The sequence below is a fragment of the Mustela nigripes genome, chromosome 10 (assembly GCF_022355385.1).
Source record: "Mustela nigripes isolate SB6536 chromosome 10, MUSNIG.SB6536, whole genome shotgun sequence".
In the NCBI taxonomy this organism is placed as follows: Eukaryota; Metazoa; Chordata; class Mammalia; order Carnivora; family Mustelidae; genus Mustela; species Mustela nigripes.
In genome coordinates, this window is record NC_081566.1 from 46,797,764 (window position 1) to 46,941,942 (window position 144,179).

The following is a 144,179-nucleotide window of genomic DNA, read 5'->3' on the forward strand; positions in this document are numbered from 1 at the left end:
CTATTTAAAATCCAAAATGACCTATTTAAAAATCTCCAAAATCTTAATGCGATATTTTGTTTGTTTGTTTTCTTCTAAGTATCCCAAAGTGCTTTAGAGGGTTTTAGAAAGTTATTTGTCTGGGCACCTAGGTGGCTCAGTCCATCGAGGGTCTACACTTTTAGCTCAGGTCATGGTCCCAGGGTCCTGGGATTGAGCCCAGCATTAGGCTCCTTGCTCGGTGGGAAGCCTGCTACTCCCTCATCCTCTGCCTGCCATTCCCCCCTGCTTGTGCTCTCTTCATGTCGAATAAATAAATAAATCTTAAAAAAAAAAAAAAAGTTGTCAAAAATATAGAACTTCTGATTAGTTGCAAGAACAAGTGTTGTTCATCTTCCATAAAATCATTTTTCTCACCAGGGATGAGAAATTTAGAATGCTTTCTCTCTACTTCTTGCTCAGGCCTCACTTCTGGTTTTGCTGAGATAACTTAGTACTTGAGGTTAATGATGTGAGATTCTCCAGTAGTAGGTCTCTCCCACTTGAAGAGTACTTACTTATCACTTAACATCACAAATTTCCAGCCACTCTACCACAGAACACATCTTTATTTGAAGTTCTTTAAAGTTCTAATGTGCATTTTCTTCAACTGAGGGTACTTGGGAGATACATTCTTTGGATCCTTGCATAGCCTCAAGATAAATGGTCTCACCTGGGAAACAGATTTAGTTGTGGTCATTCTCTAAAGCTTGGCGATTTTTCTTTTTCCTTTATAAATTCCTCTCTTTACCCTGAAATAATCTGAGTATCTCCTCCTGCATGTCTAATAAGCATCTCAATCTCAGCATTCCCAAAACTCCCAATTCCCTCTGCTGCTACCTACCATCCCCCAATCGGACCCTTATCCAATTTCCTCCTAGCACAGTAAGCAGAAATCCCATGCCTCCAGTTATTAGGCAAAAGCCCCAAACCAAAAGACCTGATTGTTGACTCTACTATCACACACCACACCCCATCTATGTACTTTCAAAATATTTCCAGAATCTACTTATCACTCCTCCACCAGTAACCCTGGTCCCACCCCTAGTGATTTCTTACCTCAATGACTGAAGTAGCTAATGACTGGCCTCCCAGCTCCTGCCATTACTCCTCAAATAGTCTCTTTTCCAACAGCATTGTGACTCTTGAAACCAGGGTCACAGGAGGTCACTCCTTTGCCCAAAAACTCTCGAACGGCTTCCCATATGTACCAATGAATAAAAGCCAAGGGCTTTACAACAGTCTACAAAGCCCCACATAAAATTTTGTTTCCTGCTGCCACTCTGCACTCACGTATTACTGTTCTTGCTCCCTCAGCCCTACCAAAGGGGCTTCCTTGCCAGTCTTGGAGTCACAGCTATGATATTACCTTAGGGTTTTTAAACTTCCTGTTCACCCTCTGGAGTACTTTCTCCCCAGGGATTTATGAGGTTGGTTCCCTCATTTCCACTCAAATGTCACCGTAACGGTCTCTGACCACCAATATAAAATAGTGTATCTTGCCTCTACCTTATCCCAACACTGTTAATCACTCTTATTTTTTTTTCTATCACTTACTCACATCTGACATATTTATTCATTTTATTGTCTACCTCTTCCTACTCAATGATGGCATGGCTCATGCTTTGTTCACTCTAAATTCCCGTGACTAAGTGCTTATCACTGCCATGAAGTAGACAATAAGTATTTGAATAAAATGTCTGCCTAGTGTCTTTTATTTTCCTTGATGTTACATGGAACCTATATAGCAAGAACACTTTAAAACCAGTGAAATGTTCCTCTACTATTTACAAATTATTTTCATAAGTCTGCTTCCTTTTTTTCCTTGTGGTTCTTCACTGATTCACATTAAATATCCTAAGCTTTTAAGTTGTTCTCCTTTTTACTACGATCTTCACGTCTTTGGGTTTTGATTTTCTAGACAGAATTACTACTGCACAAATTCTAGGCCACTAATTTGGTCCTCAAGAGTGGCCATTTGCTGCTTTTACTACATTTTAATGTGTTGGGCTTTTAATTTATAGAAAGCTTACTTCACGCTGTGAAGTTCCTCATCTGCGTTTTCAAAATTAAAGTTGTCAGCCATCTTCACCAGCAGTTCGTTTTCAACACCACTCACTTCTGAATGTTCTCTAATTCTATTTTTTCTTTAGGCTTCTCTGGACTCTTTTCCTTTGTCTACTCATTCACCCTTTGGCATAAATCCAACTGTGGGACAGTTTGAGTGGCAATAAACCTATGGGCAATACAAGCAAGCCAAATACCTCTGCTTCTGTGTACCGAGGACCCATACACACAGGAACTGAGAGCCCACCATGCAGTAGCCTAGCAGGTACTCTGAAGCTGGTTTTCCTAGTACCACACATGTGGACTGCACAGTTTTCCTCTAACTCCATGAGTCTTTGAGAGGTGCTCATATTCAAGCCATCCCCCTAGAACCCTGTTTAAGATGAAAGGTGCAACCCAGTTTAAATGTGGGTGGAAGGGGCAAATACAGGGTGGTGACAGGATGAAGACACAAGCTAGAGAGGGAACGGTAATAGGGCAAAACTCATGACAGTGGAGAGAGATGTAGGAGAACACATATGAACAGACAAGTCCTTGATGGGTGACAGGACATATAAAAAATTGTAATAGGAGGAAAGATTATTAAATGCATGTTACTGAGATATAGTACTAAGAATTCCATGGCTTGTTTCCTCCATCAAGAATAGTAAGGTCACTTCTGGGTGAAGACAATGAAGTGAGAGCATAGCTCCACCACACTTTAACAACTAAAAAATTGGTAGGAGAAAGAAAAAAAGGAAAAACAGAAAACCATCAGCCACCAAAGAAGAAAAGGATACACACCATCTCATGTTGATAAAGAAAAGAAAGGAACAGATTCTGGTAAGGTTTAAATTAGGCTCAAAGTAACATCTAACGTACCTCACTGTAAGAAAAGAAAGCTGACAACATTCCAAGAATTCTCATCCAAAATCTAGAACAAAACAAACTTGAGGAAGTAAGAAGATGCCCATAGAAAAGCTAATGAGGTTACCTGGGTGGCGCAGTTGGTTGGGCAACTGCTTTCGGCTCAGGTCATGATCCTGGAGTCCCGGGATCGAGTCCCACATCGGGCTCCCTGCTCACTGGGGAGTCTACTTCTCCCTCTGACCCTCTCCCCTCTCATATTCTCTCTCTCACACTCTCTCTCTCAAATAAATAAATAAAATCTTAAAAAAAAGAAAGAAAGAAAGAAAAGCTAATGAAAAACCCTTTCCAACCTCTAATACTTTCAGGTATCCCTTTTTTCCAGCACCCCGGAGCCACTTTGGGAACCATTCATGGAGTTCTCCCTCAGAAAGGAGATGTATATTCAACTAGGAGTGACCTCAGTTTGGGCACGTTATGAAACCTCAGAACAGAGTGGTGCTCAGGCCTTCCAACAAAGAATTTTATCCACTTCCAATTATCATTGAACTACAGAAGAGACAATACAAGATCTAGCCTGATGTGGCAGCAAAATGGACTCAGAGAAGGTAGAAAGTCTGTCAGGATTTACACTTAGTTCAGTAAAAGCCCTCATAATCTATGCTAATGGAACAAGCACACAATTTAAAAAAAAAAAAGTTAGAGGCAATGAAATGATCTATACCTTTAAAAAAATTCTAAAAATATCTAAATGTACATTCACTTATCTCTTGATACAAAGCCAATGATTTTGAGCATGGATGCTTTAAAGCTCATGCTATTCAGTTACAATGTTCTTGATGCCATTGATGTAAGTCACCAGCCTGTGGCCATCTTCCCTGTCACCCCTATTCTTGTCGTTCTGTTATTTCAACATTCCCATGAGTAACTGTGGTCTCAGATCTCTGACTCCAAAAAGCTCTTCTCCTCAGTCACTTCCAAGGTCTTGACTTTTCCTTATGAATATCATATCACCTCTGAACTCTTGATCTCATATTCCCACCCTCCTTTCTCTTTCAGACTTACTTTTAGCTTCATTTCACTGAAGTTTTCGGTTCATGAGTCAGCCCCACTTTCATACACTCCATGACCTCATTTATATTGTTTATTCCTTGAAGAGCTGAGATTCCATGTTCTGGTACTATAATCATCACTTGTTACTTAACTTCACCTCCCTGGCTTGCTTCTACTTCCATCAAAAGTTGAAAATCTATTTGCTTTTTCTATATCTGCAACCAAGCCACTACATGCTGCTGGAGAAAAATCATACCACAGGTTTGCCTAGCTTCACTTACGTTTATGTCTAAACCCCCAAAAAATACATCACTGCCTAAATCCTACTACAATGTTTCATAATGAGTTAGAGTGCCATTATAATTTCTTCTTTCTCCTCCAATTCCTACATCAACTACCATGAATGCCCCCCAGTTTGTTTCATCATCAGTAACCCTTAAACTTCCTTTTTTGTACTCAGTGGTGTATTATGAAATAAACACATAAATAAGAATATAATACTTTAAAACTGTCTTACAGTCAAAATGACCATAAACTTTAGTGATGCCCAACTGGGGTAAAATAATTGAATAAGCCAAGAGCAAGCTCATTTGATCTTCCCCAACCATTACACACACCAACTTGATAAAATTTCAAACTATTTCATTTTAAAGAAAAACATATTTATATTATTTAATAATTTTAAAGAGAAATTGATACCATTACCATATTTACACTTTTAATATGGTAAACTCCATGAATGTAGTTCTTCTGTGAGTGTAAATTACCACATTTTATCACAGTGAATGTTGTATAACCACCCAATGTGTTTCCATTTGGAAATTTTTGGTAAATGAAGTACAGTCCAAAAAAATATTCAAGTGTGATTAATCAAATCTCTAATTTCTTCTTTCTTATACTGATTCCTATTTACATTAGTTATGTAATATAAATCAACATTTTTTGGATGATGAATTATGAACTATAATTCTGGGATAAAGTATCTACAAATAATTATGACAGACTCAACACAGGCTTCTCCAGAGCTATTTTTATGTTTTTTTATGGTCACTGAAGAAAATTAAGAGGAAGTCTTCCAAGCTACCATAAATACCTGATCATTACATGATTAAATAAAAATGGGAAGTGTTTTAGAAAATGAGGAGAAAAAAGCTTATTTGGCAATGTGCTGTTATACATATACTAGCACCTTTGAGTCTTAAAAAAAATCCAACAGCATTTACAACTCATGCTGTATCTATTTTAGTTATGTGACTGCTCATTTGACTAAGAGCCAATGATCAAATGAATAGAAGAGCAAGATAAAACACATATTAAGTGGGCACTTATGAACTGAATGGAAATTAAGTTTGAATAGGGCCCATTAAACTCTTCATTAAAGAAATTTTGTTGCAAAAGAGTCAGACGTTATCACTGGCACAACCAATATGTTGATGCTGTTAAAGATCTGATTATATGCAGAGTACAGTTTGTTTTCAAACTATAAAATGTTAAAATCAGAGTACTCAAACTGTAAAAACAATGTAATTTACCAGATACATTCTTAATTCTATTAAAACAATAAAGGACATAGTAAATTGGACCATAAGCAAACCAAGTTCAACAGAGCATGTGGCTTGTTACTTTTAGGAAGAACTATGATTCCCTACATTATTTAACGCATTAACAAAAAACTATAAATGTACTTAACTCACTAGTTTTCAAAGTGAAAACTCACACTGCATTTATTTTCAAAACAGAGAAATACTATGCCTGAAAAATCTCATAATCCTTTCATGGAAAGACAGTCGTCATCCATATCCTACCCCAAAATACAGTTTCTGTGTTCTTGGTTGGATGTGATTTTTTGGTTGGAGGGACAAAAAGCCGAGTAGAACTGGGAGTGGGAACGTCCCCAAGACTGCTGAAGTAAAGTCTTATAAAATGTTTTATTTACAATTAAACTTGAAATTTAAAAATTGACTGAAATGGCATAAGAATGACTAGAACATTTTATCAGGTCACATGGCCCAAATTAAAGCTCCATTCAAGAAACACTGTGCTTGAGAAATAATACAAATTGGTGGCTAAACAATCATTTATAATGCCTACACCATGTAAATGAACTACATTATATATAAACCACTATAATCAAACTTGGAGGTTAAGTAAATTTTAGTCAACTTAAACTGGATAGAAAGGGAATTCAGTAGCAAACAAAATTCTCAGTACATCATTCACTTAAATGTGACATAGTATCACCCCACTTTTTGAATTTTGGCAATAAAATTTCATTACCTTTACTCATTTAAATGGCATACATTTATAACTCCCAAGATACTCTAATAAACACTACCTAAAATAATACATATAAGCCCAAACAGATCAATGGCCTGAATGTATTATTGCCTATTATGCATTTACTAAATATAATTCTTTATACACCTATTATACATTTTCAACTTTTCCCTAATTATATTTCCAACATATTAATATAGAAACCATGATGGCACCACTAAACAGCCAAATGTGGCAATGGAGAAGCCAGGATATATAGGACATGGCAGTTCAAATTCCTAATCCAATTCTAATTTAAGTCAAATTCAGTCATTTGTCCTTTTATAAAGTTAATTTACTTTGGTTAGGGTAACCAGTTGCATATCAAATCCAAGTGAATAAAAATTCAGTCAAGTAATACTAAGGCTCATGTAATTAAATTTATTTTTCATGTTTTAATTTTGATTAGCTTTTCCAATATTTATAAAAAGCACTGGTCTCAAAAGTTTCATAAACTAATTAGTTCAACAACTAAGACTCAGATAATCATTATCTGACAAAGTGGCACTTTATTTCTGGCCACATATGTATATCGTATCATCATTTCTATTGTTATTATCAATAAAATGGAATTGTAAGAAATATGGCAACTAAATACCCCCTCCCCACCCTCCAAAAAAGAATGTATCACTTTAATTTTGTTAGGAGTCACAAAAATTTTTATTTAGGAAAAAATTTCCTTCAATGTTTGATAATGAATTTCATTTAAATGAATAATTTACTTTTACTTTTCTGTGCAGACCAATTTAAAAGTATGCCCCTTTCCTTTCATAAGCAAACTCTAATTCTGCATGGCAGATAAGAAATTAATACTTTACTGTCTTCTACCTTAAAAATTAACTATGAAATTTTCCTCATTATGAACTAGTTATTTCTGTATGGATTGTTGTTATGCTGATATTTTTAAAAAGTTAGTAAAAGATATGGACATATGGGAAACAAATCATAAACTGTAATACTAGTTTATAATGAAATATATTAAACATTGTTTAAATATAAAACAGCAAAATACTCCTATATTAAATAAATAAGACTTGAATTTGTCATGTGGAACTTTAGGCCAGTACCCAATAAGGGGGATGGTCTAGTGTAAAGGTTGGTCATCAAAAGAAAAAAAAGCAGGAAAGGAAAAAAAAAAGAGAGGAGAGGTGAAGAGGAAGCACATTTTAATACTGGTATTGTTTTTAGTAACAAACTAAATCAGTGATTCTCAATCCTTTCTGAACATGAAATTACCTTGAGAACTTCTTGAAAATACTGATGATCAGGTCTCAGCCCAGATTAAATCAGAATCAGGAATCAGGCAATAGTGTATTTAAATAGTCCCCCAAATGATTCTAATGGTTTGTCAGGGTTGAGAGTTACTGACTGAAACCTAGAAGCTTCTTAATGTTATCTGACTCAGAAGAGGATCCTATGAATAAAGAAATGAAATTTTCTTTTACTGGGGGACAAGACCAGGGTGTCTCCAGTTAACAGTAACTTATGGATATGTCAGGTTTACTAATGCATACCTCATTTCCATGAAAATATCTGTGTGTATCTCTTCATTCCCTGTAATTCCATACCTTCAAATTCCAACATCTAGTCAAAGTACTTTTTGTAATAAATCAGTTACATGGAAAAGGTCATTAATTCATGCATATAAATTATTTACTGAATGCCTACTATGTGCAAGGCACAGTTATAGGTGCTGCTGTAGGACTCAGGAATCAGGAGATAATGATTGGCTGAAAAAAAATTGTTTTTGGAATTAATGGCTATTAAATCAATTACATGGACCTAAATAAGGGACTGAACTACTGAAAAAAAAAAAAGAAAAAGAAAATCAGCACATACTAAGAGTCTGATTTTAAAATACATAATAGCATAGCATATTTGTACTTTCCCTAATGTTTCTTTATAGTATTTCCAGAAGCCTTTGAATATACATAAGGCAAATTCAAGATAGAAAAATAAACCCTGTTCAAAGTAGATGTTCCCAATTTTAACCACACTCTGTATCAAGTAAGTTTCATATATGACATAAGTATAAATACTAAAAATCTTTATAGAAAGGTAGTTCTTGTCCACTTGTAGTAGTCTTAAGTACTCTTACATTAAAATATCACAGATTCTAGTCCTCGACGATTTCATCATGGAGAAAGTTTATACAATACATAATTTATTTTGAAAACAGTTTATATGCTGAGAAATTCTAAAGTGAACAAATTTGAGTTCTCTTTTGTTTTGAAGAGAGGATGCAAAGAAAGGAAGGAAGGGGGTAGAATCTGTTCAAACCTTATAAATATGCTATAATCTAATAATTTAAAATGCTGACTGCTTTTCTTAAGAACCATTTATTCCACATGAATAAATACTTTTTCTATTTACTATTGGTACGGACTTTGGTGACTACTTTAAAAATAAATAATAAGTGCTTCTCATTTATATGATAGCATTAAATTTCAAAACGAGGCTAGGTAATGTCAGCATAACATAAGAAGGAGCTAAATGTTTACCAAAAATATATATATATATTCTGTCATATATATATATATATATACACACATACACACAACTAAGAGAGATCACTGGGCGGGGGGGTGGGGGGGAGATGGAGGAAAAAAATGACACAAGATGAATGATCAGCAAGGATTCTAATGGCAAAAACTCTTTAAGGGAGTAGAGGTTCCCAGTTGATTTTAGGTAATAAACAGTGAAATCAAGACTCAAGGAAAATGCTCATTCATTTGTATCTTGGATGCAATACTCTAAAGTAGAGAAGTAGTAAAATATTTTACTAAGTTAAAATATAGGTTTTATATTTTATACGATATTGAACACACACATAAAAATACCAGTGTTTTTATCTTGTTTCTGTTCAGACAATTAAGCAAATGTGTTCTTTGGTGTCTGGGGGAGTTTATCAATATTTAGGGATAATGGAAGATAAGAACTCCAAGATCAACATGCCTAGAAATAGAAGACTCAAAATCCTATGTCATACATATAAAGTAAGAATCAAAGGTGAACTTATGAGAAAAGATAAGAAGGTTAAAGTTACATTGCAGTAGAACTAATACATTTCCTTCCCCCAAACATACTCTGTCTTCCAAAATAAAAAGTACTATAGCCTATCAGGTTTTAATCTGTGTTTTGAGATTTTTCAAGTGGAAAGATAGCACAGATAGAAATATATCATTCTAAGTTTTAAAATCACCAAAGTCAGTGAGAAGAATGTACATTCATTAAACGTATTCATTTTAAAAGTGAAGAAGTCTTGAAAAGGCTGAACAGTTCAACCAGCTGAAGAATTGTTCTTGATTTTTCATTATTCTTTTTTAAATAAAGAATAAGTATAGGTATAGTATACATACAGTTGACATTCTGATTCATTCAAAATAGTCACATCCCTTTGCTAGTTTTCAAAGTTTCAGAGACTAAAATTTAATACCATTCATAACACAGTATTTCCAGTAAAAGGAATTATAGAGCAATGAAAAATCAGAAGCAAGATGGCCTAGAGAGCCTTATAACCTCTAAATATACACACATTTTATAACCTGTATTTATTTTCTAAAGAAACAAATTTTAAGTAATGCTAATTTAACCAATGGAGAAAAAACTTCTATCAAAATATACAATTTCCATTACAGACTAGAAGGCTAATATTAAAAAAATAGTTGTAAGCCAAAAAGTTTGCTTATATGGATGACAAGCATCATCCCCTTGAAGCATAAAGCATCAAATAAGGTCTTATAAAAAGATCGATCTGTGACCTTCTTCATTCGTAAATTCTTGATAAATTCATAAAGCTTGAGTCTCAGTCTTTAGGTCAAGGTATATCCATGCTTCTTAATCCAGATCTCCAGAAAAAGAGAAACCAAGTAAAATTCAGAATCTCAAGTGGGATTTATGCTTTACCATGTACCTGAAAAATAATATTATAATAGGTTATAATGATTATAAGAATGGTAGAATTTTTAGAATATTACATGTAAAAATAAGTTAACATTTTTTTAAACTTAAAATTCAAAAGTGAACAGGATGTTTTGTTTTCTAAAAAACTGGAAACCTGATACTACACTTTGGAAATACAGAATAAGAACTTCTGAAGCCAGAAAAAACATTCCTCTCATTAAATTCTATAATCTCAGAGCTTCTAGCTAGAATAACAAGTGTTCCTCTTTAATATATTATCAATTATAATCACTGGGTTACCTCAGTCATCTCTGACTTTGGAAAACCCTTAATATTCGTCAAGAGACTTATACCAAGAAAGAGGAAGATTTTAAAGAGCACCTCAATGAGAATAAATTCAATGGTATTGTGATCATATGCTATTCTTAAATTTTCCGATTGTAAAACTGGTGTTTCTGTAAAAGAGTTTTAAGAATTCTATGTATAATAGTAATTAAAATAAATTCTAAACTGAATTCCTTTCACAAGCTTCCCATAACAAATCCAGCCAGTGACCTTTTGATGCAAAACAAAAACAAAAACAAAACTATAGGGATCACTTAATCTAAGCCCCTTGGACAGACAGAAAACAAGGTTCAGAAAGGTCACAGTTCATTAGAGCCAGATCACAAAATCAGAACTAAAATCTAGGTCTTCTGACTCAGAGTCTACTGTTCTTTCTATCCAGGTATATACCCTTTCTCCATCTGTTTCTAAAATCAATATAACAAAGATATTTGTTTATTATCTACTGGAGATCGGCATCAAATCAGACAATGTTCGAAAGGGGGAATTGAGGGATATGTTCACATACTTTAATGAACTTAAAATCTAACTGAGGAGAAAGGAAAATTACTAAAATAAAGCAGAAGTAAGTGCATTTTAGGATCAGAATTACCTATCCAATGTTTCCCAGAACCGTAAGAAAACTGGTCTATCCAAATGACGTTTGTGATAGCTGAGTTCTAATACTGTTACATCCCATTTCTGAACGTTTGGATCTAGACGAACTTCATCATATTTGAGATGGAAGGCTTTAACTATATGGGGGGAAATAATATTTTTTATTCAAACTGCAATCAAAATTATAAAAATATTTTACAAAAGAATAAAAATAGCCAATATAGACATTAACCAAAAAACTAAACAAAACAAAAAACTTTAAAAAAATCAAACTTTCTTCAACCAAATGAAGCTACATTATAACCAAAGTGATCTTTGAAACAGATGCTAATAAGCACTGTGACAACCTCAAAAACAGTCAATTCAACAGCTATCTATTGAAGGTTTATACATGCCAGCCACTGGGACTGAAATGAGGAATATGGCAGGATAAAATGCATATGGTCTGATGAAAGTTAAGAAGCAGCAGCAGCACCTATTCAAATACAGTATGATAAAGTTGTAGAATATCACAGAAAATTAAAGAGTACCTTGCCCAGACCATGGAATTCAGAGAAGGCTTACATAGGTAATGATCTCTAATCTAAGATCTATAGGTTGAGTAAGATTAGGCAAACACATAACAAAAGTGACCCAGGTAGCCAAGAACATGCTCACAGAGAAAATGGTTTCAGTTAGGAACTAAAGAAATTTAACGGAACTGCATCATACAAAGTAATGTATGTAAAAGGTAAGACCACAGATTCAGAACAATTTTGGCTATGTAGGTCATATTAAGGGGCATGGACTTTTATCTGAGAGATAGGGAGAATCACTTCCAAGTGTTTAGCAGCAACTACTGATATAATTTAGTAATCTAAAGAAGACATTTGCTCAACTTGGGAGAAGATATATGTCTGGCAAGAAAAAGATTCAAGAAATAATTAAGGAATAAGAACTAATGGAACTTGATAAGAAATGATGAAAAGGGAAAAAGAAAAATTTGGAAAGCCTTGTGAGAACGTTACCTAGAAGTAGATAATTAAAGGATATAAAGAGTGAGTCTAGCAAAGGCCCGTAAGAGTATTTCAGGCTTACAGAACAGCTGGTAAAGAGATTCTAAAATGAAAGCAAGCTTGGCCTACTCTATAAACAAGTATAACCTCTTTTGCAGGCAATGTCCTATACGTAGAATTTGGCTATGGTTAAAAAATATGAATTTATTCCATATATAATAGTAAGCCACCAGAAAGTTTACAGTTAGAAGGTGAAATTATTTGGTTTTCATTTTTAATAGTTAATTCTGGGTGTTGGGCAAACAAAAGACTTTAGGTCAAAACCTCCCAAGTAGTGTATATTGCAGAAGGGTTAACAAATGGACCATAAAGTATTACTTTCAATCCTTCTCTCTCCCTGATCATCCAGTTGAATTATCCTGGCTAGGTTACTGTGCAATCAGTTTACCAGCAGTGAAGTTTTTGTTTTACACATACACATGTAAGAAGTTTAGCTTTCCTTTCAATTTACCTTTTTTCTAACATGTAAGATATAATTGTTACTATCATCAACATCTAACATTAGAGGTCTCTAAAGATAAAAATGATAGACTTTGTTACAATTTTTTTGATAGCTACTTTATGGATTATTTGTTCCACACTGCTTGTTGGCCTACTAGCTTTCGATGTTAACAATGAATCAAATTCTTTTTTGCTTGTTTAAGATTTTATTTAAAAAAAAAAAAAAGAAAAAATTTTACTTATTTGACAGAGAGTGAGAGAGCTCACAAGTAGGCATAACGACAGGCAGAGGGAGAAGGAGAAGCAGACTCCCTGCTGAGCAGACAGCTCAATGCAGGGCTTGATCTCAGGACCCTGGAATCATGACCTGAGCTGAAGGCAGATAGATGCTTAACCAACTGAACCATTCAGGTACCCCCAAAGTATAATTCTTGATGGAAATCCAAGATGAATCATTTGTGCGCACAAAAAGAAACATATAAACATTACTTCTGAATTATTATGCTTTTATATAATTAAAGGTCCCCTCATCAGATACATTATTCATTTTGAATTTAATTCAATGTAATGTAATATAATGTAATTCAATGTAATGGATTTAAACTGAATCATTAAAAGGGCTATATATTATAGCTTCAGAAAACCCATTTTCAAAATATTTACAAGTATAAAAAATCTTAATTTTAAAAAATTTTAAATTAAATAAAGTCAACATTTCAATACTTCCTATTTTCCCCACTACATGTTTCACTTTAATTTTCTCAATAGGATATATTTTAAATCATTCCTTCAAAAAATATTCATCTTTCTATCTATTTATTTAGAGATGGGAGGTAGCATGGCAGAAGAAGAGAGAAAATCTCAAGCAGACTCCCAGGTGAGTGAGGAGCCTGAGGCAGGGCTCAATCTCATGACCCTGAGATGAACTGGGCCGAAATCAAGAGTTAGAAGGTCAACCAACCAAATGAGCCCCTATATCATTCTTTTTTTGAAGATTTTATTTATTTAGCTGAGAGAGAGAATACAAGTGCACAAGCCAGGGAGGAGGTGGAGGGAGAGGGACAAGTATAGACTTCCAGCTTAGGAAGGAGCTCGATGCGGGACTCAGTTCCAGAACTCCAGGAAAATGACCTGAGCCAAAAAGGCAGACCGTTAACTGACTGAACCACCCAGATGCCCATCATTCTTAAAAATATATTAGTTATATTTTTAAAAAAATGATTTATCTGAAGTTCTAAAAGCCTACCATCCCCCACTCCTTAATTTTAATAGATTTAATTTATATAGTATGTATTTTTCCACTAGAATAGACAACTTTTAAAATTTAAGGTGAAACATGAGAGTCCAAAAAGTTCAAATCACAAATGAGAAAGCATAAGGTTTCTCTAATCATATAAGATATTTTATTAGTATGAAGGAATGGTGGCAAGCAAACTTACACTACGACATCACTATAAAACATCTTTCTTATTCAGAGAAAGACTTTTAGTTTTTAATACTCAGCAAAAAATAGAACAAATGAATTTCTTTTATAAGGAGCCAGTCATCTATCTGGTGGCACAATGAATAATAAAGCAAAATGCTTCACACAATTCAGAATTGTTTATTTTTGGCAAACTGCATGAATCTCATCGACATGATTTTACAGAAACAAGGAAGTAAAAAAATAGACAATGCTCCTGAATAATATTTAGTAGTACAATGATGGCATGTCAGATAACAGAGGAACAACATAATTATACATTACTTATAGATTACATCAATAGATTACTCATGAAAAAAAAAACTCAATGGATACTAGCATTTTATACAAATCAATACTTATTATCTTTTCTAAAATTTTGTATTCTATTGTGCAGTGTGAAGAAAACAGAAGTTTTTGTTTTGTTTTGTTTTAATCAGGGACCATACAGATGCTCCCAAATACCTTCCGTTTTCCCCCTCGTTATATAGATGTTACTATTTTCTATGTGTGTTATGGGGGAAAGGGTGAAAACCTAGAAAAGGCAGAGTAAAGGAGACCAACTAAGAGCTAAGAGACAATATATTCCTAAATTTCTGGCTAACGTAAGTTACAAAAGAAAACTAATTGAGAAAAAGAAAATCTGGGAATGAGGAAGAGTACAAGACAATTCCTTTGGAACAGGTTGAGTGTGATGTACCAACAGAATCTCACAGAGGAGTTATCTCATGATTAGTGAGATAAACAGACCCAGAATATAAGGCTAGAGACTTAACTTAGAATAAGGGGAGGGTTATAAATGGTAATTGAAAGCTATCAGACTTCCTTGAGAGAGTTACCTATAATAAAGGAGAAGAGAAACAAGACATAAATAGGTAGCTGAAAGCCAGAGGACAAATAGCTGGAGAATCTAAGAGTAACAAATCCCTAGAAAAGAACATTTTAAAAAAGAAGAAATAAGGAGGTCAAAAGTATCTAATATTTGGGTCCCTGGTAAGTTTGGTGAGAATAGTTTAGTAAAGAGCAAGAGAGCCAAACAGCAAACTATGAACTGAATAAAAAATTAGTATAGACAACTCAAAAGTTTCATAAAAGGAAAGAGAGGAGCTAGAGTTGAGGTCACGAGAAAGGGTTTTCAGATGGGAAGTGGCAAGAGTACTTTCATTTTAAATGCTAATACAAAGTATTCATCAAGGAAGGAAGACTGAAAACAAAGAATAATTTATGGAAGAAAATCGTAATTCGTAACTGTATAAAAAAGTCTCATCTAAATTTCGTTAAGACTACCAATCTGGACAAAACAATTAAATATCATTACATTCTGAATGAAAGTTAGGCAGCATTTACATCTTTAAAACAGTGTTATTTTTTTTTCTTGTTACAACACTATTCAAAAAAGGCAAGCAAGTAGGTAAGATATTCGTGTTCATGGACATTTTACTTTTATTAAAATTCCCATTTTCTCTATCTTTAACTTTCTATTTATCAACACTGTGCGTTATTCAAGTTTCAGGAATAACATAAAAATCTATCACAATATTAGTTATATTATAATCACTTTCTAAAATGAATTAAAGTAGAAAAGAATAAATGATTAAAACTTCCAAGCTTGGGGAGTTTCCATCTTGGAAGAATGGTGGTAACCACTAAATACGCTGAAGTTGCTTAAAAAAAAAAAAGGCTGGATTTTACAGTAGTACAATCTATATTCATAATAACTTAAGTTGTCATTTCTAATAAACATACTTGCTTTGTGAGAATGCTTTTTAAAAAACAATTTTACTATGGTACTAACTTCACTGGGTACTCAAATTAAATAATAATTGGAATATCTCTACTGTAAAAACCAGATTAAATTAATCTACGTTTAGTGTACGTAACTATACCAATACACCAATAGATAAAAGCCACATGAAACATTCATTTAACAGATAGCTACTGAATGCTTCCCCTGTGCCAGGCACTCTTCTGTGATAACAATTCAAGGGTAAACAAGGCAGAAAAGGCTCCTCCCACCAAGGAACTTGGCCTTACAGCCAGGGAAGACTTACAATAAAGATATAAATAAGATAATATCAAACAACAGTAAGTACTATCATGAGAACAGAAGAGCTTGAAGAGTAACTGGAAGAAAGTAATGGCTGTTTCCAGGTTGGTCAGAGAAGGATTCTCAGAAGAAAATACTTGAACTTAGACTTGAATGAAAAGAAAAAGTCAAACATGCTACAATCATTCCAGACAATGGAAAAAGCTGGTAAAAGTCATATGGTGTTTTAAGTTCTCACTATACATGTTCAGCAAAAGTCAACCCATTTAAAACTGGTCATCAATTTTAATAAAAATGTGTGGATGTGCAAAAATGCTAATGCTTTTTAAGTAACCTAATATAGGGAATGGGAGATAATTCACTTTTAAATATAAGTACACCCAAAAATATTAATGTTCAAAAAAGACTTTAAAAATATTTCACTGGTGCTTAAAAATTAGCATATGTTAATGGAATCATTTGATATACACATCATATATGCATAGCCATAGATGGCTTTCTCTTATATAAAAGCAAGACCATTTCTATTTTGGATAAGCAGTAAAAATAAAGAGAATCTTACTTTTAGCAAATATGTCAACTGGTGATCCATCAGGCAAAAGCCATGGCCATCCTTTGAACTGCCATGCAGGACCTTGCACAAAAACTGCTACAACCCGATCCCTATAAATACAAAAGGGGCAGGATTAGAGCTCCGGGGTTGAGACAATACCTCAAACATGAACTCTGATTACTATAAATCCTTAAGGAAAGGATTCAATTACTCATGCGATATAATCTACTGTCAACAAATCTGTGAGGCAAATTAGATAACTCTTTGTTATAATGCCACCATTAGAGCACACTAATGATTGCTACACTTCCCATGCATCTGTTTTTTGCACCTAAGTCTTTCAAACATAATTACACACACAATCCTTATAAGTAATCTTTTTAACCTTTTGACCTGCTGTTCTACTAGAATAAAGGTCCACTTTTCCTATGCAATGGGAAACAAGAGTTGATATATTAATTGAAAAAGTTGGTTTTAAAAAGATATCATCTAGGGGCACCTGGGAGGCTCAGTGGGTTAAGCCTCTGCCTTTGGCTCAGGTCATGATCTCAGGGTCCTGGGATCTAGTCCTGAGCTCCCGCTCAGCAGGGAGCTTCCCCTGCTTGTGCTCTTTCCTTCTCTCATTGTCTGTCAAATAAATAAATTGCCCCCCCCAGAATCATCTAAAATTCAAATATGTTTTAAATACTTTAATTTAAAAACATTATAAATTACAGTAACTCACCAACCATTTTATAAAGCCCCCAAGTCCTTATTTTTGAGTTCTGATTATTTGGAAAGTAATCTTGAGTATAAAAGCCATCAGACTTTAATTTTTCCAATTGTTTACATTTCACTCACCTAAATTCTATTGTCATTTTCTTTTCTTTTATTTTAAGTAGGCCCCATGCCCAGTGTGAAGCCCAACACAGTACTTGAACTCACAACTCTGATATCAAGACCTGAGCAGAGATCACGAGACGGAGCCACTCAGGTACCCCTATTAGCATTTTTTTTTTTTTAAGATTTTATTTATTTATTTGACAGACAGAGATCACCAGCAGGCAGAGAGGCAAGCAGAGAGAGAGGAGGAAGCAGGCTCCCCGCCGAGCAGAGAGCCCAAAGCGGGGCTCGATCCCAGGACCCTGGGATCATGACCTGAGCCGAAGGCAGAGGCTTTAACCCACTGAGCCACCCAGGCGCCCCCCTATTAGCATTTTTTAAAGTAACTTATCTTCTCAACCATTCAACTGTTTTCCTAAAAAGAACAAATCCTTCTCTGGGCCCTCATATTTCATTAGCTCAGAAAATATTTATTTAAATTGAAAAATTATATGTATAAAAACCATAGACAGTTTAAGCCTAGAACTAAAGTGAGAGTAAAACTATAATATAAACAATAACAGCTAACATTAATTAAGATGTACTATGAGCATTCACTATGTGCCAGTGCTGTTCTAAGCACCTTCCACAGTATATATGTTAATAACACTGAATCTTCCAAACAATCCACTGAGGTGAGTACTATTATTACCCCCATTTTACAGATGAGGAAATAGAAGTGTATAGACAGTCCATTAGTCAGAAGAGAAATGTAAGGAAGAAGAGGAGTGAGGAGCAAGACGGAATGATTACTCTTGTGCACTGGTTATGCTAGAATGTTCCTGTGTGAGGACTGAGAAATCATGAGAACAGCCAGCCCAGTACCATAATGGAAATAGTTTTAACCTCACAATTCCCTGAAATGGTCTTAGGAATGCCCAGAGGTTAGCAGATGATACTCTGATAACCAGTGCATTAGAAGATAGAACCAACAAAGCATTAAACCAGGGTTATCTTCTATTCAAGTAAAAGACCTATAGCAACAATTCAAGTTACTATGAAAAACCACAGCTTCAAATTCTTAACCTATACAAAATCTCTAAGGCTAACATTAAATCTTAAAAAATGTCCTCCCTGCTTAGGACATAAGGTCCATAGTGCAAAACTATCTTTGGTAATAGAGCACACTATTAAATGGCCTCTTAATTTCATGACATAGCTTGTGCCATATAATAGCTGAAACCCCAAGGCACCTGCCAAACTAAAGAAAATTTGCTGGAGAGACATCACCTAGATCCTACTGGGTTTCACAGGGTTAAGAGGTAAGCAGGATAATAAAAATACTACTCTCAGTGAGTTCTTGAAAAGACAATTATCAGAGAAAGAAAGAAGGTAAGGAAAATATTATTCCTAAGTTATGAAATTAATGATTAGGGACCTAGCTAATATATAAGAGCAATGTTTTGTAGCACGGTGACAGCACCTGTACACACTGTATTTTTTCTGCAAATAACTGTAAACATATAATACAAATGGTGTAACTTTTCTTCTTCCTACAATTTCTAAAGTTGGTATCTGAAATTCTCATCTTACTTCACATAATAAATTTTTTAAAAGATTTTATTTATTTATTTGAGAGAGAGAGAGCATGAAAGGAGAGAAGGTCAGAGGGAGAAGCAGACTCCCCGTGGAGCTGGGAGCCTGATGAGGGACTTGATCCCAGGACTCCAGGATCATGACCTGAGCCAAAGGCAGTTAGTTGCTTAACCAACTGAGCCACCCAGGTAGCTAAATTTTTAGCATAAATTTTTAAATTTTTAACATATTTATACTCTGAGTGCCCTGACTTCCTAATGTGTGAAGACTAATGAGTACTTTAAAGGTAAGCCAGATAACTCATCAATGTGTTGTATTCTCTATGTCAGAGAGATGTACTCTCAAACTCTGTATTTTTATTCCAGCTTTGATTAATAAAATAATTTAAGATAATTCACATTATCTGAGTTTATAGGCACTGTTATAAATAGTTTAATATTCTTTAAAGGACAATTTAACGCAATCAAAGAGCTAAACCAGAGTAATCATGTTATTCTTTTCATTAAATTATTCCCTACAATAAAAGTAACAATTCTTTCATTTATCATTTCTTACCCCAAAGTGTGAATTCTCCAAATCAAAAATCTGAAACTATAGCTCTTGAAACAACATTAGTCTATTTGGAAATTTTGCTCTAAAGACTGACTCAGAAAAAATAAACAGTAAAAAGAATTTTTACTAAATTTTCCAGAAGTTAGTGTGGGCACACGAGTGGTAGGGAAGAAGCAAAGGGACAAGCAGACTCCTCACTGAGTGGGGAGCCTGACAAGGACCCAATCCCAGGACCCTGAGATCATAACCTAAGCCAAAATCAGATGCTTAACCAACTGAGCCACCCAGGACCCCTGAAGTTAGTGTTTCTTATAAGTAAAAAATAAAGTTTAGCTATCCAAATACATTTTTATTTAGGTATTACTAAAATGTGAACATTATTAATGACCAACTTAGACATTAATGCGGTTTTTAGGGATAGTTTCTATTTAGAACTCATGACAAAATTTGGTACTTTTTAATTATACAAAAAAGATTAAGGACTACAATAAAAGTATAGATCATCTTACCAGTCTTGAGGCATAAGTTTAAGGGGCTGGTCTACTACTCTATAAGGAACTGTGACACTAATTGCAGTGCCCCCTGGTTGCATCTGATCTTTTCTTCTCTGTATTAAAGTTTCATTTTCTCGTTGGCAGCCTTGTTTCTTCTTTTCATCTGATGGAACAAATCTTTGAAAAAACAGAGATGAGAAAAGGTCAAATGTTGCAACGTGATGCAAAAAGGAAAATACATTATATTGAAAATTTCCAAACCTTTTTTTTTTTTTAAATGAACCTGCTCTGCATGTACAGATCACAATGTATGGAGAGTATAATCTTTCCTTTCCACGAGAGTACTCAGCTCACACAGGCCATAAATCGATGTATATGTCTGTATCTGTGTCTCTCACACACAGTCACACACAATTTATATTCATTCATCTAGCACTTAGCATTTTCCAAAGTTACATAAAAGACCACACTAACCCTTGATTTTTCAAATGCTAGTAGAAAGAAATTTTATTATAAATCAAAACATCACTTGAGGGACGCCTGGGTGGCTCAGCTGGTTAAGTGGCTGCCCTGGGCTCAGGTCATGATCCCAGCGTCCTGGGATCCGGTCCCACATCGGGCTCCTTGCTCGGCAGGGAGCCTGCTTCTCCCTCTGCCTCTGCCTACCACTCTGTCTGCCTGTGCTCGCGCGCGCTCTCTAACAAATAAATAAATAAATAAAATCTTTAAAAAACAAACAAATAAACAAACAAACAAAAAACATGACCTGAAATGATGATATGGCCTCTTCACGGATAGGTGACTTAGCCCAAAAGCTTCACAAGACACCCCTTTTCATGGATTATGACTTAGCAAAATTAGAAAAATGTTATCTAATTTCAGGGTTGCTTTGCAAATTTTCAAGGAGGAATTAAATAAGTATATGCCAATTGTCTTAGTATAAATACTGCTAGTAATTCTGTAAATTACCAACTCTACCATGGGATTCAATTCTCTACTTTATAACAACAGATATTCTCAAAAATAATTTAGCAATGTGCAGGGCTGTTCTCAGCTCTAGATTGTTGGTGTTCACAAAGCATTTCCAAATGGTCTTCTTTTAAAAACATGCATACTCCAGATACACACTCTATTAGCCTATTTTATTAGCTATGGTCTGGCACTGCCAATTAAATAGGGGCAATGCAATCGTTACATTGAGACTCATTCCCCCTCTAAAGTTTTAGGCAAATAAATGGGGGTGGAGGGGATGCACAAGCACTTTCACTTGGTAGAGTCCTTTGAAAACTTTCAATATCACATGCTAAATTCATCATTAGTAATACTGCTCTTATACTCATGAAAGTTTTTAATAGATGTGATTGTGATAAATGGAACTTCATTTTTTAAAAACAATTTTATTTATTTATTTGACAAAGAGAGAAAGATCACCAAGTAGGCAGAGAGGCAGGCAGAGGGAGAGGAAAAAGCAGGCTCCCTGCTGAGCAGAGGGCCAGATGTGGGCCTCAGTCCCAGGACCCTGAGACCAACCGTGACCTGAGCTGAAGGCAAAGGCTTAACCCAACTGAGCCACCCAGGCGCCCTGGAACTTCATTTCTGAGCTGTTTTCATATCCATATCAGAATCTGAGAGAAGAGTTAAGATTTGCTTATCACTTAAAAACCTCCTCCAGATAATCATTTTACTCCCTATGGATTTTGGTTATTTATTAATCAAGCCCACTTAGAAAATGCCAAATATAATACTAACACTGAATAATTAAACACTTTAAAATTGACATGCACTGTTGGAAACAGTTTTCATATATAACTACAACAAAAATGTATCAACTTAACAGTAATATATTGCGCTAGTTACACAATATACACAGTTGTACAAAACACACAGTCACTATCCTCTTGAAGCTTACATTCCAAAACAAAGTGGTCTCACTGCCAAGAGAAAGATGCTTTATCTCATTCTATTTCTAAATGGGACTGAAATGTTTATATTCTTAAATATAATATTGCATCTCACTCTTGCAGCTTTTGAAATTTTAAATGTAAAAATAAAAAACTACTTATGCAAAATTACTTATAATCTTTAATGAATCATAATATACATACAAATGAGTGATCTATAATATCCAAATTTTAAAAGTCTAAAAACATCTATTCAACTTCTAATGCATTAAAAAATGAGTTACATAGCATTTGCATGTTCACATATTTGCTGACAGAAATTTCAACAAAGTTCTGAGTAATTAACATGGTTCTTTAACTATCATCTTACAATTTTTAGATGTTCTAGTATTTTAATTTCTGAATATATCTAGGTCTTTAGAATGGAAACCTTCACTGTAGTAAAATGCAGCTGTTTTCCAAAACGTTTTTCAGCCTTGATTTCATGTGGTAACATAAGGAGAGATCTTCTATCCTATTCTCCTAAACTTAAAGTCAGAGTAACAATACAGACTTCCTCAAGCAGATAACAGTCAATCATCAGATGGATCCACTTACTTGTGGAACATAAGGAGTAACTGCGGAGGACACTGGCAGATGGGAGAGGAAAAGGGAGTTGGGGGAAATCGGAGGGGGAGACAAACCATGAGAGACTGTGGACTCTGAGAAACAAACTGAGGGTTTTGGAGGGGAGGGGAGTAAGGGGGTTAGGTGAGCCTGGTGGTGGGTATTATGGAGGGCACATATTGCATGGAGCACTGGGTGTGGTACATAAACAATGAATGTTGGAACACTGAAAAGAAATAAAATAAAATAAAATGGAGGAAAAAAACAACCACCACCACCAACCAACCAAAACAACAACCAAAAGCAAAAAAAAAACCCAAAAAACAAAACAAAACAAAAAAAAACACAAAAAAAACGACCCCCTCCAAAAAACAACCCCAAAAAACAATGTAGACTTCTCTATCCATGGAAGGCACTAGCAAGTGAACTAAACTCAAGCTTTTTTTTTTTTTTTCTTTGTTATTTTTTTAAACTATATTTCACTAGGATCCTGGAGTTAAGAAATAGAGCCCAAATTCTGCTCAAGGGAGGGAATCTAATAGAAGTTTCCTTCTTTTAAAAAGTCAGGGATTAAATTTACCATAAAGCTTGAAATAAACCCAGTACCCAATCTTTTTTCTGTACCCCACCTCTAGCCATTATCAACATCCTGGAAACTGCAAGGAAAATCAAATCTCAGAACTGTAAATTGGCCCTCACCTGAATTTGAGGCAAGAATTAAGCACCCTGACCACAATGATTGACTGAGAAATAAACACATTATCCAAGCCAGGCCAATGAGACTTTAAATCTGAATTTTTGCTAGAGTTATTGGGAAATAGGCACTACCTTTCTACTGTGATCAGTAACCTGGAGTGTTTGATAGTAGTTCTCTTTGACTCTGAAAGGGGAGAATCAGAGAGATGGAGACTAACTCCTGATTGTATCATTTCAACAGTAAATCCAGCTGTGTCAGAAGTCAGGACTGTTCAGTCACATTGAGTCAATAAAGTTTGTTTGTTTGTTTGTTTGTTTTGATAAAGCTACTCTGAGTTGGTATTTATCATTTACAACTAAAAATGTTCTAACAAATATAACTGGAATTGTATAATGGATGTGATGGATGAATGTATGTGATTTGGAAAAATATTATTATGTCCATTTACTTATCCAGTATTTGCAATTATTTATTCTACTCTACATTCCATGAGTAAAGGAGTGTGGGTGATGATGCAACTAAAGTTACTACTATTTAAATAAGTACAGTTCCACTGAAATAATTCTATTAGTACTACCAAAGAATAAAATTCAAATAAATGACATAGCTAAATAAATTACAGACTTTATATTATTTTAAAAACAGCAAATTTATGAATTATTTCCCAGGTTAAAAATATAGTTTTCCTTTTTCCTAATAAAAGAAGTTGGAATTTGAAAAGTAGAGAAAAGAAAAAGCAACAATGTCTGGATGTTTAAAAACCTCAAACTGAGAATTTAACTTATTTTATTTTTTTTTTAAAGATTTTATTTATTTATTCGACAGAGAGAGATCACAAGTAGGCAGAAAGGCAGGCAGAGAAGAGAGGAGGAAGCAGGCTCCCTGCTGAGCAGAGAGCCCGATGTGGGACTCGATCCCAGGACCCTGAGATCATGACCTGAGCCGAAGGCAGCGGCTTAACCCACTGAGACACCCAGGTGCCCCCTGAGAATTTAATTTAAAGTGATGTAATACTGGCAATGCTCCCAGGTACTTAGCATACACAAATATAAAATTTTTTCTGGATTACCCCTCCCCCCACCCCTGCCCACCTTCATTTTGGAACTCAAAGAGTTTCCACAGAAAAAATTCTAAGGAAAGTGAACAGTAAATGAAGACAATGAAAAACATTAAATGTACTAAAAAAAAAACTAAACACACAAGGCAATGAGAGGTATCATGAAAGAAACAACTGTCAAAAGAAAAAGGTAACTAAGGACTTCTAATAATGCCATTATCAAAGATCAAAGCTTATAAAACACAACTGCAGATATGTACAAGAGGGAAAAAAATACTTTTAAAAAGACCAAAGAGGGGCACCTGGGTGGCTCAGTGGGTTAAAGCCTCTGCCTTCGGCTCAGGTCATGATCCCAGAGTCCTGGGATTGAGCCCTGCATCAGGCTCTCTGCTCAGTGGGGAGTCTGCCTCCTTCTCTCTCTCTCTCTCTCTCTCTCTCTGCCTCTCTGCCTACTTGTGATCTCTGTCAAATAAATAAATAAAATCTTAAAAAATAAACAAATAAATAAAAAGACCAAAGATTTGAAAAAGTACTAAACAGAACTACTAAAATTTAAAGTCCCCAAAAGAGAAGAGAAGGGGGATGGGAGTAGGTGTGAATGTAAAGGGGCCAGGACTCAGAACTGACACCCCCCCCCCACCACAAATCCATATACCTTTAAAAAAAAAAAAATTTTTTTTTTTAATTTATTTATTTAGACAGAGAGAGAGAGAGCACAAGAAGAGTGGTAGACAGAGGAAGAAACAGGCTCTCCGCTGAGCAGGGAAGCCAATGCAAGGCTCAATCCCAGGACCCTGGGATCATGACCTAACCTGACTTGAAGGCAGACATTTAACTGACTGAGCCACCCAAGTGCCCCACCCAAGTGCCCCACGAATCCATACACTTAATTATAATGAATCCTCAAGGCGGGTATACAAGAGATCTACATCTAGATGTACAAATTTAGATGAACAAATTCAGATGAACAAATTTAAAATGGTCCTTAAAATAACCAGGTAAAGCAGATTTCCTCATAGGATTGGTTATCACACCAGTAGGTGACTTACGGAACCAACATAGGAAGCTAGAATGTAGCCCAACAGTATCCTCAATGTAATGGGCCGGGGGGGGGGGGGGGGGGGGGATTCCTTTATTTGTTTTCCAAAGTGGTTGAATCCTTTTGCATTACCTGTGGCTGTTGGGAACATAAATTGCTCATGGTCCTGAGTAAACTCCAGTAATTGTTCTGCCTGCTTCTTCCCAAAGCCTCAAGTAGTTTTCTCATATGAATGTGCTCAACAGTATCTGACTAATGTGAGGGGAACCCTCTAGATATTTTTGAAGCACTCTCTATGTGTAATCTCTCTTCTTTGGACCTCTGTCCTGGGATGCTATCATCATGGCTAGAATCATGTCATCCAATCACTTTATTTAAATAAATTTACAGTCCTACTAAAACTCCTCTCAAGATCACATTTATAATTTTATGTAAAATGTACTTTTTAATACTTTCATAATATAACCTTAACTTTGTTACTTAGGGATGTTTAAAGTTAAGGTGGGTCGTGTTTTGTTTCATTTACCTATGAAGGGCTAAAAAATTGAAAAATCCTTAATTTTAAATGAAACCAAATAAAATCTGTGCCAAAATGAGCTATGGGGTACAGCCAGTACTATAATTGTGTGGAGGAGGTTTCAATTATGCATTAATTACATAGCAAAGCCTCCAGCTGACTCAAACTGTAGGGGAGATGTCAGTTGCAATGAGGTGTTAAACAATGAAGGGAGTGTTTTATACTTAGAAGAAAAATTAGGCTCAGTCTATCCTAAGAATGTAGTCTATTTAATTGTTTGGTTTCTCTGTTGTGAGTCTAAGGAGAAAACCACTAAAATTTTCTTTGTGATTTCTTTGCACTGTTTACTATCTTCCATTATAAACAATACTTAAGATTTAAATTTGTAATACCCTCAGATGAGCACCGTAAGTTTCTGAATAATGAAAAACTAAAGGCAAAATTTGTTGTTTAATATTCCAAAAACTTACTGTGAATTTTCTATAACCATTAAGGTATATTTATAAAAAATATATATAAATAGCTGTCAATTACTAAAAATTGTGAGTTGGAAATACTGAATTTACAAATCATAAAAATCAAAGAATTACAAAGGGCTTTAAAAATTACCTGATCCAAATATAATTAGGTACAAAAAATACAATGCCAAGTATAATGAGACTTCATAGGAACTAAAATCAAATCCCAGATACAGATAAACTATCAAAGAAGGAATTTGAAAATAGACATACACTAAATGAAATGCACAAACACACACAAAACCTGAATTTCAAGTACGTAAGTCTGCCATTTTCCAAATTACCAATGTGTTTCTCCCTCGTTTTCTGTTTCTTAGACATTTATTTAATATCCACCATTGGACAAACACTGTTTTCAAAGATGGAGGTCCAAATAACAACAAAGTAACAAGCCCTTTTCTCTAATGAGTCACAAGTATTAGTTGGAACTGTGAATTCCAACTGGATGCCAGATTGCCAGATTGTAAAACACACAAAGCATCACAAAACAAAAACAAAAATATAGATGCATATCATACTTCACAGAATATAAACAATGAAAAAACTGCACTTGTATATTCATTAGAAGGTGGAAAGAAGACACAAGAATGCTAAAAAAAAAACCACCAAAAAAACCTTTTTAAAGCAGTTAATGAAATCCATTTTTGTGTGGGTCTGACACAGTTTCAGCTACATTATCAAAATTCAAGGAGGGCCAAAAGATTGTATTTCTTATTCACCCAATTGTAGGTGACTTGAGGAAGTAATTCATGTAATTCATAACACTGTAAGAACACTAAATGAAAAAAGTCTAAAGTATAAAACAGAAATCCTTCTTTCCCTACTGTTAATGGAAAAAAAAGTTCAGCAAAAATTTTATTCAAATACTAAAGAAAAAATACTGTATAGATATATTTGTGCCTCATTACCTATATTTTTTATAAAGCTATTTAATTCATAAGGTACTTAAATTCAATTCTGCATTTGTTAAAACCTGAAATCAAGTTTTGTAACTTATTTTGTATCTCATTTTTAATTAGTCATAAGTTATTGTAGAAGCAGTTATGATTTTCTTTTTGGAGGTCAGGTTGCTTTTGTTTTCTTCAAGAATTGTCATTGTTATTTTACTGAGAAAGAAGGCAGAGCATTCACATTCTTTTCCTGGATACTAATTATGTTATTGACTGAAAATATTTTCCTAGTTACCACCAAAAATATTTAACAAGAATTTTCAATGTTAGATCAAACTACAAAATATTGTTATTGTACTTAACAGTGAATATAAGGCCCTGAATATTGCAGAAGAGTATTCTGTTCCAGAATAAAACCCAATTTCTTTTTCTAAAATTTATTTATTTTAGAGAAAGAGAGAGTGCAAGCACGCATGTAGAGGAGGGTGGTCCTCAAGCGGACTCCCACAGAGCACAGAGCCCGATGCTGGGCTCCACCTCCCTCATCTCACAACCTGAGTGGAAATCAACAGTCAGGTGCTTAGGGCGCCTGAGTGACTCAGTTGGTTTAAGCATCTGTCTTGGCTCACCTCATGATCCCAGAGTCCCGGGATGAAGCCCCACGTCAGGATTCCTGCTCTTGTGGGAGCCTGCTTCTCCCTGCCACTCTCCCTGCTTGTAGTCTCTCTCTCTCTCTGAGTCAAATGAATACATAAAATCTTAAAAAAACACAAACACTTGCAAAGAAAAAAAGAGATGTTTAACTGAATGAGCCACCCAGGTGCCCCTAAAACCCGATTACTTAATCTGAATGTTTGTTAAGAACCTCCATTATCAAAGGTTAAAATAACTAAACTGGTCCTTGGGAAACCTGGCTGTATTTCCTGCTCTGCAAACAACAACCAGAGTAGTCTTTACGCTTATCTCTCAGCATTTTCATTTAAGGTAAGAGTGTATTCTGACGATCCTTTTTGGGTCTCAAAATCTAGAAAATAGTAAATGTCAAGTATTTCCTTAGATTATTATCATAAATCACTATGGTTACGTACGATCTCACTAACACCACATTATTTGTGAGAGGAGCTAGATGACGTTTTTAATGGGTGGTATATTATTGCTGAGTCTAATTTGATTCTGAACTTTTCTTCAAGATGTGATTTGTTTATAAGTTAATGTCAAAGAAAATTATACTTTTCACTGTACTCTCAATAATAAGGCATTAAAATTGGGTTTTATACTAACTGCTGGAACATATTTTATTTCTCATCAGTTACAACAAATGATTCCTAACACAATCATGTGAGCTCCAAGAAGGTTGAGCTTGCAGTGTATTTACCTACATAACACTTTGATTTTTAGTTATTGCTCTGTAGTGTTGAATGAACTAAGTACAGACAGATTAAATACACCTTATAAAATTCCAGTTCCAATCATTATAAAAACCCTTCCAAGAAATGTCAGATAAAATATAACAAATACCTGAAATGTATATCTGAGCTGGAAAGAAAATAGTCATGGGCCAGAAATCACTGGTGTTGCAGTGGATGAAAACGGAAGACAGGAACACTTTCTTGAGACTTGGTTTTTACCACCCACACAAAGGATGGACACAAAGAACTAGAAATGGAACCTTACATGAGGTAAACAATCAACAAAAGGATAAACTAGGGGAAAAAAATTCCAAGTAAGTTTTAAGGACGTGTATCCATCGTGATCTGGCTATAGTGTAGGGGAGGAAAATGGAGTCCTCAATAATTTGTCAGCCAAGAGCCTACCCCAATGTCACTCTGGTCTACTATGCATTTGAATTTATGCTATGCTGGTGGACTAGAAATCCTCGAATTGAGAATTTAACATAAAAATCAACTTTAAGGGGTGCTTGGCAGTTCAGTAGGTTAAGAGTCTGCCTTCAATTCAGGTCATGATCCTGAGGTCCTGGGGTCCACTTTGGGATCCCTGCTTCTGCCCTCTCCCCCCAACCTCTGCTCATGCTCTCTCTCTCAAGTAGATAAAATTGTCAAAAAAATTAATAAAAAAAAAAAAACAAATAAAAATCAACTTTAGACTTGTCATATTCCCTGTGGCACCCAACAAAAGCAAATTTATAAAAATCATTCTGTAAGTAAGGGATGTCTTCAATCCAGAATTTCTTCAAATAATTAAAACTTAGTGAGCAAAACTCTAAATATATAACAAATGCCAAGACTTAATCACTAATTACATAAGGTAATTGGACAATCTGATGATTCCTATTTAATAAGCACCATTAGAGAGTACCAAATACTAGGAAAAGGTTGTAACAGAATACCCTTTCTCTCCAACTAATGACCATAACACACACCACTCTTATCCTCTAAAACATTATGTAGAATATATAGTGTTGGGCTTTCCTTTTTCTTTCACCTACCTGATGAAAAGCAGAATGAACAATCTTAAAATGCTAAATATCCAGCAGTGTTTAAGTGAGTCTGTAAACAATTTACCCATTTTAATAATCAGCATGACTGACAAAAATCGAAACAACACTATAGGATAGGGTGACCGCTTTTTCTTCAAATACATTTTACTATATTTGAACTATATGAATTCCTCAATAAATGTTTAGAAATTATTCTCTTGTATTAACTCATGGGTCTGTATGTGGGAAGAGGGAAAACAAATTTTCCCCTTGAAAGTATTTTATTAAAATGACTGTATTTTGGGATGCCTGGGTGGCTCAGCCAGTTAAACATCTGCCTTTGGTTAGGGTCATGATCTAAGGGTCCTGGGATCAAGACCCACACTGGGCTCCTTGCTCACTGGGACACCTGGCTTCTCCCTCTGCCTGCTGCTTCCCCTGCTTGTGTTCTCTCACTCACTCTCTCGGACAAAAAAAAAATCGTTAAAAAAAATAATAATAAAATGATTGTATTTAATTTATTAAGTCTAGTATCACACAGGCAAAGAGAAAATGAACTTGTTAAAAAGGAGACAAGCATAGCTTAGCTGAACAAGGCGGCTGAAACACCTGTGCTGCCGCCACCCCACCATGCAGACATACATGACACAGTGCCTTGCCCACACACATTTTTCAGTTTTAAATGAAAGACTGTTAATTCAAGATAATGTATACTATATTAAATTGTAATAACTTAGAACAAGGTCCACCCACAATTCACAGATGCAAACAAAAAAACAACACCAATAGCACAAATAATCATCATGAGAATCTAGCATATGACATTTACAATGAGAAGCAAGCAAGGTGGATATCCTTGTCATGAGCAAAAGCGGACATCCAGAAATTACTAGCGAAACCACGGATTATCTGCCATGCTAGTAATAATGCTCAAAAACTTGACAGCACTCTGAAAATCACTTAACCATGGCTCATTTTGAGCCTTGCAAATGTACATATAATTGAAAGTTACTTAAAACAATTTTAACCCTGCCAGTTTTCCTCTGTAAATGACAGCCAATACAAGAAGTATAAAGATTTTAAAAAACTCATCATGATCTCTGAAAGTGGCACACCTATTCATACTAACTAAAAAATAAATACTTCTAGAAAATACTTAAAGTCTGAAGCTGGTTGGGTAGGGGAGAGATTATGTACACACCATGATGTGTGTTTATTAGAGCAGTTTGAGTGTAACTGTGATTATATTCATTTTAAACAGGAAATGAGGAAGGAAGAGAAAGACTAAAAATTTCAGGTACAAAATTCCAGTTACAAATGAAAATGGTACACATTTCTAGTTACAAATAAATACATCCTAGGGATGTAAAGTACAACACATTGATTACAGTTAATAATATTGCATTGCATATTTGAAAGTAGTCAGGAGAATGGAATTTTAAAGTTGTCATCTCAAGAAAAACATTTTGCAACTATGTATGGTGATGGATGTTAACTGGACTTCTGTGGTGATCACTCTGTGATATATACAAATATTAAATTCTTACACTGTATACCCAGAATTAATAATAATGTCAAATAAACTATATCTCAATAAAAAATATTTCTGGAAGCTAAGTATCTAAGAATTTTAACATAGGATATAGGTTTCATTTTAACTTCAATTAAATTTTACTAATTTCTAGGGTAAAAAGACTATATTCCCAACCTCCACCATCCCCTACACCCCGGGTAAACAATATATACAGAAGTTTTTATCACTTTTCCCAATCTTTTTTTTTTTTTTTTTTAAGATTTTACTTATTTGACAGAGACACAGCAAGAAAGGAAATAGAAGCAGCAGCAGTGGGTGAGGGAGAAGCAGGCTTCCCTCTGAGCAGGGAGCCAGATGCGGGGCTCAATCCCAGGACCCTGGGATCATGACCTGAACCTAGGGCACCTGCTTAACGACTGAGCCATCTAGGTGCCCCACTTTTCCCATTCTTTACTACTACTTGGAGAAGGGGAGAAGGAGAGAACTGGAATTTGTTTTAGAACTTCCTCAAGCTCTTCAGAAAAAAGTCAAAACAATTCATATTAAAAATTAACATAATAGTATCCTTTTCATTAGAACTTGTGCCAAAACTTTCCCTATTTTCCCTAAAGGATCCAGAGAGAAAAGACTATACAGTGGACCCCTAAACAACACTGGTTTAAAGTGCATGGGTCCACTTATACAGAGGATTTCAGGATTTCCGCCTGCCACATAAATGCAACTCAGGCGCCTGGTGGCTCAGCTCATTAGCATCTGCCTTAAGCTCAGGTCATGGTCGCAGGGTCCTAGGACTGAGCCCCACATCGGGTGCCCTCATCAGAGTCTGCTTCTCCCTCCCTCTCTGCCCTCCATCCCACATGGCTCATGCTTGCTCTCTCTCTCAAATAAATAAGCCAAATCTCTTAAAAAAAATACAATAATGTATTTTCTCTTCCTTGTGATTTTTTAACATTTCTTTCTAGCTTACTTTATTGTACAAAACATTATATAATACATATAACATACAAAATATGTGTTAATAGACTGTTATGTTACATATTACTTATGTTATCATTAAGGCATCCATCAACAATAGGCTATTACGAGTTAAGTTTCTGCAGGAGTCAAAAGCTCGATGTAAATTTTGATTGTGTGGGGGATCGATACCGCAAACCCCTGCATTGTTCAAGTACTCTGTACTCTGCTCTGAAAAATATACTTCAGACTATCTACAAAGCCTATAGCACAGAAGCTGAAATCGTTTTCTCCAAATAAGGAATACCAGATTCTTAACTACTAATTCTCATATCCAATGAAAACGACACTTTAACAAATTACTTACTTCAGGTCTTGCAGAAGGTCCTTTGCATTAAGCATGGTTATTAAAGAGGTGGTAGCTGCAGGAATTATGATAATGGGTGTTCGAGATCCTATAAAGACAAAATTATAAAGGTAGCAAATATGTTATTATTAAAAGAAATATAGTTACTTTTGTAATTAATAAATTTATAATCTTAACTCCTTTGAGCTAAAGAAATATTTAAGTCAACAATAATATTCAAAATATTTAGTAATCAGTATGACCTGAGTACAGACTAATCAGAATGGATACTGTGCACAAACATCTGATATAACTGCACAAGCATAATATCAGCCTTCATTTTGTAATCTGGCTTACTCACTTTTACTTTCTATTTTAAAAATTTTTAAGTTTTATCTTTATTTTAGTAATCTCTATATCCAACATGGGGCTCAAATTCATGATGATCAAGAGTCAAATGCTGGGGCGCCTGGGTGGCTCAGAGGGTTAAGCCTCTGCCTTCGGCTCAGGTTATGGTCTCAGGGTCCTGAGATCGAGCCCCTCATTGGGCTCTCTGCTCAGAGGGGAGCCTGCTTCCCCCTATCTCTCTGCCTGCTTATGATCTCTCTGTCAAATAAATAAATAAAATCTTAAAAAATAAAATAATTTTAAAATCAGGCACACCTGGGTGGCTCAGTATGTTAAGGGTCTGCCTTCAGCTTAGGTCATGATCCCAGGGTCCTGCGATTGAGCCCTGCATTGGGTTCCCTGCTCAGCAGGGAGTCTGCTTCTCCCTTTCCCACTCCCCCAGCTTGTATTCCCTCTCTTGCTCTCTATCTGGGTCAAATAAATAAATAAAATCTTTAAAAAGAAAAAAATAAAATAAGTTTAAACTTATATGCATAATCTCACCTTTCTTCTGATTTGGGGGAGGTCTTGCTTGAGAAACTGTTAAGAGAGGGGAAAAAAATGAGTGTTACAAAATAACATTCTTATTTTCAAAGTTACAAAGCAACTAAGGCCTAAAAATTTAAATTACATATGACTAGTTATAAAGTTTTAAAACACACTGCAATCTTTCCAAATAATACCAATCTTCTCAATTTCTGTTTCACAAAAACATTAAAATGCCTTACCATTATATAACAATATATTGTAACAAAGATATACTACGCTGCTAAACTCTTGAGTATCTACATTAACAGATATTATAGTCTAGCAAAAGCAATAAATAGTTTCTTAATTAAATGATAACCAATGCAGTAAATGCAAAAACATGTAACACTGGGTGATAGGCTGGAAGGAGGAAATGTGTTTAACTATCTGGGAGGGAAAAGAAAGGCATTATTGGGAACTAAGACCTAAAATACTTCTTACCATTTCTCTCTCTTTTCATATTTGTTTTTTCATTAGAAGAAGATTATAGGCAATGAATCATGGGCAGGTCTATATTATCTTAAATTGCCCCCTTTTTTTTTAAAGATTTTATTTATTTATTTGGGGGGAGGAGAAATCGAGCGAGAGCAGGAGGCAGAGGGAGAGAGAAACTGAAGCAGAGTCAGTGCTGAGCATAGAGCCTGATGTGGGGCTCAACCTCATGACCACAAGATCATGACCTGAGCTAAAACCAGGAGTCGAACACTCAACTGACTAAGCCACCCAGGTGCCTCCAGTTGCCCATATTATTAATAATTGTGAATGTGGGAGATGTGGGTGGGGAGATGGGAGTAACTGGGTGATGGGCACTGAAGGCACATGATGTGGTGAGTGCTGGGTGTAAAATGAAAATGATGAATTATTGAACTCTACATCTGAAACTAATGATGTACTTACTATATGCTAGCTAACTGAATTCAAATTAAAAATTGTGAATGTTATGTTAAAAAATACAAATATTCTTTTTTTTATTATTTGTCTATATAATAGACTTTATAATGGAAATAGGTGTTGGCATAATAACAGCAACATCAGCCTGGTTCAAGACTAATATGTTTTAGAATCTAAAAGTGCTGTACATTCAATTTTCAGAATTTACACATACAAAAAAATTTACTGACAGCTTTCTGTCATGTACTATATTAAAATTTCCACTTCCTTAAATCACAAAAATAAAAATTTAGGAGATTTAAAATTCTCACTCAACATCAGTTGTTAAAAACAGATTACCATTTTTAAAGGGGATACACTCATTTTTGGAATATGTTCTTTTTTAAGGCAATAAAATGCTACATTTTAACTTAATACTTTGTAATCCTTTCTACAGCTATTTACTGTGATAAAATTTTATGGAGTCCAGTAGTAAGATTTTTCCAGTCCCTTAAAGGAGAGAAATATATATTAAATACAAGTTCATGCATATACATATTTATTAGTGTTCTCTTTCTTTCTACTTGCTAAGAAAAAAATACTAAAGCTTTCTCAAACATTTTTAAAAATAGGACTCAAGGAAAACACCTGATTAGCTGATTAGCTAGATAGCATCATTTGGAATATAATATATTCTCAGTAAATATTTGGTATTTGTTGGAGGGATAAAGTATTGATAGGATGGCTAGATACATGGATAAACAGGAGACAGGACTTGCTTAAAAAAAAAAAAAAATGAGTAAGGGAAACAACAAAAAAGAACTCTTTGCCTGAAATACCACTGGTTTGGTTAAAGAAGCCCACAATGGACTGAGGAATTTAGGAAAAGATTCACTAAATTCAAGGGTGAGAAGACCCCATGTAAGAAAAAGATAAAATAAGAAAGCACACATATTAAAATTTAGAAACATAGCAAAAAAAATAATTACATAAGAATAAAAATAAGTTCCCTAGTTAAATCAGGACCAAGGTCCAGACACAATGACAAACACACTATATTAAGCTTGATTTAAAGTGGGAGAAAGGGGGAAAATGGCAGAATAACACAGTTCATAAGGCACAGTGATTAAGAGGAAAAATCTGTACTCAGATTACCTCAATTCCTATCTACATTTTGCCACTTCCTGGGCAAATTACCGTTGTAAGCTGAATTGATAGACCATTCATTCAGTCTCAGTTGTCCTCAACTATAAATCAGTAATAATAGTTTCTACATCTTGAAACTGCTGTAAGAATCTTAAAAACAACAATGCTGGTTAAGTCCTTAATCAGATCTTGGCTCATATTTAATATTTAGCGAACCCTGTGGCTATAGCAGCTCATCCTAAATGCTACTGCTCCTAGTACCACTAATACTACCACTACCTTCAGCAAATTCCATGACTGAAAATTTACAAGCTGAGAATAAGTAATTATTATTGATTGCTATGCATGATTTCTAATATAATTAGTCTTCACTTAAATATTCAGAGCCTTATGCACAAGGCCCTCTTATTATTGTAAATAAAACAGAAATAGTCACTGCCCTCAAAAACCCTTCAGTAAAGTAGGGGAGTCAGACCATAAATAAGTAAGCATACAAACATATTTAAACAAGTTTGAACATTCAATTATTAAGAAACAAAAAGCACGTACAACTGACAGAAAAGTGTCCTTTGGAAAGAACGCGTAGAGAAAGCCTCTCAAAGAAGTGGCATTTAAGCTCAGATTTCAAGGATGAAAAGGAGCCAATGTGCAAGGAATAAGTGAAGAACAGCCCGCTGAGGGCTAGAAATGTGAGCAAATGCCAAAGACAGGAAGAAACTGCAAATGTATAGACTACAGGGACAAAAGAAAGAATGGCAGGAAATGAGGTTAAAAATATATGCTTTCATTTCTTTTGATGGCTGCATAGTATTCCATTGTGTATATATACCACATCTTCTTGATCCATTCATCTGTTGATGGACATCTAGGTTCTTTCCATAGTTTGGCTATTGTGGACATTGCTGCTATAAACATTCGGGTGCATGTGTCCCTTTGGATCACTACATTTGTATCTTTAGGGTAAATACCCAATAGTGCAATTGCTGGGTCATGTTTATAAGTATACTTAGGAAATTAAAAAAATAAATAAATAAATAAATAAAACTGCAAACTTTCCAGCCAAAAAAAAAAAATATATATATATGCTTTCAAACGGAAAAATACACACACACACACACACACACACACACACATTTTCCAGGCAACATTAGGTTTGTATGTAAATGCCACTGGAAAACCCTGTAATTTTTAAGCCACAAAGTGACATAATTTGATTTTCATTTCACATCTTCTGGAAAAGAAAAACAAAAGATTGAGATAAAGGATCAAAAGGGGACAAGCATGAAAGCAGAAAGCTCAAGATTATTAAGAACAGTCCACACAGTGGTGCTACTCAAATTAAGTGTAAAGATAAGAGGTGGTTTTTTTTTTTATATATATTTGAAATTTCCAAGGTCAAGTGAATAAAATGCAGTAACAATGAATTACTAGAAAATGATCATGGACTTGGATGTTGTGATAGTACTGTACTCTCAATTTCTATATGCATCTTGTTGGAAGCCAGAAATAGGTCATGGACTAACACTTCAAGAAGCACTGGTCTAGAGAAATGATAATGGTTTAGACTTAAATTCTTGTCGTGGAGATAAAGAGACAAATCTGAAATACAGAAAAGGTAAATCTGACAGAAGTTACTGACCTCTTAGATGAGAGCAATAAGCAAATGTGGAAAGTGAATAATGAAGAGTAACGCCTGAATTTTTTTGCTCAAGAAACAAGAGTTTATAGTGGTGCCGTTTATTCATGAAGAAGACACTTGGGGGAAAAGTTCAGGCAACAGAGGTTTTACATCAGTTTTAAGATGCCTATGGCATATCCAAATATTAGACAATTTATACGAGATACCAGAGATAAGAAGAGATGTCTGATTTGGAGATACAAATTTGAAAATCATCAGCATAGACGTAATACTATGGAATGAGATACCAGAACCAGCACAATATTTTTAAAATATACAAGGGGTGGGGCACCTGGGTGGCTCAGTCAGTTAAGCCTCTGCCTTCAACTCAGGTCATGATCTCAGGGTCCTGGGATCGAGCCCCGCATCAGGCTCTCTGCTTAGCGGGGAGTTGCTTCTCCCCCTACCCTTCCACCTGCTAGTGATCTCTCTTTCACACTCCCTCTCTCTCAAGTAAATATTTTAAAAATCAAATAAGTAATAGATAAATAAATAAAATATACAAATGGCTAATTCTCTCTATCAATCTTATATGTAAAGCAGACAAACGAGTTACAGTTCACCTACCCATTTCAGGCAATCTATGAAATAAAAGTAAAAAATTAAAGCTGGAGAAATGAAATATGCACTGTACATGCATAAGAAAGAGGCAGGAAGCAAGGATATGGGTAAGAGATTTAACCTAGAAAGAAAATGACACTAAGGTACAGGACTATGGCTTATCAAAGGCTTATCCTTCCTAATCCACTGAAAAACATGTGCTTTTTGTTAGTTACATTCTCCAAATAAATATTTAGAAGTTGAGAATAATTGTAGATACTTTCAAGTATCAAATTTACCCAGGGACTTGCCTGGCACAATTAGTGCTAGATAAACATGTGGTGAAAGAATAATAAAAAGGAGGGCGCCTGGGTGGCTCAGTGGGTTAAGCCTCTGCCTTCAGCTCAGGTCATGATCTCAGGGTCCTGGGATCGAGCCCCGTACCGGGCTCCCTGCTCAGCGGGGAGCCTGCTTTCCCCTCTCTCTCTCTGCCTGACTCTCTGCCCACTTGTGATCTCTCTGTCAAATAAATAACTAAAATATTTAAAAAATAATAATAATAATAAAAAGGAAAAAAGTAATCAATAATGGCACTCAGTATTTGAGTTGCCCCACTGAAGAGGTAAACAAAACGGTGGTTCAGTCCTCCATTTTCGAATGATTCGAACTCTACCTACAAATAAAAGTTATGAATGGCTAATTTCTCATCTATAACATATTATACTGCCAAATAGGTTTTGAGCATTCATATATTTTTTAATTTTGAAAAGACAGCATAAGTGAACATGTCATATATTACACAGTTATCTCTTCCAAACTGGGCAGCATCCCATAGGCAAATACAAAAAACATTTCTACAGCAAAAGAAAAATTCACTAATCAAGACAAAGGTGATAAACTGCTGAACATCCACTAAAATGAGTTTTTATTCATAGATGAGTGCTAAAAACTTGTGGAAAAGGAAGAGGAGATCTCACATGGATGGGCATCAGAATATTTGTTCTGAGATATTAATTCACATTAATTTCAATCAGTTTAATCACCAGGGTACCTTGATAGAGCAGTTGAAAAAGAATGATAAAATATTAAGAGTTGAAAAGACTCAGAACTCCATAGTTTACATATGATCTTCTCCAAGGTCACAAAACTGACTGATAGAATCCAGCTCCCTTAACTTCATTTTATCACATGGTACATTTGAACAACCTGATTTATTTAGATATCAGTGCCTCCCCTACCCCTTTCCTTGTCTACCAAATGATTTTGAGAAAGCGTGAAATGACAATTTTACATTATACAACACAAAAGTGCATTAGAAAACTCCAGGGGTGATTTCTCCCCTCTTACACCAATTTTGCATTTCTCCTGTGACCTTCTGGAGACTGACCAACTACAGCCTCCCATCCCACCACCCCAAAAAAGCACAGTCCTGTATCAGTCATCTGCCTCTACAATACTCCTCTACTGCACAGTTTGTATTGTTCGGGCCCAACTGAGTACAGCAATTCCTATTGCCTTCACTTTTTCTTCCTTCTTGAAAAGAACTCCTTTTTTTAGCTTTTTCTAGTTTCTGGCCCTGAGTACATACATGGAAGGCATTCAACTAATATTTATTGAATTTAATTGCTCTTCCTTATACTCTTAATATGGCTTTTGATTAAGGTCCTCGGTACTTAATAAACAGTGCCACAGTCCTGTTATCTGAAATAAATTTATCCAGTGTGCTCCAAAGTTAACAAATGGCTAATGAAGTCCTTCTCTTCTCCACTCGTCTGCAAAAACAGGAATGATAAAGTTTCCAAACAAATCCACTGTCATAAAAAAAAAAAAGAAAGAAAGAAAGAAAGAAAGAAAGAAAGAAAGAAAGGAAAAGAAAAGAAAAGAAGGAAGGAAGAAAGGAAGAATGAAAGAAAAAGAAAAAGTAAATACTACTCATGTCAAAATCCAGATCTATGGATCCAGGACACATTCTGATATAAAAATAATCCCACTATAAGCCACATATATTCATAATACTGTACTTCTAAAGTGCTTCCAGAAGTATTTAGTATGTATAATTTACATAATTTTAGAGTTAGCTTGTAAACATACTATGAATAAAAAGACAACCAATTCTGCACTATTGATACTGCCAAATTTAAGAGGAAGAGCACCCAATTAAATTCTGGCCTGTGCATTTCCAATCCTATTCATTTTCTTCATAGCCATTTTCAAAACCACTGATGAGGTAAAAGAAGAAAAGGTACATCCTAACACTTTAATTACACTAAATGTAAAAACACCAAAATCAAACCCAAAACACCTAAAATGAATATATTGTTGGTCTCTACATGCATTTATAAAGATCAACCTTTTTAGAAACTAGGAATAGAGAAGAAAAATATTTCCAAAATAGCTTCAGTAATGCTTATGCTTACCACACATTTTACAGAACTGATTACAAAATATTGTATGTTCAAGAACACAGACATCTGAAATTCTAAGCATCAAAGCTGCTGAACAGTCTATTAAAATTATAATGCTGTGCTTCCGACAGAGGAGGAAAAATCACATCCATATGTACCTCGAACAAGATGTGTACATATACATAGTTTTTTAAAACATTTTTCTAAGATCTTACAAACATTTTCTTAAAAAAATTTAACTCTTCAACTCTATTTGTTCAAGTAAATGTTCCTATATTACTTTATATTAAAGTAAAATTTCAATTCCTTCAAAGCATTGTAGTATCAAAAAAATTTGTGACAATTAAAAAACAAACAAACAAAAAAATTCTGAAGTTTTGTATTTCACCTGGTCTTGGTACTGGCTGCGCTGCAGGAGTCTGAGTCTTACGGGCCGATGCACCTTCCTTTAAAAGAATAAAAATTGACAAATAATATTAGAATTCCTTTACATAATAAATACTTCCATTTAATTACTGCAAAGAAATTTTGTATCTCCTTGTTTCTCATTCAATCAATCCCTCCACTAAACATGTTATGATACTAAGCATTAAAACAAAAAGCAAAACAAAACAGAAAACCCCCGCAGAAAACAAAAACACCTCCCTTATCTTTTATGCTACTGGCCATGAGGTAAATAAAAGGATTCTTTAGTAGAAAATAAATTTAAACTATTATCATATAGTTTATTCTAAAACTACAACATTTTCCAAATATTTGATATGCTTAATTGTTGGCAATTTTAATATTTGCATAAATGTTATTACCCATTTTAAAATCAAGTCAATCTTTTTTCCATCAAATAGTTTCAAAATGAATAAATGATACATAATCTCACATTAGAAAGATGTAAATGATGTTACTTTGCAGTGCATTAAAAAATCCCACAAACATTTCAAATTAAATGCCTTTAAAATATTCAGGGAAATAATCACATTTATAAAGACAAGATTTGTTACATTTAAGAGTGGTTGAAAATTTTAACTAAATAACAATCTCAACTAATTACTAAGCATGTAATATATAGAAGAAAATATGCTAAGTACTGAAATATATCAATTACATATTCAGGAGTAGATGCTTCTGAAATGCTTAAGATACTCAAAAAGCTGTCTTTAGTTTAACAGTTTTAATCATATTCACACTTAATAGAAAACTACAAACAAAAAGAAGCTACAAAAGTAAATTTCAAAAAAACTGGTACCATGACTCTAGTCGTACTCAACTGAATGAAATTTGGTGACTATCAGGGAAACTACATAAATCCATAATAATAAAAATCGGTATTAGAATCACAGAAACATTTCTAAAGAAATACTGCTAAATAATGTTAATTTTAACCATATTACATTGTCTTCAAAACTTGAGACTCTTCATAGTAAAATAATTTGGAATGGTAGGCTATACCACAGTTGTTTTTTAAATAAATAACTAAACCAAAGACATTTTAGCTTTCCATCTCATGTTAGTCCAGAAAGAGAATCAACTAGGTATTATACAATAAACATGAAAATAAAATAAATGTTACCCATATTACTTAAGAAATCCTTATATGTAAATACTGAGTCATGGACTGTGACTTAAGTACACACTGACACAGAAAAAAATTTTAAAAATGAGAGAGAAGAACAATGAGCACACACACATGCAGATATCTTCCTGTCTACATTTTGACTGCAAGGTTGGCTGGATCCAAATCAAAGCCCCTTCTTTTCAAAAGGGCAGATGAAGTTCAAAATCACAAGAATAAAACAGCACCACGTGCATATGGAGAACTATCAGAACCAAAACTGATTCATGTGACTACTAAAATATACCTATACCATATGAAGAGATTATGGCTCTTATAACACGGGTCAGCAAAAGGTACAAGCACACAGAAGTAATATGTAAAAAAAATCTTTTCCATTACAAATTCTAACCCTTAAGTGTTTTTCTATACTTCTGAGTAAACTCAAAACTGGGTATTTTCTGTTTACAAAGTAAGCTATCATTGCTTGATGACCTTCTCCTACTCCAAATTATCCCTTTTGGGGAATAAGCCTTAGCCCTTGGTCACTGGAAGAGGCATATGTCTTAGGTTAGGTCAATCAAGAGTTCTCCCCTGTATGTTTTATAAATTGGAACTAGCATGTTACACGGCTGCAAGGTGGTAAACCAAAAATTACAGATGACCATGTATCTCTTGACTCCTGGGGAAAGCCCATCTGGAGGAGGACAGAATGACACTAATATGCACAAAATAAAGAGGCAGAATACAGCATCCTTTATAACACCTATCTAGTTATAATAGCCTGCAAGGCCTCTTCTCCCCTACCTCTTCTTGATTATATGAGCCTTTAAAATCCCTCACCTCACTACTATGCACTCCCACACACATTTTTATCTAATTACTTGAGCAGAGTTACTGTTGGTTGCAACTGGAAGAGTTCTAACTTTGTCTCCTCAGATATACTGAAAATCTGAGTCAATACAGTATAACTTTGTTTAATTTTGGAGTTAGTAAACAAACACAAATAAGTGTTAAGCACAAGCACGCATTCACACACTCTCACACACACACAAAGCTATACAGCTATTAAAATGGAGGCTGTGGACTCCTTGGAAAAAAAAAACTGGGGAGATCGTTGCTGATCACGTCAGTGAATAGCCCGTTCAGGACTCCCTAGCCAATACTAAGGGCTGAAAGTTCATTCCACTCCAATCTGTACTATTTTGAAATAAAATTATAGAAGTCCTTGCATAAAGAACCTCAGAAACCATATAATCAACCCCACATGAAGAAACAAAGGTGAAGTTTTTCAAAGGCTACAAAATGGTGTATCTGGCATACGTTAAGAAAAAGGAACAATAATTTGGCAGTAATATGGGGAAGAGACTGACAGTTCTATATTTTTAGAGATATTTGGATTGGGAGAAGAAAAATAATACCCATCTGGGAAAATAAAGTATCAGCAAAGAAACAAAACAAAACAAACAAAAAAAACCCCCAACAACTGAAAGAGCTGACAAGCTGTGCTAACTGAAGAGGAAAACTTGCTTTCTCTTGAAAAGTCAGAACAATTACAATTTCCACCAAGACTTGAGGCATTCTGGAAAAGAAATAACTGATAAGAATGGCAGAAGTGATAGAATCGTTTTTGTAAAACATAACAAGGCAACACAAACTATGCTGCTTATAATCCTTACTAGCCTTATTTCAGCAAATGAGAAAATCTAAAAATCTTCTGGTACTGGGAGAGATAATATTGGTTATTTGCTGCTTTAAACAAGCAGGAAATAATACCATGATGTGTAATATCGTAAGAAAAAAATATTTGTAACAAGTGTCAGTATGAAAAAGAATACATTATATTTACTTAATTTGGAAAAATGCTGCTTGTATGTAACTTTATAAAATACGGAAAATTCTAAATGAAGAAAGCACACAATACATATGCAGTTAATAATCTATCATTTTGACTACTGTACTTATGACAGCAAAAAAACATGTTTTAAAAATGAAATACTAAGTGTACCCTTATATGCTTTTGTCTTTCTATAGTAATATACTCGCATGAAATGTGGATTTGATATTTAGAATCCCCAACTACCAGGATGCTTTTTTAAAAAGCATCTGAATTTTAAGTACATTGGGTCTTTTTAAAAATAAAAAAATTTTTGAAAAACTATGTAGAAAAAGAAAAAAGAAAACTGCGGGGCGCCTGGGTGGCTCAGTGGGTTAAAGCCTCTGCCTCTGGCTCAGGTCATGATCTCAAGGTCCTGAGATAAAGCCCTGCATCTGGCTCTCTGCTCAATGGGGGTCCTGTTTCCCCCTCTCTCTCTGCCTCCCTCTCTGCCTACTTATGATCTCTGTCTGTCAAATAAATAAAATATTTAAAAAAAAAAAGAAAGAAAAAGAAAATTGCAACTCTGTAGACAAATGACAATGAAGCTGAAAACATAGAAGATTTTAAGAGCAAAACACAAATTATAAGCACAACTTATTTTTTTACATTTGCCATAACCCAGGAGCATATGCATACAATGTCAGCCAACAAAGGAAATAGTTAACACATTCCTAAAATATACTGTATTTATAAAATATATAGATTTGATACCTCTATCAAATCCCTCATTTGCTACAGAATTCTCTATTTATTTGTCTGCTTCTCTCAACCAGACTGTAAGCTAACTTAGGTCGGGGACTGTCCACTATGTCTCTATGCCTGTTACATGGTGCCTAATGTAATGCAGATCCTTAAAAAATATACATTAACTAATTAAAAACAAGGACATTTCCCTTAGTATTACTGATTCACTATTGTTAAACTGTTTCAATCTGCTAAATAAAGATGGTAAAAATATCATAAAGAATTACTGAGAGACTTAAACATTAATTTATTCATTCTATACATATTCATCAAAGCACGAAGTATAAAAAAACTGGGAAAGCATCAGTATAAACAAGAGCAAAGGGATCCCTGCCTTAATCAAGTTGTGTAATTTAATGGAGGATAAGTAAATGAAAGTTTAAGAATTATAAAGAATTACATATGTATTTAGTTATTTATTATTGTGCACATAAGTACTTTCTGTAAGTATGTGTATGTTCAACTTAGTGTCCAAAATAAAGAGGAACTAGTATTTATTAAACTAACTTCTTTCCATAAGAAAACAGTCTCTGACAAACCAAGTTCATAGAATACACCATGACCAAGTGTCATTTATTCCTGGAATGCAAGGATGTTTCAATATAGGAAAATCAATAGATGAAATATACAACATTAACAGAATGAAGGGCAAATAGATGATAATTTCAACCGACACATAAAAAGGATCTGACAATTTAACATCCTTTCATGAATAAAAACAACATCAAACACACCTTAACAAACTAGGAATGAAAGGAAACTTCTTTAACATAATTAAAACTAAATATAAAAACATTCACAACAGCTAACATGCACAATGGGAAAGACTGAAACCTTTCCCCTTAAGATCAGGAACAGTATGTCCACTTTCACCACTTTGATTCAACATAGCATCTGAAATTCTAGCCAGGGAAATTAGGAGGGGGAAAAAAGGGTACCTCGGTGGTTAAGTGTCCAACTCTTGGTTTCAGCTCAGGTCATGATCTCCTGCTCGTGATACTGAGCCCCACAGTGGACTCTACACTTAGCACTGAGTCTGATGGTCCCTCCTTCTATCTCTCCCCCTGCTCTCGCAAGTGAACCTTCTCTCACTCTCTCTCAAATAATCTCAGGGAAGAAAAAAACCCCCAACAAAACACCTCCTTCAACTCAAAACCGAAAAAGAAACATCTCAATTCAAAAATGGGCTAAAAACTTGAATAGACATTTCTCCTGAGAAACTGACCATTCTCCAGCTGGTCCACAAGCACATGAAAATATGCTCAAACATCACTACAAACCACAGTGAGATAACACTTCATACCTATTAGGACAGCTATTATCAAATACACACACAAAAAAACAGAAATTAACAAGTAGTGACAAGGATGTGGAGATGTTAGAATCTTTGTGCACGGCTGGTGGGAATGTAAGATTTGTAAGTACTTGAAAAACAGTATGGTTGTACCTCAAAAAACTAACCACAGAATTACATATGATCTAGCAATTCCAACTTTTGGTATATAACCGAAGAACTGAAAGCAGGGACTTGACCAGGTATTTGTATGCTGATGTGCATAACATTATTCACAATAGCCAAAAGGTAAAAACAACCCAATGTCCACTGACAAATGAATGGATACACAAATTACAGTTTATACATACAATGGAATATCATTCAGTCTTTAAAAAGAAGGATGAAATTCTGATATATATATATATATATATATATATATATATGTATTATGTATCTCCATAACACGGATGAACCTTGAAAACATTATGCTAAATGAAGTAGGATAGACACAAAAAGACCCATATTGCATGACTGTACTTCTATGAAGTACCTGGAAGAGTCAAGTTCATAAAAACAGAAAGCAGTATAGTCGTTACCAGGGGCTGGAGAGAGGGCAACAGGGAACTGTTTAATGTGTACAGAGTTTCAGTTTGGAATGATGAGAAAGTTCTGGAGATACAGAGTGGTGATGGCTGCACAACATTATGGATATACTTAATGCCACTGAATTATACCCTTAAAATAATTCATATATATAAATAATAAAAAATATTTTCTAAAAAACACAAAATATGCATAAAAGAATAAACACAGTCTAATTACAAATGATGGCAGACTTTTCAAAGGATGTCTACTCCTTTTAGAGTCTACTCCTTTTAGATGTCTACTCCCCTTTTTAGAGCTGGACTATACCCACAAAGGATAAACTTGTGAACAAGCTGACCCAATCATATCTTCTCTCCTTTGGATTTCAAAATCCATACTAAGAGATATGCCCAGCAATGGGAGCTACAGTTATCTGTAGCAGGCTGGCTTTAAGGAGGACTAACAAAGGACCAGGAAGCTGGTGTACAGATGCAGAAAAAGTTTCAAGTAATCATATGGCATCAGACAGAAACAGAAAAGCTTCCTTGATTCCTGACAGTTTTCCAATGTCTCACTGTGTTCTTTTAAGACCAATTTATATTTCTCAGTCCTGGATTCGGCAGAATATTCCTATACCATTATAATGTATTTCCTTTTGTTCCTTATGCTGACTTGAGCAAGTTTCTGCTACTTGAAACCAAAGAAGCAGAGACTAAAGTAATATTTTAATCTCAGAGAAGATAAAACAAAAATCTATTCCTACCCAAATCCACTAACAGAATTAAAACTTTACAGTCACAGACAAATCTGGAATACAAGTGCTTGTGAATAACATCAGAAGATACTCACTGATTAAAAAACTAAATACCAGTTTTCCATTCATCATTCTCTAAGATGTTTTCAGAATGTAACTCTAAGGGTTAATTTTATGTGTTAACTGGGCAATGGAGCACCCAGATAGTTTTGTTAAAACATCATTCTGGATGTGTCCCTGAGAATGTTTCTGGGTAAGATTAACATTTGAATCAACAGACTGAGTAAAGCAGATTGCTCTCCCCATTGTGGGTGGGCCTCATTGAATCCACTGAAGAAATGAGCAGAACAAAAAGGCAGAGTGAGAAAGATTTCACTCTGCCTAGCTGCTGTCAAGTTGGGACATCCCTATTCTCTTGCCTTTGGACCCCGCCTTAGACTTGAGCTATACCATCAACTCTCCTGGGTCTCCAGCTTGTTGACTGAAAATCCTGGACTTTTCCTTTTCCATAATTACATCTGCCAATTCCTCCCCATCCATCCACCCATCCATCCATCCACCCATTGGGTTTTTTTCTCTGGAGAATCCAGACTAATATTAGTACAGCAAGTGAAATTTGGATCAAAAGAGAGGAAAAGAGAGTGAGACAGAATACGAAAATCTTTAACAGGGTATTCTTGCATAATGGGAAAATATTAAAAAAATTTTCGTTTATTTATCTACGGATTTAAAAATTACATCCACATAAATGTAGATGAAATGTTTAATTATAAAACTACATTAGACACAAACCAAAGCCTAGAAATTGATCTCCTTAATACCAAAGTCTATAATGGCCACATAAGTTTCTGGCACAAATGAGCAATTCTTTTATATGTGTCACTGAGGTTTAATAAAAGCACAATCTTTCTTATTTAAAACTGGCAGGTTTTTTTATAGTGGCAGAAGGCGAGGGTTAAGTGATCATTTGTGTACCTTATGGGTCCATGGACTAAAAACAAATATACTGATGTAACCAGAGGCAGTGTAAATCAGTGCAAAAAACTTCACTTAAAAGTCTTGAACCCCCGGTTCTAGCTTTGACTCTGAAATATTAAAGAGAGGAGCTCTGAAAAAATCACAACCTCTCAGGGTCTTGATTATCTTGCCACCAAAATGAGACAACTAGATTTTTAGATGATTAGAAAGGTCTAATTCTCCCCCAGAAAGTCCATTACTTAAATGTAAGTAATAACTTGCCATTAAGAACAATGCCACTGCAGTACGACCTCAAATGTCCAATTAACTGAGTTTAAAGACATAATTCAATATAGGGTTCTTCAAAGATGGTATGGCCATATAAATTTGTTCTTCTTCTGTTTCACTGAATAAAAACATAATATTCTTCTGCCCATCTCCCTCTATCAAAGGGTATATCTTTGGAATTAGATAAATTTGACTGTTTAGAGAATCACACAATTATAGGTACTGACAACAGAGGTAGAAAGGAAAATAACAAATTGTAAGCTTTAAAAGAAAATATTCAATGTTTTACCATTTAATATAACTCAATAAATGGAATGAGGAAGCTAAAATAAACACAGACCTGTATATATTTAAATATTTGACTCCCTGGCCCCCAACAAACACAGAGTCAAATGAAATATTCTGGATTATAAATGCCAGAGATATTAATAACTATAACATCTGTGAAAAGTTACAGAGGAAGTACAGAAAAAATTCAAAGTCAACTATGAGGATACAGAAAAGAAACAGACTCAATATGTTAGTAAGTAATCAGGGAGATGATAAAAGAAAATGGAGAGTATAATAAAAATATAAACATTTTGATTTTTAAAATTTTGGTTTACTAAAACTCAGCAATTGTATTATCCTTGAGACACTGTGTTATTTAAAGGGAATAAAAATATTCAAAAAGCATGAAAAATTAAGATGATAAAAATGTCATGCAAACCAACTGCAATTAGGAAGATCAAAAGTATCAAAAAAGTGAAACTGAGTGACACAATAATGAATTATAGAAAACATTTTGAAACTGAAGGGAAAAATCTTAAATAAATAGAAAAAAAATTAAATTTTCTTCAAGTTACTTTGCTACCTATAGAATGATCTATGTATCCTGTCTATCAATTTCTTGAATAAAAGGAACCTAATGATAAAGCTCATACCCCTCTGCAGTTTGCATGTAAAAAATGTTCAATGTATTTGTTGAATATAAGTGAATCCCTTAGGTATCCTCTAAGGAGTTGGGGAAAGGGAAGAAAACCAAACCCTGAAGTCAAATATTACCCATTCCTAATCCTATAACCTTTGCGTGCCTCTTTCTTGCTTTGCAAAGTTTCTTTATACTTAAGTTCCTATTTCCAATCAGATCATAAATAATCATTCTGAAGAGAATTCCTTGAATTTAGAATCAAGCATATTTATGCTTCCAGCTCTTCTCAAAAAAGCCCTTTGGGGAAAACATTCTATTTCCTTCTGACTTTTTCCTTTCTTTCCTTATACTAAAGCTATTAAATAAAAAGCATTTTCTAATACTAATAAATTCCATGGGAATTTATATTCACTTTTGTGAAGTTTTAGCAGAGTTTTAAGTTTCAACACATGACATCTACCTGAATCTACAAATTGTATTGATACACTTTGTAATAAATTAACAGTGTTTACACTTTTAAATATTATCAGTGTGTTGAGGAGTAGGGAGTAAGGTGCCTGAGAACTTAAAGATACTGACTTAGTGGGCTTCACACCCTTATCAAACTCAGTATGTCTTCCGCGTGTAGGAAATATTTTACACTGACTCCTTTTAACAATCTAAAATGAAATGCACAGGTAATATAAAAAACCTATGTATGTAATTGTTTTTAAAGGAAATCAATATCCTAACATATACAAAAATGAAATTTTAAAAGAAGTTTATGATAAACACAAGTATTTCAGTATTACTCTCAGAAACAATTACACCAGAAGACATAATGAAGTAATCCGATGCTAGTACCTATTCATAAAATCACAGTGAATGTAACGATTACAGATGTCCACAGACTGGTGTACTCTACTGATAAGTCATCTACTACAAACATGAATGCCACAGGCAATAGGATTTTTTAAAATGGTGAACTACTTGCCAAGTTAAGAACAAAGTTGGGTACCACTTATTGGACACTATGACTATATACCTAGAAAAATTCAGTATATGTTAAAATTTCACAAAATACACTTTGTATTCTAATTAAATTTTAGGTTCATTTAAAATTGTCCCACCCACTATAGACCTCCTTCCCTGTTCACTCACTAAATGCCCTTCAATTATTCTGTCAACTAAAAATACCCTCATAAACTTCTACAACACCTCCGAGAAAATAGCATTTCTCCCACTGAGAACCAAAGCTCTTCAGAAGAATATTCCCTGTGTGCCAAAAAACAAATGAAAGAGTATAGGTGATTTATGCTACACTGAAGCAGCTACAATACTAAGAAACTGAAGAACATACAAGCATAATAAAAACTACTGCTGATCTTAATGCTTATATTTTCCCTTAGGATCATTAATAGTTTGTATAAATTAAAACTGATGAGGGTGTTGAAAATTAGTTCTGAAAGAGACACTTAAATTTAGCTCTGCTTTCAAGTCAAAAGAAACTCTTATATAGTATGAGTGTCTGCTGTACAAGCTGGTGAAAACTGAAGAAGAAAAATAAGGCAGGCGAACACTGACACTTGTGGTCATTCTGAGATTGCTAATTTGAAATCAGGCTAATTCCTGGTTTGTAGTAAGTTCAGGGAAAAGTAAAACTGGTTCATAAATCATCTACTGACTTCAAAGAAAAACTGTAAACTTTAATGAACACAGTCATTTTCTTTAAAAAGAGAAAACTTACTAACATTAAATAGCCAAAAATGTGCTATTTGTCCACATATTTGTAATATGAAAAAGATTTCATGATTTTAAGTCAAAAGATACAAACTCTAAGCAAACATTACTCTACGCTAAATTGTTAACTGATCTCAATTAAAACTAAAGCTGGTCTCTAAATAACTATATCAAATGGCATTTTTCAGAGTATTATGGTGGAAATGACATGTGACCCAAAACATTAAGATTTTTCTCCAGCACTGAAAAAATGGCTTGCATTTAGAGGCCAATTATTCATAATAAAGCACCAACAGGAATGAAGACCAATGTAGGAAAAACCAGATTCATGTCTCCCCTTCTCAAATTATTCAAGGATATTTGCTCATTCTCAGTAAATCGCCTGCCATGGTCGAAGCGTTATCCCCCACACCCTTTTCTCCCTTATTCTTTTTACCAAGGGCATTTAGTTGAATTTATATAGGTAGTAAATTCCCAGAAATGATTTATCTTTATTATTAGTGAGAAAATCTATATCTGATTCATCATGTTATAGTGACTCAGAAACTACTAGCCAAATGAATAAAGTAATAATTATTTCTGTACTCAATAGAAACTAAGAGTTATGTGGCTATGCAAATCCTGTCTTTAAATTCTGCCCAGGAAAATCCCAAAACCAACCTGGACAGTTCTGGCCAAAATATAGAGTTAATAGCTTATTTTTCCCATCAGATATGTTTTATATAAGGTGAAAAAGTAGACCTCTGCAAGTAAAAATTACAAGACATTTATAACTATAAAACTTAACAAAATAGCTGCCAGTTTCCTGAGTCTGACAAAGAAATCTGTCACATTTACTGAGAAAATTTAACCATAGAATTCAGATGTTATAAGAAACTAGACTAAAGGAAGAACTTCTACAAGCTTGCCTGTCATAAGATTTTTACAGTTTCTCTTGGCTGGAAACATGCAGATTGTTAGAAAAAGTCACTAACGTAACTTTTATCTGGTGTCTGCTCTGTTTTTCTGTACTTCATGTAAAGTTCTGAGGCAGCTTAATTTAAATTTAAGAAACTGATGGCAAGTGTATCTAAAAGTTTAAACTGAATTCTGATTAAGTAGACAGGCACCTTTTTATTAGTTTCTAGGAGTCTCTTTTGCTGTATTAACCCTTGCTCCATAGCAAGCACAGTTGAAACAACAGTCCACTGGGAATTCAGGGGCTCAAACCAATACTGGGGGAACCATTAACCAGGTTATGTGATGGAGTTCTCTTAATAATCAAGATCTATAATAAATCCAGTGGGACTCCAAAAGAGTCAAATCAAAGGACTAGCAAAATAATAGTTTTATCCTTCCTAGAGAAAGGGAAGGGAAGGTATCTAAACCATTTCTATCTCCCTAACATTCAATAAATTGTGCCTACCTATAAATACTGGCACACAGTAAATGATCAATATGTATTTGTTTGACAAGTGAATTAAGGTGAAAATATAAACATCCATTTGTAATTGAATGATTTCTGGGTATGCTGTGCCAGTCCTACAAAAGAACTCCCACAATTTCCCCAGCAGTGTTACCTAGTAAAATGGTTAAGAACTGAGCATAAAGACTTAGATAATCTTGCTTTAATTCCCAACTGGCTTCTCTTGCCACCAGTTAGCTGATATCTGGGATAATTATTTACAACTCTATGCATTGGTTCCCTATCTTTAAAATGGGTAGTATAATAAACTATCATTATGAGGGAAAAGAGTCATTTAACTAACAACTTAGTAAGCTTAGCATCCAGTCTGATTTGGGGTACATAATAGTCACTGCTGCTAGCTGTATAGTCAAATCCTACGTAAGGAATTACTGATAAATACTGATTTATTTATATTTATTTATTTATAAATACTGATTTATTTATAGCATAAATACTGATAAATACTGATTTATCCTAAAATCCACCTCTACTTTTGTAAAATACATTATTTTTAGTAGGCACTTCAGCATTACTCTGCTACCTACATGTAATATTAAAAAAAGTAATGAGCATGAAGTATGAGAAGACATAGGGACTAAATAAAAATTGACTTTCAATTTTCTCTTCACACTTAACCAGGAAAAGCCAAAGCTCTAGACCTTGGGTTTCCCAATTATAAAACTCTTAATATTCCTTCTAACATTTCTTGGAAAGTTGCATACACTCCTTAAAAAAAAGAAAAGAAAAGATCATAGGATTCCTCCAACTACAGAAAAATTTTATTAGCTACACTAAAAAACATGAGGGCAAAACATTTTAAAGTATTAGAGAAAGTATAAATCTGTATTTGAACTAACAGATTTAACTGGGAAAGACAGGTGGGATAAAGTGTACACATCACTACAAATACATAGCTTAAGTTATAAAACCATAAATTTTTAGGAGTTAAAGTCCCTGAAGTCTCACAGGAAAAACTGATAATTCAGGCTATTAAGGCAGGGGGCGTGGGGGGAGACAATGCCCCGGTATTCTGCAGAAAAAAAAAAGGTGCCCAGGAGACTAACCATACAAAGAAATATTTCAGTGTATCTAGTGCTTACTGAAAAAATGTGCTTAGAGGCAACTTAATAAACAATCCTGAAATATTAGGAGAAGCACATATACTTAATAAAACCTTATTTTTCACCAAGAAGATCCTGTACAAGTGTGTTATATCCACTATATCATTTTGTTGAATTCTATCATACATGTTAATTTTAAAGAAAAGGAAAAATAGAAAATAAATGCTGACATTAAAAGGTGATGAAGAATAAAAAGTTCTGCTGCTTTCAAGAACACTAGAAAGCAACCTTAAGTGCAAAAAAGAAGTGAGCTATATCCCATCATGTGCCATTAAGTGACCCACTCCAGCTGATTTATAAACTCTAGAAAATTGGGTGTGGGAGTATTTAAGTTATAAATAAAAAAAGATGATCGGAGTCTTATCTAGAGACTAGTAAAACTGGAGCAATTTGAGAAAATAAACTTCAAAGGAAGGGATTGCACTGAAGGGGTTAAATTGCACCAAGTTATATATAAAAGCTTATATTGCTTAGGTCCTATAAAATCATGTAAGAAACATGAAAACCAACATCTAACACTAAAACATTTAGAAAGCCTGTGCTTAAGCATTAAAAAAAAAAAAAGGAAAAAATAAAATTATAACCATTTAATAATCATCCCATTTTCATATGAGGCACTCATCACTACACTTAACACAGAATATATATAATTTATCAGACAGAAGCAAAATCTCTAAGCTTCTCCCTACCTTAGGTTTTTAGTCAAAATGAATGCAAACAATCACGTGGGATTCAGCCAAGCAGTGACGTTAAATTCTGCTCTGTCAGAGAGAGCATCTGTCAAGCCCACATTTAAACTGCTGCCTGCCTGTGCAGCAGCTGAGGAACCGTGGATTTCATATTACAGACTAAAACCTCAGAACTGCTCAAAATCCTTCCTGCAGCTGCCAGGCAACAGCGAAAGAGAGTTAAATCCTATTCTATTCCAATACAATCGAAGCACTACATTCTAGCTCTGGCTGCTTTACATTGCAGCTCAGTGTTATTACTAGAAATATGGATACTGAGAAGAGAATACAGCACTGCATTGTCCGGCCAGGAAAACAGCAGATGTAAAAAGCTTCAATGCATCAACTGTCGGCAAGAGTCAACAGTGCTCCGAATACAGCGGACAACTAGAGCTCTTTTGTTTAAAGAACGAGAAAGAAAATGAAAGAAAGGAAAAATCTCAGATAATTAGGACCCATATGAACAAGGAGGGTAACTCGAAGACAAGCAGACAGATGGACACTTTGGATACTGTGAAAAGCAATCGCAGGAGGCAGACTATTGGGGGATGTGCGCATGTTCGATAGCATCTTTTTTGCTGAAGTGATGGCGTGCCAAAAGTATTTTCAGTGGGCATAATCCTCTCCACATAAATGGCCTGACCAAGGAAGGTATGTCGATATCTTGTGTGTAATATTCATTTAAATGTATGTTACCTTTTCATAGCTGGGGAGGCACTAATATCTGATAAACAAGTTCCTCCAGTTCACCGTCCTTGAAACTATGAAAGGGTTTCTAGATATATGATTTTAAAATCTGTCATTGTGAAAGCTGTCATTGCTTTACTCAAGTAAATATGTAGTTTGAAATAATTTTGGATTACGAATGTACAAAAGAGAGAAAAGGATAAGAATGTATAAAAGAGAGAAAAGGCAAATAGTAGTAACAAGACGTTAAAGGATTCTCGGAGAAATTAAACTTAAAAAGAAAAAAAACTGTAGCCCTCTAAAGAAAACACAGCAAGCCTCTATCAAATTAGGTCAAAATGAATTCTTATCTAGTAAATTAAAGTGATCTCTTAAAAGCAGCTATCAAAAGAGACAGTGCAGTGAAATTATATTAAAGAGTATCAAAGATGGTCTTAATATTAAGAGCTTTTTTCAAAGTCCTTTTAAAAACACGTTATTAATATATAACAGCTTTTACTAACAAGTATCTTCCCTCCGAGATTCATCTCCCCAAATAAAGATAACAAACAATCTAAGAGAGTATCAACAAATACTATTATAGAGCTATAAGAATACTAAAAGGAAAGCATTTGCATAGGATCACATAAGGCAGTGTGAGTTTTATGCAGAGCACACCACCACAGTAGATTTGCATGTTATTACAGTGTCCATGAATGCAACTTTAAACAAAGAAATATCAATAGTTGGTAAAAATTCCACTTGAAAAATGACCTTTCATTTTAAGCAACTGACAGATTCTAAATAATCAAATGTAAGATTATTCTTGATAATTTTTAAAGTGAAATTCAAAAGAGAATATGAAAATAATGATATAAAAATATTCATGAACAGCAATAAAAGGACAAAAATTAAATCTAAACGTACCTACTGTGCTTCAAGGCTATATTAACATGTACTAACGAACTACCATCAATGGTATGTGTGTGCTGGGCAGAAATAAATTTAATAAACTAAACAACAATCACAGAATAGCAACTCATGGCTCAGGAACTCAAATTCAAAAATTTTGTACAGCTCTATCACAGATCCTGATGTTGTTCAACCTCAGAACACAACTCAATAAGCTATTAAATAATAATCACAAAAGGCAAACATTGTAAAAGACATATAAGCATTACATTCTAAAATTAAAATTATACAAGTTTATCAGGCCCTATTACTATCACATCTCACTGCCATACCATGAATTTTTATTCCACTATAGAATGAAATCAGATGGTATTAAGTAAAAAAAATTTAGTTCTGAAAAATCTCAAGTCTCTTTTAGAGCCTTTTCTCTCAATGTTAACAGCACCAATTAAACATTTTTATAAGCTAGATATCTCAAAAGCACAGAATTTTTTTTTATTCAAGCACGAATAAAATCTAGGACTGTGCCAACACAAAATAACAACACTTTTAAAAGCCAAATGATAAAAAACTGTGTGTGTGTGTGAGAGAGAGAGAAACAGAGAGACAGAGAGAAAATGAGTATGTGAGAAGTAACTGAACATTTCAGTTAACAATCTCTCCACGAACTTCAATTCATAAGATGTAAATACACATTAATAACTTGAAAAAAATCATCAAAAAAACCCTAAGCTAAATCAAACATAATTCTATGCTGAAAATGCAGAAGTGCAAATTATTTAGACTCCTACAATATTTTAACTTTTCTTTCATGTTCCCACTTTTTAAGAATTAAAACACAACAGGCAGTAACTGGATAATAATTTTAACTCTTAATAAGAGGAAGAACAGTTACTTTAATTTTACTTTCTTTTTAACAGAAAAATTGTGAATACCTGAGAAACTTTTAATAAAGAAATGTTTAAAGCTAGACACATGTACTTCATTTATCAATGGGAGATTACCAACTGAGTAAATATGAATTTAAAGCCTGGTGAGCTTAATATTTACAAACATACAAATATAATGAATTTAAATTAAGATGCATCTCCATCACCTATTGCTACAAAATCATATAGGACCATAAACTATATATTTATGCTAGATCACAATATATAATAATATACTGTTTTCTATAACATAGAAATACTAGAGATATCATTTCAGGTATACTTCTTTCAAAAAATATTAGAATTTATTATTATGATATTTGCCTTCATTCATTTCTTCAGTCATTTATTCAGAAGTCTGACCTTATATTTACTGCTTCTTAAACCATCGAATTTACACTTTTAAAAGACATAAATGATGGGACTTCAACCAGATACCAAGCATATAGCAACAAAAAAGGTGACACATTAACTTAGTTTGGGAATATTTGAAATAGATTACCAAATAAATTTTTTAAAACTTTTCCTTTAAATTTATATACATAACCCTTATATCTAGTGGCTTCTTTATGGAGTAGAAGAAGAATCATTACTACTTATCAAATATTTCATGTGAAAATAAAAGCTTAGAAAGAGTTTTCTGCACTAAATAGAATGGCCAACTATTTGCAAGTACTGGAAGGAAAAAAAAAACTGAATGTCTAAATCAGAACACTCACTTATTTTCAGGTTAGTTCACAGCAGAACTATGTTTGGCTGGTACAGTAAAGATCCTTGGTCTTTATTATAGTAATGTGAAATTAAAATTCATGTAAATTAACTCTAATAAATAGCCAACTAGGTTCTATGTTTTTAAAACACCAAACTTTAAAAAAAAAGAGTTTGTATCATAGACAATGACTGAACAATATTTTCCATTTGAGAACCATAACTTCTAAAAGTACTACATAATTTCAGATACTAGAAATTATCAAAAGCTGGCGCCCTTTACTATTATACTTTGGAAATTTGCTCCAATTCCCACCTACTTGCTCCTCCTAGTGGCTGCTGCTAGAATAGTACTTTCATTCATACATGTCTAACCCTTTCAATCAGTATTTTCCAAATACTTCATACTATACACGTGAATTTTCCTGTAATTACTCAGTTATATGAGGACTTCCATGTAAATGCCATTTCCCCAAGATAATTAAGCTTCATGTCAAGGTTAAGCAAATTTGGCATTAAGCTTGAATCTCTTAATAACCATAGGCCACACAAACAAATATACAGGCACAGAATTTTAAATAAACGTTACTACATTAAATTTAACTGACTAGTTTTCTTTTGTGTAAGAAATAATTTTCATCAAAAAAATTGAAAAAATTAAAATTAGTTATCAGCCCCCTTCTCAACAAGTTTTTTTCCTCTTTAAACAGAAATCAAGCTACAGCTCCTTTTACCCACCTCTACCCTCGTATCTTGATCCAGAAAAACTAAAAGCCAAAAAACATGAACAAATTTGTGCTATGTACTGAAAAATCTTGTTCAAAGATAACACCACCAGTTTTTAATAGGTAGCACCATGAACCTCCTATACTGACATCTCAGAATCTTTTTTAAAATCTAGGGTTTTTTAGTATCATGCTACCAGAAGTCCTAAAAATGTACAAATTCTCTGCTCACAAATGTAGAACACAGCAAAATTCAAGAATCTTTTAAAATGCACTTTGTAAAATTTCAGATTTTAAACTGCTGGCTATGATAGTACCTAGTGCCTATATTTTGTAAGAAATCTGAAAGGACTGTTCAAAGTAGTTCTTTGTTTAATTCTAACATGAAGACTCAACTGAGATATGTGGTAGTGTTCTGCCAAGGCCAAAGATAATTAAAGGATAATTTCTATATTTTAAAAATTAATCTTAAGTCTAAGAAAGGACAATGATCTGAATACCTCATCTTTGAAGTGGAAGGTTAAAATCAGAAAGAGTATTTGAAAATGTTCATCATTTATTACTGTCTTAAAATCCTCTACTGAAGTTACTGGACCCTGAAAATTAATTTTGACAGGTGCATCTTCTCATTGACTTTCTCAACACAGTAGGGGCCAGTGGAAACATGCCAAGCAGTGTACTGTGACTAACGGAACTCTGCCATAATCAACCTTGCACCGTCTGTCCCACAACTGATACATGACCATTTTACAAAAAAAGGCCACTGACTGTGCACCATACCACCAATGGTATGTCAAATCAATTTTAATTAATGCCAATAAATTTTCCATCTGCTCTCAGGCCTTCTTACATGGCCTCTCTCAGGAATCTAGTAACATCCTTCTCTTCTACTGGCATACAACTTTATTTTTTTTTTCCGACATACAACTTTTAAATCTTTAACTCAGGTATGACAGAGTTACTCAGACAATGAAATAACTGAAGAAAATTAATCCATCACTTCTCTCTTTGAAGTGCTTATACTGTCCTCAGTGATGTTACCAAGGGTAAGCAAATTATACACTTCATTCCTGGGTTATCGTATTTTCACAACTTACAAAATTCCTATTTGCCCTAATACTATTAACATCTGAAATCTCTTTTCAGGCAGTTCTGTAAATATTTAGCATTTTGTAAATTTTTATGTTTCATCTTTACAGAATGACTACATGGGAGACAACGTGGCTGAATTTAAAAATGATTACCAAAGAATAGTACTGATTCAGGAGAAGGAAACATTTTCTGCCACCAGTAGTATCTCATATCCCATTACTGGATATTTGCAACATGCTTCAGTGGAGGAGAAGACACTGCTGCTTTGCAAAGATGAGCTGGAATGCCAAGAGGTCTCTGTTCCGTACCCATCTTATTGGTGTACTTTCTCTAGTGTTCCTTTTCGCTGTGTTTTTATTTTTCAATCATCATGACTGGCTGCCAGGCAGAGCTGGATTTAAAGAAAACCCTGTGACATATACTTTCCGAGGATTTCGTTCTACAAAAAGTGAGACAAACCACAGCTCTCTCCGGAACATTTGGAAAGAAACAGTTCCTCACACTCTGAGGCCTCAAACAGCAACTAACTCCAATAACACAGACCTGTCACCACAAGGAGTTACAGGGCTGGAGAATACACTTAGTGCCAATGGAAGTATTTACAATGAAAAAGGTATTGGACATCCAAATTCTTACCATTTCAAATATATTATCAATGAACCTGAAAAATGCCAGGAGAAAAGCCCTTTTTTAATACTGCTAATAGCTGCAGAACCTGGACAAATAGAAGCTAGAAGAGCTATTCGGCAAACGTGGGGCAATGAAAGTCTAGCACCAGGTATCCAAATCACACGAATTTTTTTGTTGGGCGTAAGTATTAAGTTAAATGGCTACCTTCAACGTGCACTACTGGAAGAAAGCAGACAATATCATGATATAATTCAACAGGAATATTTAGATACATACTACAATTTGACAATTAAAACACTTATGGGCATGAATTGGGTTGCAACCTACTGTCCACATATTCCATACGTTATGAAAACTGACAGTGACATGTTTGTCAACACTGAATATTTAATACATAAGTTATTGAAGCCAGACCTGCCTCCCAGACATAACTATTTTACTGGTTACCTAATGAGAGGATATGCACCCAATCGGAACAAAGATAGCAAGTGGTACATGCCACCAGACCTCTACCCAAGTGAACGCTACCCTGTCTTTTGTTCTGGGACTGGTTATGTTTTTTCTGGAGATCTGGCAGAGAAGATATTTAAAGTTTCTTTAAGTATCCGTCGTTTGCACTTAGAAGATGTTTATGTAGGGATCTGTCTTGCCAAGTTGAGAATTGATCCTGTGCCCCCTCCCAATGAGTTTGTGTTCAATCACTGGCGAGTTTCTTATTCAAGCTGTAAATACAGCCACCTAATTACCTCTCATCAGTTCCAGCCTAGTGAACTGATAAAATACTGGAACCACTTACAACAAAATAAGCACAACGCTTGTGCCAACGCAGCAAAAGAAAAGGCAGGCAGGTATCGCCACCGTAAATTACACTAGAGAAGACAATTTTTTTTTTTTCAAATGTGCAATCTGTAAAATATTGCTAAAAGCATGTATAGTTAAAACTGATTACATCCATAGGACAAGTTTTAGTTAAAACTCATCACATAAAGGAATTCAAAAATTATTTTTTTAATTTCTGAAGGTAATTCTTAAAAATACAACATTATATAACAGAAAGGTATCCCAAAAGAATCTATTAAAAAAAACTGTATAAAAGGATTCTGTGTATTAACATGCAATAACAAGCATGCATACATCAATGGTTCGAGGCTTATGTTAAGGGCCAGTAAGATGTATTTGCATATATTTTTCACACAAATTTTAATTTAAGAAATGGAGATAGTCAAAAGACCCTTCATTTTAGAATTAGTTTTTCATTTTAACATATATTTAAATGTAAATAAAACATTACTGTCAATCTTAAGGAAACTTCGTAATTGTGCAAAGGACAAATTTTCTGACCTATTCGAGGGTTCTAAAACTATATTCTACGCAATAAGATTTAGTTGCATTAGTCCATAAAACACATTTATGAAATTCAGATGTTTCGTCAATGCAATTCTCATCTAAGTATTTACCTTTTTAAAACAACTGACACATTCATTTTCTTTTATTAGTACATATATCGGGGGAAATTATTTTGACATGATGTGATAAAATGTGAAAAATCAATGTGTCTCAGGCTCAAGTTTTTATAAGAAAAAAAAAAAAAGGTAAATGTTTCAAAATAGTTTGTTTCCTGGTTGGTGTTAAGGGCCAAGCTAGCACTTCAATGAGTTGTTGTATTAGATCAGTTACTGCACTCTTAAGGAGTACTACCACTTCAAGGATATCTGTAAAAATATATCATGTTCCTCTAACGGAAGCAAAAGTAATTACAGGCAAAAAGAGAATGTATTGTTGAAAAAAGATACAGGTAGAGTGCAGCAGCAGTTTCATTCGATACATTTTTAAGATGCATGTCTGCCAAACTGCAACATATGGGAAGTTTATTTCCTGACAGCAGGTGTACACATGCCAATACTTAATCATTTTATGGCACCTACTTCTTTCTCAGAGTGCGAAGTTTACAAACCTGCAGTTTTTAATTTGGTAGATGACAATGATTCTGCGTCACCAATTTCAAACCTTTTTTTGGAGGGATGGGGAAAAACTACAAATGTTTAATGAACACTTGATGCTAGGATGACAATGTATACGATGCACTTTTCCCAAGTTTTTAATAAAAAAAAAAAAAAAGGTAAACGAAGAAATCTTTACTGAGTGTTACAGTACAAATAATTTTGTTTGGCTCCATTACAAATTTTAAAACGAAGAAATAGTAACCTACTAAGTTTAAAAGTGTTTTTATTTCATAAAAGTACATAAAACTTAATCTTAATCTAATGAAGATATTACTCATCCTAATTCCAAAGACAACCATTTTTATCCTTGATTCTATTTTAAAGCGATATTGTACCTAAACAGAATTTTTATAATTGTTAAAGTTCGGACCCACATAAACTATTTAAGTACTTACCATTTAATATTGTTGAATTCTATTCATACTGAATTTATCTCCCATTTTCAATTTAGTAATCTAAGTATTCTATTCTGCATAGAATAATTTTGAAAGCTAAGCTATATAATACCCCCAGCTCTTGTTTAAGTTCATTTTTCACTTAATTTATAAGTGAATCTATAAGATTATAAAAAGACTAAAATTACTAAATGCCGAAGTTACTAAATAAAAGTCACACTTAAGAGGGTAGTTCCAAATCAAATAAGTAAATCTGATGAGAGACAAAAATAACTCTTCCTTCAATGTAGAGTAATTCATTTCTATTTCAGAAGTTAGAAAAAGGGGGGGAAGTATATGTGTATGCATGTATGCGTACATGCGTACGCAAGGGGGGGAAGTATATGTGTATGCATGTATGCGTACATGCGTACGCACCCAGAAACAGAACCCAAGCACTTCTTGCCTAAATTATGATTACAGACTAGGATCTTTAAAAGATAACATATTCCTTCTGGAAAAATTCAAGTTTAAAAAGATGACTTATGAAAAACAGAATTCTTAACAAATAACTAAATTTCTCCCAACTCAGACATCAGTTTCAAATCATTTTAATATCCCCGAGAATACGATCTTAAGAACTGACAGTAAGCTAGTAACACTCTGTTCTCAAAGAACACTGGATCAAAAAATATAGTTTCCTGATACTGCTGAAAATCTTTATTTTAAAATAAATATTCTATAATTTATTTTTGTCCCTCCACTCTCAATATGCAAGATTAATTCTTCAGAAAATATGAATTTTTACATTATAATATCAACATCTCACGAAGTATTAACTGTGTGTTATTCATGCCCAGTACTATATGATTTTTTTATTATCCATGAAATTATAATTTAAAATTATATTTGCATTGCATTTGGTCAAAGAAAAAACTCAGGAACAACTATGTAATCTTTATAAACAAAGTGATAAAAATACCAAAACTTTCAATAGTTATACTAGTTTGTTTTGATCAAGATTATAGGTGATGAAATTCTAATTTAAGCAAATAATTTAAATTTCTCACCTCTTAGTATGCAGCAGAATCATATAATCTCAACTGGAATCTTACTGACATCTATTAACCAAAAACCCCTATAAAAATAATAACAACAATGGCAGCAGGAAACTATTTACTGATAAATTTTATGCCTGGTTCTGTGTTAAACCACTTTACATACGTGATCTTATAGAATCCTTACAAATAACACTAAGAGATGGGAAAGGAAGACTCATTCAAGAAGTTAAATAGCTAAGATCACACAGCTAGTAAAAAGGAGCAGAGTTCCACCTTTAAGACCATGTTCTCAACCACTATGTTATTCTGCTGTATATTGCACATATGACACCTGTTATAAAGTCTAAAGAGCTAAGCAAAAACAGCCTGTCCTCTATTCTACTATTCTCTGATTAATCACTTTCTTACACTGGAGGAGCACCTGATGTTAGGTGCAAATAAAGTGAAGGGTAAAGAGAGGAAATCTGTTCCCTTTGTTATTTTCTTTTCCATTTCAATTATTTGTATCTGTTGGGCAAAACCTTAGAAAACTCTAAGCATTACAGTTTATCTCTTGCTTCTTCGGACACTGAGATCATTGTATTCACATCTGTAAACAACAGGCAATGTTGCAGTTAGAAATTATAAAAAGATGGCTATCTGCAGCACAACTGGATCACTTCTAACAAACGAAAGTGACACTGTATTTACTCACTCTACTGGTTAGTTCCCCACTGTTTTGGGATGAGGTGGTAAAAACCTTTTACCTAGCTGATTTTAAGTTTTGGGTTTGTTTGTCTTTCCATTTTCTACTGCTCAACTACAAAATTTAACTATTAAATTAGCATATGTTTAAAAAGATAAAAAGAATATTGCTACTTAGCATACATTTTTAATATACCTCAAAAAGATCAATTTATCACTTAAACATTATTCTCAGAAGATAGGTAATGCACACAAATACTAAAGCAAAGTGACATTTTGAGTTTTAGGAAGAAACCTGTCCTGCAATTCATCAATACACAAAAAAACACCCTCCTCTAAGCATGACATGACTATAAATCTTCCTACTTTCAAGATACAATATATCAGAAGAAGGAAAAAAAAAACAAATACAAAAACAAAACAGTTCTGTACCTATAGGAATTGTTTTCTCTCACTTTACCAGAGCAAATGTCTGAGCTAAAGAACAACTGGAGCTAAAGCAATTGCCTCAGTCTGTTTATTAATGTAATTATTTCAAATTCCAGCTGAATTCTAAGGTCTAAATGTGAATATCTCACTTTCATCCTGAAAAAACAGGTTAAGAGCATTATAAAAAAATACTAAACAACAGAAAACTAATGTTATATGCAAAATCTTGAATTCATGCTTTTGAGTTTTTTTAAAAAATATGAATTTATACAAAAGAATAAAACTAATTAAAGTATCTGTCATAACTAAAATGCTACTAAAAACATATTAGAATGTAGATAACAGAATTAACATGAGATTCTGATGAATCAAGACAGTGTGTGTTTTCTAACATACTCAAGGTTTAAAACAAGTTAATGAAAACACACTATAAACATAGTAGTTTATTTAAAGGAATTTAATAAAACTGTTTCCACTTATGAGTTAAAAAATAAATACTACCAAGAAAATTAAAACTAGAAGAAATTACTGTAAGCCATAGCCAAAATCTACTTATTTTCAGGCAAAATTAAGAACAGAAATAAAAATGTTCAATGAATCCATGACTAGACATTGTTTTATGGTTCAATAATAGTCCTCAGGTGTCTCAGTAATAATTAGTAAAACCAGGAAAACAGTGTTCTAGAGTCTTGCCTCACTTTAATAAACTGCACTTTCATGTTTTATATGAAAAGATTCCAAGACAAAGTTCATCTAAAAAGAGGGCCAATGTTTTTGTTGTTTTCATTGAGAATTCACCTCAGTGATTCTTAAACTGAACTATAACTACAGAAAATAGAAAAATACATATATCTGCTCAATAGATCAACTCAAAGAATAAAAGGAATGTAGATAATCAGTCAAAAGCAAGATTAAAACAGTAATCTGAGAGTTTTACAGATAATACATATATAATATATACATAATACAATACAAATGGTAAAAAATTAACTCACAAAGGCAACAATTAAAAAATAAAGAATGATCACAAGTAATGAATTTTATGAAAAATATCAGACTTTTACCGAGAGGTATAAAAATTCTGACAATTTAAGAACAGACCATTTTCTTTTTACTTTTAATAAAAATGGCTATTCTTCCCCAATTAACAGTTTTCTTCACCTACATTTTCTAAATATTCTAGGAGAAAAACTGTTGTAATATAAAGGGTCAGTATAAGCCCAATCAAATCTTAATGAATATTTTTTGAAGTTTTTAGTGTGTGGATGGAAATCATGATATGAACATAAAGTTAATATGGAAAAAAGGTATCAGTAGCTAAGAAAATATTCAAAATAATCATAAAGAATTTACTATAAAGCAATAATGATTTTGGTTTATACTAACATAATAATTAGGTAGTTAAATAAGAAAAAATAATGAGGGGCGCCTGGGTTGCTCAGTGGGTTAAGCCTCTGCCTTCGGCTCAGGTCATGATCTCAGGGATTTGGGATTGAGCCCCAAATGTGGTTCTCTGCTTGGCGGGGAGCCCGCTTCCCCCTCTCCCTCTTCCTGCCTCTCTGTCTACTTATGATCTCTCTGTCAAGTAAATAAATAAAATCTTTTTTTTAAAAAAAGGAAGAAAAGAAAAAAATAATGAGACCTGAAAGAGATTCTAACATTTAGTAACCTGACATGATGAGCATGTTAGAATTTATTATTCCCCTACTGTTAAATAGAAACTGGTTGATGTCAAGACTTAATGCTTAAGATTCAGGTCAAGTCCTATACTATTACAAAAACAAATTTCAGGTGCAGCAAAGTACTATATATACTCTACTAATACTTATCAAACTTACCACATGCCAGATATTGTTAAGCATTTTAATGAGGGATTATGGGGACAATTTTATTGATCAAAGACTAAAAAAGAAATCAAACACAGAGAAAGAAATCAAGGCAGAAAATGATAAATAATACTAACCTCTACATAAAATTAGCTTTTGCCATAAACAAAATTAAAAGACAAAGGCAATCTGTAAATTGAGGAAATATTTACAATAACTGATGGTAGGACATGTGTCCTAATATAAAAAGAACTCTTACAAGTAAGAAAATAGTTTTGATATACAAAGAACTCTTACAAGTAAGAAAATATCAATATTCCAAAATATTTCAGACCATAAACCATAAATAAATCACAAACAACAAACAACAAACAAATCATCCATTAAGTAAAACACATTCGGACTCATCAGTAGTCATATAAACACACTTAGAAACTAGGTCCCATCTTTATTAAGCTGGAAGATATTTTTTAAAATAATAGTTTATGCAGGTAGTGAAAATGAGAAAGTGCCCCACCGAGGCAGTATAAATTAGTATAGACTTTCTGAAAAGCAACTTAAAAATTTTTAACCAGGGGTGCCTGGGTGGATCAGCAGGTTAAGTGTCTGCTTTTGGCTCAGGTCATAATCCCAGCGTCCTGGGATCGAGCCCCTACATCAGGGTGGGAGTGGGGGGTGGGGGTTCATGCTCAACAGGGAGTCGGCTTCTCCCACTGCTCCTACCCCCATCCATGCTCTCTATCAAATAACTAAATAAAATCATAAAAAAAAATTTTTTAACCCCCCCAAAACAAACAAACAAAACTCAGACCTTTTGAGCCATTAGTCCAAATCTATTATAAGGCTAAACTGATCATGGAAAAAAACTTTAAATTTTCAAAATAGATGTTAAACGAACTGTGCTAGTTATATAATGGAATATTATAGTCATTCAAAACCTGAATTCAGAGACTAATAACAGAAAAACAATCACATGCTTTATGAAGCAAAAACAAAACAGAACAATATATATGGTTCATATTCCACAACAATACACATTTTCCCCCAGCCAAAAGAAAACCCCAGAAAATGTTAAAAAATAAATGTCATTTCTGGAAAATGGAAAAATGGGTATTTTCTTCTTCTATATTTCTGTATTTTTTAATCTTTCCAGGTTTAAAATGAATGAAAAAGTCATTAAGAAGCTAATGAGCATAGTATCAAAGTTTGTACTTTATCTTGCATTATTAGCACATTTTCACTGAAGTTAACTCTAATAAATTTTAAACATTTTTAAAGAACTTTTTAGAAGTAGAGATGACAATCAAAATTTTAATAAAATGACCAGACTAGAAGATCTCTGAGATACTTTTTTCAATTATTCAAACATTTTTTGAGTTTACAATCTGAGACACTATGACAATAACCTGTAGGATATGGTCTAAATTTAATAAATGATGTTTGGTTACTTAACCAGTTATAATAAAAAAGAATCACATCTGTTCTTCAATCATATATTAGAACAATTTCCAACCGGATCAAAGATCTAAATATCAATAAAGACACCAGTTCTATAGGGGGCAACTGAATACCTTTGTAATTTGGGAGAAGACTTAACTTCCCTAAATACGACAAAACCCAGAAGCAGTAAGAGATTTATAAATACGATTACAAAAGATTCTGAAAGAAACTCTTGCATGGCAATAAAAACATCAGCAAAATGGGAAGACAATTGACAAGCTGAGTAAAGATAGTTGCAACCTATAAAAACTTATTATCCTCAATATACTGAAAAGATAAAGAGATCGAAAAGAAGGTGGAAAAGACCAACATTCTGATAGAAAAATGGGGGAAAATATTAGTTAACAGAGAAAGAAATGATATGCCCCTTAATCACCCTTAATCGTCACCATATTATTGGGAATGCATACAAAAACCACTTACTAGGAATGCACACAAAAACCGCTAAGAAATCATTACTCACTTATCAAATTAACAAGTTAAGCCTGACATTATATTCTGTTGATAGACCTGTAGGGCAATAGACCCATTCATACATACCAGTGGAAACATAAATGGTACAACTTCTAATGGTGGGGGATTGAGAGTAGAATTTGATTAACATCCTGCAAAAGTACAGAACCATTTACCCCTTACTTACTGATTCTATACATCTAGGAATTTCTTCCCAAAACACAGTGATAACAATATGAGATAAAGGAAGCATGAAACTAATTACTGAGGCATGATTTGTAATAGCAGAGGACAGAAAACAACCTAAATGTCCATCCATATGGACCTGGTTAAATAAACCAAGGTACACTACAACATATTGGGACTATGTATCTCTAGTGGAATAGAGTCTATTAAGGAAAAAAAATTGCATCCAAATACTTTATAGTAAACAGTAAGATTAGTATTGTTACTCTGAAATTTTTACTGAAGTACCAGATAGAGCAAACAAACTATGCTAAAGTGTTTAGGAAATGCTATGAACTGAACTATTTAAGAAAATTTCTTCTTTCTACTGATTATCCAGATATATCCATGTTTATGCACATCTCCACTAGAACAGGTGTGGAAAAGCAAGTTTATTAAAAAAGAATAAAGGTTATTTATTCTCAAGGATATCACCATAAGAAGGATAAAAGTAAATAATGAATACAGGTTGGATTTACACACAGACACACACACACAAACATACATTTGGTAGGTAGAGAAAGGGAAAAAGCATGAGTGAGAGAATCATGGGGAACTCTGAGCATTAGAAAAGAAAAAAACATCAGACTCAGATCTGGATAGCCATTAAGCCTCAAGAAGGGGAAAACAGAGAACCATCATTAGAAGTACCAAATTTACAAAAGTTCTGGTTTTTTTTTTTTTTTAAAGATTTTATTTATTTATTTGACAGAGAGAAATCACAAGTAGATGGAGAGGCAGGCAGAGAGAGAGAGAGAAGCAGGCTCCCTGCTGAGCAGAGAGCCTGATGCGGGACTCGATCCCAGGACCCTGAGATCATGACCTGAGCCGAAGGCAGCAGCTTAACCCACTGAGCCACCCAGGCGCCCACAAAAGTTCTGGTTTAAGATGTATGTAAAAGCACAGAGTATAGACTGAAGAGGAGCTGCTTTTTTAAGCATTAAAAAGAAAAAGGTTATAACTGAGAGTATCAGATTTGAGTTACTACTGTGTATAGTTATTCTTAAACTCTACTCCTACAGAAAACTAGAGTTCCATCCATTGAAAATGCTATACTCCTAAAAAAGAATCATGATTTTTTAAAAATTCCAGAAAATTCCCAGGAGTGAAAGACTTCCTGTGGAAATCTTCCACCCCCAATTTAGAAAGTTCTAGAAGACTTTCAGTCAAGGTAGCCTGCCTTGCACTGGTCAAGCTAAGATATCAAAGACCCTCTCTTCTAGTAATTTGAATCTGAGAGAAAATAACATACACCCACATACAGAGAAAATGTAGCTAACTCACTTAAACTTCAGTACCGTGAAGAAATTCTCCATTAATTCTTATTATCCAGATCCCTAAAGCTGCTATGGTTCCTATTTCTTCTACCAACTGGTTCTCTGATTTTATGAGCTTGCCCATAATTTCCAATACTTTTTTCTTTGCTATAGTTAAGACTCCACTTTTGCTTGTAACCAAAGAATTGTAACTGAGAGAAATGCTACCACCAGCAAATTTTGAAGTAATAAAATAGCTCCTGTGATGATTCCATAATGCTCCATAAGACCATGCCCTCTATGTATTCTGCCATCTGAACAAATCAGGAATGCAAAGGTGTACAAGAACAACTTCTCTGTTAAAGCAAGCTGAGGAGCATGTGGGGAGCTCGGTCAGTTAACAGTTAAGTGTCCGACCCCTGGTTTCAGCTCAGGTCATGATCTCAGGGTCCTGGGACTGAGCCCCATATAGGGCTCTGCTCTCAGTGGTGAATCTGCTTGAGAATTCTCAACACCTCTACCTCTGCCCATCCTCCCCTCTCTAAAAAATCCAACTGAGACTATATTGCTATAAATACCTTATTACTGAGGAGAGGTCAGGGAAACAGGGTTTGGTACTTGGTTTCCTAGTCATACCACCATGAAAGAGAGCCAACACTTCTGGAAAGTAACCACAAAAACTGAATGCCTGAGCCTGATAAACTGTAAAACGTTGTCTGACCTTAGAAACTAATGAATAGGGAGGACAGGCCTACACCGTTTCACATTTGCTATTTAAAGTTGTATTTCTTAAAAAAATCTGTCTCCTGACAAGGTAAAAAGCAAACAAAAGCAAAAAACAAACTAAAAACAGTTACAACCTTCTTCCTGGTAGGTTTATTCAGGAGAAGAGAATAAATGACTCCTCTACTCTGAAGAGAGAAAACTAATAGCTGAGAAAAATTAAGATAATTTTTACAAAAATAAAATGAATCTTTAAATCAAACTTCATAAGCATTAACCCCAAATTTAAACTATTTATATGGTCTGAGTGTCTATAGGTACACCTACTGTTAATTTACAGTATGTTTAAATTGAAGTTATCTTCTCTCATCTTTAAATTTAATGCCTTTTTCATCATTTCATGTTCCGGTTAGTGGCCCTCCCCAATCAGTGGCCACATGAGAATACCAAGAGTCACCAATGCCTTCTCTTGTTATCACCATACAAATCTATCCCTAAAACCTGGATTCCTAATGGACCCCACCCCTTTTCATCTTACTCCTCTAGTACTTCAAATGAGTAGCTCTCACTTGACCCTGCAATACCTTCACAATTGGGTTTCCTCATATTCATGCAATATTTCCCATTCTACAGCCAGAATATTACTTTAAAAACAAAAAGCTATTCACATCATTCCAGTGCTTCAAAGGCTTCCCAATGTTCTTAGGAAAAAGACCAAAATCCCTGAAATCCTTGGCCAGCCACAAGATCCATAAATGGGTCTCCTCCTTGCTAATAATCTCTATGACCAATCGTTTGGTCCAATTTGTGCATTCTACTTTATTCTGTAAATTACCTCCTTCTTCCTCAAGATTAATTTTAAGGCAATAAACAACAACAGCATCAAATTCTAGACTAGAAACACTGAACTGAAATGTGACTCAATGAAACAACCTCACCTTTTTGGCTTATAGCATTTTTAAAAATTATTTTTATTTACATATATTATTTGCCTCAGGGGTACATGTAAGTGAATCATCAGGCTTACATATTTCACCGCACTTACCACAGCCCATACCCTCCCCAATGTCCATAACCCAACCACCCTATCAGCTTATAGAATTTTTATTTTATTAGAAAGGAAAACTTTTTAAGGTATCAGATCAATTTTTCTCTATAGTGGTAAGATTCATTCACTGATTTCAATACAAACTGATACAAAAAGAAAGTATGAGTATCCTAGAAATAACAACTATGGTCAGTTACACAAACTTTAAATCCCTCGCAATCATCTTAGATTATACAGAATGGATTTACAAACTGCCTATCAAAACTTAATCATAAACAGAGACGCCATGGTGAAAGTGCTGATGATCAAGCTTATCAAAAGCCACATGTTTTAAAGGACTTCATATCACTGCATTTCTAACCAGGGATTATGATGCCTAAGAAGATCAAAAGCGAGGTTTAACTTTTCTCAATAATAAATTCAAAACAAATGAAACTGCTGGGCATTATTTCCCAAACAGACCAGTCTAACCATGTTATATTCTAGAATTCCAACATTAGGCTAATAAAATTCTCAAGTCCAGTCCTCTTTAGGGTTGAAAAAACATCTGTAAGTCTGTTTAATTTATTTGATAGCCTAGGCATTGACTCATAAGCTATAGATACAACAATGGACAAAAATAATCATTAAGTTGTTGAGGTAATACTCCTTTGACAGAAAAATATCCATTTAACAAATCTTCATAAAAATGAAAGGACAGGGCACCCGAGTGGCTCAGTTGGTTAAGCAACTGCCTTGGCCTCAGGTCACGATCCCGGAGTACCAGGATTGTGTCCCGCATCGGGCTCCCAAGCTCCATGAGGAATCTGCTTCTCCCTCTGACCTTCTCGTCTCTCATGCTCTCTCTCACTCTCTCTCTCTCAAATAAATAAATATAATCTTAAAAGAAAAAAAAAGGAAGGACAACTGTGTACCTGTCATTCAGGAAAAATGCACAATGCTTCACAAGTATATAACAGGGGATCTGACTTACTATGTGTTATGCAGGGTCAGAGAGCCTTCTGTGAGGAAATGTTAAAGCTAATGTCTAAGAAATATTAGATGTTAATCAGGCAAAGAGGGAACAATTCACAGAAGGAACAACAGGAACAATGGCCCTAAGGACCGAAAAAACAAAGACAAAAATAAAGAGAAAGATTAAGAACTGATGCTAGAAAGGTTAAAAAAGGAGGAGTAGGGGTTGGGGGCGGAGGAAACAGGTAAAACCACATTAAGACACAGCACATATTAAGAAGTAAGGTTTTTAACAAGATGGGATCAGGAGGGAGACAAACCATAAGAGACTCTTAATCTCACAAAACAAACCGAGGGTTGCTGAGGGAAGGGGGTTTGAGAGAGGGTGGTGGGGTTATGGAGATTGGGGAGGGTATGTGCTATGATGAGAGCTGTGAAGTGTGTAAACCTGGCGAGTCACAGACCTGTACCCCCGGGGCTAATAATACATTATATGCCAATTAAGAAAAAAAAGAATAATTACGGTTTTTTCATCCTAAGAGTAAAAAAAAAATCCATAGAAAATACAGCAATATTTAGAAAAAAGAAAAAAAGCTGAGGCTACTTCATGTCTAATGGCCTCTTTTTTTTTTTTAAGATTTTATTTATTTAATTTGACAGACAGAGATCACAAGTAGGTAGAGAGGCAGGCGCAGAGAGAGAGAGAGAGAGAGAGAGAGGAGGAAGCAGGCTCCCTGCTGAGCAGAGAGCCTGATGCAGGTCTCAATCCCAGGACCCTGAGATCATGACCTGAGCCAAAGGCAGAGGCTTTAACCCACTGAGCCACCAGTGGGTGCTCCTAATGGCCTCTATCTTAACCGTTTCTGAAGCACTCTGGCTACGATGTGAAGAAAATACTGAAGAGACATATATGTACAGCAGAACAACTGTGAGACTACTGCACAATCCTAGGAAGATATAAAAATAATTTGGAGCACAGCACGGCAATGATAAGGAGAAAAAGAATTCCAGAGATGTTAGGAAGTAAGTCAACAGGCCTGCACGATGTCTAGATATTGGGGGGAGGGGGGGACAGGTGGCAAGGATGATGCCTAAAATTCTCACCCTGGCACAGAGGAGATAATGATGCCATGTTTACAGAGAGAAAAAAAACACTGTATGAGATCCTGACTGACCAAGGAAGACACAGTGAAGGGCCGTCAAGAAATATATAAAAGGACTGTGAAGTGGAAGTGAGGGCCAACATATTACAAAATCATTAATGACAATAATGAATTTTAAGTACTACTCTGTACACATATGAAAGAATGGAAAGTTAACTAAAAATACAATGTATAATATGAGCTTAGGAAACATTCATTAGTTTAACAAATACTTTTCAAGCAACAACTCTGCCAGATACTCTGATCTCAGAACTACACTAGACAGCAAGAAAGATGTGGTTCCTACCTTTAAATCCTCGTATTCAAAGAAAATTGTCGAGATAAACAAAACAGGATTACCAGAAAAAACCTGGAAGTTTTCCTGAGAAAGTGACCTTTGCACTAAGATCTGAATTATGAGGATCCAGCCTTATAAAGAGAAAAGGAAGAATGATTGAGAAAAACAGAACTGCAAAGACAAAGGCCAGGAGTTTTGAAAAAGTTGACAATTTTGCAGAAAAACAGAAAATAAACAATAAAACAATTGCAGCCAGGACCTTTCTTAAAATTTTTACTGTAGGGCAGGGGGTTGTGGGTCCTTAATCTGGAAGGGGCAAAAATAAAATTACAATTTTATTTTCAACAACCTCTAACAGAAATTAACATACCCTTAAACCTCAGTCATATTAACACTGGCATGACTCTGTCACCAAAAGAAATCAGGTGATTTGATATCACATTACAACTGTTACAGACATCTTGAAATATTGTGTACACTCCTCATACTTCAAAATTCTGGCATTTATTAGATTTGTCACTAGATCTTTTTATATAATGCATTAGTAGAGAAGCCCAAATTACTATGCCATAAATTTGTATTTTTAAAGTCTCTTGACAATTTTCTTTCAATACAATTGGACATCTTTATTTTATGTATTTTATTTTATGCATTAAAATATTATTCAGGGGCACCTGAATGGCTCAGTTGGTTAAGCTTCCAACTCGTGATTTCAGCTCAGGTCATGATTTCAAGGTGGTGAGCTCAAACCCCACATAGGGCCCCGTGCTCAGTGTGAAGTCTACTTATCCCTCTCCCTCTGCTCCTCCCCCTACTAGTGTTTCACTATGTCTCAAATAAATAAATAAAATCTTAAAAAATATCTGTTACCCAGAGAAAAGACTTATATAGGCTCCCAGGATTTACCAGTCCAACAAATGGGTCCATGCACCAAAAAAAAGACTATTACCTCTAATGTACAGGAAAACAAAAACACCTACTATTCCTTACAACCAAATGCAACTTTTGGTACTTGTTTGGGCCCTATTTCCAATGAATCATCTACAAAAAAATTTTTTTCAAAGAAAATGGAAAATGAAATGGGTGAAAGAGGATAAGTTTTTTTCTTTGGTAATGTACAATAATGTCTCTGTGTCTAAGTAAAAAGAATTTAGTATTTTTTTATGAGATTGACGCGCTGCCCACTGTGCTAAGAGGGCCACTGAATTTAGTATATTTTTAGAAGTACAAAGTATGCAGGAACAGTGTCTGGGTTTTGCCTTATACTACTTCAGGAAAAAGGAGATGTGGAACATATGAAGAGTGGTTTAAAAATAATTACAGAAATCTGTGTGATGGGCAGATAGAAAAAAACATATTCTATTTTCTCTAATTATATTTATGTTTATAATTTTTTACAATTGGGCGGGGGGATTCACTGATTGCTTTGCAAAAAAGAAGTCCCCAGAGTGAAAAAAAAATTTACAAAGAAGCACTGTTATCTGAAGAATAAATAAAGAAAGATGCCCTTTTCTTCAGTCTATCAGACTAATATCCCAGACTACCTAGGTCATCTGACTTGAGGGTGCGAGCTAACTAGGATTTTCCCCCACGATGTTCAGGCAAGACAGCAGCATTATTAACAACAGCTTTGGCACCATTCGTATCTTATGAGTATGCACTCCTTTGTCTAACAGTGCTCATTTCAAAGAAAAAAACAAACTTGCCATTATTATCAGCTGCCTGGTCCTAGAAAATTAGTCTCCGATCAAACTAGCACATCTTAGCATTGGAATTAGTGCTGGTTTAAAAAAAAAAAAATAGTAAGTTACAGTCTTAAGTTAAAAAGTCCTAATGACATTTAGGCTTCACACTCAGGAGAACCTGACATTTGAAAGAACAGGGTAGGAGAAAAATGAGGGTAGCTAGGTAATTTGTGCTTCTTTACTAACTACCAATGCAGTGCCAGATCACTGGAATCTTCATGACTGCTAGAAAGCAAAAAATCTGGATCGGGGTAGGGGAATGCTGTAGTTAGGCACCTGGACTATACAAAATGGTTCCCAGGATGCCAAATAATGACTAATTGAAAAAGAACCCTTTCCGTTTTTGTAACTGGAATAGGCTATACACAGCTCTTGAGCTTAGCATATTTAACGGAGGAACACTAAGAGCACTCTGCAGTCTGCAGGAAGGTGAGCTTGCTAATCCTCTCTTCTTATCCATGCCATTTACTCTGTTCTGCTCTCCTCACTCAACAGACTCATGAACTGCTCTTCTGTTTCTGCAGAAGTGTTTTCTCAGTCTGGCTGTCAGATCAAAAAAGATTATCTTTGTTCCCCAAATATCACATTCTCACACACCAGGAGAATGTGTTAACAAAATTCGATACATTCTTTTATTATGAGTTTTCTTAAAAAACAAACAAACAAACAAACCAAAAATCCATTTTATTTGGCTTTAAGCAATAAAAAATTCCTTAAAGACTTAAAGACTGATAAAATTTTAATTTCTTTAGTAGGAAATTTATAATTTTCTCATTGCTCTTAGTCTAAAACCCAAGCCCAACAATTTTCATTTAATATTCTTTTATATCCTAAGACAAAAAGAAATAATAGTTTTAACTACACTACACAAGCAATAGCCAGTATGCAAAACAAATGCCTCCTCTCTTACACATTTAACATTAAAAGTTAGTGTTCTTACTTAATGACTATACTAGTTATGTGTGTGTTTAAAATAGCATACTTCCTAAAATTCATTTAAATACCAATTCCTCAACCCATAAAATTCAACTCAAGTATTGACTGCTGGATTCAGTATAAAATTCATTTCTACCTTCTACATCAGTTCATGAAAATTTAACTTAAGGCAAGGATGGATTCCCTTAAAGGGTTCTGAGGGAGCATGGCCCTGCTGACACCTTGATTTCAGATTTCTGGCCTCCAGAACTGGGACAATAAATTACAAGCAAAAGAAAAAAAAATTAAGCCTAAAGTTAACAATCTATAGCCTAGTGGATCAAATCCAGACCCTTCTTTATTTTTGTATGTCCCATGGGCCATAACTGGTTTTTACATTTTTTTAAGATGGAGAGGAAAAAAATCAAATTAATATATACATTTTTTTCTTTAAGATTTTGCTTATTTATTTGACAGACAGAGATCACAAGTAGGCAGCGAGGCAGGCAGAGAGGGTGGGGGAAGCAGGCTCGCTGCTGAGCAGAGAACTCTATGCAGGGCTCAATCCTAGCACCCTGAGATCATGACCTGAGCCGAAAGCAGAGGCTTATTAACCCACTAAGCCACCCAGGCGCCCCAATAATACTATTTCTCGACACATAAAAATCACAAAATTCAAATTTCAGTATCCATAAAGGAAGTTTCACAGTTATTGGAATGTAATCATATTCGCTCATATACTGTAACTTTGCCTCCGCACCACTGCAGTTACATACTTGAGACGAAGACCTCTCATAATTTAGCACCGGTGAGTGGCACACAGCAAGAATGCAGTTTTATCATTTCATCCTATTTTAATTTTCTAAAAAGCATGTATCACTGCTCTTTTATTTGTTCGTTCCTCCTCCATTTATCACTGCACTGCATCCCCATAACCTATACTACTCCCCAGCATATGGCAGGCACACAGTAAATACTGATGTCATGAATGCAAAAGACAGAAGTTTGTGTCCCATATTTGTCCATACAGCAACATTAAAATTTTAACTACAAGTTTGGAACTTCCACCTACCCTTCAATTGATAACAATAAATCCAAAATGAGATGATAAAAAAGCAAATATAAAGAAAATAATCTAACAAAATTCCAGAAACACATTCCAAGTGACAGATATGCTCAGTTAGTATCACATGCTCATGTGCTGATATAAGCACTTACCAGTCTCTATCTGTATGAAAACACAGTTTTTCAGAGACAAAATACATATCAGAAACAAAATACATAAAATTTCATTAGACCAGGCTTACAGATTTACAGAACATTTACAATCAATTTTGGTGATACAGAACACCAACTTTGAACCACAAAAAGTCATCCTGTCACCAAAATAAATTCCATCCCTCTCATCAGATCAGTATTACACAAAATTTTACTCATTTATTATTATTATATTGTCACTGAAAATTTGTGAAGATTGTATTTATCTCCTGTTATGTAAGCACCTACCTATAATCTCTGATTTTGCTTATCACCCTTAAGTTTGAAATATATACTATCTGGCCCTTTGCAGAAAATGTCTGCCAACCCTTGATTTTAATCATTACATTTAAGCCTTTTAAATCATTACAAACTAGAAAATGTAAGACAATAATGAAAACACTCTTAAACCATACAAATTCCTTTACATTAATTACTTTTGTTCATATCTAACTTTACATTTCTCTACACTCATTAAAACCAATTTCACAATAGTTTCTAAGAATTCAGCTCAGATAACAAACAGAGTGGTTTTCGAAATTAGCTTTCCCTACAGACTTGATAATTGTTCAATGAATTTAACCTAAAATTACAAAGCAAAACAGAAACTTCTATTGCAGGGTAAAAGATGACTTGCTTACTTTTTTATAGGTAAGCACCAAAAATCAATACAGCATTAAAAAATAATAATAATAATAGCCTAAATAAAAATAGCAGTTTTTCACTGTAGACCAAACACAAATGTTAGCATACTTAGTTTAAGCGTACCAACAAAGACCTCAAGCACATTTTTATCATAATTATTTATGCATTTATGAGGGGGGCAGATTATATGGGGGGATAGTCATTTATGTGTGTAAGAGAAAACTATTTTCACTCTCCTATTACTGAAAATAGTTCTGGGGCACCTGGGTGGCTCAGGGAGTTAAAGCCTCTGCCTGTGGCTCAGGTCATGATCCCAGGGTCCTGAGATGGAGTCCCATATGGGGCTCTCTGCTCAGCAGGGAGCCTGCTTTCCCCCCCACCACCGCCTGCCTCTCTGCCTGCTTGTGATCTCTGTCTGTCAAGTAAATAAATAAAATTAAAAAAAAAAAAAAGAAAGAAAAGGAATAGTTCTGTAATTTATATAACTGAATTGTAGATGTTTATTTTTCCTGTTTAACTTTTATAGGGGGAAAAATGTGACAATATATACCCAAGTTCTTGATGAATTACAATGTACCCACAAATTTACTATCAGAATGGCTGGTTATTAAGATGTAGTTCTAGGGGTGCCCGGGTGGCTCAGTCCATTAGGCATCTGCCTTCAGCTCAGGTCATGAACTCAGGGTCGTGGGATCAAGCCCCACATCCGGTTCCCTGTTGAGCAGGGGGGCCTGCTTCTCCCTCTCTCCCTCTGCCTGCTGCTCCCTCTACTTGTGCTCTCTCTCTGTCAAATAAATAAAAATCTTCAAAAAAAAGATGTAGTTCTATGTTAAAACTCAATTCCTAAGGACACTTAAATATTTTGTATAACGTTTTAAGATAAAATTATATTTTAATCATATCAGAAGCTGAATTTTTTTTTTTTTTAATAATGAAAACTAAAAGCCTTCTATAGGGGCACCTAGATGGCTCAGCTGGTTAAGTGTTTGTCTTCAGCTAGGGTCACTATCCTAGAGCCCGGGGATCAAGCACATCGGGCTCCCTGCTTCTCCCTATTCCTCTGCCTCTCCCCCCACTCATGCACATGTGCCTAAAAAAATCTTTAATAAAAAATATTTTAAAAAAACAAAAGCCTTCTATATAACAGAGTTCAAATTCTTCTGAAAGGTCAAAGAACTGCTTAATTTTAGTTCTCAAATTTTATATATTAAAATATATGAGGAATTCAATTCCAGAATGTTTACAGCAACACATGTATAAGACAAAAAGACACTGAAAGACTGAAGCATCTATTGAATTTAGGATGGTAAATCATTAGATGGATAGTGTCCAGAATTCACTGTTTGTAGATAATACTAAATCAGTTATTTCTGACTTAAAATTTGTAAAATATTAAATTGACTTGATTTCAAAATAACTATTAAATCTAAATACAAAGAGCAAATTTTTTTTAATGACAACATAAAATATGACAGCTTCAATAGTGAAATAATTACCTGAGTTCTATGGTATGCCTTTTATCTCCAATGAAGTAAAAAATAAAAATCTTAAAAAAAAAACTTTACTTCCTTAGCATTTCAAATGAATGTCTTCAACTTATTCACAGCAAAGCACCATTCTGAAATTTCAAGTAAGAACTTAGCTTCTAAATACTAAGATCTGTCCAGACCAGAAGTAAGTAAGAGTTTAAAAAACAAATACTTAAAATGAATGTGGGAACAGTCACTCACAGAGGAACATGAGAAGCAGGAAAGACAAGAAAAACAACACTAAAAGAAACATCCACCAAGAAAAAGACCTGGAAAAGAAACCAAAACTCAGAATTAAAGATCAAATGAGGTTTGGCAGGGTTGGGCAGAGGGAAGGGAAGGGGATGAACTAACTAGAAATGCAATGAATATTAAGACAAATATAATTAAGACAACAAAGAAAATAAAGACTGAATGTAAGGTTTATACAAAAGATTGAAATTCACTGAACATTTAAATCAAATTATGAAGACCTAGAAATTGATACAGCAGTCTAAAACTCAGTCAACAACCACCAATAGAAAAGTACCTATCAAGGAATTACCTAAACATCTAATTACAGAATGTTATTAAATATACTAGGTTTTTTCATATGAACAAACTGATTTAAATCATGTCATGAAATAAAGGAAATATTAAATACTGGCACTTTTCCCTCAAAATAATGAAGAGAAATACATAATATATAAAATACAGCCATGCCTATATTAAACAATGGTAGTCTAAAAATATACTTGAGAGGAGTTATAATTTGCAAGTGATAAAGTATGTTCAAGATATTGAAGTTGTACTGATGAAGGTAAAGAGAAACTGGAATAAAATGCTGTACTATAGTAGGTCCAAGAGAGATTTTTTTTAAAAGAAGTTTGTTGTTGTGCACATCTGGATCATGAATAACTACAGCATTACACATGGAATTACAACGGAAAGATTTTATATGATCAAAATGAAATCTTATAGTATAAATGTTGATCATGCTGTTAGCAAACATTATTATATTTCCAAACTGGAAATATAATATTCAGACACTGGAAAAAAGGTGACATTAACATTGTTATTAAAAATTACACAAGAGTTTCTAGACTACTTCTGACATATGTGCCAACATAAACTTTGTTTCTTTCAAAAATAAGTCTCAGAAGTTCTGTGACTATGATATTAACTACATGGTCGTGAGTAGATTAATTTTAAAGAAATCTCATAGATGCTATTAAAATCTCTAAGACACTTTGGATAAGCCAATAATCACTCTTTAAAAAAATGCAAAGCTAAATTAATAGAGTTTAACTGTATAGGTTTACAACAAAAGTAACATCCACTGTGCAAAAGATTTTCAATAAAGCTCAATAAAATACATAAACTAAAACAAAAAAGTAGTATTATAAATATGTACTTCATATGCATTAAAATTTCCTGACACCTATTGATTTTTTATAATTCATTTTTCTTGAATTAGATTAGAATCATATATTGGTTATGTTGACAAAATAATAAGGAAAAATTAGATTTTAATATCTCTCACCACAAGGAGTATCACTGCAAGAAGCCTGATATACACCCATCTAAATAAGTGTTCCGTCTAAATACTACCTACCTTTATAAAGGAGAGGAGGGTATTTTCTGTATTATTCAGTATGAAAAGTTCACAAAATATTACCTATGTTTAATATAAAAATATTCCTCAATAACTCAATGCTACAGGCGAACAGCACTGTAAAGAACAAAGTAAACAAGGTATGCCTAGACACATGTAAACCTCAAAACAAATAGCCAGAGAAGTTATTGTAATACCATTTTTCAGATGAACAAAACTGATGTCTAATTTGTTGCAAGGAACAGCTCAAAAAAACCGTAACAAAAAGCTCACTCTTGGGCGCCTGGGTGGCTCAGTGGTTTAAGCCTCTGTCTTCGGCTCAGGTCATGATTTCAGAGTCCCAGGATCGAGTCCCACATCGGGCTCTCTGCTTGGCAGGGAGCCTGCTTCCTCCTCTCTCTCTCTGTGCCTGCCTCTCTGCCTACTTGTGATCTCTCTCTGCCAAATAAACAAAATCTTTAAAAAGAAAAAAAAAATTTTTAAAAAAGCTCACTCTTGTACTTCATCTTCCCTGTAAATAGACAGAGTCCAAATCTATAAAGAACACATTAAAAAAAAAAAAAAAAGAAAAGGAAAGAAAAAAGCAAAAAAGCTGGAAAAATCACTAGGACAAAACTACTATAAAAAGAATATGAGAGGTATTTTGAGTACCGTTAAAAAATATTGTCTAATTAAGTGATGAACTCTTAGAAAAGTCTATAAAAATGCAAATATTAGAAATAAACTGTAAAAAATATTAATATGTTAATACTTAAGTATTACATCATGCAACAGGCAATAAGCATAAAATTAGCTTTCAAAAACTAAAGACACAGAACAAGTAACTGACAGAACCAAATAATATTTCGTTTTGTTTAGGGGATGCACCTTTATACTGCTCAGGCTGACACAGGACAGAACCACCCTGTTCCCTGAAATACCAAGATAGCCAGCAAGTTTTGAAAATTATTTCAAGGGCAATATAATATTTAAGCAGAATAATATACCAATATAAATATGGAATGCAGACAATTATGAATTATAAAAGTAATATTCTTATTTACAATTATTACCTCATACTCATGTCCCAATACTTATTATGCTTTGATTTTTAAAAAAGATTTTATTGGAAGTATAGCTCATATACTCTCAATATAAAAAATAGTGGTTTGATAATTATATATACAATGAAATACTTCACCATGATATATGTATTACAATACTGAATGTATTCCTATGCTATGGTTTTCATCCCATGTGGCTTATTTTATAACTGAGTTTGTACCTCTTAACCCCCTTTACCAATTTCACCCATCCTCCCCATATACTTTTATGATAAAATTAAATAACTTAAATCTAAATAAATGTCTAAAAATCTAAAAAAAATTTAAGTAAAATCTATGCCAGAGATGTGGAGCTCGAACTCACAACCCTGCGATCAAGAGTCACATGTTCCACCAACTGAGCAGCCAGGCATCCCTCATTTCCTTTTATATATGGGTCTCCACAAGTAGACAGAAAAGCCTAACCTAGCTAAGTTCTTACCCACCATGTAACTTCTTTGCAGCAATTTTCTCTCACAGGATAAAGAACACTAAGATAAACATACACAGCCACAGTAAAAATATTCCCATTACTATAGAAGAAAAGAGTTTTCGTGTTTTTTTTTTTTTTTTTTTTTTTTTTTTTTTTTTTGATAGACAGAGATCACAAGTAGGCAGAGAAAGGAAGGGAAGCAGGCTCCGTGCTGAGCAGAAAGCCCGATGTGGAGCTCGATCCCAGGACGCTGGGATCATGACCTGAGCCGAAGGCAGAAGCTTTAACCCACTGAGCCACCCAGGTGCCCCAAGTTTTCATAATATTTAAATAAACTCTTCATAACTTTGAATGAACAAGGCATCGTTAAACATGTAATATTAAATACACCTGTGACGCTAAAGCTGCCTACATGTACAATTAAGGTGTAAAATCATAAATTCATTAATAAAAACCATAAATTCATTAATAAAAGTAAATAAAAATCATAAGTAAATAAAAATTCATTAATAAAAGTAATAAAAACCATAAATTCATTAATAAAAGTAACCATTATTTATTTGATATCTTTCCTGTGCTAATAAGCATTTTACATGGTGTCTTTCAGTCCTCAATAAGACTATGATGTGAGTTCTTTATTACAAAATAAAAACAATATCCATCACTGAAAGGTTAAATAATCTCACCTTCATTAAGTGGCATGGAAGAGTTGGGATTCAAAGCCAGAACTGACTTTGAACCCTTAAATACATACTGCTTTCAACTGATTACCTTCTCTTTAATAAGATAACACTGCCTTTATTCAGATCAGGGATTTCAAACTAAAAGGCCAGTAGGGTCTAAGAAGATAGTACCATTGACCCTTGAACAACATGGGTTTGAGCTGCACAAATGCACTCATATGTGGATTTTTTAGTAGTACAGTATCATAAATGTATTCCTCTTATTTCTAAATGTTTTCTCTTCCCTAGTTTACTCTATTGTAAGATACAGTATATAATATATATAACATACAAAATATGTGTTAATAGGCTGTATGTTACCTATAAGGCTTCCATTCACCAACAGGCTATTAGTAGTTAAGTTTAGGCAAGTCGAAAGTTATATGCAGAATCTCAACTGTCTGCAGGGGGTAGGGAGTGTCAGTATCCCTAACCTCAGTGTTGTTTAAGGGTCAACTGTATAAGTAAAGACTATCAAAGGCAACAGGGCAGTGATGTCTATGGACTACCTAAAGAAAACATCCCATCTAAAGGCAGTCATTGGATCTGTGTGACTCTTACTACACTAGACTACCCAGGACTTAACTATGCTACCAAAAGCCAGACAGCTTTTCAAAAGAAGGTGAAAATCCAGACTCTTTTTGTGACATATTTTTATTTTTAAATCTTACTGCGTAAAATAAAATTTTAAATGATAGCAGATGCCTAATAAAACATATGTGGGACCACATTTAGATCAGCACAATGAATAATCCCAGAAGTATGCTAAGAGAGGCATATGATGTCAGTGCACTAGCATTTATAAACAGACATGCTGCATCTAACTCTGAGAAGAAATTTTCCCACAGGCACCCTTAAAATCTACACAACTATTATAATAAGCACTCAAAAAATATCTGCTAAAGGAAAAGAAGGGAAGGAAAGAGGAGTGTTTAGTAATAAAGTCTTAATCAACAATCTCCATCTCCTGCTAGCCTGGACTCTTAGACACAACTCTAGAGCATTACTACTACTAGAGCATTCCCCTAACACTCCAAGCAAAGATGAACAAATTAATCAAAAACCAAATGAGAATGAAGGAAACTTTATAAAATGGGAACTGGAAGGTTACTAATAAATGCACTCCTGATTAAGAATATAACTTTATACTGAGAGATTGAGATTCTGGTTATTATTTAACAGTGAAAGTTGATGATGATTACACCTCTACTGTAAATTCTGAATATCTACCCAAGTGTACCTACTATTGGGAAAATGGTTCCCAAGAAAAGGCTTATTATAAAAACTACAATTCTACTGGAGTCAAATCAAAGAACAATCTTAAAGGAAAGCTTCTGATCTGCACAATTTCGGAGTGTAAAATATTCCTCAAAAATGAAGACAGCAAGGTAACTGAGAATCAGTGATATTCAGTAAGAACTAAGAAAAGAATAGATGGGGGCTAGAGTATATAACCTTCCTACCTGAACATTAATAAGCTAGATTAGGAGGTTAAAATGAAGTAGTCCTCAATTCAATTATCAAATCCTTACAAATAACAAGAGTGCACTGTGACTCTATCTTTTTACTCCTACTCTAGTGGAACAACAGATAAGTTGTCTGCCAACACAGAAAAGTCTTCATCACCTCCTCTTCTTTTCTATACAATGAAAAGTACTGTCAAGTGGCACTTTCTTAGTCTAAAGATGGCTCCTTTCACAAAAAGAATCTTCGCAAATACATTCTGGTATTCCCTATACTAAATGGTTTCTGGTCCCAACCCATAATGACTAAGATAGTTCACTACACAATTCTAGTTCTTTCCAGTGTTCTCAAAAGGAGAAAGAAAAGGGACAAACAATCCTGGGAAAGAGCGCATACTCTTGTTTTTCAATTTAGATATACATATATTAGAAATGACGAAATTCCTGTACCATAAAAATCCATTTAATTTATTATTTCTTAAACATTATATAACTCAACTAACACATTTTGGGGAAGTCTACCAACTTCGCCAAGCCCTTTAGCAACTCCAACATCCATGTCTTGTGTTACTATATTTCTTGGCCTATGTCAAAAGCTAACCAGATTCAACTATATAAACTTGTAACTTTAAAAATACCTGGGCTTTTATTCATATATTGAACTTCTATAAATTATTGCCTTCATAAACATAAATTTCAATAACATGACTCTTAAGAAATACTGTCAAATCACATACTCCTTTTCTCTATAACAAATGAAGACAAAAAATCAATTACATAAAAATTTTCCAGACATCTGCACAACCTGATTAACTTAATCTTCTATCTAACAGGACTCTGGTGTCTTGAACTTAAAAGATATACAGACCAATCCTAATATAGACTGGTACAATTTTAGTAACTATGTAGATCACCTACACATGTCAAAACCCTGAAAAGCAGTGGTACCTAAAAGGTGCTCATATGTAAACTAGAAAGGAAGTCACATCAGTGCAACAAAGCCTTTAACATACATTTAACTGCTTTTGTGTGTCTGGGTGGATATCATAAGAGAAATCCTCCTTCGAGAATAAGACAAAGTTGGTGAAACTAGTAATTTCAAAAGAAAAAAGACAAGGAAAAAACATTACACTGGAAGCTTAAGCTTGAGATTCAAATAAAAAGAAATAATTATCAGAACAACTTCAAAGCTTTCAAGGTCAACCTCTGCATGCATTCTCCAACAACAAACAGTACAGAGATTCAAATGGGGTATTAAAATATGGGAAGTACCAACAATTTGACCATTTTTAGTCTTTCTGTTGCATTCCCACACAATGTCTATATGTGATTATTGCTGTAAAAACAAATGCCATAAATTTGCTTAAATTCACCTCTATTTTAAGTATATTTAGAAGCAAAGTCTAATGAGGAAGCAGAGCTGTATCACTCTGTTTAATTAAGAAGCTGTCCTTGGATTCTAGAAAAACTGTTCTGTAAAAAGCATCACTATAAAAACTATCACTGGTCTTACTATTTGCACAGAAGTTCGGTAATGAAACCAGTTTCATGGCATTTCAGATGAGACAAAAGTTAAAACAATGACCACAACCACAAAAAGTCCCCCTGATGGTTACCTAGATAACAAATGCAGTTCCATGATAATTCACTTAGGGAATGGCCAGTAGGTAAGTTCTATTCCCAAGAAAATGTCAATAAATGAATCTTCCAAAAATTTAATCTTACACCCATGAGCTACATTTTGAAGTCAAAAGAACTAGGCAGATCTCATAAGATGAGTCTGTCTAATCTTTTACCACCTTCCCCTCATTCACTACACACTGGTGATACTGGCCTTCATTTATGCTCTACTGGGCCTCAATCATGACCAATCTTTCACCGAATGCGGTTCTGCAAGGTCTGCTGTGCTCAAGTGTCACCTACTCAGAGAGGCTTCTCTGACTACTCTCTCTACAGAACCTTTGTCTGTCTTATTTACAGCTATAATCCCAGCAATTAGAAGAGTCTGATACAAGTGCTCAGTAAGTACTTGTTAAATGAATTAATGAGCTCACATACAATTTCAGTCACACAGAACAAATCTGAAGACAACTTAAAAAACAAGTGTATTAGCAAAATATCTAATATTCAATTCCAATTTGAAGTCCAGGAGAAAAAAAAAAAAGGTCAACTTTTAATATCAGATCCTTCACGTTTATTTGCTATCTGCTCTGGAAGGCATGGCAAGATATATCTTAATTCTGAGAAATCACAGCAAATATATGAAGATTCCATGTCATACTGAGTCCTCAAAGATCTGATGATTGGTAAACAAAGACAAAGTAAGTCTGGTATTAGCTTTAAAATTTAGTGGTACTCTAAAACATATACACAGTATTTTCAAGTATAATAATAATCTGTAATATAAATAATCAAAATAAGCTTAATAGAATTCCTGTTCTACATTACCAAGTCCTATCTATCACTGACTAAATAAAAATTGTGTTAAACACAGCCTAAACAGAACATCCGAAATAATCATTTTCATTGTGTTAAAAATATATATATAAAAGAAAGTCTGCCAAAAGTGAGCCAAAGGCTTTTAAGTGCAGTCCTCTAAGTACCTGGTTCTGGTTTAGTACGCACTTTGTAAATATTACATCAACCATTACAATCTGTTTTCTTAAAGAGCACAAGGCATTACATTTTAAAAAACATAAAAGAGACTATGGAAAATAAGTCCAAACCGGACCTTGCAACTACTCCCTCGCATTAAATACTCTAACCAGGGAGCACCCACCCTACTTGCAAGTTAACCAAAACAGCTTTTATTTAAACACACTCAACTCAGTTAAACCAAAAGAAGGATATCCACAAATCAACCAACCAACCTACAGATTATCAGCACAATTATTCATTAAAGATAAACATCTGAAACAGAAAATAATGGAGAACAAAGACTTTCTTCAACATCTGCTACTCACATAAAATGCCCGGAACAAAAGAACCTCTGCAGTTAAAGTGACTTACCGTTACAGATTTCAGTGTCATTCCATGATAGGTGCCCATAGTGTCGATTTTGAAGCCTTCCGTTTCTACAAAGAAAGGGGACTTGCTATTAGATTTTATGCATTCTGTGATCAATAACAAAACTAAAGTAATAATCTGTGTTATAATCTGACAGTTTAATAATGTAACAAAGCATCAAATGTACTATTCATAGAAAATTAAATTACATGCCTATGAAGATAAAAACCTTAAAAGCAGTACTAGTCCCAAAAATATATTCAATACATGCCAGTGAGGCCTTTTGTAGAAGTTGGTTAAGACTATTTCTATAATTATGTTCAAAAGTTTTGCTATTTTGGGAATATCAAAAATTAGACTGAATAAAGTACTTTATAACCTTAAATTATTTACTTCTAATACTCGTTCACAGTAGCACTAAAAGCTTCTAGTATCATGAGAAGGTCTTAAATTATGAAAAGTTCTGTTTTAAAATTACAATCATAAGTATATGATATATAATTTGTATAAAAGCAATGCTGCAAATAATGATAAAGGTTCCAGGACAGAGTCTAAAAATGCCTTTCTGTAAAGGCATATTATATCAGTACAAATATATTAAGTATTTTACACATTGCAAGCTGTATGTCTCTATCACAACGGCTGATTTTACACATCAGTGGAAAAGCAAGATAAACAAAATATGTAAATAAATGGGCATGGCCTGATTTGACCCACAGAGGATCGTAATTTGCCAAACCCTACTTTACATAATTCATTCCACAAGAAAAACTACAGTGAATAGAAGAATGAACCACTGTATTTCTACAGCATGTCTTCACAGGACATGCCTTTAACCAGTAAATGAAGTCAGCACACAAAGTACAGAAGCAATATGAAATTTTAATGAAATTTAAATGGAGAAGTTAAACTTCCAGTTGCTTCTATCTCATTTTTTCCCACAAATCAAAATAAATGAAGATCCCAAGAGAAATTACAATGACATTAGTACCACTTCACTAACCACCACAATAACATGGAAATGGTTCACCACTGCATTAGCCAGTATACCATGTAGGCTACCCCAAAATAAGCCCTCACATAGTTACTAAAATCAATACTTCCCAATTTCTTAATGTATACATGTGCAACTTCAGAAACATGATTTGATATATAGAATCTCCAGTCTGAACTTCTGAGAAGCAGAATACTAAATAACGGGAAATATTTATAGATAGCTTATTATATACCAGTCACTATTCTAGACACATTAACTAGTCTAATCCCCACAATGAAACTAAAAGATAGATACTACCACTACTATTGTATTGCAATGAAACAACAAAGAAATTAAAACAGAACGCAGTTAATTTATTGAAATTCACGCAAAAAGTAACTGTGATACAGGCAATCTGGATCCAGAATCCATGAAGTTAAACCAGGGGTTGGCTTTTTTTTTTTTTTTTGAGAGAGAGAGAGAAAGAGCACAATCAAGCATGGGTGGGGGTGGGCGGAGATGAGGGAGGGAAAGAAGAATCCCAAGCAGGCTTCACACCCATTGTGGAGCCCAACATGGGGCTCAATCTCAGAACCCTGAGATTATGCCCTGAGATGAAATCAAGAGTCAGACACTTAACTGAGCCACCCAGGCACCCCAAGGGTTGGCAAATTTATTCTGTAAAAGACCAGATAGTATTTGATGGCTCTGCAGGCCACGCAATCTCTGTCACAACTCAACACTGCTGTCACAACACCAAGGAACCACAGATAATACATAAATGAATACCACTGTATTCTAGCAAAAGTTTATTTATAATATGTGGTGGGCCAGACTTGGCCTGCAGAAGTTTGCCAACACCTGCCCATAGTAAACATCAAGCTATACCACCTCTCACATTCATCACCACCACAGTAAGGGGAATATAAAATTAAGTAACTTGCCTTCTTTTCCTTTGAATCTTTCCTGGTCATATCTGTTGTAGGCAGCTGGGATAGGCTGTTTGGTACGCAATGTGGGATCCTACAGAAAAATTAATTATGAGTTACATGTTAATATTTTCAATTGTTACTTAAAACTCAGAAGAAGAACCATAGTAAGTGTATTATTTTCTAGGCTTTTTCCTTACACTAGGCAGTAAGAGAAAAGTGGAGAATCATTTGATATTTATCTTCAAGATATTATTTACTGGTAGAAAATTATTGCATAAGGGACAAGAGCAAAGGACTCCAAATAAACTTGTATCATGGCAAAACACAAAACTGCAGAAATAAAATAGGTGTGCTTAATAATTTCATTCTTATTACCTAAACTTCTTCATGAAATAATAAATCCCCAATTATGAATTATTTTTAACAATAAAAAAATTAATTCAAAGCTTACTGAACTGATATTTTAGAGTGTTTTAACAAAATTACTCTCCAAACTGTTATTAATACTTAAATAAATATGACAACTATGACAATAAAACCACTATAAATGCACAAGATAAGACTGAAGCTAATAAAGATGTTACTTGTTAAAATACTTAGAATACGTTGTCAACCTAATGATGTCAACTTAATTCACAAATACTTTACCTAAATTCAGCCTGGGGTGCCCAGGTGGCTCAGTCAGTTAAGCATCTACCTTATGCTCAGATCAAGATCTCAGGGTCCTGGGACTGAGCTCCACAGGGAAGCAGGCTGCCTGCTGAGCAGAGAGCCCGATGCAATCCTTGATCCCAGGACCCTAAGATCATGACCCGAGCCACAGGCAAGAGGCTTAACCCACAGAGCCACACAGGCGCCCAAAATTTTTATGTATCTTAATGATTACAGAAATACAGAAAAAATTCAATCTCAAGGATAACGGTTTAACTATTTTAAGATCCGATATATAAGTTTCCTACCAATGCTATCAAATCAACCAATTCATAAGCATAAGCACCCTATGTTTTACCATCACAGTATATGTTTTGTTACTGTTTTTTTTTTTTACTCATCTCTATGTCCTACTAGACTTTAAGCTCAAAGAGGACAGGTATCTCTTGTATTTGTGTCAGCACACTGACTGACAATAGTAGTTACTTAAGTCCTTGCTGGGAAGTCAACTCAAAGTATTAACCTAAATACCAATAAAAGTCCCCTACCTCTTAATTAAATACCAATGATTTTATGAACAAGCAAAACTACTAGATCTTGCAAAGAGTGTATTAGCACTCTTCCAAATTTTAATATACTTTAAAAGGAACACTATATAACATAAAAACAATTTTATTTATATTTATTACCTTTGTTGGATCCTATGAAACTAGCTGGAAGGATTTTCAACAAAACTGGAGGACACGTTTGAGTTTAAATATAGGCTATATGTCATACATGAAATTTACTTTGGAGGGGTCCTAAGTGGCAACTCAAATGAGTGAGGCAGTCAACTCTCCAAATGGCTGAAACTAAAGTACCATGAAAGAACCAATGATCTATGAGATGAGGAGAAACACATTTACCAGGAAGTCACAGATACCAATGATTTCAAAAAAGCTCCAAAATGGACTGTAACATTCATATCTCTAACAATGGTAATGATTCTCCCAAGCAACAATGAGTAAATAGGTCTGTTACTTACTTTACACAACTTCTGAGAGGGCTTTTCCTAACTTACCTCTTTCAGATTCTAATTCAAGTACATCTCTAAGAACTATTGCTTAAGTAACTTTTTTTTTTCCTGTTTTGGTGGCTTGGTTTTTTTTCCTTTTTTTTTTTAATTGTTACTGTTGTTGTTGGTTTATCTTCTGACTCCCTTTACCTACTTCTCGTATTTCTCACCCACCTCCACCTCTAGTAACCACCAATCTGTACTCTGTATCTGTAAGTTTGCTTTGCTTTTAGGTTCCACATATAAAGGAGATAGCAAGGTAATTTGTCTTTTTCTAACTTATCTCACTTAGCATAATGCCCTCAAGGTCCATCCATGTTGTCACAAAAGTCAAAATTAGGGGTGCCTGAGTGGCTCAGTCAGTTAACCGGCTGCCCTGGGCTCATGTCATAATTCAGGGTCCTGGGAATGACCCTGCATCAGGTTCCCTGCTCAATAAAGAGCCTGTTTCTCCTTCTCCCTCTACCTGCCACTCTGCCTAGTTGTGCTCTCTCTCTCTCTGTCAAATAGATAAATAAAATCTTAAAAAAAAAAAAAAAAAGGTCAAAATTACATTATATTTTATGGCTGACTAATATTCTATTGTATGTATATATCACAATTTCTTTATCCATGTATCCATCAATGGACACTTGTTTCCATATCTTAACTACTGTAAATAATGCTGCAGTGAACATTAAGATGTTCAAGTTAGTTTTCAAGTTAGTGTTTTCATTTTCTTCAAATAAATACCCAGAAGGATAACTACTGGTTCATACAGCAGTTCTTACTTTAATTTTCTGAGCAACCTCCATGCTGCTTTTCCTAGTGGCTACGCCAATTAACATTCCCACCACAAGTACACAAGGGTTCCTTTTGCTCCATATATTTGCGAACACTTACTTCCTGCCTTTTTGATAATATCCAATCTAACTTCTGTGAGGTGAGATCTCACTGTGTAAGCTTTAATGGCAGGAAAAATTTTCACATATTTCAAGAATACTGAAGCAAGAAAAGGTTTAAAAGTACTGATTTAAGAACTTTAAGATGAGATGTTTTCAAAATTACAATACTGAAAAACAAGAGTCATTTTAATTAAAAATAATATATAAGCAGTAAAACATACCACAGGTGCTGCATTTGGGGCCGGTCGCTGCTCAGGCGCACGCCCTTCTTCTCTAGCTTTCACAGACTGAAGAATTGCAAAAATATTCTTGGAAAAATTCTAAAATATAAATGGATCTTAATCAGTCCACTTAAAATTAAGTATTCAAGGCAGTAAGTTTATTTAATAAATAATTTCAGACTTTTCTTCCTTTAGTTCTTCTCTACTACATCACTGAGGTGTTCTTTACTATACACACAATAAAAATCGAACTACCACTAAAAATTGATCCCCAAACCAAAACACACTGTTACCCATTTATTTTTATTTTACTTAAACTGTTTAATTGGCTATAAATGTATTCATATTCTGCATCTATTCAAATATGCAGCTAGGAAACAAGCTATTGAAGTAAAAATGAGATTTGCTGTCACAAGAGGCTTCTTAATTTTTAAAGAAATCAATTCTATCTTCTTCTAGGTATAATAAACTCTAGTGCTAATCTCATATAGCTACAATTTATATGAGATGTGGAAAGTTTTAAAATACTCTTTGTTAGCAGTTATTGTATGCTTTTAAAAGATTTTCAAATTGGGAAGTATTTTAAAAAACTTGATTCATGGCAAAATACCAGGAGTTAACCAACCACTGCTTTTGCACCAGCAGGACAGAAGTCAACACAGTGAAATGCAAACAAAGTCTTAATCCTACTATGAAAATCACTAAAAATGTATGAAAATCAAATCCCAAACTTTAAAAATAATAAAGTATTGTGTAAGAGACACTAACTCTAGAAGAATCCATGTTATCAGCTATTTTTATGTCCTAGAATTACAGGTGATTATCATCTTCCTTTTAATGATCTCTTTTAAATCAACTTTTCAATAAGGAACATTACCTTATTTAAGTTTATAAGTATATTCTTAATGACTTTATAAAACTGGGTTGCTTTATATGGGTTGCTTACAATAATAATATAATTATAAAGGAACATACTTATTTTTCTCATCAACTTTTTATTCCAGAAATTTAGAAGGTGAGAAGGCCCTAATCCCCAGTAATAATGAAGATCTATCTAAAATCATAGGGTCTATTAGGACTGAGTACCTAAAAGAATTTTTAGTGTTCAGGAGATGAAAGCCATATACAGAAAGACTATCAGTCAAAACAGTTGTTTCTGGTTTTTAAAAATGTTAATGCTCACAGAAGTAAACCAAACAGCTACCAAACTTAAACTATAATTTATTTCTTAAATTATACTGTGATAGCAACAACACTAACTTAAATTAGAGCACTAAGTTTTAAAATGATGGTAAAACCCTGCCACCTAGAGCTCAAAGAAAATTGTTCATCTCAGATTTTGAAAATTTAATGTTTGGTCTAAAAGTAAGATGGAGCACAGAAGGTATGTTTTATTCCTTTACTATAAGATTCAAATTTGGGGGCTATTACAATGAACACTGGTAGAACATTAGCAGGTTGTAATATTCAACTATTAGCCACATTATGCAGTGAAAATGAGTATCAACAGATCACTTTACTATAAATACAAAAACTGAAGTTTATATCCTCAGATTTCTCTAGTTCTAAGCTCTGAGGAATAATTCCTAAACTTAACCTCAAGTACTTTGTAAAATAGGACAAAGTACAAAAGAAAGTTATTTCCCTCATATTACTCTTTTCAAGTAACCTGAATCCTACTAACATGGCACAGTAAATTTAAGACCAGAATCCAGATCTACAAATAAAACCAGTCTGTCTTGACCAAAGTTTAAGTTCACTTTCATTGGTAACCTCACATACTTCAACACTCTTTCAGAGAAAATTGCGAGGTGAGGGAAAGACAGATGAATATGTGCCAGTGAAAGAGAACCAAAGCAATCGTCTGGAGACACATTAGGATACCAAATATCCAGAATCTTCCAAATTTTTAATCTTTCAAAATTTAAAGTGTACATCTTTAACCCGAAATTTGCTTCTAGGAATTAATCCTTTGGTTGTATGCACATAAATGCACAAAGGTACATGTATAAGGATTTTTTTTAATGTATTACTTGTAATTGTGAATAGAGAGGGAAGGAGTCAGAGAGGAAGGAAAGGAGGAAAAGAGAGAGGAAAAAAATTCCACAATCTTGTAACTATAAAAACAAATAAACCACCCAATGCCATTAATAAAGAATAAATAAATATTGCTACATCCACACAACAGAATATAATGTATAAAATACATAAATAAATGCTGATTTTCATAAGCTCCTACTTTGTGGGGAAAAAAATGAATAACAATATTAATAACCACATAGCTGGCCATCAACATTCCCTCCTCATTAGGTTGAAGCAAAAATCTCATCAACAAGAAAACTGGGCTATTCACTGGATTTACAAATGAGGTGCAAATCAAGAGGTTTGCACTGTGATTCAGACATTTTCATCAGTTTCTTTGGTGGCCAACAACCACTAAATGGTAAATACGGCCACTTAGAAATCTACATTATTACTGATCTTCCGGAGATAAAACTTGAAAATTGCTAGTAATAGCAAACTTCAGCCAATTCTATAACCACTCACAGACAAGTTATACATACTCTAATGAAGGAGTGAAAAACTTTAATTACCTTTCCTGTGCTCTGTAAGATAGTTGTTCGTGTCCTCCATACTCTCTCTCTGCTGACAATGTCTCGTGTCACATCTACCTCAGCATCCACGAAACTTCTCTGTTTAAGGGCAGTTATGTCATCATCTAAGTCAGTCTTGATAGTAGATCTTTTCTTAGCCATAATTTTGGCTTTGATTGCAGCAATTTTTTCCACTGACATAGCTTCAGACAAAGACCTGAAAGCAATTTCCTTTTTTAAAATTTTTATAGCAAAGATCTCAAGCACATTATAAACGTATTTTGTTACACTTGTAAGTTCTTGGTAAAAATAACCTTAAATGGCAATAATTAAGATTTTCTTATCTAAAACTTACATACTTGATATTTAATAATCATGTAAGATCAAGAGTCCAGGTAGAAATATTACTCTATAAGCAAATCAGTAACTTCTTAGCAGGATCAATGCAACAAAAATCCCTGCACTTGTGTTTATCTGCCCCCTTCCCCAAAGGCAGAATCCATTAATATAGCTGCTTTCCTTAACGTTTTCTCAGACTTTTGTTTACCAATGCCTCTCTATCCCCACAAACTGTACATACAAACACACAAAAACACACCCCACCTAGGGGGGTTGCGTGTGGAAAAACTCATTCTGTAAAGAATTCAAAGCTTAGCTTTTCCTTGAAATTTTATTTCAAGGTGTCACACCTTCATAATGCATGTAACATACCCATTTTATACGTGAAGGAGGCTTTTATATGCCATATCAACATATATTCCTTTTACTATCTGTAAAAGGAATTCCTTTTACTATCTGCAGTTTTCTTTTTCTTTTCTTTACCTGATTTTCAAATAACAGGCAAAATAGCAAACATGGGGTATACTTTGAGAACTATAAAAAAAAGACTTAATACAAAATATAAACTTCATTAAGGTAAGTTTAGTGTTGTTTTTCACAAAATGAGAAAAAGAGTTAAAAAGGGTTTGGGAAGGGGCACCCAGGTGGCTCAGTCAGTTAAGCATCTGCCTTCAGCTCAGGTCATGATCCTAGGGTCCTGCAGTTGAGCCCCATGTTGGGCTCCCTGCTCAGCAGAGAGTCTGCTTTTCCCTCTCCCTCTACCTCTCTCTGACCATTCTTCTCAAATAAATAAAATATTTAAAAAATAAAAATAAAAAGGGTTTGGGTACCTTAAGAGTTGACAAAATTATTACTTTAATCACAAGGTGACAATCTTGAAATATGTTTAAACAACATCTGGAAAAAGGACAGGAAATCCCTGCAGGTTTAAATATGGTAGTATTATATAGTATACTAGTTTATTTATATAAGGTATGAAGGAACTTTATAGCAGTGCTCAATATACATCTAGTATTTGACTCATTTTTATATAATGCTATGCCATTTCTCCTTACACTCTAAAGCAAACCGGCATAACTTAAATCAAACTAAAATACTTCTCTAAATCATAGTCAAATGTGAACTGGACCTTCAAATCATTGGGAGTTTTACTTCCAACTAAAAAATGAAGTAGCAAGGATTGGATTAACCTCTCCTGCTTCCAAAGAGCCAGTCAAAATACATAAAAGAGTAGCTTACGAAATACCTGGTATCAAGCTATGAACGACTATGATCTCTGACAAACAGAAACAAGATGAAGTGAGCCCTATATATGCTGCAGTTTGCCGCCTTTTAAGTTTTCAAAATGGCAAAGGGAGGAGAATCGAGGCAAAACTGAGTGGATTACCTGATTTGAGAAATGGTGCTGAGAGTCCAGCAAAACCAAGGTGGCTGGAATTCATAGGCCTAAGTACCTGAGAAGAAAGAGCTGCAATGAAGATGCCCATCAAGTATTCTGGGAGAATACTGATTAGCACAGGACTATGAGAAAACAAAAGTTGGGTATAGAAACCATCCAACAGGATTAGAGGGGAACAATGTCCAGAGCTCACAGAGGGCAAGGAAAAGTTCTCGTTCCTACTAGCCAAACTGAAAACCTCACATCGACTGGGCATGAGGTAGAGTACTCAGAATGGTTTTCTGTAAGCAATGGTGGGGAATAATTACGCTAACCTAACTGAACCCAGCTCAAATAACAAATCTTAAGTCAAGACATAAAAGGAACAAACTGTTTCCAAGTGATTTAACTATATCCCAAAACAGTTTTGTAAAATACAAAAATACCTAGCACTCAATATGGTAAAATGCAAAATGTCTAGTATCCAAAGATCACAAAGCATGTAAAGAAGCAGGAAAAGATAAGCTGGAATGAGGAAAAATCAAAATCAAAATCAATTATAAATTGACACAGATACAAGATTAGCAAACAAAGACATTAAAATAATTATTGTAACTCTATTCCATATACTCAACAAATTAAATGAGATATGGACTATGTATTTAACGAACCTGCAGAGATAAAAAAATATCACGATGGAGACTATAAATACATCACAGATATAATTAAAGAAAAAAATATTAGTGAATGACACAACTACAGAAACTATCCTGTGAATAGAAAAAAAAGAACCCAAATATTTTAAGAAACAAGACCAAAAACTTTCTGAATTCAATACAAATTATGAACACAAAAATTCCCTCCAAAAGCTCAATGGACTTCAAACATAAGAACCATAAAGAAAAGGCCAAGTTATGTGATAAACAGCTCAAAACCTGTAATAGAGAAAACTTTTAAAGTACCCAGAGAGAAAAAAAAGGATACATTCCATAAAAAAATTTAAAAACTTAAGAAAATGATGACAGCAGATTTCCCAGCAACAATGCAATTGAGAAATTAAGAAAGTATATTTAATAAGTACAGATGGTCCTGACTTACAATGGTTTGATTTATAATTTTTCAACTTTATAATGGTATGAAGTTTGATTTATAATTTTTCAACTTTATAATGGTATGAAAGTGATATGCACTCCAAAGAAACCATACCTGAAATTGTGATCTTTTCTAAGGCTAGTGGTATGTAGTACAATGCTCTCTCATTATGCCTGGCAGTGACAGCAAGCTACAGCCCTCAGTGAGTCACGCAATCACCAGAATAAATAATTAATACACTTAAAATAATTCTGTACCCATACAACCATTCTGTGTTACATTTTTGATATGACATTCAATATATTACATGAGATATTCAATACTTGATTACAAAAGAGGCTTTGTGTTAGATAACTTTGCCCAACTATAGGCTAATGAAAGCATTCTAAGCATATTTAAAGTAGCCTAGGCTAAGTTATGATGTTTAGAAGGTTCGGTATATTAAGTGCATTTTTGGTTTACAATATATTCAATTTAGGATGGGTTTATCAGGATGTAACTCATCTTAAGTCAAAGAAGACCTGTACTTGGGATGCCTGGGCAGCTCAGCAGGTTAAATGTCTGCCTTCGGCTCAGGTCATGATCTCAGGGTCCCAGGATCAAGTCCCACATCAGGCTTCTTGTTCAGAAGGGAGCCTGCTTCTTCCTCTGCCTGCTCTGCCTGCTCTGCCTGCTCTGCCTGCTCTGCCTGCTCTGCCTGCTGCCTGCTGATGCTCCTGTGCTTATGCTCTCTCTCTGACAAAAAAATAAAATCTTTAAAAATTAAAAAAAAATTTAAAAAAGGAAGACCTGTACTTAAAAAGATGTAACTTAAGAGGCACCTAGGTGGCTTAGTTGGTTAAGCATCTGCCTTTAGGAAAGAACATGAATCCAGGGTCCTGGGATTGGGGCCCGGGTTGGGCTCCTTGCTCAACAGTGAGCATGCTTCTCTTGCTCTCTCTCCCCTCCCCCCAATCATGCTCACTTTCTCTCTATTTCTCTCAAATAAATAAAATCTTAAAAAAAAAAAAAAAGGAACTTAAAATTTAATATCTAGTAAAAATTCCTTTTTAAAAAAAGGCAAAATAAAGGCCACAAAAGTTCAAAGAGTTAATCACCAGCAGGTTTGCACAAAAAGAAATGTTAAAAGAAATCCTTCAGGAGGGACGCCTGGGTGGCTCAGTTGGCTGAGTGGCTGCCTTCAGCTCGGGTCATGATCCCAGCATACTGTGATCAAGTCCCACATCGGGCTCCTTGCTCGGCGGGGAGCCTGCTTCTCCCTCTGCCTCTGCCTTCCACTCTGTCTGCCTGTGCATGCTCTCTTTCTCTCTCTAACAAATAAAATCTTAAAAAAAAAAAAAAAAAAAAAAAAGAAATCCTTCAGGAACAAGGAAAAAATTAGGTAAATAGATCTGAACAAAGAAATGAACAATGGAAATGGTATCTGTAAATACATAAGATTTTTTCTTGGGGTGCCTGGGTGGCTCAGTAGGTTAAGCCTCTGCCTTCGGCCCAGGTCATGGTCTCAGGGTCCTGGGATTGAGCCCCGCATCGGGCTCTCTGCTCAGCAGGGGAGCCTGCTCCGCCCCCCCACCACGCCCGCCATCCCGCCTGCCTCTCTGCCTACTACTTGTGATCTCTCTCTCAAATAAATAAATAAATTTTTTTAAAAAAAGATTTTTTTCTTATTTAAAGCTATTTAAAGGATAACACTTTATTTTTTTTTAAGATTTTTTATTATTTTATTTTTGACAGACAGAGATCACAAGTAGGCAGAGAGGCAGGCAGAGAGAGAGAGGGGGAAGCAGGCTCCCCGCTGAGCAGAGAGCCCAATGTAGGCCTCGATCCCAGGATCCTGGGATCATGACCTGAGCCGAAGGCAGAGGCTTTAACCCACTGAGCCAACCAGGCGCCCTAAAGGATAACACTTTAAAGAACAATGCATATTGGTGCTTACAACACAGTATAAGTATACCATTTTAAGGTTCCCATACTATACATGAAGTAGTGAGTATAACACTTCTGGATAGACTGTGATGCTACAAACCATGCATACTAAAAGCACTAAAGCCTTAATAACAAGACAGTTATAACCAATAAGCCAATAAGAAAAAACAAAATTCTAATATTTGCTTATTCCAAATACAAAGCCCAAAAACAGGACAAAGAAAAGATAAATAAAAAACAATAAGCAAGGGGTGCCTGGGTGGCTCAATCGTTAAGTGTCTGCCAGGATCCTGGGATCCAGCCCTGCATCGGGCTCCCTGCTCAGCGGGAAGCCTGCTTCCCTGCTTCTCCTTCTCCCCCTCCCCCGCTTGTATTCCCTGTCTCACTGTCTCTGTGAAATAAATAAATAAAATCTTAAAAAAAAAAAGCAAAATGGACTAAAACTAACCATATCAATAATCACATTAAGTATAAAAGATCCACATATACAATTAAAGGACTTAAACTATAAAGACCACATAGATTAAAAGTAAAAGGATTCCAGTTTTCAGTTACACCATATGAAAGAGCTTAGGGCTATGAACTACACATTTAAAATACTACAATGATAAATGTTATCTGTGTTTTTTACCATATTTTGTTTTTTAAAGTAAAAGGATAAAAACATATACTATGGTAACAGAAGACAAAAGAAAGCTGGAGTGTCTAGGTCAATACAAGAAAAAGTAGATTTTTTTTTAACAAAGAATACTGCCAGAGGTAAAGATCATTCCATAATGATAATAAGATCCACTCATCATGACAACATAACCTTAAACATTTACACCTAATAATAGAGATTCAAAGTAAGAGAACAAAATCTGATAGAAATGCAAAGAAAAATAGACAAATCCAGAGCCAGAGATTTCAGTAATTCCATCCCAATAATCAATAATACAAGACAAAAAACAAGTAAGGATATAGAAGACTCTACTGACACTATCAACCATGTTGACTATACTAAGACAATCCAAAGTAACAGCAGAATACACATTCAAGTGCCTACAGAACAGACCTTATTTGGGGCCAAAAACCAAGTTTCAATACTTATCAAAGGATTCAAAGTCATATAATACACAACCATACTTTGGAACACACTGGAAATCAGTAACAAAAATCTCTAGAAAATCCTAAATGCCTGGACATTAAATAACTCAACTGAACATAATCCATGAGTAAAAGAAGAGATCAAAAGGAAAATTAGACAGTAATTTTGAACTGAATGAAAATGAAAACACAGCATAGCAATATGAGATGTCATTAAGTAGTTCTTAGAATGAAAGCTGAGATCATTAATTTCCCTCTAAGAAACCATAAAAAAAGACAGCATATTAATCCAGATTAAGCAGAAGAAGTTATCATCAGAGCAGAAATTGAAGCGTCAAAAAGAAAAAGGAAAAAACAAAACAACAAAAACTGAAGAGAAAACCCCAATCTGGTTCTTTGAGAAAATCAATAAAACTGGTCAATTTTGGCCAGGCAATAAGGAAATTAACAGAAAACATCAACTGCTAACTAATATCAAAGAATGAAAAAGGGGTCATTGCTATAGATTATAGACATCTTAAAAGGACATGAACAACATTATGCAAATAAATTTGACAATGTAGATGAAATGGGCAACTTCCTTCAAAGAACCATTCAGAGAGAGAACCAGAATAGACCTATTACTATTAAACAAGTTGAATATGCAGTTAAAAACTTTACCTGAAATACATGAAAATAAGTAAAACTATAGTTTTATAGCTTCATCAAATTTTCCCAAATGCAGGAGGAAATACCAATTCCAAACAAACTTCTCCAGAAAATGAAGAAAAGGAAGTACTTTCCAACTTATTCTGAGACCAGAATTATCTTGATAGGAAACACAAAGACATTATAAAGAAACGACAGACCTCAATAACATGGGTACAAAATTCTGTATAAATTTTAAAAACTCTAATTCAACAATACAGTATGATTGTGGTAGGCAGCCACTGAAATAATTAACAATATCCACCTCTTGGCATTCACACCCATGTATAATCCAGTTCCTGTGGGAGTGGGGAGGCTAAATCTTGCTTCTAACTTGCTTCTAACAAATAGAATGATGTACAAATGATAGGGTGTCGCTCTGAAGATTTGGCTATAAGAAAACAATTTCGGGCGCCTGGGTGGCTCAGCCGTTAAGCATCTCCCTTCGGCTCAGGTCATGATCCGAGGATCCTGAGATCAAATCCCACATCAAGCTCCCTGCTTGGTGGGAAGCCTGCTCCTCCCTCTCCCACTCCCCCTTTGTGTTCCCTCTCTCCCTCTCTCTCTCTCTGTCAAATAAATACATAAAATATTTTTTTTAAAAAGAAAGAAATCTCTATCTTGCTTCACAGCTCTCTTGGCACTCTTGCTTGCTCACTTTGATGAGATTATTTCAAGATTATTTCCGTGAAATAATCCATGGAGAGACCAAATGTGGCGGCAAAGGACCAAGAGAGTCCTCTAGATAACACCTGAGGAACTATAGTATTAGTCTAACAAGCTGTCAAGAACTAAATTCTACCAACAACCACATGGGTGAGCTTATAAGCAGATCTTTCTCCCACCAAGCCTACAACTGAACTGCAACACTGTGAGAGGTCCTAAAGCAAAGAAGATACGCAAATCACCCCAAGACTCCTGACCCAAAGAAACCGTGAGATAATAAATATGTGTATTTTAAGCGAGTATGTTTCAGGTTAATTTGTTATGTGGCAACTTCAACAGATGAATGGATAAGTAAAATGTGGTCCAAATACACTACGAAGTATTATGCCTCCATCAGAAAGGATGAATACCCAACTTTTGTATCAACATGGACGGGACTGGAAGAGATTATGCTCAGTGAAATAAGTCAAGCAGAGAGAGTCAATTATCATATGGTTTCACTTATTTGTGGAGTATAATAAGTAATATGGAGGACACAGGGAGATGGAGAGGAGAAGGGAGTTGAGGGAAATTGGAAAGGGAGATGAACCATGAGAGACTATGGACTCTGAAAAACAATTTGAGGGTTTTGAAGGGGCGGGGGATGGGAAGTTGGGGGAACCAGGTGGTGGGTATTATGGAGGGCACGTATTGCATGGAGCACTGGGTGTGGTGCATAAACAATGAATTCTGTTATGCTGAAAAGAAATAAATTTTAAAAAAATTTGTTATGAGGCAAGATAACTAATAAAATAATGAAGTAGTGTTTATCCATGAAATGCAATCAAAAAATTAATTTAATTCATCATTATCAACAAGAAAACTATACCATTATCTCAGTAGAATCAGAAAAAAAGACAGCTACAAAAAAAAATTACAAGAACTAATCAATGAATTTAACATGATTGCAGGATATAAGACCCACACCCAAAAATCAATTGTACCTCCATACTAGCAATAAATCAAGAATTGGAATTTTTTTTAAACTATCACTTATAATAGTATCAAAAAGTATGAAATACAACAAAAAGATATATAAGGCCTACACACTGAAAACTATGAAATGTTAAATTACAGAAGATCTAAATATCTTTCCATTAATAGACAGAGAAATAAATACATCTTATTCATAGTCAGAAGACACAATATTTTTAAGATGTCAATTCTCCCCAAACCGGTCTACTGATTCAATTTAATCCAGTCAAAATCCCAGTGAGCTTTTTTATAGGAAATGACATGTTAATTCCAAAACTCATGTGAAAATGTAAAGAACCTAAAACAGAGAAAAACATCCTTGAAACAGAAGTACAAAGTTGGAAAGCTAACACCATCTGATTTCAAAACTTAAATTAAAACGGTTTGGGATAGGCAAAAAGACTACTAGATCAACAGCACAGAATGGGTCCAGAAACAGACCTACACATTAACAACTCATTTTTTATGAAAATGCAAAGACAACTCAATGGAAACCAATAGTGCTGAAATAAGTGGGTTATCCACATACCCTAAACTGATCTAGATCATAAAAAATAAAGATTTTGATCCATGCTGTATAACCCAAACAAAATATTAACATAGATTCCAGACTTATACATAAAACCTAGAACTAAAAAACTTTCTACAAAGGAAGAGGAGACAATTTTTGTTGGCTTTGTTCAGGCAAAGATAACTTAGATATAACACCAAACGCAATTCAAAAAAGAACATGTTGATAAATGAGATGTTATAAAAATTAAAACAAAACAAGCTCCTTTTCAAAAGGGAGTTAGGAGAATGTAAAGACAAGTCACAGACTGGGAGAAATACCTGCAAAGCCCCTGTCTGAAAAAGGATTTTTAACCAAACATACAACAAATTTTCAAAACTCAGTAATAAGAAAATAATCCAGTAAGAAAAAATGGACAAAATGTGAACACACTTCACCAAACATGATGTAAGACAGCAATAAGCACACAAGATACTCATAGTATCATGAGGTAAGTGCAAGAAATCATGAGGTAAGTGCAAGATAGAATCACAATTGAGATACCATCCTATACCTATAAGCACAGCTAAAATTAAAAAGCCTGACCACACCAAGAGTTTGCAAGGCTGTGAAGAAACTAGAACTCTTATGTAGGAATGGTAGAAAAGTGAAATGGTACAATCACTCTGAAAAGTTTGATAATTTCTTTAAAAGGCAGATCTAGAACAGTACACAATTCAATCACTCCTCTCCCAGGTATTTACTCAGTGGAAAAGAATACATATGTCCATAAAACACTTGTACAAAATGAACATAGCTTGAGCTGCAACTGCCAAAAAACAGCAACAAGCTAAATATCTATAAACAGGTACCTAGGAAAACAAACTGTTTTACGTCCATACAATGGAAAAGAATGAAATACCCAGCAATAATAAAGAACAAACTACTGATACATCCGATAATATGGATGTATGTCAAAACGATTATGCTAAGTAAGGGGGCCAGACCCCCCCAAAAAGTACATATTATGTAATTCCATTTATACTTAACTCTAGAAGAAACTAATTTATGTTAACAGCAGATCAATGGTTACCTAGAAAGGTTAGGATATGGGGATAGGTAGAAGTGTGGAATCATAAAGTACATAAGAAATTTATAGGGGTGATGCTATATTCATTATCTTGATTACGATGATGGTTTCACAGATGTATACATACGTGAAAGCTTTCAACTTATATTAAATATGTGCAGCTTATTGTTATGTCAGTCACCTTGAATAAAGCTTTTAAAAATAGGCACTGAATTTTTAAGTTTGGATAGAACTCCAAAGCATTATATTGTGCCAAGAAAAAATCATAAAGTGATTCTAATTACAGTAAAAATCAGGGATCACCAAATAATACCACGGGCCAAATCCAGCCATGCCAATTCACTTATGAATGAACCAATCACAGACTGTTTTCCTTACCACAAGCATTAATAAGTTACCAAACAACAAAAGAAAACAAAACAAAAAAACTTTCAATCTCCTCTACCCTAAAACATGCCCACACATCTTCTGAACTTAGATCACAGTAGCATATAATGAATGCAAGAGGTGAAGTAAATGTAGATAATGTATTAACATCTCCTTTTCCATATACACTTAACACTTTCTACTACAGAAAATCTTACCTAATCTGTTCAGTCTGTACAATCCCTTCTTTGTGACCCTCCAAACGAGCAGCCAATCTCTCTTTATCAAGGCGCACACACTCTTCATCCTGAAAATAATCACTGGTTAGTGACTATTTTACATTTTTACCTAATTTGTAGAGCAACAACAAAAACATGTAACTTTTCCTTACATAAATTCCTGCCTATAACATTCCAAGCATTGCTGGCCTTAAGTCAGCTCGACTGAAAGATTACTTCTAGTTACAGAAAGACAATAATAAATACATGTTGGATCACATAAGAGTAGAACTGATTAAAAACTTACCAAAGAACTTCAGCAACTTTTTTCCAAGATTAAACGTTCTTCCCATAATGTATCATATCTACTTTTATTCATAAGGTATTATACCACAAATAAATTCCTTCTCTTCAGAAAAATTTATCACTAAATTTTATGAAACGCCTTCACCATAGTCAAAAATTTCATTTTGGAGATAGGTTTTTGCACCTGTTGCCCCAGGTCCTGATCCATCAGGATGTCTGAGGATCAGAAGTAAAACCTGAGTGCTTTCAAAGCATGTTCCTTAGAACATTAGGCATAACCTACAAAGTGCCCCATGGTCATTTCTCTGAGTTCAACCTTTGGTAGCTCAGCTTTTCTCTAACCTGCATGTCAGAATTTCAGATAAAATTTAGTCTGGAAAGTGTTTGGTTAAAAGCAAAACTTGAGGGGCACCTGGGTGGCTCAGTTTTTAAGCGTCTGCCTTCGGCTCAGGTCATGATCCCAGGGTCCTGAGATGAAGCCCCGCATCAAGCTCCCTGCTTGGTGGAAAGCCTGCTTCCCCCACTCCCCCCGCTTGTATTCCCTCTCTCGCTATGTCTCTCTCTATCAAATAAACAAAATCTTTAAAAACAAACAAAACAAAACTTGATCTAGTTCAATGTCCACATTCAACAAATGAGAAAAATAAGGATCACAGTCAGTGTCTGTGGCTAACAAAATATGGTACTGTATAAAAAGCATCTGTATATTCGATGTTGTGCTCCATCCAATCCATGCTCTAATACTAACATCATTTAAAACACTACGCTGACATGAATGCGAAGATGGTATTTTAGCAAGCTGCATTAAATTTTAGCCATTTGTAATGAAAGTAATAATACAAATTACTCAAGTTCCTTAGGAGACTACTGATTTTAAAGACAACTGCAGCCTAGAAATTAATCAGATTAGATCAGAATCTCTGCTCTCAAGGTTTCTCTCCTAGCCCAGTGCCTTGCAGTTTCCCAGCGTATATGCACTAAACTGAAAACTGTTTATGTAACTCATTGTAACTTTATAAATACTCTGGAAAGAATTATATTATGCTATTTCTTGCTGATGTTCCAAGTTAATGGTAGCCTAGCAAATTAGTACTTTCAACATGTTCTATTTATTTAAAATAATTTAACTGAAAATTCAGGTTTTTCCAAATAAATAGTGTTTCTAAATTCACTCACTGTTCACAGTGGGTCATAACCTTCTTTCATACATAGAGAGCTGGAGAAAACTTCTGTATTACTGCTGCCAAATCTGTAGTCAGTATATATAGAATGGCTAGAAGCCAGATAGTCTGGGCTCTAATTCTGGTTCTGTGAACCTCAGCAAGTAACTTACTCTCTCTGAGGGGTTTGTTTGCTCATTGATGACATGCATAGTACTGCCAACTTCAGGAGGCTGTGGCTGAGGATTACATGAGTTAATATACATAAAGTATACAAAAGTCACCAAGAACAGAGGAAAAACAATGAGCTAATTATCACTATGATTAACTAAGAAATAACAAGTCCATGTCTCAGTATGCTTAATTAAAATTGTCTTAAAATTAATTAGAACAAAATTGTACTGTTTTAGCATCAAATTCTGTCACTGATTACATAGAACATACTTACCAACAACCCTGTCCCTTTAAAAGTTACCATTTTATCCTTAACTATGGATGCTTTGTGTTTATGTAGGAGGCAAAAGGTACAACTATTTGATTTTTATACAAGTGTGAAAGGAAAAGATTATGGTTTCTAGTAATATTAACATTAGTGATGACTACTATTTCTATATTATTAATTGATATATTGACCAGTTCAGTCATTTCTCAGATTTTCATTTTATTTTTAAAGATTTTATTTATTTATTTGACAGAGAGAGATCACAAGTAGGCAGAGAGGCAGGAAGAGAGAGAGAGAGGAGGAAGCAGGCTCCCTGCAGAGCAGAGAGCCCGATGTGGGGCTCGATCCCAGGACCCTGGGATCATGACCTGAGCCGAAGGCAGAGGCATTAACCCACTGAGCCACCCAGGCGCACCCATTTCTCAGATTTTAAGGCTACTTCTAGTACATAATCTTCCACGGTCAGGGAGTTTTATATGTAACTGATCTGGGATTTGTTAAAAAATGTAAATAAATAACCTCATAATCATAAAATAAGAATTTCTAAGGCTTAACTTTCTTACGCAGCACCATAGCTGTTCAATGACTTTTCTATTTAAAGGTAACTGTATTTCTTATACAGCTCCTATTTCATGTGACCTATCCTTATTTACCAATATTAGTATTCCACTTGCTGGCTATAAAACACCACCAAAAAAATATGTAACCTAATACACCAGTATTTTTTTTTATATTTATTTTATTTTATTTTTTTTTTTTAAGATTTTATTTATTTATTTGACAGAGAGAAATCACAAGTAGATGGAGAGGCAAGCAGATAGAGAGAGAGAGGGAAGCAGGCTCCCTGCCGAACAGAGAGCCCGATGTGGGACTCGATCCCAGGATGCTGAGATCATGACCTGAGCTGAAGGCAGCGGTTTAACCCACTGAGCCACCCAGGCGCCCTTTTATATTTATTTTAGAGAGAAGGGGGTGCATGCAAAGAGGAGGAGGGCAGAGGAGCAGAGGGAGAAAATCTCAAGCAGACACCAGCTGAGTACGAGACCCTGAGATCATGACCTGAGCTGAAACCAGGAGCATGATGTTCAAATGAGCCACTCAGGTGGCCATATTAATACACACCAGTATTTTAAGAAGTAACTGCAATAAGCACTTCATGTTCACAGTTCTTAAGAGTGAAGCAAATTCTCAGACCATCTTATTCCAGGGGTAGGCAAACTACAACCCAAAAGTAGGCTCACCATCCAGTTTATAAAATTTTATTGGAATACAGCCTTGCCAATTGATGTAAGTATTGCGTCTTCCTGCTTTTGCACTGTAATTGCAGGGTGGAGTAGTTGAACAGACACTAAATGACCCAAAAAGCCCAAAATACTTACTAAAATGATTCCTAACAGAAGTAGTTTTCCAACTCCTGACCTAGCCCAATACTTTCATAAGGATATAAAAGAAAAGTGATCTGTCCAACATATAACTTCTATGTAAAAGATCTTAAACTACAGCTCAAACTACTATTAATCAAACATTCATTATACTAGAACAATTTTTCCAGAAAAAAAGCTCGTGGGACTACTATGAAAAAGAATTCTTATTCATATACAAACCCAATGTAGTAATACTACGATTCACATTTAAAATAAAGTCCCATTACCTCAATGCGTGGTTTCTTTGCTTCTGCTAAAACCTCATCTGCAGCTCGTTTTACTTTAAGAAAAAAAAAGTAAGTAAGTACATAGTTCTGAAATAAGTTTTTCAAAGTTCAATATAAATATGTGACAAAACATACCTTGGGTAGATCTCTGAAGACCTATTTCTAGAGGGGCACTTCTGTCTATGCTTGCGGATGTTGCTAGAGATTTAAAAGAATTATGTAATAAAATCAGTATTTGATCACATATACTTGACATTATTACAAGAAATGCCCAATACTTGTTATTTCTTACTGCATATAATAATTCTTACTGTATATAATACAGTGATTTCCCTAAGAAAAAAAATAAGTTTTAAAGCAGTTTTCTAAAAAATTAGAAAAGATTAATCTGTATTTAAAAGTCTGTAAAAGAACAAAATATTTTTAATAATTTAGTTCACAAATTATTGTAATAATCTGACTGAAAAATCAACTGGTCACTTCATAGAACAGATACTCTAATGTTAATTACCACACATACACACAAAATGTTATCTAAAATAAATAGATAAACATACGTATAAAGAAAAACTCTTTAAACTAGCATTCGCCTTAAAAATGCAATTTTTAGTTACTCACAATTGGTAAAAAAATAATAATAATAATTACTTTTTAAATTAAATCATTTAATTTTTGAATGGTTCAAAATAATGAAACTAACAGAAGAATGTACCAGTCCCTATCCATCTAGTTCTCACCACCCTCCATTACTGTCAGTCTCTTGTGGATCTTTCTAGTCTCTCTCTGTAGTTACAAGAAATACAAAGATACACTTTTATTATTCTCCTCTTTTAACATATAAAACAGCACACTATACACACTGTCATGAACTTTTTTTTTTTAACCTAATAACAGAGCTTTAACATATCAGTATGTGCAGCATTCTTTAACTTTCTTTTTAAATCTACATAGTATTTCTTGTATGGATTAATTATAATTTATTTAACTAGTACCCTATCTATCCACGGGCAGTTCAGTTCTAACCAGTTTTTGTCACTACAAACAATGACACATTGTTCATGCATTTTCAATCATACCTCTAGGATAAAGTCTCAGATGTAGTGTTTTCAGTGGGAATTTCATCAAGTGACACTACAACTAAAATTACATTAGGATATCTGTTTCCTCAGGGACTCCTAAGTGTATTATTAAACTGAAAAATTGTTATCAATGAGGCTAAAAAAAATACTATATATACTTTAAATTTATTTATTTTTTTAAAGATTTTATTTATTTATTTGACAGAGATAGATCACAAGTAGGCAGAGAGGCAGGCAGAGAGTAAGAGAGGAGGAAGCAGGCTCCCTGCTGAGCAGAGAGCCCGATGCGGGACTCGATCCCAGGACCCTGAGATCATGACCTGAGCCGAAGGCAGCGGCTTAACCCACTGAGCCACCCAGGCGCCCCTATACTTTAAATTTATAATTATGAGTGAAATAAACATTTTTCAGATGATTTCATCACTTTTTCTTTGAATTTTGTGACTATAATCTATTGGGTTTTTGGTCATTTATACATGTATTTATAGAACCACAAGCTCACCTGTATTATCAGTAAGACCGGTCAATTCACTGTGATAGGTGTTGAAATATTTTTTTCCAACTTGTCAGGTCTTTAATAATACAGAACTTTGAATTTTTACCAACCTATTACTTGAATAATCCTATCTTTCCCCCACGGATTTGACCTCCTTCTTTAATTGTGTCAAATTCACATAATTTAACATTTAAAATATAAAAAACCGTTCTATCAGTTTATTCACATAAATTACTAGGGCTCTATAATTAGTTCTACACTAACATTTAAAATATAAAAAACCGTTCTATCAGTTTATTCACATAAATTACTAGGGCTCTATAATTAGTTCTACACTCCAAAACAGTATTTTCTCATTGCTCTTCTCCAAACTTTAATGATAGTTACTTTCACCAAATGGATTTTAACATCATCACGTCTAGTTCCACCCCTCCCCTCAAGAAAAACTAAAGATTTTTATTGGGATCATGTTAAATATGTAATCTATATTATGAACTGATTTCCTTAAGCTGTTCTGTCTCCTTGTCTAAGATCATGGAATGTCTTTAGGATTTCCTCAACTTGCTCATTAAACCATTAATTCAACAATTTGTTTTAAAAATGCCAAAGGAATATACTTGATGACTAAATGTATTTGTCCTATAGAAACTACAGGAAATGACATGGATGATTAAAGGGTAACTTTTTTCTGGACTCTGAAAAGAAAAACCATTTACTTCCCCTAAAGTACTCTCCCCCACTAACCAGTCTATTTATCAAGCTCACCTGAGATACTTAAAAATAGAGAATCCTAGGGACGCCTGGGTGGCTCAGTTGGTTGGACGACTGCCTTCGGCTCAGGTCATGATCCCGGAGTCCCGGGATCGAGTCCCACATCGGGCTCCCAGCTCATGGGGAGTCTGCTTCGCTCTCTGACCTTCTCCTCGCTCATGCTCTCTCTCACTGTCTCTCTCTCAAGTAAATAAATAAAATCTTAAAAAAAAAAAAAAAAAATAGAGAATCCTAAAATCTATACCAGATCTTCCGAAGCAAAAAAGAAAAAAGTCCATTTTCTAACAAGTGCACCATATAGTTTAAAAAAGAAAAAAGAAAAAAAAAAGTCTTTGCCTATCCTCAACTCCATCCTCCCCGCAGCAGGATTAGAAGCCCTCCTCAATCCTCTCCCAAGATTTTAACCCTTATTTAATCTGTCTTTCACAATGGTAAACATGTTCAGGACAGGAATTTTGCATTTTGTATATAGCACCAAGTACAACGCCTTTAAGAATAACCATTCAAGGAGCACCTGGGTGGCTCAATCAGTTGAGCATCCAACTCTTAATCTCAGCTCAGATCACGATTGCAGGGAGGCTGCTTGAGATTCTCTCCCTTTCCCTCTGCCCCTCCCTATAGCTCATGCCCACTCGCAGGCTGCCTCCCTCCATCCACCTCTAATAAATAAATCTAAAAAAAAGTAAATGAATAACCACTCACTAAGTGCTTACTGAATATTCAGTGAGGACAATACAAAAAGATAACACTCCAGATGATGGTCTTTCCATTATGCAAGAGACTGTGCAAATCAGTCTTACTGTTAAAGCCATGGAGCACAGTATGTGATAAGATAGCTATTAATGACTTAAAGGTAGTAAATTCCACCCCAAGAAAGGTTAGGGCCAATCAGAACTATATTGACTTATTCATACTATTATAAGATTATATAAATGTATTCATACCCATTAATTTATATTATGTAACAATTTATTATACCTATTTATTCATATTTTTTAAGACAGCAAATTAATGATAACTCATTTATACAGGTAAGCACCCACTATTTACCACTGCTCTAAATGCTGGGTATTTAACAAGTGTTTGCCCTCTTAGAGTTTACCCTTTAGTGGGGGAGACAATATATAAATAAACAATATGTAATTTCAAATCAATGTAAGGAATTTGATGAATAAATCAGGAAGATACTATACATAGATGCACACATGTGGCAAAACACTATTTTATATTTTAGAATGGTTAAGTCCTTATTTTTCTAAAGATTTTATTTACTTATTTGACAGAAAGAGAGCACAAATAAGCAGAGCAGCAGACAGAGGGAGAGAGAGAAGCAGCCTCTCTGCTGAGCAGGGAGCCCAATGCAGGGCTCAATCCCAGAGTCCTGGAATCATGACCTGAGCTGAAGGCAGCCACTTAACCAACTGAGCCACCCAGGTGCCCCTGGTAAGTCCTGACAGAAGACTTAATAAGCACAGATGTGAATGAGATAGTAAGAAGTAAGACATATGACAATGTAGAGAAACAAGAACTAACACAGAGAAAACAGCAAGTACAAAGACTTGAAAAGTTAGGATAGTTAAAAGAATCAATAAGACAGGACTGCCGCAAGGAGAGGAGGGTTGGAAGATGAGGCCACAGAGATGTAGGCAGAAGCAAGATCACATACGTCAGAAAAGAACAAGAAAAGTAAGCTTTATTCTAAGTATGACGGGAAGCCACAAGATGGGTTTGACCAAGTAAGTGACACAATTAAGTTTATATGCATTTTCACAAACAGGTCACTCTAACGGGTAGGCCAAAGACTAGACCAGAAAATACGGAGTGGGGGCCTGTAAGAGGGCTATGCAAGTCTAAAGGGGGAGAATGGAACAGGATAGGATAGAATGTTTTAAAAAGTGTCTTACTTTTAAAGTTAAAAAAAAAATGATTTTGCTCATGAAATTGATCAAAGTAATCAGAGATTCTTCTAGGGTTTTTCCTTAACAACTACATGAATAAAAAAGAATTTATTGAGATGGAAACACTGGGAGACCAGACCTGCTATTTTAGTTTTGTTTGAGGGGAGAAAGGAAGGAGGAAAACAGCATTCTATTTCAGATATGTTGAATTTCACATACCTACTAAATATCCAAGGAAAGATGTGAACAGTGGATTTATAACTTGAGCTTAGGAATAGATCAGTGCTGAAGATTGGTAAGCAAAATAAAATGAGAGATGGACAATGAATAGAAAGAAAATCAAAGGAGTCTGGTGCCCCAAATGCAAGTGAAGAAAGGCTTTCCAAAAAAGAGTAATCAACAGGGGCGCCTGGGTGGCTCAGTGGGTTAAAGCCGCTGCCTTCGGCTCAGGTCATGATCCCAGGGTCCTGGGATCCAGCCCCACATCGGGCTCTCTGCTCTGCAGGGAGCCTGCTTCTTCCTCTCTCTCTGCCTGCCTCTCTGCCTACTTGTGATCTCTGCCTGTCAAATAAATAAAGTCAAATAAATAAATAAAGTCAAATAAATAAATAAAATCTTTAAAAAAAAAAAAAAGTAATCAACAGTGTCAAATGCTGTTGAGAGGCCAAGATATGGATATGAGATGAAAGGAACTGATAACCCCTAAATCAGTGCTGACTTTTAACAGTGATTTTAGAGATGTTGAGTAGGAAAGTCAGACTGAAGTGGAGTCAGGAGGGAAGCAGTGAGATCACACAATTGTTAACAAAGAATTCAAGACAAATTCAACAGATACTAGGAATGTGGGGTCAAAAAACTGTTCAATGAGAGATCTTACAGTAAAGGGAAAGAGAAAACTAGAAAGCTGATGATGCGAGAGAAGTAACAATTCTTAAAGGCAAAGTCTTTCAGAGTATGAAAGGAAATGGAGTCTATAGACAGAGAAGTGTGACTGGCCTTAGAAGCAAAAATAGTGCATTCCCCATATAAGAAAAGAATGGAGAGCATATGCAAACATATGCTGCTGAAAGTTAATTTTTTAGTGGAAATACAAATTCTCATCCCATTGCTTTTTTATTTCACAGGGGAAGGAAACAAACAATGGCTATTTAAAAGTGAGAGCAAGGGGCGCCTGGATGGCTCAGTGGGTTAAAGACTCTACCTTCGGCTCAGGTCGTGATCCCAGGGTCCTGGGATCGAGCCCCACATGGGGCTCTCTCTGTGGGGAGCCTGCTTCCTCCTCTCTCTCTCTCTGCCTACTTGTGATCTCTGTCTGTCAAGTAAATAAATAAAATCTTTAAAAATAAATAAATAAATAAAAGTGAGAGAAAGTTAAAAATTACTCACATGCTTCACCATTGAGATATCCAAGCAGATCTTTTCGGTCAGGTCTTCTAACCACAGGTATATTTTCAGTCTGAAGTGAAAATTTTAAATTAGTTATCAAAACAACACAATTATAAGGAACAATAAAGACAAACATTGTGTAATGTATGAATTTCATTCCAACAGATCTTGATAGTATTTATTTACAATTTTATCTTTAGGGAGTTAGGCTAAAAGAGCCAATAAAAGTCTTGAAAATTTTTATAAATATTAACTTTAAATAACTTCATTCTTGAAATTCAAGTAAGATATATAAAAAATAATCAGTAAAAATAAAACAATGACCCCTCCTTCTTCAAAATATCAATTGCAATCTTTTTTGTTCCCTTGGCTTACCTTAAGTATTTTTTTATTTTATTCATGATACTCTGCATGCTTTAGGCAATTATCTTTTTAGTCCTACTGCCTGCTCACTTTACAAATTTCCAAGTGCCTTCTTGCTTCAAACACAAAACAGACTTCTTCAAAACATTCTACTTGAACTCCAAAATACACTATCTCACCCATTAACCCAAGTTTTCATAATAACAATAGGTATGTGCTATTTAAGCATGGAGAAAAAAACTTGAGGAAATTATACAAGAAAACATTAATGGCAGTTGTTTACTTTCCATATCACACATTTCTTTTTTATCCTTGAGTGTATACAAAATTCTGTAAGAAAGGGGAAAAGATTAAAAAAATTAAACCTGGAAAATGTATCTATTTTGGTAAAATGGATAATTTCCCTTTAAGCTTCTGTATTAGCAGTTTGTAAAGAGGTATGCAAAACAAATAAAACTGCATACTTTAGTCACCAAGTCATCTTGGGGCCATGAATTCAAAAAATCCTGTAATTACCACAATTTTCCATATCATTTTTATAATATCAACAACGTAGTGCAGGAATGACAGGTGGCTGCAAGATTTTAAATTAAAATCACTTTGTCACTTTATATAAGCAAAAATGAAGTAACAAGAATCCTTTGGCTAATTATCTTATACTAACTACTGCACCATTCTGCACATACTCCTTGATGACAGAAATAAACTATACTGAATCACTTAAAATTAACTTTTTTTTTTAAGAGCAGGCTAAATTTTAATTTCTGCTATGAGTATAAATATTTAAGAGCCTACAGATTTTTGTGTGCTTATTTTTAAAAACCAGCCTACATGGGATATATCATAAATAGTTAAAAGACTTAACTTTCTTTAAATTACTGTTTCTAAGTCTGATAACAAACTTCATCATTTGGTTACTAACAAATTATGGACATAATACAACAAATTGAGAAAGATACAAGTCTATACACATTAAAAAAGTAGCCACGGCCTAGGAAAACTTACTTCAGAAATGGTCTGCTCACAAGAAAGAGCAAACAACAAAAAAGAGGAAAGAATAAAATTTGCAGAACCCTAAAATTATAGAAGTATTTTACTTCTGTGAAGTATTTAAGAAAAACACATGGGAAGAAAGGTAACAATTACAGCTACAACCATTTTTCAATAATATAATTTCTAAATCTAAAGCAAGTACCTGGATCATCTTTATTACCACAAAATGAATGGACACAGTCAACAAAATATCCTAGTTACTGCCTAATTCAGTTTTTAAAAATTTAAGATGAGTAATGTAAGTTTATAGAAACATTGTTATTTTTATCCCACTATTTCCCCACATCTCAAGTAGTTTTACCATATGTATCACTTCTTCAATATGTAGTAGATTGTGAATATTTATATCCTATTCAGAAAAAAGGTGTTCAAATACTGAGATGCTGAAGGCAGGCAAAACTGAAAATAAATGAGTTTGTCAATGAAGTATTAAAAAGGTTTATTAAATTGATTAAAAATTTAAAGTTGTCTGTTAATCTTGGTTCTTTTTGATGCTTCCAAAAAAGTTTTCTCGAGATTAAACTAAAGTTCGGCATATCGGAGTCCTTCCATAGGCTTATGAATTTAAAACATTCCTATAAATGCCTTCAAAACTTCTGTTCTTGTAAACAGTACCCACATTTTACATGAAAGTCACAGATTTAAAAATCCGCATAAATCACAGTGATCTAATTTTGACCCTCGAGTAGACTCTCATACAAACAAACCTTTTATTCTTTTGATCTGAAACCCATGAGGGAAGTGATTCATGCCAAATGATGTCGTCCCACACTGCTTACAAGGACTCTATGGAGTCCTGAAGAGGTCCCTGTTTGGGCGCCAAATGTTGTTGCACACTGAAATAAAGTTCTTAGACACCAATCTTAGTGCACGATGACATAACAATTCCTCCATCAAAAAAGGAAAAAAAAAGAAATAAAAAAAGTTTTAAAATGAATTTTACTTACGGCTGCCCGTCGGACATAAACAGGATGAGAAAGGTGCACATTATTAAGTAGAAACAAGATAGAATCCAATGTGTAGTACTCTCTGGGTTGGCCTTCTTTTCCAGTCCTGAAATAATTAAAACAAGATTTATACTCAATTTTAATTCAACTCCTTGGACTTAATTATATGTTTGAATTTATCTATACTTACTTTGCTACCCAACAATGAATTTAACAGGACTAACAAAAATATCCATAAAGTAGGAAATTTAATAAGTGGAACTGTCATTTAAGCAAAAGAACACAAAGGTAGGTAATGACAAAAAGCAAGAAGGAAAGCACACCCTATTCATACTCTAAGGTACTATATACACTTTTTAGAACTAGCCCAAATTTGGTTCTGGTCTTCGTCAACAGAGAGAGGAATCTAATCAGTTAAAGAGGATCCACAAGAGAAAACAAACCAATTAGGAGAAATACAACTACTGCCAGGGCTCAACTTAGAAGAAATTTATCCTATGTCTCCTAAAGTGAGATACTGCTAAATAGCACCCTTAATGACATTCTTAGAGTAAACACAACAATGAATTTCAGAGGTATAATTCTTACAACATCCTTCAAATTAAACTAATGATGTAAAACATAATGAATTCTAGGTGTGATAAAACAATGCAGTTTAGAGGTGCAGGCTCTTTAATGAAAGCACATAATACTATTTGCTCAACAATATTAGTGTTCAATCTCACCCTTCCTACTACATACTCCTCACCTGAAAATGTCAATGTATTATTTAAATTCATCTGAATACAGCCCAAAGTAATCAGCCCCAACCTACACCTCTCTAGCCTGCATTTCCACTTTTCCTCTAAACTGGTATATTTCAGATCACACATCATTACCAAATATTGTACTACAAAATGTAATACATAGGTAACTTTTTTTGATGATGATATAGAAAAGCAAAGTAACATAATGTACAGCATGTAATAAGGATAGCTATTGTTTACAGTTATGGATGTATGTACACATGCATACAGAGATGAATAAATGAACTAAAAATGTATTTATTGGTGTGATTCACTGTTGTTACAGTTTGAAATCTATTCTAAGCAGTCCTTTTTCCACTACCAGCTTCAATGAACTATCAAAACATTTCCCTTCCAGTTCTCATGCCATTAAGCATGTCCTTTAAGACCTAACCCATCATGGGACACCTGGGTGGCTCAGTTGGTTAAGCGGCTGCCTTCGGCTCAGGTCATGATCCCAGCGTCCTGGGATGGAGTCCCACATCGGGCTCCTTGCTTGGTAGGGAGCCTGCTTCTCCCTCTGCCTCTGCCTGCCACTCTGCCTGCCTGTGCTTGCTCTTGCTTCTCTCTCTATGACAAATAAATAAAATAAAAAATCTTAAAAAAAAAAAAAAAAGACCTAACCCATCATGTCACACTCAAGTTCTTTACCCATTCTTTAAAGCTTACTCATTTGTTCAAGAAAAATTTGTAGCACATCTACATCCCAAACACACATCTGTGAAACCTATTCTAATACCCCCACCTAGAAGTGATTACTCTCTTAAAGGCCAAAATGCAATTCTTACCAAATAATCTGTTTTATCTGATCTACTCTGATGAAGTTCACCTCTTTTGAGTCAGGAACCACGGTGTTACAAAATTTTTCTATTCTTCACATTGAACCACCCTACATCGTGACTATTCCTCAACCATGTTTTAAAGAAAAGAAATAAATAAATCAGTTAAAATTCCCATCAATGTAACTATCTGTGCAAATTCTTCTGTAAGGACAAAACGCAGGAAACCCAATGATGTCACTGCATCAACATTTCATAAAGCTCATCGAATCATCAGCCCTCAAGGCCAAAAAACTAGAAACCAACAAACTAAATTTCCCCTCGCTTTTCATCAACTCTTCATAAAAGCCCTGTGCTCCCATTCAATCAAGCGAGATGAGTATGAAGTTCTTGGCCCAAGCTTCCCATCACCCAAATGAAAGACCAATGACAGAAACATCACGACAAAGGCCCCACACGATGATCAGACCTAGTTCTAGAGGTTTTCCTTAATGACTTCAATTCAGAAAACCCCGCGGGGACCAACGTTCCAAGACAGTTCTCTCTAAAACACATTTCCTAAAAACCCCACACCACCCCCCCGTACCTTTCCTAGCTCGGTAACGCGCACCCCCATTTCACCCGTGTAACTCCTGGCTCCAGGAGGAAACTCCTGCCTTCGCCCCTCACTCACACGGGGTGGGGGAGGGCTCTTCCAAAGTGACCCCAATCGTTCTAACTTCACGGAGTTGGTCGCCTTCTCTCTCCTTGAGGGAATTTTACGAAAAGAAAAAGAAACCAGACCAGGAGCTGCCAGGGGCAGGAGGGATAGTGAAACACATGGCAGCCTGGGAGAGAAAGGAAAAAACAAAAAACAAAAAAACTACAGAACACAGAAAGACGTCTCCAGGACCGGACGGTGTGCCCTTTTCTGCAGCCTCACACACAGCTAACACTCGACACGCACCCGCAGCGATGAACTAGACAAGTCAGAAACTCCCTTGGTCCCTTTCCCTTCGGCGTCCCAAAGACTTAAAGAAAATGGACTACTCAAGACGCACCTCCTCCGATCCCCTCCTCACCTGAAAGTGTAACTTCTTCTCTAGAGGGAAAACTTTTACCCAGGGACCCGTTTTTTTTTTTTTTTTTCCTCCATCCCCAGAGGGAATCGGGGGGAGGGGTTAGGAAAGAGGTCGCCTGGGGGCGCCCAACTCTGCCCGGCCATCCCCCAGGCCACAGCCACGCCGGACTTACCCCCAAACTACATAGTTGGTTTTCACATTCTTGGGCCAGGAGAACTCGCCGAAGATCACTTCGTCTCCCTTCACCACAATCTCCTTCTTCTGGATGTTGTACTGTCGCAGGACGCTGAGCACGTCCGCCATCTTCCCCCCCCCTCGCCGCCGCCGCCGCCGCCGCCGGCCCCGGGCGAAGCCGCCGCCGCCGCGCCTGCCTCCTTCTTCCCCTGTTGCCTCGCCCTCTTCCTCCTCCTCCTCCGCCGCCGCCGCCGCCGCCGCGAACCAACAGCAGCCGCACTACCAGCCGTCCTCGCCTACGACAGCAGCTGGGGCAGTAGACACCCAGGCTGCCGAGGACCCCGCGCTATGAGGCAAGGCCCCGCCGCCGGCTGCCCGTGGAGAACGCCTGACTGCGCGCCTCCAGCGCTCCGCGGCCGCCACCAGGGGGAGCCGCGACCGCCCAGGAACACGCCCCTCCCAGACTTCCACTCGGCACGGGACCGAATCGCGGCTCGAAACTCCGAGCGCAGGGATACGGCGCTCACGTACGGCGCGTGTACGGGGAATATTGCCGGGCGCACGCGCACGGACACGTCCCTCGTCCCTCGCAGCGCGCACGCGGCTAGCGACAGGTGCGCGCGCACCTGCGAGGAAGCGGCGTCTTTGCGTCCCTCCAGCATGCACTGAGTGATCGCCGACCCTCTTTGCGCCCGGAGGCTTGTGGCACGTTCCCTTGAAGGGAATGGAGCTGGGCAGAAGAGCTGCGGAATGCTGGGGTTACCGTACCGACTAAATGGGACCCACTAAGTGGCCTCTAAGTCTTAGTGATCTAATGAAGCCCCTATAGAAGGGTGAGGTTTGGTGGGGGGTAGTTTGGGGTGTTCTGTTTTGTTTTGTTTTTAGTGTATTCGCATAGTGTTTCAGACCTAGTTTGGAAAAGATCAATGTCGGGCACCTACATTTATTACCTGTTGTTTGACCTTGGCTAAGACACTTACCTTCTCACAGCATTCATTGGTTACTGGAGAAAAGGAGTTAGGATGAGAATATCTAGCATCTACCTAGCAAACCATCAAAGTACCGTTAATGTTGGATCTTGCACTTCAGTTCTTTAGATGATGACTTTTTCCAACCTGGCCCCTTCTCCGTGCCAGCCCCAAAGAGGTGTGTTTAAATGGCTCTGTTCAAAGATGCTAATGAAAACGTTAGAAAAATGGGGCGCCTGGGTGGCTCAGTGGCTTAAGCCTCTGCCTCTGGCTTATGATATCAGGGTTCTAGGATTGAGCCCCATATGGGGCTCTGCCCTCACCGGGGAGCCTGCTTCCCCCTCTCTGCCTCTCTCTCTGCCTACAGGTGATCTCTCTCTCTGTCAAATAAATAAATAAAATCTTAAAAAAGAAAAGAAAAAGAAAACACAAACTCCAAACTGTCAAAATTAGAACACTTTGATTACTTTTTTTTTTTTTTTTAATTGGCACCAGAAGTCTAAAGGCTGTCCTTGCTGGAAACAATGAAATAAATTCAATATACTGTGGCCTGTATACCTTAAACCAAATATCTGGTGAGGCCCATAATTTTTTTAATTCCTTGTACTATAGCAGAAAGGAGGGGGTGGGGAGGCATCTTTACTGACATAACCAAATACCTTGACCTGTTTTGAAAGGAATCCATTTTTATTATGTGCACTACAGAGGGATATAAGTGTGTAGTTCGGGTCCTATACTATCTATAGCCATTTTGCACATGAATTTGAGAAATTTTGTCTATTTTGTCTATTGAGAAAATACCCTGTAGTATTTTCCTGGACCTCACTGCAAAAACAGATAGTATAAAGAACTTAACTGCTCTCTAATCTCCCGCACTGTCTAATCATGCTTGTATCAGAACACCGGGTATTACTTGATAGTCCTTATTTGCTTGCAGCCCTCTTCCTGCAAAACCGAAGGGCAATAGACCTGTGTCATCATATCCTAGTGTCTAGCACATTATTTGGCACATTATTGGCTCCTGGAAAATGTTAAATTAATAAATGGATAGATGAGTTCAACAAACTCAAGATTTGATGGGTAGGAGAGTTAGCCATGGTTCCTTTAAATGATACTTAATTTTATTTCCTACACAAACAATGACTGTCTTAGTCCATTCGGACTGCTGTAAGAGAATACCATAGACTGGCGGGGGGTGGGGGGCGCTTATAAATAACATAAATTACTTTCTCATAGTTCCAGAAGCGAGGAAATCCAAGATCAGGTTCCCAGCAGATTCATTGTCTTTTAAGAAGCCGCTTTCTGGTTCATAGATCCCAGTCTTCATATTGCATGCTCACATGGTGGGAGAAAAAGGGAGTGACCACAAACAGTCTGTCTATAGCAATGGCCAGTTAGTCTCTTTTAGGATAAATTGTGGGTTTGAGGGGAGTGATTCGTAAACTCAACATAAGGAGTTACGACATTCATAATTTGTTGCTTGTTAACAGTTAAAGAAATATGTAGATCATTTCGTTTTTATTTAAATCCCATGCAGTCACCCTACTAGTATTAGTTCAGTGATGTTCTTTCCAAAATACAATAAAAGGCAAGATTAGTACTAGAGCTGAATGTAGGAAATTAACTAAAAAAAAATGGGAAAATTTAGTCTTGTTTCTTTGTCTTGGGTGAAAGCTGTCCACTTCTTCAGTCATCAGGTTCCAAAGAGTTCCTAGCCATTCTCAGTTTGAATTATCCTGATAGGATAAAATGTCCAGCAACCAGGAGAAAGTGGTACGTACATCTTTTTATTCTTTTTCAAGATTTTATTTATTTATTTGAGAGACAGAGAGACTAAGTGGGGAGGAGGGGCAAAGGGAGATGGAGAAGCAGGCTCCCTCCTGGGCAGGGAACCCAGTGCAGGGCCCCACCCCAGGATCCAGGGATCATGACCTGAGCTGAAAGTAGAGGCTTGACAGACTGAGCCACTCAGGTGCCCCAGTTGAAAACCATGGATGAAAGATCATTACCTTAGAGTTTTGCCACTATGTCCATTGCTAACAATAACTGCCTGATTAGATCCTTTCCATCAATTCCAAGAATAGTTATACTCTGATAACTTTGGCAGGTGACTTAATATCCAGGTTTTAAATTAAGAAGGGTATGTTTGAATAGGTTTTTGGAAATGCACCTTGAACTTTCTAATGATCATTTTGGAGGCATCATAAATCAGTAATAGTATTTATTCATGTTAGTCTGTAATGGATAGAATCTAGGATTAGAAGTAAATGTTTCAAGTGCAAGGGGTGGGGGTTAATTGTTAACTCATGAGGAGATAATCTATAGGTTTCAGTGGGAGTAAATCTTATTGCCACCAAGGCCAATGTCAAAATTAAGGCCAAGAAAGTTCAAAATTTTTTGAGAGCTTTGTTAATTTTAAATTTAAGATTCCATTAATTCTGTTTCATTTTCCTAAAGTTTGTGGAAGATAAGGATGTGGAGCCATGGCTTCCCAACAAGGACAAACCTCTGCCCAGTCCTGAGAATAAACAAACAGCCTGAACATGTTCGTAGCTCATTACTAGAGGAATTTGTGTAAAATCCATTTGGCGGTGTTCAAAGGGTCATCAAGACTTTGGCTTCTGTCCATTTCCTACATTTACTGCTTGCTAGATTAGGTCTTAGGCTGATAAGATGCACATTGAAAACATGCTCAGTAATATCTCTACAATTACCTCCACTAATGTTAGTTCCACATCATTGTCAGTTTATCCCTGCTATATTGCTTAATCATGAGTCATTATGATAATCCACTTTTAAAATCATCTTTTCCTTAGATAATAGCAAAGCATCCAAACGGTTGTAATTTTTTCATTTTGAGAGGCTACTGTAGAGGTTAAGGATTCTGTTTTCAAAGCATTCCAAGATCATGGGATTATATATGTATTATCACACACACACACACACACACCACACATATAAACACATATATATACATTCATGTTTGAAGAACTATGTGTAAATGTATACACAATTATATATATAATATATATACATATATGTGTATATATATGTATATACCTTTCATGCTTGAAGATTAGGATTTTATGATGATGAAGGGCACATAGTATTTAAGCTTATCATTTTTGAAATATATAAAACTCTCTATATACATATGTTTACTTATGTGTATGTGTGTGTGTATATACTCTTACCTTTTGTCAGCTGGTAGATTTAGGTAAGAGAAATTAGGTATCTGAAGTAATTTAATTCTGAGAGAGCCTGATATTTTAAGGGTAAATTTGGGTATTTGATAGCATAACCTTATTGGAAGTTTTTAATCATTCTTTGTATTCAGGAAACATTGGTAAACAAAATTAAATCAGGCACACCCAAGAGAGTTTTAAGGGGTTGTATTATGGATAGTTTCCTAACAGACATAAGCAATGATTAGATTCTCCTTCTTTTGGTAAAGGAAAGAGGGTAACTGGATTTAGTGTTGTAGTCCTGGATAGTGTGGTGTGAGGGAAATGAGTATTTTATAGGAGGGTAGGCAACTACCGGAGAAGTGCTGAGTGATTTTTGTCAATGAGAGAGTCTTGAGTGGCTTAGGGAACAATTCGGTTTAGTGGAGACCCTAGAGCAATTAACTGACGCTTTCCTGTGTTTTACTACTGTTTTGTTATAGCTCTCCACCAAGACAGGTTAACTTTGCCTACTGAATATAATGAAAGACTGAAATAAGTAATAAATTTCCAGAGTCAGTGATCTAGTGCTAATTCAGACTTCTCATGAACAAAAAGATAAAAGGGACTTTTGATCTAGGGTCCTGGAAGCAAAATCTTTTGATAATCTTCTTTTAACTTGAAAAGTATACAGTCATAGAAAAGTACTTCTTTTTCTTTAAGGATTTGTTTTGGTTTTTTTTTTTTTTTTTTTTTAATGGAGAGCAAGCAAGCACAACCAGGGGAGCACCAGGCAGAGGGAGTAGCAGGATCCCCGCTGAGGAAGGAACCCAATGTAGGACTCAATCCCAGGACCCTAGGATCATTACCAGAGCCAAAGGCAGATACTTAATGACTCAGCCACACAGGCATTTTTATTAATATTTTTATTAATACATTCTGTTTATGTATAATTAGCTTAAGAAGATGAACATTGTTTTGTATTATCAGCCTTTCCCTAACTTTTACAAAGAACAATTTCTCATAATCATTTTTTAAAACTTGAAGAATTCTGGAAAAACCTAATTATATTTATTGTCCTTTCATGTGTAGGGTAAAGTAGCAATTCTTTCTGTTTCCTAATGGCCATTTTGGGAGACCTGATGAGAGATGGGGTATTATTCTGAATCTGGGGACTAAATTGAGAAAAATAAAAATTAAGAATAGTTATTAGAGCAAACAAGAATTTTCTCAGTATCTAAATACAAGGAATATTTATAGGCAACATTGTAAAAACATACCAATAGACAGCAATGGTATTAGGAGCTGAATTTTTTCAAAAGTAAAGAGGAGTTTCTTCTAAATGGTTTAAGAACATGTGATAAAGCACTAAAAATTAACAAATGTTTTGGTGACAAAAAGGAACATCTACTAATTTGGGCACAGAAGAACTGAATCTAATATTCTGTATTACTTTTATTGTACTATTCTATTATTACTTTTTTTGTACATTATTTGCATATTCTAATATTACTTTTTTTGTACATTATTTGCATGACTATTGTCAATGTAAAATGTATAAGTATGCCTTTATATATGCGTGTATTTAGGCAAAAATGCACATATAAATATACAAATAATTAACATAGTTCAAGTTTTTTTTTTTTTAAGATTTTATTAATTTCAGAGAGAGAGAAAGAGAGCCAGTGGGAGGAGGAGCAGAGGAGAAGGGACAGAGCCTGATGGGGGACTTGATCCCATGACCCAGAGATCATGACCTGAGCTGAAATCAAGAGTTGGACGCTGAGCTGAAATCAAGAGTTGAACGCTTAACCGACTGAGCCACCCAGGTGCCTTAATATTTGAAGTTTTTTTTTTTTTTTAAGATTTTATTTATTTATTTGACACAGAGAGAGAGAGATCACAAGTAGGCAGAGAGGCAGGCAGAGAGAGAGGAGAAAGCAGGCTCCCCGCCGAGCAGAGAGCCCGACGTGGGGCTCTATCCCAGGACCCTGAGATCCCGACCCAAGCCTAAGACAGAGGCTTAACCCACTGAGCCACCCAGGCACCCCAATATTTGAAGTTGTTAACAATAGCCTTAAAATATGTATATTATTATTTATAGTATGTGTGTATATATCATACATATATGCATACATATATATAATATATACATATATATGCATATGTACATATATATAATATATACATCTATATACATATATATTTCCCTCAAATAAAAATTGAAAAAGAAAAGTTTCAAAAAACAGAGTATGTTTCCCTGTTAAGAATGTCTAATACTCATTTGATGTATTGGAAAGCAGGCATTTATACCAAAGGACAATGTCACCAGGACATATGGATTGTAATTATAAAACAAAGTTTGGAAACATAGAGGGGCTGGTGGAAGCCAGTGGAGAGAGAAAGGACCCTGGCCCCAGTTCTGGGGTGGATGTCTGGCCAATTATCTGGGCTCCAAGGGGGAAGCACACACCTGGCAGGGTTCAAGAAAAGGGCCTTGAGAAGCTTCAAAACACATCTCTAGCTTGCATTTCCAGTGGATATGCTTTTTGACTCCACACAGTCTCAGGAGGATTTGCGCTCTGATGTGTAGAAACAATACAGGAAAACTAAGACACTAGCACCTATGATGGGCAAAATCCAGTGACCAGCAGCATCTGCGTGTGGCCTCTTTGGAAGGATCCCTGCTACGACTTTGAGGTTTAAGGTCATTCAGATGCTTCAGCTTGTTCTGGCAGAACCTCTTCTCTCCCAAACGGTCTGACCAGCAGATTGTGGCTGAAGTAGTGCTGTGCAGGTTATGAAGTTCAGACCTCAAGAGGCCTTGAAGTTTCCATCTTCACCATGTAAGTACACTACCCTGACTGAGAACAAGATATATATACATCATATTAAATTTAACATCTTGATAAGCAGCAATACCTCTCTTTTTTAAAGATTTATTTAATTTATTAGAGAGAGTGTGTGTGTTTGTGTGTGTGTATGTGAGCAAATGGGGAGGGACAGAGGGAGAGAGTATCTTGAAGTAGACTCCCCGCTGAGTAGGGAGCCCGATGTGATGTGAGGCTCCATCCCAGGAGCCTGAGATCATGACCTGAGCCAAAATCAAGATTGGCAGCTTAACTGACTGAGCCACCCAGACATCAAAAGATTAGTTAGTTAACTATTCATTTAAAGTCTTAAAATTAGTTAAGGTTCTGGAATTTACAGTTTTAGCTAACACATTAAATCATTATTTATAGTATTATAAAAATTTCATTTAGTTATATACATTATATAGATTTATATTTTCATGTATTATATGTATAGCACATATATATATGTAATTTTAGTCATGTTATAGAAAAATGATAAATTACTTAACTTATAAAACCAACATAGGAAATTTAGAAAGTTTAAATCATAAAAAATGTTAACCTTAGTCCTGTACAAACAAAATACTGTATTGAAATAATTTTTATATAGGAAATTAAAATATAAAAACTGAATCATATCAAAAGCTCTTCCTTTATTTTGGAACTAACTAAAGCTTTGTCATTTTGTCTTGTAACTATGTAACAAAGGCTATTCAGTAAATATGCTTTTCAGGGTTCACAAAATAAGCAGTAAGAATTTGACAACTCTTTTTTCTTTTAGATTTTTTACTTAATCTGGGCTAGATATTTCTAGAATGAGCACATTATAACTATGTTTTTGTTTGATCCATCAGTTAATCTTTATGTTTGCCAAGAGAGAGAAAAACAGAACAAAATGTTAAGGAGCCAGCTTCAGACAAATCTTGAATTACTACTGTAAAATGCTAATTTATATTTTCCATGCAAAGAAAGAAGAAGAATTTGATATAGAAATAACATTTTAACACATACACACATACACACAAGTTCTATTATAGTTAATTTATTTTTTTTAAAGATTTTATTTATTTATTTGACAGATCACAAGTAAACAGAGAGGCAGGCAGAGAGAGAGGAGGAAGCAGGCTCCCTACTGAGCAGAGAGCCCGATGCGGGGCTCCATCCCAGGACCCTGAGACCATGACCTGAGCTGAAGACAGAGGCTTTAACCCACTGAGCCACCCAGGCGCCCCTATTATAGTTAATTTAAAGGATAATTTGGCTTCTTGACAATTATATTTAGCCATACAATTTAAAAAGCCAGTCTTTATTAATCTTCAAAGTATGCATATGAAGGAGGGGGTGTTTCCTACCTGAAATAAAGAAGTTCTTTTTTTTTATATACACGAGACAATTTCCTCATCAAGGTTTCTTCCTTTTTCTGTTCCAAAGCACCTCCTAAATGAACAATCTTGTTGTCAAAAGTAGCTAAGGTGGCTAGTATAATTCCAAATGTTTCTGGTACAATTATGCCAATTAGAGAGAAAAGCATATGAGTTAATGTGACAGTGTGAATGTATTAAGGAAGCAGTGTTTTGGCATGGAAGCAGCAATTTTCAATTAAGAAGACCCTATGAGAACTGCAGTGTTCTCTAAAGATGGTGTTCAAGTTGGACAAAGGCTAAATGTCACCAAGCACAGGTTGGACAAACCTTCTGCTTCCAAGCAGATGACATTAAAACAGGGCACAAAGACAAGACTAAGGAAGAAGTGTTTATATAATTTTAAAAATGGAGACTCAAAGTAAAGTTGATCGAAAGACCTGAATTTCTGTGCCCCTGGGGCCAGCTCAAGGATAGTCAGATCTTTGCCTGTCCTCTTCCTATAGACTTGTCCTCTAATAAACAACTAGACAAGCAGACGGACCACAGGTGAAAATGTTAAAAGGCTAGGGAGAACAGTTTCACTAAGGAACAATAGCAATCTGTCAGTTAACAGAAAGATCCCAGGAGACTTTTTTCCTAAGGAAAGAAACAAAATGAAACAAAAACAAAAGAAAACCCAATGTGAAGGACTTCATTAAAATGTCAGAGCTCAATTAAACATAAATTTACCCACCCAATCAAGGCATGAGGACCTTCACCAGAGGGAGACACGAGAGATTTCAGATGTCCACACTAGAGAGGCAAGGGTGCCAGTCTGTGGAAGTGAGGGTTTCAGCTGAATCTTGGTAGAAACATCACTTCCATCATGACCTTCAAACAGAGTCCTCTGGAGCCCAGTGCGGGGAAGCAGCAGTCCATATGGGTCCTGGGCATCCCTGAGTGTTTTTTACTAAGGATGTCAGACTATAAGTTTTACCTGCCCATCTCCTGATCCTGAACAGTTGCTGTAGAAAGTCCTATAGGCAACTAACTATGTCAAGGTAACTGCAACATGACCAATGCTCAGTCCCCCAGGTGAGGGGTGCTGGTGTAATTGCATCATCCTATAATGTTTGCTGCTTGCTCAAAAAGTGCTGGTCCCTCAGCCCTGGGTTCTTCTCTTGTAAAGACACTCATTGAAGATGCTGGTATCATCTGGCCCTCCACATCTCCCTTTGGGCACTGAGGCTCAGAAAACCAGAGCAAATACACTGATGCTCTGGCTACTGCTTCCAGTAATAAAGCCCTTCATCTCTGATCCAGAAATTTCATGTCTAAGTTTGTCATCATCCACGAAACTGTCCCAAATTAACTCGTCAGTTTGCCAGTACAGTAGAATATGACTCTTCACAGTTCTTGACCAAGACTGGGCAAATTCTTCTGTAAAGAACTGTAAGAGTAAGTACATTAAGGTCTGTGGGCCACACGTGGTCTCTGTCACATGTTTTTCTTCATTTGTTTGTTTTGAAACAACCCTTTAATTTATAAAAACCATTTTTACTGTCCTACAAAACCAGGTGATATATGGGATTTGGCTGACTCTGGGTTTGCTGACTATGGTTCTTGATATATTTATTAGTCAAACAAAGTTGGACTTATTGACCGTTTGCTATAAGAAAGACCATACCTAAAGCATGCCTGGGTGGCTCAGTGGATTAAGCCTCTGCCTTCGGCTTGGGTAATGATAGGGTCCTGGGATTGAGCTCCAAGTTGGGCTTTCTGCTCGGTGGGGAGCCTGCTTCCTCCACCTCTCTCTGCCTACTTGTGATCTCTCTCTCTCTCTCTCTCTCTCTGTCAGATAAATAAAACAAAAAATTTTATTAAAAATTAAAAATTTAAAAAAAAAGACCATACCTTATTTGTATCTGGAAGTATCTCTGTCTGTCACAGCGTACTGAATAGGACTTAGTGTAGGATTTGGGGTTCATGTTAGGTAATTTGGGGGAGCATTCAAGGATGTGGATCTTTGCTTTCTATTGGACCCTATCAGAAAGCAAAGGTAATTTTATCATTGGGTATCCCAATTTTCTTTAGAATAAAGGTTGACAAACTTTTTCTGTAAATGACCAGATGGAAAATATTTTAGGCGTTGCGGGCTACATCTGGTCTCCCTCACATATTCTTCTTCGTTTTCCTTAAAAAAAAAAAAAAAAATTTTTTTTTAATGTTAAAGCCATTCTTAGCTGAAAATCTGTACAAGAACAGCCAAGGCCCAGTTTGGCCAGAAGTCTATGGTTTGTCTTATCTAGTAGGTGGGAAAACAAAGTGAAGTTAAAGCTACAATTGGCAAAGGAGCCGCAGTGACTCGTAGTGGTCATTTGGCGTATGTGTTCAACATGATGACTGAGTGGTATTGTTTTGTCTTAACTCATCAGTCAGATGCATTTGATGTTGATGTTTTGTCAAACTATTTATATTTGATAGAACATATAAGCCCAACTGTTGGTGCCAATCCAGATCTTGAATATCAAGGACAGCTTTTCTCGAGGCGCCTGGGGCGCTCAGTCGGTTAAGTGTCTGCCTTTGGCTCAGGTCATGAACTCAGGGTCCTGGGATCAAGGCCCACATTGGGCTCCCAGCTCAGCACGAAGTCTACTCCCCTCTCCTTCCGCTCCTCCCCCTGCTCGTGCACCCTTTCCCAAATAAATAAATAATCTTCAAAAAAAAAAAAAAAAGAAAGAGAGAGAGAGAGCTTTTCTCTTTATGAATAGGTAGAAGGCCGTACTGACTTCTCTCACCACTATTGTCCTGATTGCCTCTCTCAAATGCCCTACTAGATATGCACTTTACAGGGTGCCTGGGTTGCTTGGTCAGTTGAACATCTGCCTTTGGCTTGGGTCATGATCCTGGCATCATGGGATCTAGCGTGGAGTCGGGCTCTCTGCTTGGTGGAGAGTCTGCTTCTTCCTTTCCCCATCCCCCCACTCGTGTTTGCTCTCTCCCCCCCTCTCTGGAATAAATGAAATCTTTAAAAAAAAAAAAAAAAGGATAGAGCAAAGAGCTAAACAGGTCTTTGTTCTGTGTTTAACCTTCATAGCACAATGAAAAGTTGGTGACATTGGAATTTGACCGTAAGTCTAAGTCCAGTGTCACCAACTAATAAGTGTAGCCTTGTTTGTGTCATTTGCTCTTTATTATTTTTAATTTTTTTTTTTTTGCCTTTCCATTTCGTCACTAATTAGAGACAAATATTTTGTGGCAAAGGCAATATATTGAGAACCTGGGCTCTGGAATCAGACTTCCTTGGATTAAAAGCCCCATCTATCAACCGTATAACTTTAGGCAAGCTACTTCATCTTTTGGTGCTCTCGATTCTTTATATGTAAAATGGAGATAAGAACATACCTGCTTCGTGTGGATGCTAAGGAAGTTCAATAAAAAAAATATCTAGGGTATTCCCAAGAAAGCTGTTGTTTGCTAAATGAGTTTTTATATGTGAATCATTCAAATGCAGTATCTGACAAGTCAATAAATATGAGTTCTTTCCTCCTCTTCCAAAGTGCTTTTTGATGATCTCCTTGGGACCTGGCAGAGTGTTAGGCCTATTGATCTCATTGTTCTTTACTGGAGAGAAAGGAAGAAAAGGATCTTTTTTAGGCTCCAGTTGCCTTCATCCTAAGTCAGACAGACAGCACGGTGAAATTCTTAGTGATCTTGGAACTTTCTCCTTTTCCTTTTTTCATTTTTCTTTTCTTTCTCCTCAGTTAGTGGGGCCTGCTACATCCACACCTTCACAATCAATCCCTTTGTCAGGCTCTTCTGAGCTGAATTCTACTACTTCCATGACCATTCATGAGAATTTGATCCCTTGAATGTTAACAATATCCTTCTTGTGACTCTAAGAATCTGTATGAGTCCCTATTCGCTCACATATGTCCTCTCTTGATACTGACTTTACCCTTTTTTGTTTGTTTTAAAGATACTGTTTAGTCATTTGAGAGAGAGAATGGAGCGGGGTGGGGCAGAGGGGAAGGGAGAGGGAGAGAGAATCTTTTTTTTTTAAGACTTTTATTTATTTATTTGACAGACAGAGATCACAGTAGGCAGAGAGGCAGAGAGAGAGAGAGGAAGGGAAGCAGGCTCCCTGCTGAGCAGAGAGCCCGATGCGGAACTCGATCCCAGGACCCCAGGAGAGAGAATCTGAAGCAGACTCCCCACTGAGCTCGGAGCTCAAGGGCCTTATCCTGCAATCAGGTAGATCATGGCCAGAGCCAAAACCAATCAGAAGCTCAACCAACAGAGCCAAGCAGGCGTTCCGACGCTGCCCTTTTTTTAGAAAATCTTTTCCTTCCATAAATCTACCTGTATTCTCTTGTGAGGATTCCCAGAAACGAAAAAAGATATATTTCAAAGGAAAACAAAGGAGTTTCAAGAATACTGTTGAAACACTGGCTCTTGAAATTAGAACATGGATGTTTTAGTCTGCTCACTGCCTCCACGTAGTGTGTGATCATTAGTAGATCAGACAACTTCTCTAAGCCACACTGTTCTTATCTTTTAAAATGAAAGGACTAGGTGCCTGGGTGGTACAGTTAGTTAGTTAAGCCTCTGACTCTTTGGTTTTGGCTCAGGTCAAGATCTCAAGATGATGGGATTGACCCCTGCATTGGGCTCTGTGCTCCGTGTGGTGTCTGCTTCAGATTCTCTCTTCCTCTCTTTCTGTCCCTCCCGTTCATGCTCCCTCTCTCTTTAAATACATAAATCTTTAAAAATATTTAAAATGAGGGGCTCCTGGGTGGCTCAGTGGGTTAAAGCCTCTGCCTTCAGCTCAGCTCCTGATCCCAGGGTCCTGGGATAAAGCCCCGAATCTGGCTCTCTGCTCAGCAGGGAGCCTGCTTCTTCCTCTCTCTCTCTGCCTGCCTCTCTGCCTACTTGTGATCTCTATCTGTCAAGTAAATAAATAAAATCTTTTAAAAAAAAATAAAATAAATAAAATTTTTAAATGAAATGACTGAGTGCTGTAAAAATTCCCTGCAGAACGGATTCTAATATGATTCATTGATTTGTATAGTTAGTGATTGGCAAGGTTCAGGAATTTTATAGAGAAAAGGAATATGAGGCTCATTGAATTTAAACTTTTGGTTTTGGGGAACCATAAAGACATAAGTAATTCTGAACAAACAACTAATAAAGAGTTGAACTGTTGGGTCCGTTATCAAAGGAACGAGACTGAGACAAAGTTATACAAAGCCTTATTCTATGCCAAGCATCAGAAGTTAGACTGACCGGCCAGGGAAACGAGGCTGAGACAAAGTAAAAGTTATGTAAAGCTTTATTCTGTGCCAAGCATTAGATGTCAGACTGGCCGGCCAGGGCTGCCTCCGAAGAGAGCGACGCCCCTCGGTCTTACAGGCTAGTTTTTATAGGGCACAATCGCAGACATCTGCATATGTGGCTTTGGCTGATTGGATGTCTCCTACCTGTGTGTTTTAGTAACGGTTACCTGGAACCGATACTAGTAACTGTTGAGGCGTTTATTAAACAACAAAATAGCCTTGTTTTAGGTATGTGTTTTAGTAATAGTTACCTGGAATCGATATAAACAAAATGGCCTTGTTTCAGGTGCGTGTTTTAGTAATAGTTACCTGGAACTGATATCAATAACTGTTGAGGCATTTATTAAACAACAAAATGTTTACCTAGGCAACATGGAGTTACTATGGCTAAGTAAACCCAGGCAGGCCCTAGGGGGTTAACATGTTTTAATGTGGAATCGACCCCAACAGAACAATGTTCTTATCTTTGCTAAAACAGTTGGATATTGTAATAGTAGGGTTTTCCAGAGAAACAATATATGTATGTTTTCTTATAAGGAATCAGCTCATGGGATTATGGAGGCTGACAAGTCCAAAATATATACTGCTGATGTCCCAGCTCAAATGCTGTCATGCAGGAAGATCCAGTGTTCCAGTAAGAAAGCCACCAGGCAGGAGAATTCTCTTCCTTTGGGGACAGTCTTTTGCTCTATTCAGGCCTTCAACTGATTGGACAAGGCCACCCACATTATGGAGAGCAATGTGCTTTACTCAGTCTACCAATATAAATGTTGTTCTCATTCAGAAATACCCTCACAGAAACACCCAGAATAATTTTTTAGCAAATATCTGGCATCTCATGCCCTAGTTGACACATAAAATTAACCATCACAATTTTTTTTCCAGAATTTAGTTGAGCTATGAAAATGCACACAATGTGTGTCTCCTAGCACAAAACAATTCTTGATAATTGTTTCAGGATGCCCCAAGAAATATCAGAGATCTGTTGGAAATGAGGGTGAGGGAAGATGATGGTCTCATCTCTATCTGGTTGGTTACTAGTGCAACACAAGAATGAATTTTTCTAAAAAGAATGAAATATCGGATGTCCAACAGGAAGAAGCTGCAAAGCCCAACTCAGTCAGAACTTTCACACCAGCAAGAATATTTAATGACTAGTGTTTGCCAAACAAAGAAAAGAAAGGAGGGGGAAAAAGTAAGGCACATGACAAAACTGGATTTGTTGGTTTGATTGCTCTTTCAATGCAGAGTTTGAATTATACAAACAGAAAAACTACTCATGCTTGTTTTTTAAATCGGCACTTTAAAATAAAGAACAATGGCTAAATTCCAAATCTGATTATATCAAAAGTATTTTAATAGATGTGATCTCTTTTGTCTTCTCCACTGCCTAGAGCCTCTTCCTCTTCTTCATTTCCCTTCCACCTCCCCCTTGTCTAGATAATTCTTAACTCTTGTTGAAACCTTGAATTAGGGGCACCTGGGTGGCTCAGTGGTTAAGCCTTTGCCTTCAGCTCAGTCCATGATCCCAGAGTCCTGGGATCGAGCCCCCGCATAGGGCTCTCTGCTCAGCAGGGAGCCTGCTTCCTCCTCTCTCTGCCTGCCTCTCTGCCTACTTGTGATCTCTGTCAAATGAATAAATATAATATTTTTTTAAAAAAAAGAAACCTTGGGACGCCTGGGTGGCTCAGTTGGTTAAGCAGCTGCCTTCGGCTCAGGTCATGATCCCAGGGTCCTGGGATCGAGTCCCACATCGGGCTCCTTGCTCTGCAGGGAGCCTGCTTCTCCCTCTGACTCTGCCTGCCACTCTGCCTGTGCTCGCTCTTGTTCTCTCTCTCTCTCTCTCTCTCTGACAAATAAATAAATAAAATCTTAAAAAAAAAAAAAAAAAGAAACCTTGAATTAGAAGGTTTACCTTTTGGTATACCTTCCCTGTTACTCAAATTCAACCTAGTTTGCCCTCTTATGTGAACTCCTAGATTTTGTGAATGCTAATACCATTTCTATATTATTTATTGCAGTGCCTGGATAACAGGAGCACATAAAATGTGCTGAGTGCAGGAAAACAAGAGTTTAACTCCCATCATTTAGTGATGAGAGACTGAATATACAAATGGACAATGGCCAGGCTATATATGACAATAGAACTCTGACTCACAACCTCTGCAACACCAAATCCAGGAAGTCAAACTGTAACTGCAGCAAACAGCCAAAACAATCAGGACTTGGTTAATGACTGCCAGCTTCTCAATTTTTGCCCACACTTGTGCCTTAGGATTAACCAGGAAAAGCCAGATATGCTCCCTAATCCCATGTCTTGCTTCCATTTAGCCTGCCTCCAGCTTCCCTATGGCAACAGCCTCTAATCAGAGCACACCTGAAGCCTCTTTTTTTTTTTCCTTAACAAAGCTTCCCACTTCCATGTGGTAAGTGCTGACTCCCTTACTATAGCAAACTGTTCATAAATAGCCTCTGTTTGTTCTCATTTGGATAGTCTTCATTTACTTTTACAGTGGGAAATTATTTTCTGAATGCAGAGTGTTTTTCAGTTATAAAAAAATACTGTTTTCATTCTATTCTATTTTTGGGGTTACTTTTAAAGTTATTTATTTTTTAGTAATCTGTCTACCCTGTGTGGGTTCAGACTCATGACCCCAAAAGGAAGAGTCGCATGCTCTTCTGACTGAGCTAGCAAGGAGCCCCTGGGTTACTTTTTAAAAATTAGATTATTTGGGAAAACAAAGAAAAATGGTTTGCGGGGAAACATAGGAAATGCAATGAAATACATAAAGAACCCATACTAAAATTAATTTACTTTATATGAAGGCAAATATGCACAAACATATCAAATATATGTGATGATAAGAATTATAAAAAGAAAGGAAAACATCAAATGAAATGCTTTTGCTATTATCACTAAAGAATTTGTATCTTGAAATTCTATTCATACTAGCAGATTTTAGTTTGAGAATTACGCAGTTGCTTACTTCTGGAGCCTACCTCACAGATGCTTAACATCTTTTCACTTGAGTATAACTTCAGGTTCATAACAAAATCATAATCTCTTTCTAAAGCATCACATTTTATTCCAAGTCTAAATGATAAGAATGACAAAGAGTAATAAGCAATGTGTGCATATGTATTTGAGATATAATTGACAAATAATATTGTATTCATTTTAAGTTGTATAATACAATCATATGATATATGTATATATTGCAACTGTATGTTCTCAACATTTTTTGCAATTTAAAAGGAGATCAGACAGCTACTAATGGCTCTAAAACACTTTGCACATTCTCAAATGGGAATTGTCAGAGGATCTAGTTTAGAGGAGAAAATAAGAGGATTTTCTTTTCTGAAATGCTAGAGTCAAATACTTTCTTTTCTATGACTTGTCAATTAGGAACAGTAGAAATATTAGATTAATTATAATGAGATAACTATCCCATATGAACTATTATCATTAAAATTATATTATTTTTCAAAAGACTGCTATGAATTTGTTTTAATGACCACTAAATTAAAATTTTATATTCTGTATTCAAATATAATGAAAGAATTCATGCATTTATCATTTATTTATTGACTATCTACAGCATGCTAGATCCTGTTCTAGCATACCTGGGAATCTGGTGTAATCCAAATAGTTGAGGCCCCTGCCTCATGGAGCTTACCTTCTTTGGGGGAACACCGATAATAAATACAAACAGATATAACATGTCAGGAAATGATAAATGCTCTGAAGGAAAATAAAGCAGTAAGAACTAGAGGGAGTGCAAGATGTGTTAGCTATTTCATGTATTATTATCGGGGAAGACCTCTCTGATAAGCTGCTTCGTTATATTCAAAAAAGAGTTGGAATGGATTGATTTAAATTTGATTTATATTTGATTAGATGTCTTCCTAAGTGATTGGACTCTTTTCTCCCATATCATATTGTTGTAGAAACCATTAAACATTACATTAGCTAATTCAGTATGAGTAATAAGATCATCATAATTTTCTTCTCTGAAAACTATCAACCTACTGTTCTGACCAAATATTATTACATTTCCAATGTAATTATCCTGTATTTTGTGACATTTATTAATTTTACTATTTTAAATTTTAAATCATACGAAGTTTTAAATGTACACATTTTTGTTCATTCCTGCAACTGTAGTGAAAACTCAACAGGTTTCTTTTTTTAATTTTTTTTTAGTAATCTCTACACCAAACATAGGGCTCAAACTCATGACCCCGAGATCAAAAGTTGCATGCTCTTCTGAGCCAGCCAGGAGCCCCCAAAACAACAGTTTCTTAAATAAATTTAGCATTAAACAAAGCAGATTTTCTGCCCTATCTTGCCTTCATTCGCACAGAGAAGGAGACAATAAATACATATATACCCATGTACAAAGCCAGTTAGTGATAAATGTCTCAGAGAAAAATTAAGCAGAGTAAAAGTATTATTTTAGATAAGTTTATCGGGAAAGTCCTCTAAAATTAAGGGGAATTAGATTAGGGTTAAGGGAATTTGATTAGATGCACTTCTGTTGCATTATTCCCTAATACTTTTTTATCAATTCCAAAAAGAGACTTGGTGGGACCCAACTACCACTATAGCTTTTTTCTTTTTTTGAAACACCACTGAAATTTCTCAATCTACAGTCTGAACGAAATAATGTTACTAAATTATGACATGAATTTACTTACTATGTGTCTGTATTAGGTTTTGCAAGACATATCTTGTATTCATCTGCATCAATAGTTAAAACTCTCCATAATATTAGGTAAATTTTTAGACTCAAATATGATTATGATTATATTCACCAGTAAAGCTGAAAACATAGTTCCCTCACTCATTCTCTCTCTTTGAATTTGTAAGAAAAGTAAGAATAAAAACACAACTTCAGCCTCCCTTTGACAAAGCAATATTGACCTCTCCATAGAGATCGAAAAGACAAAATTTCAGAATGCGAAGGTTAGGAAACATCTATCGCAAAATGCTATTTGTTCAACACCAGATGGCACTCTGAGTTAGTCATAAATTTGTCTAGTGCAAGGCTTACAGACCTTACAGACCCGAGATCTTTAAAAAAGTAATTTGCTCACACTTCAAAAGAAAACATATGTTCTGGTCTTATTATTCCAAGTCTATTGACCCAAAGACTTAAGAACATACATTTTATGGATATAGGAACGATATAGAAGGAAGGAAATAGGGGTGCCTGGGTGGCTCAGTGGGTTAAGCCTCTGCCTTCGGCCCAGGTCATGATCTCAGGGTCCTGGGATCAAGCCCCAAGGATGGAGCCCCACATAGGTCTCTGCTCAGCGGGGAGCCTGCTTCCTCCTCTCTCTGCCCGCTGCTCTTCCTGCTTGTGATCTCTCTTCCTCCGTCAAGTAAATAAATAAAAATCTTAAAAAAAAAAAAAAGGAAGGAAATATGCTTGGTAAAAAATAAAAAACTTGTTAGATAAATATTTTCGTTAGAATATACTGGATTCTATTTCTTCAGTGAATTGAGCTAGTAAATTTACCACATTTTTAAACAGAACTTCCCCTAATCTATGATATATCTTTCATTTCCTTCATAAATACATACAGAACATTCTTAGTTCAGGAATACCCTGCTCCCAATTCTTCCGTATAGATATATAATACTATCTAGTTTTCCTCCCCCTGTTCACTGAGCTTGGAGCATTTAAGTATATTTCAATTTGACACTTAAAAATTCTGAAGAAACCCTTAGATAATCCTTTCCATTCCTACTATTTTGACAGATATTCTACCCACCAAAGTATTTTTTATTCCTTTCATTCTTGAATTAGGAACCTGAACTATATGCCTTCTGAGTATAAGAACTTCAAGTAATATCGGATACCTCCAGTTGTTACTACTACCTTTGTTTCCATAAAAAGACCAGATAGGTCCTTGTAGTATAATAAAAATGTATATTTGGGTTTTAATTTTTTAAAATTTTTAAGGTTGTTTTTGTTGTTAAGATTTAATTTTTAAGTAATCTCTACCCCCAGTGTGGAGCTTGAACTCACAACCCCCAGATCCAGAGCTGCACCCTCCATGAACTGAGCCAACCAGGCACCACTATACTTGGTTTTTCTGTCCGTGGCTCCTAAAACCTTTGGAATTTCCTTAAGGATTGAGGAGTCTTATTATTCATAGCAAGTCTCTTTCCCTTATACCTGTGTTTATGGTGATTAAGTGATTCTTGATGTTCCTTAGTTTTAAGAGAGGAGCTGGCTATTCTTAAGGAACTTCCAATTCTCCCCACATCCTCTACCCTTTACCCTTCAGGGGAGGGGAAGGTACTGGTGATTGAGTTCATGCACGAAGGGCAAATGATTTCATCAGTCTTCCCTAGCAATGACACTTTGATAAAAACTCCTGAGTAACAAAGTTTGGGGGAAGCTTCTGAGTTGGTAAACATTGATTTCCTGGGAGGGTGGTGCACCTGAGGAGAGTATGAAAGTTCTGCACCTGCCCTTGTTCAACCTTGCCCCATGCATCTCTCGAATTTGCCTGTTTCTGAGTTGTATCCTTCATAACAAAGCTGTGATTATAAGTATAGTATTTTCCCAAGTTTAAGGAGTTTTTCTTGCAAATTACTGAACCTGAGGGAAGGTCATGATACACCCCAATTTGTAGTTGACCAGGCAGAAATGCAGGTAGTTAGGACATCCCATTTGTGGCTGGTTTGAAGTAGAGGCAGTCTTGTAGGTCTGAGTCCTTGACCTATGGGGTCTATATTCGGTATAGTATAGTAGTTTGTGTTAGAATGGAATTGAACTGTAGAACACGCAGTTGATATGAGAGCATTGGAAAATTGGCTGTTGTTTGGAAAAGAAAACAGCCTTTCTTACATCTTCCTATGATATCATGTGTTTTAATTTTTGTACTTTTGTACTTGTTGAATGAAAAACTTTATAGTGATAAAAGGCTTATAATAAATTACAGTAATTATATTTTAAAGATTTATTTATTTACTTATTTTAGGTGGGAGGGGCAGACTCCCCCATGAGCATGGAGCCCAGTTCGGGACTGGATACCACAACTCATGAGATCATGACCTGAGCAGAAACCAAGAATCAGATGCCCAATTGACTGAGCCACCCAGGTGTCCCTTCAGTAATGGTTTTAAACTAATGTGATTTTAATTATAGCTGCAGTGTATTTGGGAAACAGACAAAAAGGAGAGACATTGTTTAGTCTAAAACAATGCATGGGCACACATAAATTTTTTTTTTTTTATCTTTTCAGATGGGGATATTGAACAGTGATGTCAAACTAAAAATATGACACATCTTTTTTTTTTTTTTAAGATTATTTATTTAGGAGCACCTGGGTGGCTCAGTGGGTTAAAGCCTCTGCCTTCAGCTCAGGTCATGATCCCAGGGTCCTGGGATCGAGCCCCACATCGGGCTCTCTGCTTAGCAGGGAGCCTGCTTCCTCCTCTCTCTCTCTGCCTGCCTCTCTGCCTACTTGTGATCTCTGTCAAATAAATAAATAAAATAAAATTTAAAAAGATTATTTATTTATTTATTTGACAGAAAGAGACGGGACACAAGCAGGGGGAGTGGGAGAGGGAGAAGCAAGCTTCCTGCTAAACAGGGAGCCTGATGTGGGACTTGATCCCAGGGCCCTGGGATCATGACCTGAGCTGAAGGCAGACACTTAACGAATGAGCTACCCAGGGTCCCCAAAATATGACACATCTTTATGAACCATGGATTTTACACCATGTTCAAAAAATTGGAGAAAAGATGGGGTTTTATCTCTTATAGGCAGGGACCTAGTCTGTATCCTATACCCGACCAATGACTGACATAGGAAAGGATGAATGAAATAATACGGTAAAACAAAAAGAGAAAATGACTATAACACAGCATTCACAGAATTTAACAAAATACCCAAGACTTTAATGAATATCAGGATTTCTCCAGGCTGTTTTAAGTATTGTCATTGCAATAGTCTAAAACATGGTCCTTACCCCAAAATATAGAGGTCAAATCCCTGGAACTTGTGAATGTTACCTTGTTTGGAAAACTGACTCTTTGCAGATACAATTTAGTGAAGGACCTTGAGATGAGAGCATCCTGGATTATTCAGATGTGGACTAAATCTCATCCTCAGAGACAGAGAAGGCAAAGGGAAGATATGGGCAGAGAGTGAAGTGATGTGGCCATAAGTCAAAGAAGCCAGGGCACACCTGGGGCCACCAGAAGGTGGAAGAGGAAGAAAATGAATTCTCCTGTATAGTAGCCTCTAGAAGGAACACGACCCTTCCAGATTTTGGATTTCTAGTTTCCAGAACTGTAAGAAAATAAATTTCTGTTTTTTCAAATCTGTGATAATTTGTTACAGCAGCCTTAGGATACAAAGATAATAGCTGACCCCTGAGGGCTCAAAGTCATGCTCTTTTTAGAAAAGTTTCTTTGGAAGGAGAATTTATAAAGGTTCCCAGGTGGCTAAGGTCCACAGGTTGGACACAGTATAGAGGACCTCCCATAAGTGCCCTTTCAAGTGAAAAGATTTAATTTATTAATCTTAGCAGTGTTTAAAAAACACAGACACAGGGCGCCTGGGTGGCTCAGTGGGTTAAGCTGCTGCCTTCGGCCTGGGTCATGATCTTGGGGTCCTGGGATCAAGTCCCGCATCGGGCTCTCCGCTCAGCAGGGAGCCTGCTTCCTTCTCTCTCTCTCTCTGCCTGCCTCTCTGCCTACTTGTGATCTCTCTCTGTCAAATAAATAAAATACACACACACACACACACACACACACACACACACACACACACACACAAACCCACAGGTCCAAAATGGAGTCAGTTGTGCTAAGCTGTTGTCACCAAACTGAGAATACTTAATACCTAACCTAATTGCAGTTTTAGCCTTTCCCAGGAATATATTAATAGGTTAGTTAGGAATTTCCTACTTATTTATTTATTTAAAGATATTTATTTATTTATTTGACAGAGAGCACAAGCAGAGGGAGCAGCATGCAGAGGGAGAGGGGGGAAAAGCAGGATTCCCATTGAGCAGGGAGCCCAACATGGGACTGGATTCCAGGACCCTGGGATCGTGGCCTGAGCTGAAGGCAGCCGCTTAACTGACTGAGCCACTTAGGTATCCCACTGGTTGGAAGTTTCCTGGTGAGAACCAGTGAGGTTATCTGCTTGATAGACCTGTTCTTCCCCAAGGATAGGTGATAATGCCTGAAATATTCCTTTCGTTTTGTATGACTTCCTGTCCTACTTCCTAGCTCTATAGCATCTTTTAAAGTCTTCCATTTTGTATAGCATCTTAGAGCTCCTTTCTGTTTGCTATATGAGATGCTGCCCAATTTATGAATCATGAATAAAGCCAGTTAGTTTCAAATTTACTCAGCTGAATTTTGTTTTAACAGTAGCCTTCAACCCTAGGCAGGAGATAAACCCGTTCTTGAGGTTTAAAAAAAAAGGTATGAGCTTTACTTGACAATTTAAGCAATAAAAAACAAGTTGAAGGAATATCTAAAGATATGTTAATTCTTCTTCTTTTTTTTTTTTAAATAAAGATTTTATGCATTTGGGGCCCCTGGGTGGCTCAGTCATTAAGTGTCCACCTTTGGTTCAGGTCATGATCCCAGGGTCTTGGGATCAAGCCTCGCATCAGGCCCCCTGCTCAGCGGAAGCCTGCTTCTCCCTCTCCTACTCCTCCTGCTTGTGTTCCCTCTCTCACTGTGTCTCTCTCTGTCAAATAAATACACACAATCTTAAAAAAAAGAGATTTTATATACTTATTTGACAGAGAGAGAGAGCGCACAAGCAGGGGGAGCAGCAGGCAGAGGGAGAAGGAAAAGAAGCAGGCTCCCCACTGAGCAGAGAGTCTAACTTGTGGCTTCACCCCAGGACTCTGGGACCATGATCTGGCCGAAGCCAGAGGCCCAACTGTCTGAGTCAGTCACCCAGGCGCCCAAGATATGTCAATTCTTTTCATTGTTCAGTCATGAAAAAAAGTATAGAACTCATAAGACTGTATTTAATTATTTATTCTTTATCTACCTATACTGGCTATCCCCCCTTGTGTTCACACCATACATTTAAGCAAACAGCCAGCAGCATACTTGTAAAAGCACTATCATAGACCTCACGATCATGACCAAGAATCATCAGTTCTGTAGCTACCCAATCAATGAAGCACAAAGAAATGGAAGGTTATAAATACATTATGCTTAATTCAGACATAACACTTTCGTTTAAAGTATTTTCATTTGGGAATCCCTTTTTCAAAATCTGTCCAGTGAATTCTGTACTTAACATAGGCTGTACTATATGGA

At 35.4% G+C, this 144,179-nt stretch overlaps 2 protein-coding genes across 3 annotated transcripts; one reads left to right on the top strand and one right to left on the bottom strand.

The window, feature by feature from the left end:
• Positions 1-5,893: 5,893 nt before the first annotated feature.
• CDC73 (cell division cycle 73) lies at positions 5,894-120,369 on the bottom strand. 2 transcript variants are annotated; one of them, XM_059413309.1, is made up of 17 exons: positions 120,196-120,368; positions 117,399-117,504; positions 115,036-115,105; positions 109,541-109,603; positions 109,406-109,458; positions 105,847-105,935; positions 95,495-95,711; positions 92,901-92,999; positions 90,103-90,181; positions 88,186-88,250; positions 40,585-40,642; positions 33,534-33,569; positions 32,664-32,751; positions 20,162-20,323; positions 16,713-16,813; positions 11,141-11,282; positions 5,894-10,213 (listed from the first exon to the last, which is right to left on the bottom strand). In XM_059413309.1, the coding sequence occupies exons 1-17, from the start codon at positions 120,324-120,326 to the stop codon at positions 10,177-10,179; spliced, it is 1,596 nt and encodes a 531-aa protein (XP_059269292.1). In that variant the 5' UTR covers positions 120,327-120,368; the 3' UTR covers positions 5,894-10,176. The 2 variants fall into 2 exon arrangements, with proteins under 2 accessions (XP_059269292.1, XP_059269293.1); XM_059413310.1 differs by lacking the exon at positions 11,141-11,282 and having other exon boundaries at positions 120,196-120,369.
• Positions 54,222-61,366, top strand: B3GALT2 (beta-1,3-galactosyltransferase 2). The gene is made up of 2 exons (XM_059413308.1): positions 54,222-54,804; positions 59,293-61,366. Exon 2 carries the CDS (start codon positions 59,420-59,422, stop codon positions 60,686-60,688), a length of 1,269 nt encoding a protein of 422 aa, XP_059269291.1. The 5' UTR covers positions 54,222-54,804; positions 59,293-59,419; the 3' UTR covers positions 60,689-61,366.
• Positions 120,370-144,179: the final 23,810 nt, after the last annotated feature.

Excerpts from the sequence above, each read along its gene's own strand:
- B3GALT2 (XM_059413308.1), top strand. The coding sequence starts at position 59,420 with ATGCTTCAGTGGAGGAGAAGACACTGCTGCTTTGCAAAGATGAGCTGG.
- CDC73 (XM_059413309.1), bottom strand. The coding sequence starts at position 120,326 with ATGGCGGACGTGCTCAGCGTCCTGCGACAGTACAACATCCAGAAGAAG. Across the intron at positions 95,712-105,846 it reads GTACAGACTGAACAGATTAG|GTCTTTGTCTGAAGCTATGT; the intron begins GTAAGATTTTCT and ends AATTGCTTTCAG. Across the intron at positions 11,283-16,712 it reads AGTTGACATATTTGCTAAAA|TTAAAGCCTTCCATCTCAAA; the intron begins GTAAGATTCTCT and ends CCCCCCATATAG.